Here is a 137500-nt window from a genome sequence, read left to right as displayed (position 1 = left end):
CATATCATCTCATGATCAACCTTATCAAAGGCCTTTGCAAAGTCAAGATGTATCACATCTACATTTGAGCGATTCATTAACTGTTTCAACACCCAGTCATAGTGCTGCAAAAGCTGTGTAAGGCAGCTTCTGCCATAGCAAAAGTCATGCTGGGTGTCAGGAAGCAAGTCATTATCTTCAAGGAACACAATTAGTTTCTTCCTGACAATGCGCTCCATGACTTTGCTGACATGGGAAGTTAGAGAGACAGGTCTATGATTCTTGGCGTCTGCTCTGCTACCTCCCTTGGACAGGGCATATAATGGTTTCTTTTAACATTTTGGGAAGTCTCCCTGTTGTGAGGAAGCTCTGCAAGAGAATCTGAAGTGGTCTAGCTAGAGCCCCTTTGCATTTCTTTAGGAAGATTGCTGGGTATCCATCAGGGCTTGTTACTGAGTTTGAGCTCATCTCATCAATGGCTGATATCACATCAGTTTCTTCTATACTGATGCTATCAATAATTGCCATTTTGTTGTGTAGATCTGTGGAGCCAAAGAACTCATCAGGCATAGTTATTTGCAAGTGTCTCAGTAGAGTTGTGAAAGCACTCTTGTATTGCACATTCAGTATTTCACTTATCCTCTGGAGGTCTGTAGTCAGTCATTTTCTTCAAGTAGTGGCCCTATTCTGTACCATACTGAAGCAGTTTCTTTTGCATATTTACAGAAGACTTTAGGGTTTGTCCTAATATTTTCGACAGCCCTGGCCTCCTTTTCTGCCCTCTCCTTTTCATGGGAGTGTTTGAGTTCATTTTCGATCTCGAGCAATGTTCGTTTGAAGTAGGATCGTTTGTTATCCTTTCATGGCCCATTTTAGACGATTTGAGATTTTTGCTCATCATCTCATTAGAATCATCCTATCCCTGGGTATTATATATTTTCTGCTGGCTTGGCATTCTCTCTGGAGCAAACTTACTGCAGATGTCATTCATGATTATCATAAAATGTTGTAGCTTTATGTCAATGTCTTCTGTAGAGAGACTCACTGACCAGTTATGTTCCATGACCTCTTTCTCGATAACTTTCCAGTTCAGGCTGGAGAGGAGTTGGGTGCTTCTCGTAGCCTTCTGCAGACCACACATTGTTAGTTCTATTAAGTTATGGTCCAAGAAAACCGTCGGTGTCACTCCAACATTATGGATGAGCGCCATGTTGTTTGTGAAACAGAGGTCCAGGACATTTTCCCCCCTTGTTGGGTGGAGCACTATTTGCTCCATAAAGACATAAAGAGCATGTTAGTGAGGTCAAGAAGAGATTCTGCATGCCTCAAGCCATGCAGTGAAACACCTGAGAGAATGTGGCCCTCAGGCCATTTGATGTAAGGGAGGTTGAAATCTAAAAGAAGTATGTGCAGGCTGTCATCTAGGCTGGTTAATACTTCTTTCATTTCTTGGAGGATCTCTTCAAATGATTCCCCATCTGTTTAATGTGTATCACCAGAGTGTCACAGACTGAGTCTGAGTGTGACAGCCAGACCACAGGTGTGACATCTTCCCAGATGCACACTGCCACTCCACCATCAGACCTTTCTCTCCAGTCAGTTCGAAACGCATGTGTAACTCAGCACCTGATATGTCCACATTCAGATGTGTTTCTTTAGTGACACACATATTGCTTGATTACATGCCAGCCAGTGTGTTGTTCCGCAGCCACTATCTGCATGGCATCGACAGTTTGTTTCCTCCAAGGAGCAGTGTGTGCCCCATCCACACACTTCCATGGTGGTAGCATATACTTATATACATACATTATATATATATATATATATATATATATATATATATATATATATAGACATACACACATTACAAATATATATATATATATACATACACATATATATTTATATACATACCATATTTTCTAAAGGACACATAATTTTGTTTTTGAAATTATAAAGGCATTTATTCACTCATATGTGGTACTCATGGTTGAAGCACAAATTCTTCTCCCAGTTAAAGTAGGATTATTAGCAGTATAATAATCAATATTATTACTGTTATCTTAAAGGTATTATCAATTTCACAATCGGAAATTACTTTTACCTAAAGCATCAAAATCTAGTTCATGAAAATTATCCCTAGAATGAATTTCACAATTTACACTATTGGTTTTATTCATGTCTATTAATTTTGAGTTGAGATACTGTCTAATTTTACTTTTGTTGTGTGTGTGTGTGTGTGTATTCACACACATACACACAATTATATATACATATATGTGTGTGTGTCTCTGTTTGTTTACATTTGCAACTGCTTGTACAGAAATGCAACAGGCAATGGTGTTATCAGTTTCTCCTGTCAACAAATCATCCAGGCGAGTATTTTCATGCCTTTAAAGCTGAGTGGAATAAGTGGTCCCATGATAAAGATGAAGGGCATCCAGCTGTAAAACAATCCCTCAAATAACATGCATCCAACCCATGCAAGCATAGAAAAATGGATAGGAAAGCAAATGAATTCTATACTTTGATATTTCCCTTTCCCCTTTACATTTTGTTGACATTATCTTAAAACCAATAACATTTACTATTGATCCTTTATTCAAGCAGTATTTTTATATAAAATGTTTATTATTTGTGAAGAGATCAAAGGACTGAAGCTCAAGCTAAATAACAACCAGTTACACCACTGTGTCAGCAGTTATTTATTTGGTCTATGACATGTTACATGTGCATTGAGTACTGTATAGCTGGGCTACTTATGTGGACATTAGTATAAAAAAAAGTGGTTATACATACATACAAACATATCCATAACAGGCATGGATATATGGTAAGAAGTTTGCTTCCCAACCACATGGTTCCTGCTTCAGTCCCAAAGCCTGGGACCTTGGGCAAGTGTATTCTACTACAGCTCTGTGCTGATCAAACCCTTGAGTGAATTTGGTGGATGGAACCAGAAAGATGCTTGTCGTGTGTGTGTGTGTCATCTGTTTGTTTCACCGTTTTGACATCATATGATAGTTGTAAATGAATGACATTGTCATACAAGCAGTGTCATTCTTTTCCAAACAGAAACAGATAAAGGTTGTTGACAGGAAGGGTATCAACACAGAAAATCTACCTCAAATATACTCTGCCCAACCCAAGCAAGCATGGAAAAGCAGACATTAAACGACTATGATGAACATGATAATATATATACCATCTCCATCATCATCATCATCATTTAACCCACTCTGTAAAGTGGTTGCCCTTGCCAGCACTGGTGCCATGTTAAAAGCACCCAGTCCAATCTGCTAAAGACTTAAGCATATCCAGCCCAAATATCCCAACTGTTTTACATTCAAATTAGCCAGATTCAGCCACTCACACCAACCCTACAATGTTAATCTAAAAATAAACATTCACATCCTCAAAATTTCAAAGCTACAAGATAATACATGATTAATTGAAAACAATGTGAATAAATAAGGATTACATTTGACAGAGTAACCTGATTAATTACTTGCACAGACACCGTTTTTCATTATGCAACCATAATACACTACAAAGTATATTAAATGTTTTACAAGTCAATACTGTGTCCTATTGTGTTAGCAGTGCAATGAAATCACTTGTTAAAGTTATCTCTGCAGATTTTCTATAGAAATTCTTTTCTTTCCTTAATTTCTATAGCAAATATGTAGAGATAACCTTAACATGAGAATAATTTGAATGCTAAAGGGTTAACATCCACTTTTGCATGTTTGCATGGGCCAAGTGGAATTCATTGAAGCAGGTTTTCCAAAGCCAGCACTTCCTGTTGCTAACCCTCACCTCTTTACAAGCATAGTAACAGTTCTCTGTGGCCAGACATGTTTGTTTTTTTGGTTTTTTTTTACATAAGATTTGAAATAAAGAGCATTCCTTGTAAACGTTAACACTCATTTACACTATTGCACATTATCAAGACAGAGACATAAATATATAAATACCCCACACATACATATAAATATATATAAATATATATATATATATATATATATATATATATATATATATATATATACAACAGTACCATCACCAAGCAGTATTTAGGCATAAGCGAACTTAAGGTGAGCTAAAATATGTTTGTGACATATTTCAACTTCTAAAAGGCAAATTCACTGCAAACACTGTAGAGAAGAAATTCTCCCTTATGGTAAAAGGTGTAAAAATACCATATTTGCCAGTGCTGCCCCCAATCGTATTCCCAGACGCGTTTCTAACTCTTAACAGTTACATAAGTATACACATGTACACAACAGCATTCTTTCAGTCTTTGTCTACCAAACTGACTAACAAGGATTTGGTCGACACGGGGCTATAGTAGAAGATACTTGCCCAAGGTGTTGTCAAACAGTGGGACTGAACACTAAATCTCATAGTTGGGAAACAGGCTTCTTAACCACAGAATCATTCCTTATTCTGCCTGGGTATTACGTTGGGGGTATATGCGTCTATGGAATATTCGACCACTTATTATATAGTTCAACAAGAGGGTGTTTGTCTTGATTGAGAAACTAGAATAAACGTAGTGAAAAATCAACGAAGAGAAAAGAGAGCAATGGAGAAGAAAGCTAATGTTTGTATACCAATGGTGACATGTGACAAAGGAGGCTCCCTGTAAAACAACAACGAAACGCAGGTTTCAATTCTAAGCACTAGTTATTTCGCTTCCTTCACTGATCATGCCATTGGGAATGGCATAAACATCACAACCTCCCACTTTGCCTTCTAAAACACCAATAGTTATTGTTTTCCTTGAAATTTTGTCATATATAAAACATATGATAAACATTGCTGGATTTGTTCTTTTCAGTCTATTGTTTATAATTGTTTAATAACGTGTGTGTGTGTGTGTGTGTGTGTGTGTGTGTGTGTTGTGCACAGACATGAAAACATGGTACATTGTAATATAAAATATCCTTCTAGAAAAACCACAAAGAAGTGTACGGGTATATATGTGTGAATGCTTCTTTGTCGCTATGCATATCAACAAATTTAATTTGTCTCCGTCTATCCTCCTCCTCTCCTGATGTTGTTAGAGGCATGACTTAGTTTCTCATGTTGTTTCTATGTGCAAATGTGTATTACGCGAATGGGTAAATATGACGTGTAAATTATGACGATGATGATGATGATGATGATGATGATCGCCATCACCATCATCATTATCAACATAATGAGGAGGAGGAGGAGGATGAATGAAAATATTTTTCTCCATTATTTTCCGAACATCCTACAAAAACCAATAAGAGCAACAACAACAACAACGACAAAAATCGCATCTCCAGCAATAATATTGGCAATGACAGAAAGAGACACCAGGCTGACGCCCGCTCTGTTAGACACAACAGCTAAATCTCCCTCCAATCAACCTCCCCCCAACGAAAAAAATAAATTATGTAGTTCTAGAAGAGATGGGATGGTCACGGCTGGAATACCTTCATCACGGGTATGCCTGAATGCGTTGACAGAGCTCCTACACAATAGAATTTTATTGACAAGGCGCGAGAATTGGGGGGGGGGGAAGGTATGTAGTGATGTTCACACTTTACCCCCATACAGAGTTGAATGGCCTCGATAGGGGGGAGGGGATTGAAACTTCAAAACAATAGATATATGTAATATACATATAAATTAAATATGTAATATATATATATATATATATATGTGTGTGTGTGTGTGTAATAAATAAACAAATAAATAAATAAATATATATATATATATATATATATATATATATGCCTATATGGCGTCTCGGCCTACATATACACACCACATAACATGTGTGAATGTATTATGTATAGATGTGTATGTATGGAACAACACTGGTGATAGCACTAAAAAACAACGAACAAAAATAACACCTGCTCCAACACCACCCTGCCCCATGAATACAAAAAAAAACAAAAGTAATAAACGCATCAATAACATATTAAAAAAAATTACTTCCAAATAAGCTTGAACGTCTCAGTTTATATATTATATATATATATATATATATATATATATATATATATATATATACACACACACATATATGTATGTATGTATTATTATTTTACTTTGTAAAGAGATGGTAGTGATGTTGATGGCTTTCCATATTATGAAATGGTGTTACGTCTAAAATGTAATACATGTGTGCGCATCCGTGTGTATGCACACGCACACACATACATACATATATACATATATATATATATATATATATATATATATATATATATAAAGAATGAGGGGTTATGATGTTCGACCATATTTTGGGTATCATGTGTATAGGTGTGTAAGTAGGGTGATGTTGTTTCTTGTGTGTGTGCGTGTGTGTGTTTTCCTGTGTGTATATAGTTCCTTATAGGAAAGATGTATTGTGACGATCATATATATCTTTATACATTATCTTAGATGGACTCACTCATTACAGGTCATACACACGTGTGTGACTATATATATATATGTGTGTGTGTGTACACACATACATATGTATATATACATACATAAATGCGTATAAAACATACACGTATCAACATACGCATGTATATATATATATATATATAAATATATATATATATGTGTGTGTGTGTGTGTGTGTGTATATATATATATATATATATATACACACACACACACATATATATATATATATATATATATATGTGTGTGTGTGTGTGTGTGTATATGTATATATATATATATATATATATACATACGTACGTACACAAACCTACAGAGATATGGTAGAATCCCTCCCTGGGTATCAAACGATAAGATGGCCATAAAAGCGTTAGTTTCTTGTGGTGTCGGTGATGATGGTGGTTATTTAAGAGTTTTTGATGTTGTTAAAACCAGGCGCTTATACAAGAAACACAAGACCCAGATTTACAAATATGGTAACAAGCACACACGCAGGCACAAACAAACAATTTAACACCCAAATTTACTAATATAGTTGAAAGTGGGACTTGTAGTATTTTCTGGCTCTTGTTCGTAGAGTTTTCTTTGATTTTTTACCATTATTGCATGAAGCACCAACAACATTATGGGAACGGAGTAAAAACATTGTCAATCTTGCTTGGAATTAAAATCTCAATAACATAATGTTCTAGTATTCTTTCTTTTTCTTTTTTGTTTTATTTCGTATTGAGATTTAGGAGACATTATCTATCTATCTACATGTGTATGACATATATGTATATACATACGTGTATATATATATGTATGTATGTATATGTGTGTGTGTTTTTGTATGATCTAAAATATAAAAGAAATTTAGATAGATGTATGTAAATAGATGAACAGATAAAGTTTGATATATATAGAGAGACAGACAGACAGACAGATAGATAGATAGATAGATGCACAGATGCATTTACCACTCATCACACGACAACTGTTACAAGAATTATACTATTCTTACTGTGTGCAGTTTCTACATATGTGTATATTTGTGTGTGTACATACATATATGTGTATATATATATATATATATATATATATAGAGAGAGAGAGAGAGAGAGAGAGAATGTATATATATCATAAATGGTTCTCCGTTGGTTTCTAAGATGGAAGTTCCAGTTATTTGATCAACTGAACTGCCTCCTCATTACAAACGGTTGAGTATTCCGCAAACAATTACATCCGTAACATAATTTCTGAAGCAAAACAGACGCTCCTCAGTCGGGTGTAACAAGTCTGGCTGCTTTTAATTTCAGGTACAGTTCCTTCTCCGACGGGCTTCCACATAGTTTCCATAACCCATTTTCACTTCCAAACCATCCCCCTCCCACCCCGAGGTTATGTTATTAAGACACTTGCCCAATATGTCACATAGTGGTAACGAAGCCAAGACCTTATGATTGTCAAGAGAACTTCTTAAACACTCGGGACATGACTAGACGATAGTTCTACTTTACAATTACGTTAAGATACACGTGTCTGAGGAATACTCGGCCACTTACAGACACATAGAGTAGGCAATTTACTTGAGCTATCAACTAAGACGATCAACGAAGATCCACTTACTTTAACTACACACACACACACTGAGTGTATAATACACATACATGCGTATGACCAAGTTTATACATAAATATGTGTGTGTAGAATAATATAAATATGTGTTCGAAACATCGATGATTGAATTCGCATTGGAAAGCTTTGATCAAAGTATTATCCGTCTTCGAACGGATGTATATCTATAAACCTCTTTATAAGTCTATTAAACATCAGACAGCATCGTATATACCAACCTAGTCACACACATACAGACAAAAACACGAAGAACCTATTTGTTTTTGTTGTTCATTTCTGTAATACTTAGACAAAATAATAATTAAAAGTCTACAGCTGATTTGATAATGTTAACAAAGGGTTATAATGTGCATAATGAATAACCAGCTATCAAGATCCATGAGCGTAAAGAGAGCCGAAAGCCCGTGTGAGTGGATTAGATTGCAGTGAAAAGACTTGCTCGTCCAACTTACCTCTTTGCCAGCCATAGCTCCGACCTTGAAGCGTGTTGGGTTAATCAGGGCCGGTAACTCTTTACGAACACGTGAGCTTCCTTAGACACCATCGTTCCTCCACCTATCTTATACATACATGATTCATACATACATGCATATATAAATATACATGTTTTACATTTTGTATGTATGTATATAAATATATATATATATGTGTGTGTGTGTGTGTGTATATAATACATACATGATTCATACATACATGTATAAATATAAATGTTATAAATGTTTACATTTTGTATATGTATATATATATATATATATATATATATATATATATATGTGTGTGTGTGTGTGTGTGTGTGTGTGTGTGTGTAAATATTTCATGTAAGTATTACATGTCGAGGAACCATGTGTGTATGTGTGTGTATACTAATTATCACAGTCATTGCACACAGTCATTGCATACATGAAAACATTAACATGTACGTGCATACACATACACACACACACACATATATATATATATAGACACACACACATCATCATCATTTAACGTCTTTTTTCCATGCTGGCATGGGTTGGTCTGTTTGACAGGAGCCAGCAAGCCAGAAGACTACCCTAAACTTCACTCTCCGTTTTGGCATGGCTTTTACGGTTGGGTGCCCTTCTTAACACCAACAAGCTTACAGAGTGGACAATGCTTTTTGCAAGGCACCAGCACCAGCAATGTCTGTTTTGGTATGGTTTTTATAGCTGGATGCCCTTCCAAACGCCAACCAACTTATAGTGTGGACTGGATGCTTCTTACATGGCACCAGCATTGGCAGGGTCACCAAGTAACTCACATGACAAAGAACCTTTGAGGTGATGGAGGTGGCCGTGTACCAAGTGATGATAGATTAGAGTTTGACGGAGGGACAGAAACAGGTATCTCGTTGTAGAGGAAATATATGATTCCCCATTCAGAGGGAGAGATAGCAAGAGAAAAGGAAAAAGACAGTAATCAAGAATAAGAGAGAGAGAGATGTGTTCCATCCACATGTAACAATAAAACTTTTCACACTCCCAACCCCAACAAACCAAACTACATCTCTTCCTCACATTCCCTCTTTCCATGCGCTATGCTTATGCTTATCTCTCACTTCTTTACTCACTGCATCAGTGCTATTCTGTTGTTCCCCATCTCTTCTCTTTTCCCAGTTTTACCAGTCAATGCACCACCTTCACCCCAGCTCTTTGCATTCATGTGAAGTACTTACTCCCTACTCATGCATTCAACCATCCCATTATTAAAATATCTGGTGGTGTGGGTTATGGTCTAGTCACCCATATTGTAAATCAGGTGATTAATGAAGGAGTCATACCCAATGTCTGCTGTAGCAGCAGCATAGTCAACTGCTACAAAGGTAAAGGTGATGCCTTAGAAATAATTACAGAGGTATCAAATTGTTGGATCAGGAGATGAAGGTTATTAAGAGAATCATAGCCCAACTAACCAGGGGGAGAGTTAGCCTAGATGAGATGCAGTTTGGTTTTGTGCTAGGGAGAAGCACCACTGATGCTATATTTCTGGTAAAACAACTGCAGGAGAAATACTTAGCCAAAGATAAACCTCTGTACTTGACCTTGGTTGACTTGGAGAAAGCCTGTTACAGGGTCTCCCAATCCCTTATCTGGTGGTCAATGCAGAAACTAGGGATAGACAAGTGGTTAAGAGCACAGCTACTAACCCCAACATTCTGAGTCTTTTCTCTCTCCACTCTGAAGAGAGGTTATAGTCCACTAGCCATTAAGGTCTGAAGGAATGCTGTAAAACTAAAACTGGCCATAACTATCTTTAATTACATATATATATATATATATATATATATATATATATATATATATATATATATATATATATATATACATACATACATATTTTCATCATGTTAAACCGTTAATTACAACACATTTTTTTCTCTCCATTTTTTATGCAGTCACTCCTTTCTGTCAAAGAGCATAGGCTCAAAATGTCAAAGATTTTTTCCATTCTTTCCAAGCATCAAACTAATACACCTGCTCGTTGTTTCCTCACTGTTGTGATGAGAGTTATGATGCCCCCTTGCAAGACATAGACTGGTCTGAGTAAAATACAAATAGTAACAATCCAAGTGAGTTCAAGGTTCAGAGTTCGGAGTCGAATGAAGTTCGAGTTAGTTCGCAATAAAGTTGGAAGATGTCGGTTGGTTAGTTCACAAAGAATATTGAGTATTGGTTTGTAAAGTGATTTTCTAGTTTGTTACATTGTTTTTACTATTGTCTGGTTGTCTTATTTATTGTACATAACAAAATTACGTTGCAACATCTGGTGACAAGGGTTTTGAAGCTCAAGTAGGTTATCTAACAATTTATTTGTGATACAACTTGTTAAATAATGGCTGACCCATTAGCTTCCATAGTACAATTGAAAAAACAACAACAAGAGCAGCAACAGGAGTTACAGAAGCAACTACTACAGCAACAACTACAACAACAATTATTGGAGCTATATTCAAAGAAGCCCCAAAATGAGGTTAAGTTCATTTTCGCCAGACGGTGTTTTGAACTCAGTTAATGAATTCAGTTATAACTCAGAGGAGAGTATAACTTTTGCATCGTACTACAGAAAGTATGAGGAGATTTTGAAGCAAATCATAGCCGGACGAACAAAAAGTGAGATTGAACCAAGATCTAGCCTTACAGTCCATGGCAGAAGAATGCCAAAGGATGGTAAACCTGAAACATGATATTTCTGTGATCCCCCCATTTCTTCAAGTCTTTTCAAAATATTCTCTGCAACCTTTCAACCAATTCTCAATTGGAACTTTTATTTAGCACCAGCATATAGAAGTTCCCAGAAACATCTAATCCTAAACTATTCCATTATTTCAAAGAGGACTAAGATGAATAGTAGAAGACTGAGGATAAAGTCCTGGATGAAGTAGCTCTGAAGGTATTCAATTTTTCACTGAATTCACTGCCAACCAGATTGTGCTTACCATATTTCCATGCATGGTTGAACAAGTTGTTCAGCTATCATCATCATCATCATCATCATCATAATCATCATCATCCTCATCGGCATCATCATCATTTATGAGGGTGGGCTGAAAAGTTCATAGGCTGACTATGAAGGAGTGATGCTAGAGCTGTGAAATTTTGCATACATTCATTTCAACTTTTCTTATTAATAACTGCATTGTTTCTTTCAAAGTGAATTCACATCTCACTGTTCAAAGAAGACATCAAAAATAACTAGTAGTGACTTTTTCTCAATATGGATAAAATTTGGCATTGTAGTGTGACCAAGTATCCACAGAGAAAGGGTTTAGCCCTCTTACCACCACCACTACCATCCAAAACAAAAAAAAATTGCCCGCCTTGTGCCAAAATTTTAAACCAATATTAAGAGAGGAATTGGCAACACTTTGGCAGTGAGCTGGTGCAATCATTAGGACCACACTGGACAAAATGCCTAGCAGTATTTCTGGCTTTACATTCTAAGTTAAAATTCTACCAAGGTCTATTTTACCTTTCATCCTTTTGGGGCTGATAAAACAAGTACCAGTTGATCACTGGTACTGATACAACCGACTAGTCGCTTCCATACCAAAATTTCAGGCCTTGTGCCTATAATTGAAAAGAATATTAAAAGAGGGATTGAATTATAATCCTCTTACTTATTCAGTTATTTTCCAAAACATTCAACTTTGTGTCATATTCACTTCTATGTTGCACCTTTTTCTCACTGGAGCAGATCAGTGTCGTCTTTGTTACCTATACTATACCTTTCTATATAACATGTTACCAGATACTAGTCCTAATAAATGACTTCAATCTTACTTTAAAGTAGGTAGGTATAAACAAAGATCAGAGAGGATGAGGTGACAGCAAATGACTATTAGTGTCCATTGATTTAAAATTAACCTACAAAAATAGGTTAACTGCTGTTGTACTTATCCAATGAACAATAGCCACTGGGTTCAATTTAAAAGGTGATTTGATCAACCTTATCTCACCTTTTTTTTTTTTTTTACTTCATTCATTTCTATATTTGTAACAATCATTGATTAATCCTTAATCCTAAGAGAATATCTCAACCAAGAAAAGTTGTTGTTTGCACAAAATGTTTTCTAAACTTACTACTTTATACATAACAGATGACTTTCCCTGTTTTTTTTCTTCTTTTTATGATTTGCCTATTTTTCCATCAAAAACTTTCACTGAACATCAAGTTAATATATTCCCTGTGTACATCCTCTTGACTTCTGTTGTTTTTACTTGTTTTTACTTTGGATTTGCCATGGATAGATTTTTACCCGGTGCAAGCTATGGACACTCTATAAGATGTACCCGGTGCAAGCTATGGACACATAAGAGGTGCAGCAACATCAAAGGCAGGTTAACTAGCAAGTTAGTTTTTGTTTGTGGCAGATGTTCAGGTGCAATAAAGACTGTAAACAAACAGGAAACAACTTCTATCTCATTCCAGGGTGAAAAACTAGAGGTAGTCGATAGCTTCCGCTATCTGGGCGCCCAAGTTAGTAGTGGGGGTGGGTGCGCTGAAAGTGTAGCTGCTAGAATAAGAATAGCCTGGGCAAAGTTTAGAGAGCTCTTACCCCTGCTGGCGACAAAGGGGCTCTCACTCAGAGTAAAAGGCAGACTGTATGACGCATGCATACGAACAGCCATGCTACATGGCAGTGAAACATGGGCTGTAACTGCTGAGGACATACGTAAGCTCGCAAGGAATAAAGCCAGTATGCTTCGTTGGATGTGTAATGTCAATGTGAATACCCGTCAGAGTGTAAGTATCTTGAGAGAAAAGCTGAACATTAGAAGCATCAGTTGTGGTGTGCAAGAGAGACGATTGCGCTGGTATGGACATGTGGTGAGAATGGATGAGGATAGCTGCGTGAAAAAGTGCCACACCCTAACAGTTGAGGGAACCCGTGGAAGAGGTAGGCCCAGGAAGACCTGGGCTGAGGTGGTGAGGCAAGACCTTCGTACATTGGGCCTCTCCGAGGCGATGACTACTGACTGAGACCTTTGGAAATGTGCTGTGCGTGAGAAGACCCGGCAAGCCAAGTAAGATCGTTGCCAGTGCCCCTGGACTGGCTCTTGTGCGGGTAGCACATGAGATGCACCATTTTGAGCGTGGCCGTTGCCAGTACCGCCTGACTGGCTCCCGTAGGATTTTCGAGTGAGATCGTTGCCAGTGCCCCTGGACTGGCTTGTGCGGGTGGCACATAAAAGACACCATTTCGAGCGTGGCCGTTTTCGTGCGGGTGACACGTAAAAGCACCCACTACACTCTCTGAGTGGTTGGCGTTAGGAAGGGCATCCAGCTGTAGAAACTCTGCCAAATTAGATTGGAGCCTGGTGTTGCCATCCGGTTTCACCAGTCCTCAGTCAAATCGTCCAACCCATGCTAGCATGGAAAGCGGACGTTAAACGATGATGATGATGATGACACACACATAAATGTATCATTTCTGTTTTCCCAGACCATTTCTGCCATTGGGATTCCTGAATTTTTTTTACCAGTCTTTTCCATCTATCTTCAGTCTTCAACTTTCTTCACATTTGACCAATCTGATATAGAATATTAGTTTGACTTTCATTAAGTGTATACTTGGTCTTTGTAATTATTGGTGGCACCCAACTCCTCTCTAGGATATTGGTGCTTTTGGTTCTTTAGGAACACATTTGCCTTTGATAGGCCTTATTTTTTAATCCTGTTGGGTAACCACATATCCTCTTCAACTTGTCAAACCCAGTAAGGGGCCAGTTTAATCACTGATCCTTCACCAATAAAATATGAGGTGGTGGTTATCACATTAGCCATAAGATGAATGGAAAGTTGGAGGAATGAGAGAGAAGTCATTTTTGATTCAACATATGTTTATTGTTAAAAGCTTATATTGGACATTGTGGTCCAATGATGAGCAACAAAGAAACATTGAAACATCCTTCTTCATGTAGTGGCTTGATTAAATAGGCTCTATAGTTAAATGTAGATGAGAGAGATATATAAAGAAAGACGGAGAGAAAGAGAGAGAGGGGGAGAGAGGGAGAGAGAGAATGAATGCAAGTGACCCCTACCATCAAATAATTTTTAAGTTAGTAGCAGTTCAGTTATTTGTAGTTTGTTTTGGGTTCAGCCCCACTGCATGGTACCTTGATCAAGTCGTTTCTGCTATAGTCTCAGGCTGATCAAAGCCTTGTGAGTTGATTAGAAGATGGAAACTGAAAGAAGCTTGTGGTACACACACACATACATACATGCCAGTGCCACGTAAAAGCACTCATGTAGTTCCATGTAAAAGCACCCACCACACTCTATAAAATGGTTAGCATTAAGAAGGACATAAGCCATATCAGACTGGAGCCTGAAGCAGCTCTGGTCAAACCATCCAATCCATGGGCAACAGATGTTAAATGATGATGATGACGATGATGCGTACATACATGTGTGTGTGTATTACTATCTCCGTGTTTTGACATTGTGATGGTTGTAAACAAGCATCACCATCATACAATCAACGTCTTTTGGTTCCAGTTTTCCACGAAGTTCAGCCAAGGGGAAATATTACTTTACTTGAAGCAGTTGTGTATTGATGACAAGAAGAGTGTCGAGCTGTAGGGAATGTGCCTCAACAAATTTCATCTGACCCATGGAAAAGTGGATGTTAAAATGATGATTCATGTTTGACAAGTCAGGTCAACCATTAACCGCCCCTGATATTGAATGTCACCCAAACTAAATGCTTGACTACATCTCTCCTCTGATCGACCAGTCATTTGTATGTCTCTGTCATTCACTCCTGTCTGTGTGTCTGTCTGTGTGTCCTCACATACAGTCTCCTTTTATATACTCCAGAACAAATCTGACTAGATAAATCTGTGGTGACATCATCACTTGAAAATCTGGGAGTTGTTTACATAGAGTTTTATTAGCCAGATTTTCTGCTGGTGTCATTACTTGATCCATCAAAATTCCAGATGTTTTTTACAAGGAATTTCCTGATTGGGAAATAACAGGTTTCAGATTCCAATCAAAGTGTAGACCTGTTACAAGAGGAATTCATAAAAGAAATGTTGTGCATGAAAAGAATGTATACCATAGGCACAGACGTGGCAGTGTGGTAAGAAGTTTGCTTCCTAACCACATGGTTCCAGGTTCAGTCCCACGATGTAGCACCTTAGGCAAGTGTCTTCTACTGTAGCCTCAGGTTGACCAAAGCCTTGTAAATGGATTTGGTAGATGGAAACTGAAAGAAGCCTGTCATATGTATATATGTATTTTTGTTTATATATTCGTCCCCCATTTTCACTTGACAATTGGTGTCTGATAACTTAGCAGTTCAGCAAGAGATTGATAAAATATGTCCCAGGCTAGAAAATAAAGTACTGGGGCTGATTCATTCGACTAAAATTCTTCAAGGCAGTGCCCCAGCATGACCACACTCTAATGGCTGAAACAAGTAAAAGATAAAAGATGTTATATAGCCCCAGGTCATCCCTGACCAAGGAGAAGGACAAAGCTGGATGTAGGATGGTGTTATGCAGGGTTTCCTTCATTTCTTATGACTAAGGAGTGAGTGATTTTTTTTTGTGGGGTGAGAGAGATTTATTTGCTATTTCTAGCAGGTTGATTGACTGGATAACATTGCACTAAAACCTTCAAAGTCACTACATATATATGAGGTCTCATGGCCAGTAATGAGCTTATAACTTGGCATAAACTGCATTTCAAACACTGAGCATCATCATTGGAACCAGAAGAACTCTCAGCTTCAAACAGATGTTGACTTTCAACAAAGGTCATACGAGATCCACAATGGAATACTGCTTCCATATCTGGGATAGTTTTAATTAAGTAGGGCATGATATGAGGGAGCTTTGGCTACTATTTCTGGCAGTCTGAGCAACCACTTATGGACTCACTTGTCGGCTCGTTTTCAAGGAACAGAGGTACTTCTTCAAGCAGAAAATCTTTTGTAAGTTGGTCTGTCACAATGAATATGCCATGAATGGGGATTCTCTCTTTATTCTACCAGAAAATAAAAATGGAAACATCACCACTATTTGCCAGTCTACAGGTGGATGTGTTGAACAGTTGATATCCTCACCCTTTATTTTTATTTCATTTTTCAATTTTTTTTTTTTTGGATTTCCATGATTTGAACAATGATGACAATTCTACAAAAAAGAAAAGCAAAACAAAAACCAAAAACTTTTCCCATTTTTAATTTCATTCCTCAATCCTTCGTTTTTTTTTTTTTTTCCCCAGAAAATGTTTTTGGGAGAATTCCATGTTTAAAGAAACGGATGTTACGATCTTGACAGAAAAAAATTAATTTTTCAAATTTTAATTTTTTTCTGATGTCGAGGGGGTGAACAAAATGAGGAATTCCTGCTTTCTTATTTTCTTTTCCCTACCTGTTTGAAACCATCACATTGCAAATATTGCATCGTCCTTTTATGCTGTTGCATCATCTTTGGGTGTGAAAATTGGTCAACATACTTGTTGAATTTGAGAGAGGGTAAAACAGTCAGGTTTGACCCAATTGTAATTGAGGTTGCTAATAAAATATCTGGATAATTTTTGGTGTTTAACAGTCAAAATTTTTTTCTCTTGGGATTCCAAATCAATTTTTTCCCACACTCATATCTATGTCTAACTTGATAATTTTCAGTTTTCGGAAGAAGAAAAAAAAAATGTGTAAAACGGGGCAAAATGAGTAATGATTAATTTCTATAATTTCTTCTTTAACTGCACAGGCGTAAATATATCAAAAAGAGAGCTACTTTAGCAGATTGTGAAGAAGCTATTGAGAATATTTTATGTTGATTTTTTTAGATTTTGTCGAGATTCGTTAATCTCCTATCATGTGTCATTTTTCTCTGGTCCTCTTTCATTTGACCTAGATAGTTTAAATTTTTGTGGCATTTCTGATCTTTCTGATGTTTAAGGATGGATACTGATGTGTGTGAGTCTGTTTTCAATTGTAATTCTGGAGAACTGCAGAAACAAGTTTACCTTATCAGGCCTACTCATTTTGCCCCAGCTAAATTTATTTGCTCAAAGAGAACGGAGATAATTTTCTAAAATAGTGTTCTGAATATGTTACAGTGTTTTTAATGCATTTAGAGAAAATCATTTGCTCAGCTGATATAGTTTTCGTAAGGTGATTAACATTAACTCTCTTACTCGTTTCAGCCATGCGGCTGTGGTCATGCTGGAGCACTACTATGGGGCGCACCATTAGTAAAAAAATTTTTTTTCTCAATCTCAAAAAGGCAGTAAATATTTTCCTCGTAAACTGCGGTCGGCAGCACCTCCTGATTAGTATGCCAACGAAAAATTAACTATTTTAGTAATGCAGCCCAATTCTCGAAATATGTTGCCAGTTCTTGACCTCAATTGATGGTTCTGTACTAAAGGCGGTGAGCTGACAATCGTTAGCGCGCCGGACAAAATAAGTACCGATACTCAAGTATTGGTATCAATTGTACTCGACCAGCCACCTCCCCACAACATTTTAGGCCTTATGTTTATAGTAGAAAATATTGTGTTTAAAATTTATGACTTTATATGTCAGCAACAAGAGGTCAAGGAAATTAACTAAACTATGTTTCTATAAATATTTTCGAATTTTAAGGCATTTTAGAAAAACTTTTTTAAATGCTTATTAATATTTCTACATCTTTCCAAAACTTTCTTATATGTAATTTATAAGTTTTTATTCGATATTTTCTTTTCCTTTAAATGTATTTGCTATTTGTTGACTTCATATATTTTCCTTCCCTCGAGTAGCTTTGTATTAACCTTAACATGGTGGTCTGTAATTCTCTTGTCTTCGCTTAAGATTTAGTCTCCTTTATTTTTCAATCAAACGAGCTCCGTTATGCCTCGAAGGAGTCGCTCTCGTTCCCGTTCAAGATCCCCACGTAAAGGTAACACAAATTTCTCACAGCTATACATAAAGAGTCCTAAAAACCCTAACATGTTACATGTTGTTGACATTAAACGTCGCCGAAAACTGTGTCTTTGACTACATTTGTTCCACATCTTTTGCTATAACATCTGTTACTTCTTTCCAACTTTTCCTTTACCTACTGTTAGACCTCGTACTATGAAATACACATTTTATTTTATAAAGATAGAAAGTAATCATTATTAATGATTGGAGTCACCTCCCCCACTTTTGACCAGAGGAAGACTTCTACGTGTTTTTGCACGACCCGCTGTCTATTCTCAGATCATACCCCGTGGTCTTAAAATAGGAAAATGCATTGTCTGAAATAAAGACGGAATACTTAGAGCATAAATCTGATCATTTAATAATGAACAACTATTAACCACAACTACGATTAACTACAACTCCCTCCCACCTTCTGAAACCCCTATCGGCCCCATAAACTCCATATTTACCGATTCGAATACCAACACTACCACAATCACTATTATTAATACACCTAACTACACCACCACGTGGTTGCCCAGCCTGTTAGAAATATCAGCCAATTCTTCCTCAAATTGTACCCTACCGTCTTAAAAAAGGGGTACATTGGATAGCATCATCTTACATATACTGTTTGCAATAAAGATGGGATGGTCTCCGCCGGATTGCATTTGATCATTGGTCTTCTTAGGTTTCACCTGGGGTTAAACAACGATGGCTGTCAAATATAAAAACAAATATCTCTAACCTTGCTAGTAATGGAGAGAACATGATACTCTCGTCCAGTGTATTTCCCCTTTATATATAATATGAAACACGATAGATGGCACGTGTTTTGTTTAGTTTAAAATCTTTCAATTCTCGCCTTTCGTTTCAATATTTCAAGCTGGCAGAATCGTTAGCACGCCGAACAAAATGCTTCACGGCATTTCATCCGTCTTTACATTCTGAATTCAAATTCCGCTGAGGTCCACTTTGCTTTTCTTCTTTTCGGGGGTCGATCGATAAAATGAGTACCAATTGAGCACTGGACCGATGTTATCGACTTCACCTCTAGCCTGAAATTACTGGCCTTGTGCCAAAATTTGAAACCAATATGATTGATGAAGTAATTGTGTTTTAATAGTTCAAACACTGGGCTAAATTTTATATCGCTAGAAATTTTATGTTAACTGATGATGATAAACAAATGTTAAAAGCATGATAATCATTGCTAACCCACATCATTTCTGTTCCCCTTTTTTATATTCTACTTTTTGTTTTTATCTTTTTCAGAAAGGGAAAGACGTCGAGATCGAGAAAGGAAGCGTAAGTATATTCTGAGTTGAATTCATTTGGAGTGAGTTTAGTAAGAGAGGAACCGTGCCGAAGCTGGTTGTGTGTTTGTCATTTTGTGTCTCTCATCACTTCACTTCTATTTAGTTGGTTTGTTTATGTCTCCTTGAGCTAGTGGTTCAGCAAAAAGAAACTGATGAAATAAGTACCAGGCATAAAAATTCGTACTTTTGTTGATTTTATCAAACTAAACTACTCTTCAAGATGGTGCCCCAACATGGCTACAGTCCAAACAGTAAAACCAAGAAAAGATAGCCATCTAAGAAAGTAAATAGATGCAGGTGTGACTGTGTGGTAAGAAGCTTGCTTCCCAGCCACATGGTTCTAGGTTCAGTCCTTCTGTGTGGCACCTTGGACAAGTGTCTTCTAAAAATATACAATCACATCATGGTGGTGAGCTGGCAGAATCGTTAGCATACTGGCAAAATGTTTAACAGCATTTTGTCTGTTTTCATGTTCTGAGTTCAAATTATGCCAAGGTTGACTTTGTCTTTCATCCTTTCAAGGTTGATAGAATAAATACCAGTTAAATAATGAGGTTGATGCAATCAACTTGCCCTTCCCCCAAAAATTGCTGGCCCTATGCCAAAATTTGAAGCCAATATGTTCCAGCAGATTTGAACACTAAAATATGCTAGTTGCTGTGGTGTATGTCACAGAAGAACTTCTCCCTTTTCTGAAAATAGTGTGTTCTGGTGCAAGTGATTCTGGAACACCTGTGTTAACGACACATTGTATCTCATCAGCCAGAAGCAACCAGACTTTCAGGCTTAAAGAAACCACTGGCTTTGTTCACACTTTACATCCGAATCTGCCATAATGTAGTAAGAGTTAGAGCACATATCATTGTGAATAGAATCACTTTGTCATTATTAAAGCTGGTGTGTGAGGGAAGCTGGCAGAATAATCGTTAGTGCATCTGGCAAAATGCTTTGTGGCATTTTGTCTCTTTTTACATTCTGAGTTCAAATTCTGCTGTGGTCAACTTTGACTTTCATCCTTTCAGGGTCAATAAAATGAGTACCAGTTGCATACTGGAGGTTGATGTAACCGACTTATCTCCTCCCTCAAAATTGCTGGCCTTGTGCCAAAATATAAAACCATTATTAAAATGGTGTTTGAAATGTAAATTAGCATGAAATTTTAATGGAAGGTTTTCACTGAGGTCACTTTAAGAATATCATGGGGCCAGGGGGCAGTCTCAATGGGCTGATATTGAAAGAGTTAAAAGATATCAACAACTATCTGTTCTTTATTTCTCTCTCTGAAGAGGTTGTTTCTTCTGCAAGCAAGCATGTTTTGCACAACTTTGAGTAAAATTATTCTTCTTTGAATTTTCAGACCGCCGCAGAAGTCGTTCCCGATCAAGAAGTAGGTCAGCACCTCGTTATCGTTCTCGATCAAGGTCAGCACCTCGTTATCGTTCCAGGTCAAGGTCGCCGCCTCGTTACAGGTCTCGTTCAAGGTCTCCCCGTGGTAGATACCGGTCGAGGTCTCGCTCACCTGGACGGAAAAATCGGTATGTATGATTATCATCATCATCATCATTTAACGTCCGTTGTCCATGCTGGCATGGGTTGGATGGTTTGACCAGGGCTGGCCAAGCTGGAAGGCTGCACCAGACTCTAGTCTGATGTGGCATGAGGTATGATAGAGTGATAGGGCACAGCTATCTTGATGTAGAGGAGGTTACCCTGCATTTCATGTGGGAGTAACTGGGAACAGATAATCCTATAAAGTTTTGCTGACTATTACTAGGACTGAAAATTTTAAAAAATTATATCTGTATTATATTTGGCTTAATCAAATCTTGCTATATTCTAACCTTTTTATTTAGTCATCAGCTCACTCAAAAAAAAAAAAAAGATAGCAAATGTATTTACAGATACAAATGAAATGTGTATTAAATATAAAATATATAATTCATAAATATCCATGGGATTAATTGCTTCATTCTAAATTCACTGGTTTTATTTATCTTTGTGATTATATTATTGCACATATTTGGCCCTTAAAACATCTACAAGAAAGTTCAGTTGCTGTGGGGAGGGAAGAAACTGATGTTTTGGGTCCTTTCTATATTTGAGAATGAGGAAGGGAAGAAGTGTCGTTGTCATTCTGACAAAGGCAAAGGAAATCCTCTTCTCACATCGTTTGCTGAAATCTTCTCCTTCATCTGAGAAAGAAAGGGAAAGAGAGAGAGAGAGAGAGAGAAAATAGTGTTGATACTTTGATTGTAAGCAACCAAAATGACATTACCTCCTCCTTTTCTTCCTCACTCTGAGAGGAAAGATGAGGGTCCGAAATGTTAGGCTCTTCCCTTCCTGTGTTAATCTAACAGCAAACATAATTGTAATTTAGTGATTTCCATAATTGAATTCTTGTTCTTGTTTCAGAGACCGACGAAATAAGTAAGTACAAACTTTTGTTTTTGTTTCATTTTCCAAATAATTGCTTCTTATACTACTAGCATGTACAGTACACTGGGAAGATTTTGGTTGCAGAAGATGGATGGATGGATTCCCTTTCATACTTCTGTAATTCTAAAAGTATCTATTAAAAAAATGACCTTCTGGCACTCAAACCAAAGTATGGCTTGTCTTGGCCTCTTGGCTTCATGGTTTTGCTTCGTGGGGCTTGAGTCATTCCAAGTTAATGGTCCCAGAGGCATCATCATGCATAGAGCTGACCAGGTCCACCAATGCTCTCCATCACTGGTGGTCCTGTGGCAGCCCCTCTGGAGATCCTCCCCAATCAAGTTCAGCCATCCGGTACAGGGCCTGCCATGAGGCCTCTTCCACCCTGTGGTTGCTGTGTCGGATGATCTAGAAGGAGATGGAGAACATGTCCATAACAGCCCCACCCATCCTACCAGAAAGCACTGGAATTGGTTAAGGGTGCATTCTATATAAAGGCATTTGTTTGAAAGTATTGGGTTAGTATTACTATATATATATGTGTGTGTGTGTGTGTGTGTTTGTCCCTCAACCATCACTTGACAACCGGTGTTGCTGTGTTTACATCCCCATAACTTAGCAGTTCGGCAAAAGAGAGTGATAGGATAAGTACTAGGCTTACAAAGTACAAGTCCTGGAGTCGATTTGCTTGACTAAATGTGGTAGGTGCTCCAGCATGGCCACAGTCAAGTGACTTAAACAAGTAAAAGAATATTATATATATATATATATATATATATATATTCCTTTACTTTCCTTTCCTTGTTTCAGTCACTTGACTGTGGCCATGCTGGAGCATCACTGTCGTTTAACGTCCGCTTTCCATGCTGGCATGGGTTGGACGATTTGACTGAGGACTGGGGAAACCGGATGGCAACACCAGGCTCCAGTCTGATTTGGCAGAGTTTCTACAGCTGGATGCCCTTCCTAACGCCAACCACTCAGAGAGTGTAGTGGGTGCTTTTACGTGTCACCCGCACGAAAACGGCCACGCTCGAAATGGTGTCTTTTATGTGCCACCCGCACAAGCCAGTCCAGGGGCACTGGCAACGATCTTACATACATACACACACACACACACAGACACAGGGTGCGATGGGTAAATCTTTGCCATTTTATATTTTTAATTTCATGCATGTGCATTGTTCTTGATTTTGTCAACTACACAGTATAGTAGGGTCAGCTGGGCACCATCTGTGAGAAAAACAGCACCATGACACAGTCAGTTTATTTACTGCACCCTGTATATATACGAGAGAGAGAGGTGTGCTAATGGTATAAAATGGCATTGCATAATAGGCCAGTTCCCCAACCTATAAACAATTACAGCATCTAACAAATATGAAAATCTTCTCTGTTTGTAGCATGGTGCGTAGTGACGACAGTGATGAAGAAGTACAGTTTATTATGGAAGAGAAACCACATGACAGTAAGTTCAATTTCTACTGGTTGTTGTTTTTTTTTATATCTCGTTTTATTTTGCTTCCATTTTAATCCTTTCTTGACATTAAGTATCATCAGCAGTAGTGGCATTCAACATCCGTGTCCATGGAACATGCGTGTTGAATGTGCTGAATGTGTTTTGGCAAGGATCCAATGGGTCTAAGGACTGCATCATGCTTTAGTGTCTGCTTTGGTTTCAATAGCTGGATGGGCCTCCTTCATGTCAATATCTTTATAGTGTGTCCTGTGTGCTTTTTTCATACAACTTTGCTTGCTCATAACACTGTGTAATACGATTTTTGTCCTTGGGTAGCAACTATTATTTCCTATTTGCTGACCCCTAGAAAGTATGAAAAATTACTAATATCTCCTTCGAATTTTTACTTTTGTTACATTTATTCAAACCCCAAAGAATCCTTCTCAGCACATGGCTATCATGCTCCCCCACTTCTCCTGCTAATGTTCAGAGATGCACATATTGTCAGCCACTGAGGGACATGCTCAAGCAAATCTGTGATATTGAGCAGAATATTTGCTATAACGATATTTCTGCTTCAGCAACTCAGTACTGAATGTGTCTGAAATGTAATGGAAAATAGGTCAATTTCAAAACATTGATGCCCAGGTGACAAAAGCAAAGTTTGAAGGGAATAGTAGGGATTTCCATTGATTTCTAGAAGCAAATAGGAAATAATACTTACTAACCAAAAATAAAAATTTTGTTACATAATGTAATGGCTCTAGAATTGCCAGTTATTCACTTTCCTCACAGTGAAGAATATGGTTCCAAGATTGGACTCATTCACTATTTGCCACTGCCCTCTGCTTCATTCTCCTGTAGCTGTATCAACTCACTCACTCATCATCGTATAACTTAACTAGGAATCTATAATTCAATTAGTGCTAAATTTTCTGATATTCTCTTCAAAAAATTCTGCTATTTCTATTTTCAGCTTCACAGTTGACGGACAAGACTGACGAAGAGAAAGAAATGTTTCGAGTGATGGGATTTTTACAGTTTGATACAACCAAAGTAAGTTTAACTTGCTATTGTTGAAGAATTTGAATATCCATAGTCTAAAAATCTAACAATATAACACCATGTAAAAAGCACAATGCTGGCGCCACACACACAAGATGGCTGTTTAGCCTTTTTATATTTATTATAAAATAAAACTCGTAAATTCAGGGTCTGGGTCTACTATATATTATGTGTGTGATGGGGCTATCTATGTATGGTAATGAATGTAATGTCACATTGATAAGGAAACGGTGTACTCAATTTTAGAGATATTGTGTCTTCATAGCAGCAAGTAACATGTGTTAATGAATGAAATGAGATAATTAAGATATGCTGCTTTCTTGTGTATCATGTATTATCTCCAAGATAATGTATTCACATCAGATTTTCTCAAATTAATTGATTTTTAGTTTTATTATTATCTCTTAAAAATTTATCACTTATTAATTTATTCATTTTCTCTAGGAAAAACCAGTAAATAAGAAACCAATATATGTAGCAAATATTGTCCACAAAAGAAAATACAGGTGCGTAAATTTTTATTCTTTTGCTCTTGAGGTTTTAGATGTAGGAGTGGGGGCGGGGACATCTGAAATTTAATTGATTTTTAATGAAGCTGAGTATCTTCTATAAGTTTTTCAAGGTATGACAATGTGGTAAGAAGTTTTCTTCCAAACCATATGGTTCCAGGTTCAGTCCCTCTGCATGGCACCTTGGGCAAGTGTTTTCTACTATATCGCCTCAGGCCAACCAAAGCCTTGTGAGTAGATTTGATAGATGGAAAATGAAAGAAGCTTGTTGCATGTATGTATATACATATGTGTGTGGTGTGTTTGTATTTGTGTTAGTCCTTCACCACTGCTGGACAACTGGTATTGATGTGTTTACACCCTTGTAACTTAGTAGTTCAGCAAAAGATATTGATAGAACAAGTACCAGGCTTAAAAAATAAAATATACTGGGGTTGGTTCATTCAACTGAAATTCTTCAAGGCGGGACCCCAGCATGGCCACCATCTAGAAACTGAATCAAGTAAAAAATGAAAGATAAAAAAAAATAAAAGGCGTGAAAGAGATATAGGAGATGGTCAAATAGGTGCAGCATGGCTAAGGTGTTGAAAAGTTCGCTTCACAATCACGAAATCCCAGGTTCAATCCCACTTCATAACATCTTGAGCAAATATCATTTTCTATAGCCTTAGGTCAACCAATACCTTGTAATGAAATTAGGTAGGCGGAAATTTTGTAAAAGCCCATACAGCTTTTATAAAAATTGTACCTATAATTCAAAAGGTTCGGCCGTTTCACACGCTTAATGTCACGTTGATTTCTGCCTGAAAATTACATATAAAATATACGTCTGTGAAATGCTTGGCCACTTACAATGCTAATTGAGGAGCAGACAATCGAGTTGAACAACTGAATCTTCATTGTTGAATAATGCAAATATAAGAGATGTGAAGGAGGCCAGAGGGTAGAAGAGGGCCGTAAAGCTGTATCTGTAATGACAGATATGAGGACACTTGTCTGAACATATATCATAATAATAATGATGCTTCTTCATCCTAGAAATTCAGATGCTATTTAAATTGCTCTTAAAAATTGCTATTGGTGATCATCCTTGGAACAATGAAAGGTAAAGTCTATTACTTTGATGTTTAACATGTCCAGGTGAATTCTGATCAAATAAAACTATGTTGACAGGCATTCCATCCATGATGTTCTCATCCTTTGTAGGTGGGAGCACATGGAATTATATTATCTCATGTATTCATTCTTGTCCCAAGACAAGTAATAATCTTCTCTTCTATCTAGCAATGATGTGTATATACATATTTCATTTTCATATAGGCAATGATGTATATAACAATTTCTTCTTCTCTTCTGTCCAGGCAATACATGAACAGACGAGGCGGATTTAACAGACCTTTAGACTTTATTGCTTAATTGTGTGTTTGCTTCACTGTGGAATCCTGTTCTATCAAATCATAGAACATCAGTGACCTACCAGAATACCAGTGAGCTACATCAAAAAAATACCATCTCCATGAGTCTAACTTAATTGACACCTCATCTCCATAATGTGCATATGTATTTTTGTTCATAAAATTACCTTTTCTACACTTCTTTTTCTCTTCTTAAATCCACTCCTTCAATGTTTCATTTTTTAAAGTTTAATATTATATCTTAAATAAAATTACTTAGGAGTTTAATGATATGCTTCTTTCTGGAGTATTTATTTAATTATCTTCAAGATGAGTTTTCAAATTAAATCTGCCAATCTGCGTATCTCACTGTGTTTGTAAAATTAATAAAAGTTTCATCGAAAGGAAATCTAATCCCACACAGAAGCATTTGCCAGAAAACAGTTAAGAGGTTCACTTTCAAGCTGTAAAAACCATACCAAAACAAACCTCAGTGGTGCTAGGAGCCAGTTCCTGTCAAACCATCTAACCCATGCCAGCATGAAAAACAGACGTTAACAATGTGTCTATGTATCTAGATATCAACTTTTCTTTCGATGTGATAAACAAACCCCATCACCACTCACTCTCTCTCTTCCTCTTTGAAACATCTAAAAACACAAAACCAATGCTGTCACTACTCACTGTCTCTCTCTCTCTCTCTTCTCTTTTGCTTTGTCACTCACTTCTTCATCCGTTGAAGTAAGTGTGACACATGACAGGGACATACAAAAAGAAGTTGGCATATTTAATATTATTGATCACTTATCTACATTGAAGAAAGGTCACAGCTCTGGTGATATGGACATACAATTAGAATGGCAGAGGAAGAATTGCAAGACAGGTCCCTTCCAGCCAAACTGACACACACCTAAGGGTTGACCAAGAACAAGATGGCTGGACAGTCTTATGACAGTTGCTTCTGACAGGAGGCGCTTGTGGAGTCAACTCCCATGACCCTTCAAGGAATCAGGGATAGAGTAAAATGGATGGATTGTCTTATATTTTTACGTATGGACCCCTTTGATTGCTGACTTATTCTGGTGGACCCCTCCCATAGCTATTTAATGTTTAAATAACTAGTTTTAAAGAAACTTTCAAAATATCCTTTTTCACATTAACTTGTGTGGGTTAAACCATGAAAAATGTTAGAGAAAGAAACCTAGTTGTTTCTTGCAAAACCTACAACATACATCTAAAGCAAAATCTTATCCTTAATTTACTATTTTGTTGCATGGGACCCCCCACCCCACCCCACAAAAAAAAAAATTTGTGGACCCTGCTTGGGAACTGCTGATCTATATTCTCAAAGAAACCAAAAGAATAATAAGCAAACATAATTGAGGAAATAATTTAATTCAATTTAGCATATTTAAAATACAAAACCTCCACCACAACTTGAGGTCTCTCCTGTGAGTATTAATATGGGAATTAGCTGAGAAAGCTCAACTTTCCCATTATTTCAAGTAAAAGGGAAGAAATGTCTCTTAAAAAGTTGTCACTTATGTGAATCAAAGTTTATTTAAATGAGAGGGGGGGGGTATAAAAAGAAATGGCGAAAGTTTATGATTGGCAGTGATGGAGTGAAGTGGAGTGGATCACAATCATGATTAAAAGGCAAGAATTTCATTTCAAATGAAAACGTATCAAATCTAAGTAAATATTAGACAAATGTTTATATATACAAATTTATTTTAAATATTCTTGTATTTAAAACCCGTTTCTAATATTCAAATTATGATTTAAACATAAAATAACAATACAATGCAGTATTCCTGCTGATGGAATTCACTAAAAAAATGATATTCTGGAATCAAATTGAGTGTAAATGTTATGGTTTGTACATGCAAGTTTTATTTGATCCCCCATCCCGCTCAGATTATTAGCATTTTTCAATTTGTTCTAAAGACCATTGATGACGAAAGAAGAAAAAAAACTTATTGCAGTGTTCACAGAAATAAATGTATAAGTTGCTTTGGTTTTACTGGTTTACGGCACACAGGACATTTATAGTTTAAAGTGGGACATTTTGCCAGACACATTTCACAAAATATATGACCACATAATGTGGCTCTAAATTTTATATTTTTACTCCGGATCTGCAACATCAACAAAAACAAAACATTCATTAAATAAAAAGGAAGAGACATTAAAAAAACAACAAAAAAACTATGTAGATAAAACAATCTCTGCTGTTATTAATAAAGTGTAGAAAGAAGATAAGTTTCTTATGAAGTTTGAAATCTAGCTTTAAATCCCTAACATTCTTAATCTTTAAAGTTAACATGGGAACAGGAAAAAAAAAAAAAATATTAAAAGATCAACACTTACTAAGAATGCCAAACCACAGCAATCTGTCGAAATTTCAGGGAGACAACACAGACTTGTCCTACCATACACCTAACTTACTTTTTAGGGCCAGGAAATACTTCAGTTACTAACCTTTATGTGAAATACTAACGTTTCCTCCAGCAAGCTGGACTGGCACAGTCACAAGACAGCTGTTCCAACTTAGTAAACACATAACAGCCACCTCCCTCTCCGTGATTCATCTCTTGGCCCCACAGACACTAACTCCATCAATCTCTCAAGACTGGGACAACATAGACAATACCCTTCATCTTAGTTAATATTTCCTTAATTACTATGGCTTCTGTCATGCATCATAAGGTCTAGAAATGGAAAGTGGCAGGGTTAGTCACTTAAATTGACCTTAGTACTTGTACCTGGTACTTTGATTTATTGAACCCACCAGGTGGATGAAAGGCAGTTATCACAGTGGGTGTTTAAACTTAGAACAGGGTCTATAGCTCAGAGAATCTCTCCAGATCAAGCAGAGAGGTCACAGATCTGGTCCTATGGACATGTGATTAGAATGTTGCAGGAAAGAATTAAAAGACAGATTCTTCAAGCTGAGCCAAATGGCAGGAAGACCTAAAAGGTAGACCAAGATTGAGATGGTTGGATAATATCCATAGCCTCGGTTGGTCACCCTTGAGAATCCAGCCAGAAAGTCTAATGATGGTTGTGTCTGAGAGGACCCTGTGAGGGCTCTACCTCCATGATCCTCCTAGGAATAGTAGGCAGAGGAGATGGCTGGAGGACAGAGTGCTCAAGGCTAACAATTCAACTAATTTACTGTCCTAAAAGTATAATGAAAATAATAATTACATTTTCAAATGTCTCCAAACACAATGGACAGATCTGAGATGCTGGGGATGTTCTGTGTGATCTACAAATAAAGACAAAATGGAAAATTCTGGAATCATTTATGATTTGAAAACTACAAAGGCAAAATTTGCACCTGAAACTAATATGATATAAAATTATTTATTTGAAAGATTTCTGGTTTGTAAGCTCTATTCATAGCTATGTCTTTTTCAGCAGGCTCAATCTAACTACCAGATATAATTAGCAGGATTAGATAAAACTCAAAAGGAAGGGCTATTGTAGACTTGGAGCAAGAAGCCTCACACTCCAGTTTTGGCCCTGGTTTTCGTTTACAGGGAACATTTAATAGCAGATGTGCAACATTCTTTACTGCACACTCAACCACATGCTACATGGGGAAATGAGCAAGACATACAAATGGGTATCTTCTTCACCATGAATAACCACGTATCTTTGTTGTTTGTCAATAAGGATTCAGCTGTTCAACTGAATTACTTTCTGAATTAATATGTACATAGCCGAGCATTCTACAGACATGAGTACCCTTAAAGTAATTCACAGATAAAATCAGTTGGACATATTTTGTATTACAAGTACAATCTTACATATTACAAGTTCAGGCTTACACACAGTTTCCATCTACCCGATCTTACTTCCAAGATATGGGCCAACAAGAGGCTTTAGGAAATGACATCTGCCCAAAATGCCACACAGTAATATCCAACCTGAGACTTTGTGGTCACGAAACTTAACCATTTGCCCATTCTGTACCTTCTTCATTAAAATAGATTAGAAAAAAACAAAAGGCAGATATTTTTGAAAACCTACTCTGATTCAGTTTCTGATGTAGACGGCACATTTTTTCTAAATGAACGGCTCTGTAAAAATAGAATTTAGAAAAGAAAAATTAGAATTCAATAAAAATATTGAAGTATTTGTTTTCTATTATAGTGAATTGTGTGAAAAAATAATTGAGAAAAATTTGTTAATTTACACCAATGATTCTCATTTTTCTAAATTAAACACAGATCTATGTTCCATCATCATTTAATGTCCACTTTTCCATGCTAGTATGGGTCTGATGGAATTTGTTGAGGCAGATTTTCTACAGCCAGATGCTGTAAGTAAGGTAATATCTCCCATGATCAAACATGTTATAACAGAAGACTGAAAACAAAGGACACCAGTTGCAGGATGATGACTTTCATTTACAATGAAGTCAAGGCAAGGAGACGGTAACACACGCACATCATATGATGGGCTTCTTTCAGTTTCCATCTACCAAATCCACTCACAAGGCTTCCAAGGTTATAGAAAAAAACATTTGCCCAAGGTGCTAATGTTGGGACTGGGAAGCAAACATCTTACACACAGCAACACCTACTCCAAAGATTGAAAATTTTTCCTAAGCAAATATTTCTACATATGAGGGTCAGCTGAAAAGTTTATAGGCTGACCAAGATCCCTTCATGAAATGTGACCAAATGATGTTCATTTTTCAACATAGTTCCCTTTGTGATCCACACACTTCTTTCATCCATGTTGCAGTGCTTAGATCCCATTGGTGAACAAGTTTTCATCCTGCTGGTCCAAAATGCCATCGACAGCAGATCTGACATCATCATCATCACTGTGATACTGGTTCCCAGCCAAATGGTTTTTCACGTTGGGGAAACAGATGATAGCCAGACAGAGCCAAATCCCTAAAATAAGGAGGATGATCAACCAGTTCAAAGACACAGCAGCCATTGAAAGCAAGAACTTGTATGCTGGAGCGTTATCCTGATGAAACAAGATCCCTCTCATCAGTTTACCTGAGTGATTGTTGCTCTTGACAACCTCCTGTAACTGCCTCATCCTGTTGGCATAGTAACCTCCATTGATGGTGTAACCCTTTTGAAGGTAGTCAATAGACACAAAGCCTTTTGCATCCCAAAAAACTGAGGCCATCACCTTCCTTGCAGATGAAATAACCTTGGTTGTTTCCACTGCTTCAATTGTCTCAGTCTATGGCTCGAAGTGATGACGCCAACACTCATCGTGACTTATGAAATGTTCAAGGAAACCAGCTGGAAACTTTGCCTTAATGTCAGATCTTCCCATGATCACATCACAAGAAAATTAATAACTAATTTATACTTCTACAATACACAAAATATTGTAACAATTTGTTTTACACAATTCTTAATATTTAATAATAAAAAATAAGATTTTTAAAACATCAAAAGGATAGGGGGGGGGGTATCCAAGAAAAATAGGAATGAAAGGGGCTCAAAGGTAAAAAGTGGACGAGATTCACTGAATTGATTAATAAAAATTCATTTACCAACACATTACAGATGTGAGTAATGTTTTAGCTTTTGGTATTTGCAACACACACAGACACACACACTACTTTCAACTTGACTCCCAGAATATTCACACAGAAATTACATGTTAGTACCATGGCAGAGTAACAGACAAAACTAATATGGAAAACATTTTATGGTAATATGCCATTTTTGTGTTGTTTTTTTATAATTGTCAATAATGTTTGGTGGAAACACAGTAGATAAAAAATAAAATAATTGATTAACCTCGATTATGGGTTCATCAGGAATCAATATAGGATCTGGAAAAGAGGAAAAAAAAAAGAAAATTTTAAAACAATATATATTTCACATCCCTCTCCCTCTCCCCCTCCCCCTCTCTCTCATTCTTTTACTGGTTTCATAATTTGACTGCAGTCGTGCTGGAGCGCTGCCTGAGTTAATTGACCCCAGGACTTTTTCTTTGTAAGCCTAGAACTTATTCTAACGGTCTTTTTTGCCGAGCTGCTAAGTTACGGGAACATAAACACACCGGCATTGGTTGTCAAGAGATGTTGGGGGGGACAAACACACACATATATATATGATGGGCTTCTTTCAGTTACCATCTACCAAATCCACTGAGAAGGCTTTGGTTGGCCCGAGGCTATAGTAGAAGACAGTTGCCCAAAGTGCCGTGCAGTGAGACAGAACCCGGAACCATGTGGTTTGGTAAGCAAGCTACTTACCACACAGCCACTCCTGCACCTATATATATATATATATATATATTTGAGACTAATATATATATTTTATGATTATATATACATACACAAGATACATATGTTTTGAGAATGATGTGTATCTGCATGAAACTTATGTCTGTTGAAGCATAGAATGGTGCAAACCATAATTTTGTTTCAGAGAATTTGTAGGTACATTACAAATGTTATACACATTTTCATTTTAAACCAATGCTGTTTCTAGTGTGTGGAGAGAGAGAAAGAGAGAGAGAGAGAGAGAGAGATATGTTAAATAATGATAACCAAAGTTGCTCCAAAAGAGCAAAAGGAAAAAGAAAAAAAAAGATATGCAAAAGTCAGAAATGGCAAAAACTGGAAAATATTTGATGTTGAATGAAAACATTAAAAATGTCATTAAAATATAAACAATCCAATTTGATAGTTAAAGAAGTTTTCTTACCACTTGCTGAATTGCCAATATTCTGAAAGGAAATAAATAAATAAATACAAATAAGCACAAAAGAAATTAGCCAAAGTTAATTTAGAACTTTATTACCACATAAACACTTCAAATAGTTGTTGGTTTTCTTTCTAGTTTAATCCTTTTGATATCAACCAGACTGAGATCAGTCCTGGCTCTATGATATATGCTTTGTGTTTTAAAGTTATCTAATTCAAAACCTTCCCCTAAAATTTGATGGATTGTAAATTGAAAGCCAAATGTCTTGTTACAAGGACAGACCAATGACAGCAGATAATTCCCCAATACCCTCCCAGTTGGTTGTTCACTGCCCTTTCGAATCAACTGTTTATGGCCATCAGTAGAAAAATAGATACCAAGAACTCTTTAGTCTTGTGAGTTAGATGATTTCCTCAGTGATGCTGGTGCCATGAAAATAACCGAAAAATGTACCCAATCCACTCAGTCATAGAAAGCTGATTGATAACAATATGACAGAAATCAAAGCTAGATCTGCCATGAAGTCTAGTCTGTTGCACATCATGGCTGCAATGCTAACTTCCAAACAAACCATTGCAAGAGCCTCTATATTATCATTTGATTAGTTAGAAATAGCTAGATATATCAATGACAACCTACTATCTTTTAAATAAGACAACGGTGAACATACTGGATAATGCAGTCTGAGAAAAGCTATGACAGAAAAGACTAGATGGCCACATGTAGAATGCCTCTGATCATAGGAGTCTGATCAATCAAGGCTGACCTGCTTTTCTCTGCCCTATAAAACAGTAGGAGTGAGTTAATGTTTTTATTCTTAAATATGTGCTTATATAACTTCCATAAGTGAGTGTCTCCATCTGCTAGTGATTATACAGGCACCTGAAACAATTAGCAAAAGTGTGGTACAAGCTACCAGGAGAGAAAAGCTTGACAAAAATCAACCTCGTCCTCCACCAACATTGTCATGCAGCAAATGCCATTGACTTTTCTATGCAAGAATTGGTCTACAGAGTCATCAACGTTATCATCTTAAAGGAAGCGTTCAACAAAGAAACTAAATTCTCAGATACAAGATAAAGCCGATGATATATATACGTATATTTTAATTTTCATTGAGTGTAAGGAATAGTGAAATATAAAATGCTTCATTCAAAAAACAAGAATCAGGATTAAAATTTCAACCGCAACTATCCACTCCATCCAAGATATTTCCGAAGATGGACAAAGTATCTTATGGACATTTCAGATTATATGGGTGAATTAAACAAACTTTGTTTACTTACATTACTTTTCAAACGATTTTGTTTCCGTAATCTTTTCGTTCCAGCTGTTCTGTGTGTATATACAGCATCTGAAACAGTATAAACAAGGAAAATTACGAACAAATATTGGTTTCAAATTCTGACACAAGGCCAGCAATTTAGGGGGAGGGGACAAGTCAATTACATAATGAAACAAATAATGAAAGAAAATACACTGAGATGACTTTCTGAAAAAATATAGAAGTGAAGACTTGCAATCGTCTTTTTTAAAAGTGAGGCCCCTTGTCTTTTATTTGTTTCAGTCACTAGATTGCGGCCATGCAATCACAAGGCTTTGGCCAGCCCAAGGTGTCATGCAGTGGGACTGAACCCAGAACCATGTAGTTGGGAAGCAAACTTCTTATTTCTTTATTGACCACAAGGAGCTAAACATAGAGGGGACAAACAAGGACAGACAAAGGGATTAAGTCAATTACATCGATCCCCAGTGCGTAACTGGTACTTAATTTATCGACCCCAAAAGGATGAAAGTTCAAATTCTGCCTCGGCGGAATTTGAACTCAGAACGTAACGGCAGACGAAATACCGCTGAGCATTTCGCCCGGCGTGCTAACGATTCTGCCAGCTCTCCGCCTTCTTACCGTGTGGTAAGAAGCAAACTTCTTACCACACGGTCACACCTGCACCTATGTATATAAGTTGTTTTTTTTTAATAAAATAAAATAAAAAGTGAGAATAAAAATGTTTAAAAATTATGAAAAAACAATTTACCTCTTGCAATTCTTCTTGGATTGTCCTGAAATGAGAAATTGTAGAGAAATAAATGTCACCAGCAACATATTGAGTTAAACGAAGATGAACATCACCTACATTAGACTGGAGCAGCTACAATTGATTTCAGTTCTCTCACCTAAATGTAAATAGTCATCTAACCTTAACCCTATAACAAGAACCTGCTAGGCCCCACCCACTTCTTTCATATCTTAACCCTCTCATCTGCTAGCAAAAAGCCCCCAACCCTTGCTTTTCATAGACTCGCAAGCTCACTAGTGTCGGTGGCACAAAAAAAGCACTTAGTACACTTTGTACAAAAAGAACATCTGTATACTTACACATATTGTAATAGGTTCAGCACTGACTACATCAGAAATAAAGCAGCTCATGTCATGAATGTTACCTTCAATAGAAAAAAAAGAGAATATAAAAAAAAGCCTTAATAGATTTATGTGGAGAGGTGAGAGAGACAATGTCACAGTGATGACCTGCATCAACAATTGTCGATGCATGAGAGCGAACATTTGATGGAATTGGTAAGAAGCACTTAGGCCAATGAATTTGTAACTTTTTGCCAGTCTTTTTTCGCTGCTTTCATGGATTCCCATGACTCCATCCAATTTTCATTATTACGGACTTGAATTGGGAGCTTGGGGGTCACAGTGAATCTATCACGAGCTGATCACACAAATATGACCACCACTCCTACGGATGCATTACAGTTGCTCTCTTGACAGAGCTTGGCATCCAAGTGCCGGCATCACTCACTGGCACAAGTGCCTCATAGGTGTCACTCACTGGCACAAGCACCTCATAGGCGTCACTCACTGGCACAGGCGCCTCATAGGGAAGTTGTGGAAGAGGGAGACAAGGAAGACATGGAATGAAGTATTGAAGTCCAATCTCAAGACACTGAATTTTATGAAGAAGATGACAGAGAGGACTGAGATATGTGGTGCATTGCTATATTCGAGAAGACCTGTCCACTGCAACAGAATTGAGATCCGAAAACCAAGGTGCCACATAAAAAGCATTGGTGTGGGTGCTGGTGTCACATAGAAAGTACTCAATACACTTTGTAGAGTGGTCGGCATTAGGAAGGGTATTATTGCCCAGCCTATTCTCTTATTCTAGCAGCTACGCTCTCAGAGCATCCGTCCCTGCTACTGACTTGGTCACCTAGGTAACGGAAGCTAACAACTACTTCAAGTTTTTTCCCTTAGCATGTGATGGAATCAGTTTTCTGTACATCTTCAGTGTTTATTGCCCCAGTGCATCTGCCACACACAAAAACTATCTTCCTAATTAACCATCCTTTGATATTGCTACACCTCTTATGTGTCCATAGCGTACACCAGGTACATCTTATGGAGTTTCTAACTATGCCTTTTCTACAGGTGGAGCAGGGCCATCTACCTGAAGGGGTTTTTGATTTGTCCGCTTCTCACATTTTGATAATTAGCTATTATTAGGAATTGTGTAAAAAAAAAATTTGAAATATTTTATGCACTGTAGAAGTATAACCTGTACTGCACATAAATTTTAGCAACAAAATCTTCTGTGGAACCCCAGGGGCCATATGGACCCTGGTTTGAGATGCACTGATTAAGATATTTTGATAACTAAAGCAGTAAAATTTACCTGCTGTAGGTTGTGACAGGGAATCCTGAAATGAGAAATTGTAAAACATATTTAATGTAAGAAGGAAAACAAACATGAAAAGAATAAAGGAAAATTGAAGATGGTGTCTGTAATTTTATGTCGGTGTGGTTGTGTGGTAAGAAGCTTGCTTCCTAACCACATGGTTCTGAGTGGATTTGGTTGACAAACTGAAAGTAGCCCACCATGTATATATACGTGTATGTGTCTGTCTGTCTGTCTGTCTCTGTCCTGCACCACCATTCTACAACCAGTGTTGGTGTGTTTATGTACCTGTAACTTAGCAGTTTGGCAAAAGAAGCCAATACAAAACTAAGAATCCAGTGCAAGTTATTTTTAAATAACAAAAAAAAAAAAAAAAGAAAATTCTATGCAGACATTGTTAAGAAGTTTGCTTCCCAACCACGTTGTTTTAGGATCAGTCCTACTTTGGAGAGGTGTCTTCTAATATAGCCCCAGGCTGACCAAAGCCTTGTGAGTAGATTTAGTAGGCAGAAACTGAAAGAAAAGTGTGTGCGTTAAACTTAAAGGTACAAAAAGGGAAATTTGCATAGAAGAATTTGGTTCAAGATACAAAATAATCTTGAAATGATTGAAGTTGCATATCGTCACACACAACAAAAGCTTCAGTTTACTTACACAGATCATTGTTGAATGATTGGTTGTAGTAGCGGACATCAAAGCATCATCATCGCTTAGATCATAAATATCTGCAATACGCAAAGATGTTATGCAAGAGTAGTTTTTTCATGGAGGACAAGAGACAGAGTTTAAATCTTGAAGCTGAACAGATAAGCAATGCATATTCAAAATGTCCTCCTTTTAAGAGATACTTACATGTAGATTCCATTCTGTTAGCTGTATATCTTGAACCAAAGTTTGGCATTGTATGAAGAACTGCCTAAGTTGATGAGTCAATGGCTCTCTGAATAAGAAGAAAATAACCTTTTGACATACAGATTACTTGGTCAAATTTAATGCTTATTTATTGTTTTAAATTAACCCTGCATTATGCCCCAGCTTTGAGAATTTGGTGATGTAACTTAATTTCTACAATGTCATTGTGGAGTTTGAACAAAAAATATTTAGAATATTTTGGCTAGATATGGTCAGTTTAAATGCTAAAGAGGTAAATAATTCCTGGCATAATGTCACAAACTTCTAAGTGATAAACATAGAATTGATAACTCTTTTCATACAAACTCATCCAAAGCTGCCATTGTTTCTACAATAAAATCTTCTTAGTTTAAAGTGACCTGAATTTAAAAATCTTTTATCAAAATTTCATGTTAATTTGTTGCAAACACCAGCTTAAATTCTTTTTCTTAAAAATTAATTGGAACAAACATAGGAATGTGAGAAGAAAAGGGTTATTCAACCCAACACCTGACTTTGAACTTATTTTAGACAAAACTTGCAAAGAACATTTATTTCTTGCAATGCTATCGCTTATCAGTTTTACATCCCTTTTCCCATGCTTGTATGAGATAGACAGGTCCTCTCCAACACAGCATCCCACCATAACCCTAAAACCCTAAACTTAACCCTAAAACCCTAACCCTGACCCTAGTGAAAATCGTGCGGGTGTTAATCTGAAAAATTACCGTATTGAGTGGTGTTTCTCAAGTTTGTAATACCCGAAACCCACAAATATTCGAAATGAGGGTGATTACATGTGTAAACGGACAGAAATACTACAAAACAAAATTTACCATTATGCTGTGTCTGGGGGGAGAGCTATACTGTCTTAATGCCTTATTATCGAACATACACACACTGGTTCGATTTCCACTCGTTTATTATTTATATTTTGTCTTCCAAAATTTTCGTTGCCTTTTGCAAGAGTCAACATCCAGTCTTCTTGGTCATATACAGAGCAATATATTCCTAGAATTTATTATTTTATCTAATTCGAGGAGAGAACAAAGTAAAATCTTCGCAAAAAGAAACCCCCAAACGAACAACAACGCCGAAAAAGGTCCATGCCTGACCACTGCAGGACTTCTTTACAAGAATAATAAGAATTTTAGAAGAAGTAAAAATAATAGATATTGCTAAACAAGGTAAAGGTGGACCGGTAAACACGAAGATTCCTATATTTCTGAGAATGAAGGGAGTTTAAAACGAATGTCCCAAAGAACACAACAAAATAAACGTGTGTATTTTAATCCCAGCTTCAGACTAAAAGCAATTTGTAAATAAATACAAGGATGGTGGACCCACGGAATTCATTATGATCCCTTCCACAAAGACCTGGCAAAGTGAGATAGAAGGTCTTCTTAAAATGCCAATATATAAGTGATAAAGCAACCACGATGTGAATGGAATTATAAACACAAAACTTTTAAGTATTCCAGACATAACATGATCAAACATATTTCACTCGGTGCCAAGAGCTGTTATAAATTTCTCCCTTAAATAAACTAATAAAAAAAGAAATTACTAAACAATCAATTTCCTCTGTCCCTACCTGCTTTGCTCCAGAAGAGTTTCTGACAGAACAAATTATTCTAAGACAATAAAATTAGAAACATATAATTCAAATAGTTAAAACAAATAATTCAATCCAAAGAAATACCAAGACATTTCCAGAACATTACAACTTTTTGTATAATCCATTTGAAAAGAATTCGGCAAACATTCTGCCGAATGAAATATATTTCTAAGTAAATATGATTTATAATAATGAAATATAATACTTACACGACTTTCAAAAGTGTTATTTTTGCTGCAAATGTCCGTTAGAAGTGAAAACAGCTCTAATAATGAACGTTCCCAGAGCGAAAGCCGGTCATGAAGTTCAAGTCCCGCATGAAGTCAGTTCCTTTTATATACCTGGCAAAAATTGTCTGTGTGTGTGTGTGTCTGTGTCTGTGTGTGTGGGGGGGTGATACAAACAAGAAAAATAGACTCAAAATATGAGTATATTATGATAGTGTGCGCGTGTGAAGTAGAGTGTGTGTTTGAATATGTAAGTGTCTGTATGTTTTTGTATGTGTGTGTATGTGTACGTTTCATGTGTGTATACATATGTATGTGTATATGATCAGCAGATGAGATCCAGAGGTTCTCAGTAGAGAAGACATTTTGTAGTGTACAAATGCTTCTTAGATTCTTATCCAGCCAAAATATTCAACTTGTTTTATGTTCAAACCAGCCCGTTCCAGCCTATCACACCTACCCAACAATGTCATTCTAAAAATAACAATCACATCATGAACATTTTGAAGCTACAAGATAATACATGATTAATTCAAAACTAAGTGAATGAATAAACATTACATTTGATAGAATCTGAATGCTAAAGGGTTAGAGAACAACAAGTGACGAGAATATTGTGGTGGTGCTTAGGGGTGGAGGAATTTTCACTGGCATCAATCAATATGACCACCATTGTGGCACAGCTGATGTCTTTTGTTCAAGTGGCAAAAGACTTCCCCAAGTGAAGATTTAAACTCAGTAATTAAGGAATACTAATAATTAAAATATCAGTCAATTGTATTGTTTCCTAATCCCTAGCTATTTACGGAAGGGAGCTGTAACTACCCATAATACCTATTAACAGAAAGATGTACTGAGGGAGCAAGAGTTAAGCCTTTTGTTAGCATATTTCTGTTAAAACACACTGCTTACCATCCCATTTTGCATTCTCTTCTCCTGTATCTTGAGGATATGCCCTGGCACTTCACCATCATCTTTCTCTCACCCTTCTCTCTCTTGCACTTTCACATTTCAGAGGAAAATTTGTGATTTAAAGGAGATCTGGCTGTTGTTTCTAGCACATCCCAAAACCTCCCTCCTCATTTCTTTCTCACTCACACATCTATTGATATTTTTCAATATTTTTCTCCCCATAAACAAATTTCATGGAATGATGATGTCATGCGTAGTCCCCCAACTGAGTGAAGCCATGTTATGTGTGTAAGAAAAGAAAAAAAAACCTATTAAGGTTCAAGAGGGGTGTCCACAATATTTGCTTGTAAATTTTTTACATACAGACTTGAAATTTTGTCAGTGGATGCTTTATATACCACTGGCTTATAGTTATGTAATTTTAGCTGATCTTGCTGAGTAAATTTGATTTTTATGGGCAGGTAAATTTAATTAACAGGTGTAAAAGCAATAACATTATGGATAAATACTAAAACTGAAATTCTTAAAGCATCTTACCTGTTTGATTTGTTACGAAAATTATCCCAGATGGCAACCGACAAAAATCTTGCCACTTTTCAAGATGAAGCACATTAATTTGAATTAATTAAAATACAGGTTTAATCGGTACAAGATTTTATTTTTTCAGTAAATATTTCATACCTCGGTGTAGAATATTTTTTTTCCACAGTTTTTTTTTTCAGGTTCATTCAATGCATCTGACCTCTAAACCCGCCGCAAGCCACTTTTTCTGGGGAAGAAAGGTGAGAGGGGTGATGGGGACTTCAAAGTTTCCCACCAAGGGAGTTTTGTTTTGCGGATCTTTTTTTTCTTTTCCAGGTTATTTTGCATGCTTTCAACAAATGTGACATCGAAATCACGCGTAAATGGTTTCTTTTTCCAGAAAAGGAAAGATTTGGCAGCTATTTCTAGCATGCCCTGCTACCATGTAACAGCTGTTTGCATTCACACTGAAATATTTACCAACTTTTTTCCTTCCATTTATTTTTTTCCCTTTATGGAAGTCAGAATTTTCTCTGTTGACTTCCTCAGTTAATTTTGCTTTTCTCCCAGTTCTGTGCTTTCTGGAAGAAAAGCCCTCACATTATCTCAAAGCTACAAGAATTCACTAACATGATTTGTTTATTCTTTTAAAAGATTTCACAGAGGAATTAGATACAATGGCTTTTGGCCAGTTTAAACACTAAAGTGCAAGAACTATAAAATCAGCTTTTTTGGCCTTTTAAATGTTCACCGGTTTATATGAAATTGTTAGGTTAACAGACTTGAGTTAATGGAAGCTAAATGTAACTGAATTTCAACTATATATACATATATATATATATATATATATATATATATATATATATATATATATATATATATATATATATAGGTGCCACCTATCCTGGTGCCATGTAAAATGCATTTGAGCCAGTGTCACTTAAACTGCAGCTGTGCTGGTACCATGTAGATAGAACATGTGTCAGTACCATGCATGAAGCGCCCAGTACACTTTGTAAAGTGGTTGGCGTTAGAAATGACATCCGGCCGTAGAAACCAAGCCAAAACACACAATTGGAACATGGTGCAGCTGTCCGGTTGGCCAGCTCCTATCAAACTATTTAATGCATAGCAGCAGGGGAAAACATATGCGTGTGAGTGTTTACAGAAAGTGCGGGAATTTCGGAGATCCTTGAGTAGAAGCAAGTAAAAATGGAAATCTTTAGAGAGAGAGAGAGAGAACCCCCCCCCCCCCCCCCCCCCATATGCACACACGCACACAGACATGGCAAATGTGTGCAAGGGAGAGAACTGTTTTAGGGCGCGGCAATGTTTGTTTGAAGTCAGGTGACTCTTATTTACATCCACCATGTTGGTTGGATGAGAGGGAAGACGATTGGAAGACGGTGTGTGTTTGTTTTGCTCTGGTCGTCGCCTTTCATCTGCTGTTTGCAAACGGAGCCGAAGTGACATCGCAGGTCACTTACGAAAGGGTTACATTAAAGAAATAATCTCCACGAAAAGCTGCAAAGAAAAGAGCTGACAGCTGTTGAAATCGCAATTAAAACTTATAAAAAAAAAAGAAAGAAAAGCCTAAGAAAATGGCTTCCCAACGTTTTGAGATATGACGTGTCATAAAAGAGATTTAGATAGAGATATATATAGGTAAATATATATATGTTGTAAGAGTGGGGCCAAACAGACAAGTGTTTTGTCGTCGATTAGATCTCCTGTCTATGACAAGTTGCCTTTGTGTCGTGTTTTTTAAACTGGTCATTTGTGATGCGATAATGTATGATTGCAATCGGCCTCGCTGAGAGCAACAACCTCCCCCAGAGCTTAACTTACGACCATAAACAAGGAGAATCAGAGAGAGAAACAGAGACAACCGATCAAAGATGTGGGTACGGATAGTGTTGCTCATAATTTACATTGCCGTTCTGTTCGTCATAGCTCGTCTTTTGGAGACGTTTGCTTGGTATGATGCCGGTCTGCTTGCTCACCGTTTGCTCGACCCAATGACACTGTCCGTGAAGAAGCTGAAAGCACTTCTGGAGCAAAGAGGTGTCGGATACGAAGGCATCGTGGAGAAGAAAGAACTCACAGGTTTGGTAGAAGCCACAGGTAGGTTCGCATTCCTGCTTTGTAAACTCTTCTCTTCTCCTTTCCAATATAAACGCATTAATACGTGTGTCTGTGTGTATATATATATATATATTATATACACACAAGCACGCATAGATGCCTATGTTTGGGTTTTAATTGCTAGACATATCAATTAAACTAGTAAACTAATTATGCTCTAGTGAACAAGAAACTTTAATCTATAGTTTTCACGTAGAGATTAATAACAGAGCTTTACTATGATTTTGTTTTTAGAGAAATATTTGTCACACATCGTAAATAACATGGTATTTGTAAAATTGAATTGTTTGTATTCGTTTGATGACAAGTTTTAGAATAAAACAAATATACCATGCCTTCCTATTTATGTATATGTGTGTACACCACATAAGTTAGTGATTGATATATATATATATATATATATATATATATATATATACATATATACATATATATATATCACTAACTTATGTGGTGTACACAGATATATATATATATATATGTATGTATGTATTCAGTTTATTTACTGAAACAAAAGTTTACAAGAACAAGTTAAAACTTGTAATTTTTGCAGCAGTTAATTAGCTAATTAACTAATTAGAAGTGGTAACCATTGTGTATACAACTGTTTCTTGGTTTAATTTTGTGTTGTTTTGATGTAAATTCTTTTGATAAAATTTTAATTTCTAAAACGTATTTCGCAAAGTGATTGTATGAACGAGATATGAAATACTCTAAGAGTTAAAAAGGAGAAACAAAAGTAATTCTGGAAAACTTCTTTGCCGTCAGCTGAAAGAATTCCCAATGATCTGCCAGAAATAGCAACCAAATCTCTCTCAAACCACATCCTACAACATTGAAAAGTGGGAATATTTAAGCTAAAATAATCCTAGATACCCCTTAATAATGACGGGGTGCTCTAAAGATGAAATGATTACAGGTGCACTTGGCAGGGAAATCTTTGAAAAGAAACAACTTTTTACGTTCGAAAAAAGACTTTGTTGTAATTAATGGTATAAGTGTGATCCATTTCTCCCCCCCTCCTTGTTTTCTCACAACTCCTGGAAAAATAGATTTGTTCAAATGAATTTTTTTTTTACAAATATGCTTCAGATTGTGGTTATATCGGAATTTGTTGTGAAAATATTTTTCCGTGTGTGAGGAGGGGAATTTCTGAAAAATTCACAAATCTTGGTTTTGCTTCCTCAATAATTTTCAGCAAAATAGGTGATTTTTTTAAAATGAAATTTAATACAAATATCTTTGAGATAATGTTCGGGGGTCGCACATTTATGTAGCCATACCAATTAGCATGTCCCCTCGACTTTGTTTCCTCATAATTTCAGAAAAATGGATATTTTTTAAATAAAATTTTATACAAATACACTTCAGATGGTGCAAATTACAATTATTTCAGAATTTAATATGAAAAAACATTTCGTGGGTGGATTGGGGAGTTTAGAAAAATTCACACGGGACGGCTTTGTTTCCTCATAACTTTAAGAAAAATGAGTATTTGTTTATGCAATTTTCTACAAATACCTTACGATTATATCGGAATAAAGAAAAAAATTGATGGACTCGTACACATACATACTGACACATGACAATTTTCCTTCGAAATAAGTTTCATTTTGTAGATATGTGTCTACCTATGTGTGTGAGCTCACCTTTTTTTTCTGCTGTTTTTTGGGGGGTTTTTCCCCCTCCCCATCGTAAAATTTGAAATAATCGTAAAATTTGATATAATCGTAATCTACACATTCTGAAAGTATTTGAATAATACCCATTCTTCTGAAGTTATGAGGAAACAAAGCCAACTCATGTGAATTTTCCGAAACTCCTCGCCCTACCCTCGGAAAAAAATTTTTTACCACAGATTTCGATATAATCGAAATCTACGACATTTTAAGCGTACTTGTAGAAAATTTCATTAAAAAATATCCATTTTCCTGAAAATCATGAGGAAACAGAGTGGCGAGGGTAGAAGACTTGTGTGGGTATGCCACGTTTTGTTTGTTTTTCGCTGTCTTTTCTTTACAATGGTAAGGCATGAATATAAGAAGATTTACAGTAAATTTTTCAAGTAAAGGGACCACGTTGGCTCAGACCTTATTTGTAACCAAGGTGGCTGCATAATCAAGGTAGATTACTCTGCATTAGTCAGTCCTGCCATTCTTTGCTTAGGAATGGTTTTGGCAAAAGAGGCAGGGTCTAAGTTCCAATACTGTCGGAATCAACTTTGTTTTCATCCCTCAATGAAATAAAGTAACTGTCAAGCACTAGAACCCACTTCACCAAAGTTTAGGCCATCTGCCTCTTCAAAGCAGCTTTTACTAAAAGTCATTTTGTTATAAAAGAAATGGTGTCTAAAATTTATATGTAAAACTAGCAAACGCACCCGTCCTTTGGACAGAGAATAGTTAAAGTTGGAAAAAAAATGAAACAACTTTTTCTTTAAAATTGTAGGGTATATGATATGACACAGATTTAGCTACTGTTTTTAGCATGTAGAATAACTGCTTGTAGTTCTACTAGTTCTTATTGGATAGTAGAACATGCATAAATAATGAGGATCACCTCTTCTTTTAGTAACTTGACACTGTTAGCCTAGTTTGTGTCCAGTCAGTTTCTGTGTCAAGAGTCTACCAATATTTGTTTCTGGGTGATAGACTGTGGCAACAGGACTAATTTGATTTAGGCTTTTGTAGCAAGTCACAAAATGATTAGCCAACACCACCCTGCCACCCTTAGTAAAGAAAAAAACAAATAACACCTTATTAAAAGAGATTTATGTATTTGCTATCTCATTGTAATCATCACCATTTTTATGACTGCTTTCCATGCTGGCATGTGTTGGCCAGAACAAAAATAGCCAATCTCAGTCGGTCCTTATTCAAAGCTATTGTTCTCGTAGATGGTTCAGAGAGTCACATCTTGCTTGTATGTTCCATTTTGAACATGGTGTCAACTGTTGGATATTGTTAACATCAACCAGTTTGCAGATGGTACTAGAAAGGTTGTTTACCTTATGTCATCATAGGTGCAAAACAAAATGGTAAAAATAGCATTCACCAAAAAGTAGAGCAAAATATTATTTTACTGAAACCAAAACAAAAAGTTGTGATAAAAAAAAGAATTGTTTTATCACAACTCTCTGATGAATGGTCACGTGAAACTGAGCAGCAGTTGGCAAAAGTTTTTTTAGTTTTAATCGAATAGTCTATCATCATCATCATCATCATCATTTAACATCCGTTGTCCATGCTGTCATGGGTTGGCATACTGGAAGGCCGCACCAGACTCCAGTCTGATTTGGCATGGTTTTCTACGGCTAGATGCCCTTCTTAATGCCAACCACTCTGAGAGTGTAATGGGTACTTTTACATTCCACTAGCACAGGTGCCATTTGTGTGACACCAGGGTGTGTTTACGTACCAGTTTGCATGACACTGGTATCTGCCACGACTGCGATTTTGCTCAGGTTGATGGGTCTTCTTCTCAAGCATGACATAATGCCAAAGGTCTTGGTCAATGCTTCCGTGAGGCCCAACACTTGAAAGGAACTCAGCCATTTTGCCTCTGTGAGGCTGAACGTTCAAAAGATGTTCTTTATGTGCCACAAGCATGGGTGCAAGGTTTTCTACCCAAGATGACATTTGTATTAACAACATCAATAATCACTTGGATAAAATTGTACATTCGAGCTTGATGGAATCCTCTAGGTTGTCAGATCCTGTCGAACCATTCAATCCAAACCAGCATGGAAGACAGGTGTTAAATGATGATTATGATGATGACGAGGAGGAGGAGGAGGATGGGTTGGCATTGAGAAATGTAAAAGGGTTTAAAACACAAGATGTAAATCTTAACCATGCTACACAGAGATTGAGTTTTTTTCTAGCCATTAATCTGCCTTCTTCATCAAAGAACATTTAATAGAAAAATGAGTATTTAGGATTATAGGCCTCACATTGGAGTTATGCTAATGTTGTCTAATTATACATGGTGGTGGGGTGGGGATTATGTTCTAGGGAATCGGGCAGACCAAAGAATTATCTCAGCAGGTTTTAAGGGAAGCAAAATAGAACAGACTGCATGTTACAGGATGATTTAGAAAGCCTATTTGGATGGCCAGTGCCACAGAAAGCTGAACGTTTAAAATGATAATATCTACTATTCATTTTGCATGTCAAGTTTTTTACCAATCTGGTATTATCTCTTATATTAATATGTCCAAGTCTTTGACAATCGGTCACTTTCTCAACTGAGCCCTTACCAAACATTTATTGCATACTGGTAAGTACCAGCACACATTGTCAGCTGCTGGCAGAGCAAAACCCCCAACAGTTTCGATCTTGAATTGAAGCCAGTTCACTTTAGAAAGTCACAAATGTCACACTTCCCATTTTCCCTTCCCTGTAAATATAGAGTCATTGTGCCCCAGCAAAACTCTGCTTAACATTTTCTTTTACTTTTCCTCTTCAGGTGTTGTCACAGATGATGAAGTCCTGGAGGTTGGTGAAATAGAGGATACGGCTGAAGTGACAAATTTCACATCTGGTTATGACTTCTATGAACAAGTTGAAGATACAAAAGACAGTGTTTGGCTCGTACAAGTAATTGCCAGTGGTCACAATAGCTCCTTTATCAACAATGCAAGTTGGAAAACTGTGCGGAAGAAAGTTGCCAAATTTGGGGTCAGAGCTGGTGTGATGGACTGTTCTCTTGACTGGAAGTAAGGGTCAGATTTATATAAAATTAATAATTCTATTACAATTGCATCAGAATAGAACCATAACCAGTTAGCAGTATTTCATTTCAAATAAGATGTCAAAAATGATGTAGGTCAAGCCTCTAAGTTAAAAATTAGTTAAAAATAAATGTAGAACACATTTTATACACATACAGATACATATATATGTGTATACACACACACACACACGTCTGTTCTATTTACACTGCTTATGCATGTCTTTGGATTCTTAAAATAAATTAATCTTTTGTTTTTGTTTTTTTCTCATTTCAGGTTATGCAGAAATAAGGGTTGGTATTCGTCCCAAGTCATCTTATCCCTCCCTGAGAACTTTAAAACTAAAGCCAATGTTGTTATGTATGTTTACAATGGACCTGCCAAACCTAGTTCCATGTTCAAATGGGTGAAGAATAAACTGAATCGAAAAGTGAAACAAATTGCCGACTACGATGAGTTGAAGCGAGAATGGTTGTCTTTCCAAAAAAAATATGAAATCCGAGTTGTCCTCTTCACGGAGTTGGCATCCATCCCGCTGATATTCTCGGCTCTCAGTGTTAAATTTCCAGGTCGTGTACGTTTTGGGACTATGAATTCTAAATCTGGATCAGGAAAAGAAACTCTAGCTCGTCTGAAACTAAAGCCTCCTGCTTGCTTTGTGATAGCCCCTGGCAAAACCCTTGTTTATGGCTCACGGCCAGGTGAATTGTTGACGTTTCGATCAATGGAAAATTTTCTCAAGTCCTTATATCCTGAAGTGAATGATTTCTTTATTTTAAGTTTGATTGTTACCAATTTAATGGGTTGGTTTGAATTGTTTCTCAGTCAAGGAAGTGCGTTTCGACGACTGCTCCGCCTTATCTGCTGTTGTATTAAATACAATATTGTCCTTATTATCTTGTGGCAGCCTTTGCTGGCATTCTTTCAGTTGTCTTATTTTGAAATACTTTTGGAATGGGGTTTGCTGGCCTTGCATTTCCTCAGCGGCTCGTCCATTGGAAGCATCATTCGGAAAGATCTCATTTTTTACAGTAACAGCCGATATCTACTTTTAGGGACATTTTTCTTGTATTCTTTACTGGTTGGATACATCCAGTACAAACGGAAAAATGGTATGATTGACGAAGATGAATTCGATTGGTTCAACTTTGCTCAGCTGTTAAACTTTAACCCCTTGTTAAATCCGTCTTTCCAAATAGTACATCCAGGGGGCTTGTACGCGATGTATCTGCTGGAAAGCAGTGACATGTTATTCGGACACTTTCCTGACTTAGTAGTCACTGAGATGCAATCTGTGGTCTCCAGTGACTACATTAAACACCTACCTCGATGGAAATATGGCAGAGTACTTAACCACAATGACAATTCAAAGCTAAAATGTTTTCATAAAGATGATGTTGAAAATTTAATTGCTACACCAAATCATGGATTTTGCTCAGGTTCACCAGATTTTGAATCCGGGGATGACCCTGCAATTCAAATGATGGACGGAAATTACTGCTGTGGTTGTATGCAAAGGAATGCAGCCTCCTCTGAATCTTTTGTTTCAACTTCACCTCCACCAGATCTGTCAGAAGAGCAGCAATCTCATAAATCGAACGATGATGGCTGCTGTCCCTTACACAAAAGAAAACATTCTTCTGCCTTGAGTGCAGAGGAATGCAAACACAATTCTCTCTGTTCTGCATTCTCAAAGGCCAACGCTAGAGAAGCAAACCATCTTGTCTGCTCTGAAAATTACAAGTTGGTGCCTGATGGTTTTCTACAGACAAGCCAATGTGTGATATGTTTGGAAGATTTTGTAATTGGTGCGGACATCTGTGGCCTTCCCTGTGCTCATTTCTTTCATGAATGCTGTATATTACGTTGGTTGTATAGAATGAGTTATGCATGCCCCATGTGTCGGTGGCTGTCTTATAATCCGAAACCGGGCTTGGACTTGTGTGAAATTTTCTCTGCAGTTCCTAACTAAATGTAACAACAAATGCAGTTACCATTTTTTTATTATTATTATTATTCTATTTGACTTTGGCGAAACAAAAGGACTTTGGTCGTATATTCTTATTTTCTGTTATTATAATAATAATAATAATAATAATAATTATTATCATCATCATTACTTTCAGGGTTTCTCCTTAGTCTTAGGAGTGGCTAAATAACAGCGGCTTTTGAATAACAACAACAACAACAACAACAACAATAATAATAGAATTCTTATCAAGTAAGAGTAAGAAAACAAAATTGTTCTCGTCTAAGTTTAGAGTTGGGATTTATCACCACTGCCTGTTTTCTCTTTCTTTCATACATCAAGAGTTAAGCTTCAATAGCATTCTTTCAGTAGGAACAGTCATTTTGATGGCACAGCCAACAGTTGTGTGCTTTCTCTGCATTTCGACAGTAAGGCCTTTGAAAGCTTCATTTCTTTAAAATAGCCATCAAACATGGAGACCAACTAGACATTACTGTCACTCTTCTTCTTCTCATAAATATTTGCTTTGCTACAATTTAAACATTTTGGTTTCCAATTGTAGAACATTCTGTTGTTCTTCAGCTTTATAACATTCCCAGTCATTAGGTATCTTTCCCCCCACACCCTCCCTGTCAGAATAAAAGAGGTTCTCTCTAACTTCTAACACAAAGAATTTAACAGTAAATATGTGGTTAAGAATATTAGAACCTTGTTTTAGTTTAGAAACAACATACAACAGTTTAAAGCTTATCTCAAAAATGTAATTTAGACATAACAAGATATTTGTTCTCCCCTTTTTTTGAAATGTTATTTTGTTAAATATTAGACTTTCTTTAGGTAAAAACTGAAATTATGTATAAAGAATATGAATGCATCTTTTTTTTTTTTTTTTTTCTTATTTAAGATAGATTAGTTAATTAGCAACTGTTAAACTTTTACTTTTTTCAGATTTAAACCGTTTGCCATTTTGACCAAACCAGAATGCTATTGTGACCAGTCTTTAATTTTGATGTGATAAAGATGGATAATTTCTTTTAAAAATGGATTTTTAAAATTAATTTTGCAAATGTCAAAGGATGTTATTGTTACATTCCAAAGCTTAGTTACAGAAGGATCTTATCTCTTGCTTTCCCTCTTAAAATATCTCTTGTTGTGAAAGACAGTATTCTTATGAAGTGTCAGTGAAGCTGTATCAACAATTCAATTGGTTTTATTCTACTTCTCTGCCATCATCTTATAAAGAGCAAGGATAGCTCCACTTGATAGGACAGCAGCAAGCTAACTGGGAGTTTAAGTTTGTGTTGCCACAGCATTACATTCTGTCTATTGCAAAGACATTTCATTCACCCTGGCCACTGAACTCTGAGAAGTACTGCAGGATATAGACCACAGTTACATTATACTGTTGCTCCAATAAGGTACTGCATGATGGTATAACCAAACCACGCTCAAACCTCTACGCTATAAAATTGTTGATTTGCAGTACTGAATTCAATTCCTCCCATGAGAACAGTTATTTGCAAATAGACTGGAATTTTATCCAAGGAAAGATTATTTCTCTTTCATTCACTTCATGCCACATCATCTGGAGATAAAAAACATCAAACCCTGTAGATCATGTATGTCTGAGAAAGGATAGCAGTTACACTTAATTAAGCAAACAAAAATGTTTTAAAGAGTTGCGGCTATCAAGGTGATAGTTTATTGACCTACCGTCCAAAAGTGTTGATGTTTTATATCTTGTCACCAATATTCTATTCTGTTCCTGGGAGGAAAAATAAAAAAGTACTTGTCTATCACTGGCTGAGTTTGTGAGTATGTAATTCACCAGTGTTAGCATAGTATAATTCATGAGTGTTTGGTTACCTTGCAGTGCTGAGGTCGACAAAACATCTGAGAGTAATGAAGTTAGTGTTCCAATGTCCTCTTTCTTAAATTGTGATTCTGATGAAGATTAAGTTTACAATAGTGCCCTCATCACCCAACTGTTTTATGTGATATTCCTGAAAAACGTCTGTGACTATTAAATAAATAGTGGATACAATTAAGACTTGAGAAGATAATTTTTGATGTCTCTTTATGAGACTTTCTCACAAATGCTATACACCATAATAACTAGGGCCAATTTTATGGCCCCCTATTACAGGGCAATGAATTATTTAATATTGTATCATGTAACATACCCTACCATGGCTGCACTCCCTTTTCCAGTGGATCAGGAATTCTCAGTATTGCAAACTCTGTAAATAACAATTCTATCTTCTGGGCAGAGACAAGACAGATATTGACAGTTTCTTCTATTTCATAGCATGGCTAGTGGTATCACTACTATTGCAAATAAAATAGTTTCTTATGAAAGCAAGTTTCTACTTTGAAATATTTCTTTTTTAAATCAGATTTGTATTACAGGGTGTAACAAGACAGTTCCGAGACCACCCATCGATCACTCATTTTGATTGTTCTTAGGAACTGAATTGACTCCTGATTTTATTTAAACTAAACTGGTTTGGTTAATCATAGAAAAGAAAAAATACTTTTATAGAAGTTTAAGGAAGATAATGTTATTAATATTAAGGTTAACAAATAAGCAGTGAGCTTGTGTAATTGTTAGCACATCAGACAAAATGCTTTTCTTTTTTATTTTATTTTGCAGCTCCTTATGTCCCACCAAGCCAAACTTTGCCTTTCATTCTTCTAGAGTTATAAAATAAATACCAGTTGAGCACTGGGGTCGATGTAGTCAACCAGTCCCTCCCCACAGGGTGGATAAAAGCAATGGGTTTGATGCAATTGGCTAGCCCACCCTCCAAAACTTCCAGCCTTATACCTACAGTAGAAAGAATATGATGGTTAGCAAGTACTGTTGTGTTGCCGATTTCATTGGGCACGGGGTTGGCTCAATCATGCATTATTTACCAAGGGGTTTACTGTAATTAACAATTATAGCTGAGTTAACAAAATTTTGCTCCACTGAAAAATTAATAACTACATTGTGTTCATGGAGAAGGCTCTTTATTTTTACTGACCCAGTTGAACAAATAAATCAGATGGTGTGACACAGTTTGGGAGATGGATTCTGAATGTCTGTTTGTTCCCCACCACCACTTGGTAACTGGTGTTGGTTTGCTTACATCCCTGTAATTTAGCAGTTCAGCAAAAGGGGCTGATAAAATAAGTACCAAGCTTAAAAAGAAAACAAGTCCTGTGGTTGATTTGTTTGATTAAAATTCCTTAAGGTGGTGCTCCAGCATAGCCACAGCAGAAATAAGATAAAAAGATATACAGAAAGGTAATAGAAAGGGAACTAATGCCAATAATTCACAGCTAAACTGAAAACTTTGAAACTAGAAATTTCTGTTTGAGGTGAGTTGTGACATTTGTCTTCCCAAAGTAACACAAGTGGAGTGAAATGATCAAAGTGGGAATTTTTATCATCACTTAACTGAAATGTCTGTTTTCCATACTGGAATGGGTTGACCAGAGTTGTACCAGGTTCCAGTCTGATATGGCATGATTTCTCCTTCCGACCTAATGCCAACCACTTTACAGTGTGGGATGTAAGTGCTTTAAACATGATACTGGCACACGGTTCTTGCAGGACAATCCTCTTTATCGAGGGATGTGGGTGGCATTAGACAAAATTAGTTGGCTTTCTGCTTCCTAAAAGTTTCTAACGTAAAGTACAGATACATGGGGATAGAGAGAAGTTTCAACAATGTTTGACCCAAATATTTTATGTCCTCAGGTCTGGTGATGTAAGACTTAGCAACAATTTGTCAAGGCTGAACAACATTCCTTTTCAGTATATACAACTTTATTTATAGAAATACTTAAATGATTTTTCCAAAGTTTCAAATTCCCCAACCCCAGCATCAAAAAAAAAAAAAAACTTATTAGATACAGAACTGAGATAAGATTGCGTATATGAATTTTATTATGTATATATATATAATTTTATATGTAATGTAGGAACAAGACATAACAGTTTAATCAGTTCTTTTATTACTAGGCCACAGATTACGTACTGAGATTGGGATTGAACCTACAAAGAGGAAAATTCAAATGTAGGAGCAGAAAAAAATTGAAGGAAATTAAATGGCTGATGGGAAACTTGAGGCAGAACAAGATACAGAGATTGGTTTTGAAATGTTACTTTTTCCCATCTTTTTTCTCTTCTTTCTTCTTATCCTCTTCGGGTTTGGTTAAAGAAGTCATAGCATTCCTAATGGCTTCACTCTCTGGGTCAACACCCGGTAAATTTTCCAATACACTTTGAACAAAAGCTGGGTCATTCATAACTTCTGAATAGTCATCTTCCTCTGCCTGCATAAGTAAGCAGAAACATAAGAGGTTTGTTAAGATTAAAAAGAAAATAATAAACTCTCTTTCTCTCTGTGGAAACATTATTTCCATACGCATCTAGAACACTTCCTCAGCATCAGTAGAAGTCTGGCAATGTCCTTGGGTTCTAAAGAGTGCTAATGGAGCACACTGTCAATACTGTAGACTGAGCAGAGTGGCAGCAAAAGAATGGTACAGTTCTGAATTAAATGTCTTAGGATACTTAGATTTATGAATTAACATTGTGAGTGGTCATCTGTTGGGATTGATTGATTAGACTGATGCAATCTATAAATAGATTGGGACAGCTTTTCTACCCAGAATTCTTTGTTATAGAATTTGTGTAGAGCAACAGAAGGAGAAGAGGCATGAGAGATTTAATCGAAGAGTGCGGGGAACAGTGGTGGACTGTCGAGTATTACCACCTGGCACTGGGGGCTAGAGGATTCATTGAAAGGAAAATGGCAACGTTATTTAAAAGAAGGTTTGCATTTTTGAGCTCAGAGCTGAGAAAAGTAATAAGGATACAGGAGGAAGTTGACAAAGCCAGCTTCTATAACTGAAACGAGAAGACCCGAAATGGCTCATAAGCCATAACATGCTGGCTGAGAAAAAGCATTGCTAGATGAAGCTGGCTGGCCCTTAAGCAGCGTTGCTGTTTGACAGTTGTGCCAAGGGATCAACCTCATTCATTGCACGCCCTACTCCTTAATGGTTTGAAGGATTGTACCATCAGACAGCTAGTTGGCCCTGGCTGCTGGAATTGAAACTAACACGATGCTGTTGGAAAGTAGGTTTAGAGAGGGCACGGGCCAAAACTATGCGTCCTTCCCCTCCATTGGCCAGTTGAAGTTTAGTGTCATGTGACAGTTAGCTGGTGCTGGCTGTTAGAGCCTACCGGCGAGTGTTTAAGAGGGGAATTTGGCATGATGGTCATTTGCCCACTGACATTTGTTGATGCTGCATTGAAGAAACCAAAGAACAAAAGGCCAAAAGAAAAAACACATTCAACACCAGAGCTGAAGACAGCTCCAAAAGTCGGGGAAGGGAAGATTGGGGGCTAGGGGCATCGCCATGTAAATGGTAGAGAAGTAGGGGCCGAAACTGGACGTGGATCCTATAAAGCAGCTGTTGAGGTATCAAATCACGAAATGTGATTGGAATTCCTAATGGATATAAGGAAAAAGATATTTTGCAATAAGACTTTGTTACCTTTTTTTCAGATTCATAGCCAGCAGTCTCCATTGGAGATGGGGCATCCACATCAGTAACACCTGGAACAATAAACAGAGGTGGATGTATAAACAAGAATCCTACAATCAAGTGTGTATGTGTGTATCTATATGTAGTAAACCCTTATTTTAATGGATTTAAAGAGAGAGAGAAAAGACTGCAGTTGTACGATCAAGTAATAATGTGTATGAATGAAGACAGCTGCAGCAAGAAGTTCCCGATCTTGAATTGTCGAGAGAGCTAGAATGGGTTCTGATCACAGGTCTGTTTATTGAGGGTTGACCCAGGCTAATCCTCAACAAGTTATTGTTCCTGGGAATAGAGAAGCATGGAATTACCTGGATTCTGCAACGACATCTGCATAGCATATGCAATTTGTTCCTCTTCACTCATCGAAGAAATATCTGGAACAATGTTGGCAGCAGGGACAGCTGGGAAATCAGAAACTGTCTTGGTTGCAGCGGCAGAGGGAAAAGCTGAACCTCCACTAGCAGGGTTTTCATTTTCTATCACCGACATCTTGAGAGCACGTTCTAATAATGCTTCATCTGTAGTTGCTGTAAGCATAAAGATACACATCTAATATAATCATTTCCATTCAATATTCATATCAGTGATCAATCAAAATGTATTTAAAGACAGACTGCAAAATATTGAATAACAGAAAAACATTAAAAAAAAAACCCTCAGCCAGTTATGAATATTTTTTTTTGTATGTTACATGTTACCTTCAATATTATGTTAAGAGAACCTTCACTCGCATACTAATATTAAAATGCCAAAAAATCCTGGATGGAAAACAGTTTGCAAAATCAAAGTCCAAACAAAAATTCTTTGCTCGAGTGAATACTTTCAACATTCACAAAACAAATACAATTCCATGGGTCATCCTTAGTTGCCATAACAGTTTTGGATATCAATCTGCCTGAGACCGAACCAAGTCACAAGTTCTATCACACAAAACCAACAAGTTTTGTAGTGCTCATATCTAATTAAAAATCACACACACACACAGAGGCTTCTTTCAGTTTCTGCCAACCAATCCACTCACAAGACTTTGGTCCACCTGGGGCTAAGGCAGTCACTCCAGGCATCACACTTCCGCAATACAAACAGAAATATTGGTTTCAAATCTTGGCACAAGGCCAGCAAGTTCAAGAGAGAGAGGTTAAATCAATCACATCATCCTCAGCGCTCAACTGGTCCTTATTTTATCGGCCCCAAAAGGATGAAAGGCAAAGTCGACCTCAGAATGTAAAGACAGATGAAATGCAAGCTCAGTATTTTGACGATTGCACTAACGACTCTACCAGTTCACTGCCTTACACAAACAGAAATATTAATTAAACAAGGTTGTTTACCTGTAGTTTCAGCTGACTGCATTTCCGTGTCCTGAATTGGAGCACTTGCTGCTTTCCTGGCTTCATCTTCCTGTCGAGCTCGTTGTTCTTCCATCGAGACTCTCAAAGCCTACAAACCAAAATTAAAACGGATTTTCATAAATGAAACATTTTTACATCAACAACAGAAGAAAAAATTACAGCTGAGAAATCAAATTCCCAAGCTAAAATAATTATTTTCAGATGTGATACAATCAGTTGCATCTAATAAACTTCTGCATGTTTCAGAACTATTTTACAACTGTACTTGTTTCGATATCAACATTAGAATTCATACTTTGCAACAATTATGAGGTAAGACACAGAAATGGTTCTAGCTAAAATACAGGTGCCACAGTCAACACCATTTAATGTCTACTTTAACAGCTGCTTCTGAAGGACAAAAACCATGTTACACAGTGTAATCACAGCTATGAAATAATGAAACTGGAAGTCCCATCAAAGTCATGCACAGTTAATATTTCATTACATGAATAGTGATTAAAAGTCATTCAACACAGGTGAAAAAATAAACGAATGTGATCAAACTCACCAAGGCTAATTCAGGATCTTCGTTGGGATCAACTCCAAATTCATAACTAACAATGTTTAATCCAGGAGCTGCACCATCTTCACCGACAACAATGGCAGAAGACGAAAGAGCATCAGACAACATGGGACCAGACGGTACCGTTAAAAGATGGGAACTGGAAATATGTGAATAGTTCTGTGAGAATGGGGATTTAGTAGAAAGATTTAATTCACTGTATCAAGTAGAATACAAGTCATTTATGAACTTAGTGTGTAACAGTTTAGTTCCTGACTGTAGCCATTGAAGACTTTAATTAAATTCATTAACATCAAAATATCGGATAAATAGACATTTGCCCTGATTGAAAAACAAAAACAAAAATAAGTAGATGTCTGTCTTTCTTGGCAATCTCCTTGTTTGCTAAGAATTTTGTATATTAAATCACTGCTTCTTTAGGGAGGTTTTAAGGAACCTCAAAGCTTTATGAAAAAAATTGTGGGGGTTGCACAAGATAAATGCCTTTTAATAAAATTTAATACAAAATGGTATTCATCACTTTCAAAATAAATATGGTGTGGTTCCTACAATTTTTGGAACTGCTGTATTAAATGACAAAAATCAATCATGGAACACGAATAAAGGAAAAATGCATTATTGGAGGCACCGAGGAGGTATCTCCAACTATGTATTTGCTATTTACAAATGTTTTGTTAACTGAGAAGATATTTCCTTAGCTATGGAAAATGCAACTGAAAACATATCTAGTTTAACTTGCCAAGGAAATAGATGATGCGTTTTCAGAAATAATCACCCATAGATGGATACCTCTGCTATGGAAAAAAATTAAACAAATATGTCACATTTGTTTAAGATAAATAAGAAAATAATAATTACAATAACAAGTTGAATTGAAAATATTGATTTCATTTGATTAGAATTAAGGTTAATTTTTCTATAAGATTTTATATAAACTCCAATATATTTTATCAATAGCATCCATTTTCCACCAAAAGTAAAAGACATTGATTACCAAGGCAGCATTTGAACCTGAAACCAATTGGTACAAATCTAACTATTCAAGTGCTTCTGGTTCAGAAATATAACTTTGGTAGAAGATCAAACTACTCACCTGGTGCCATCTTTACCATTTATTGTATTAATGAGTGCAGTTAATTTCTCAGTGTTGATAGCCTTCCGATGAGTAAGAAGAAAAAAAACAGAAAAACAAAGAAATAAATTTTAAGTTCCAGAATGACATGAAAATAAAAAATTGTTGATTTATTTTTCTATAGAAACAGAATATTAAATAATAATTCAGCCAAAATATTCTACTTGCTTTCTGTCTAAAGCAGCCATATCCAGCCCCTTACACCTACCCTACAATGTCATTATAAAAACAATCATCATAATCTTTTATTTGACAGAGGAATCTGAAATGGTAATGGGTTCAGGCACTAACGTATAAGCAGGTTAAGAAGTCGCATGAACTATAATAGTTTCAAAGTTAATGCAGGATTAATTTAGTCATGCATTAAATTAATAAATGTATGATTAATTTAAAACAATATGAATAAATAAACATTTACATTTGACAAAGTAATCTGAATGCTAAACGATAAAAGTCCCTGCAGGGATCAAAAAGAAGTTGCTGAGGTAGATTTTTCTGCAGCTGTCTACCCCTCCTGTCCATCAGTCCTTGTGCCTGTTTCTAAGCAAGGTGATCTCTCTTCCACTGGCTGGACATGCTTTCACAGAAGACTGGAAACAAGGGACTCAGTTTGTATATTTGTGGCACTCGTGTAATATCAAAACAAGGAGACACACGACAAGTACCTTCCAGTTTCCATCTACCAAATCCCATCACAAAGCATTGGCCAGCCCAGGGATCTAAAAGACTCTCACCTAAGGTGCCATACAGTCAGGCTGAATATGAACCCAGCCACTTCTTAACCCACACCTAATACAAAATATATAAAAGCAAATAAACCCAGTAACTCACTTCTTCTCCAAAATTCACAACATCAACATTCACTTTTTCTTTTTTCAATTTTTTACCAATTTTCACAAGCTGAAAGAAAGAGAGAAAATAGAAATAATACATTTCTAAATCTCTCAGAGAGATTTATACAGTAGTAACACGATAAAGTGGCGGTATGTTGTCAACTTAATGTGACAGTCCCATGAAAGGGAAGAATACTATTTATGCTTCTAGGAAGAAGCTATTTAGCCTTAGGAAGCACTGCTTCCTGTCGGCCTTGACACAGGGAATGGGTCAAAGCCGACAGGAAGCGGTGCTTTCTAGGGCTAAATAGCAGTAGTATGCTTCCCTTTCATGAGACTGTCACATTAAGTTGACAACATACTACCACTTTAAGAGAGAAAATATCAGTCTTGTAAATGGAATGTGGCTGAAATAATAATAATAATAATAATAATAATAATAAATGCCCTGATGCAGTATTTGAATTGGCAATCATATAAACAGCAGGTACAAATGACCTTTATAATTGTATTTTACTTATTTTAGACTCAAATTTATATCTAATTCAGATAACAGTAAAATATTTTAGTTTGTTTCTTGTTTTTTGGTTTAGTCATTTACTTAACGTCCCAAAGAGACACACAAGCAAAATGGTAGGAATACAACCATATTCAACTTGTCCCTTTTTCTTCTCTAGGCTCTTCTTTTTTTATTTATTCTTCAGTCTGATGAAGCTCCATGTTTCAGATCGGTTTTATTACCAAACATGATAAATATTTTTAGCATATCAGTGGCAATACCATACAACATAGGAAGCAGAAACAGCTTTTAGATGGGATGCAGTCTATTTGTATTGAATTAATAAATAATAATTAATGCAAGTCAATTGTTGTTCATCGATTTCTCCATTTTCTGTCTTCTTTAAATTTCTTTTTTATATTTATTTAAATTACTCTCATTGGATAGCAGTCAAAATAACAATGATTTTTATTTACAAACATCATCGTTGTTTAAACTCCAATAAACTCTGTCTGGTCTATGTTTGCATGTGCCAGATGGAGTTTATAGATGTAGACTTTCTACGGATGAATGCGCCTTGTTGCCAAACCTCACTTGCTTCCAAGCAAGGTAATATTTCCTTATGAGCTGATAGGTTTTTTTGGCAGAATATTGGAAAGGAATGACACTGTTTTCTGTATCTAAGAAGAGATAGACAGATGCAGATTTTCTTCTAGCGTTTTAATAATGAAATGCAAAAACACATCTAAATTTATATGTTGGTGTATCTCATGTAATACAGATTTCTAACATAAACACTAAAAATTTTGAGGAATGGGTATCAAATGTTTAACCCAGTAAATGGTTATTTTAATTGACCCTGGAAAGATAAAAAGCAAAAGCCAACCACAGACGAATTTGGAATGGAAATCAACATGAAACTAAATATTGTTGAGTATTTCATCTTTTGTTCTACTGATTCTTCCAAACCATCTCACTTCCAAACTATTGGTATAGGACCATATAAACAACAAATAGTTTAAAAGAAGAACACATGTAAAACAATACCTCTTTTTCATCATCTTCAATAGGGCTGGCCACAAATATTACAATTCTCATTTTATGGTTTCTTCCTTGACGATGTTTGAGAGCCAACTGCAACAAAAACAACAGCAATAATAATAATAATAATAATAATAATAATGACTTCAAATTTTGGCTCAAGGTCAGGAATTTGGGGAACGGAGTAAGTCAATATTACATTGACCCCAGAACTCAACTAATACTTATTTTATTGACTCCAAAAGGGTGAAAGGCAAAGTTGACCTCAGCAGAACTTGAACTCAAAACATAAAGATGGACAAAATGCCTATAAGCATTTTGCCCCGTGTGCTAATAACTCTGCCAGCTTGCTACTTCAATAATAATAATAATAATAATAATAATAATAATAACAATAATAGTTTCTAATTTTGGCAGAAGGACTTCAATTTGGTTGGAGGGAACCAGTTGATTACACTGTCTCCAGTGCTCTGCTAGTAACTACACTGTCTCCAGTGCTCTGCTAGTAACTTATTTTATCAACCCCAAAAGGATGAAAGGTGAAGATGACCTTGGAATTTGAATTCAGAATGTAAAAGCCAGAAGAATTGCCACTCAGCATTTGCAGATCAAAAATGTGTAAGGGACAATGATGTATTACTTGGTAATAAGCTTATCCACCTAAAATAGATAAAAGGCAAAGTTGACCAGTGGGATTTGAACTCAGAACATAAATGGGCTTTAAATATTAATTTCTAATATAAGCACAAGAGCCAGAAATTTTGTGGAAGAGAACACTCTAATATTTGATTGGTAATTTACTTTACTAAACACCAACAGGACAAAAGACAAAGTCAATATCAATGAGACTGAATTCAAAATACATGCAGAAGCATCAATGGGTGCCACTTTAGCAAGCACCCATTGCTATCCATGCAATCTTCCTGGCCATTTACACTTTAGCATGCTTTCTAACCCTAACCTTAAACCCATTCCTAACCCAGATCAACACCCATCAATGTATATCCTTAACACAATGAACAGAAAACCACCCAGATGGCAGTGTTTCTGCACGTATTATGTTGCAGATTAAATATATTCTATTCTTCTCAACATCTGATGATACTTACATGAGCCACCCGGATGGCAGTTCCAAATTTGATATAACCATTTGGTTGGACTTGATGTAATTTTGATAATATCCTGCCCACATCCGTTGTTAATGTAACCAGAACTTTCACACTAGGAAAATGAAAGCAATGAAAAGAGTGGGGAAAAAGAAGAGAAAGAGATTACGTCAATTTCATGTTTTCACGATCTTGTATTGTGGGGAGAGCAAAATGCTCATTGCCAGGTTTGTTTTTGCCTGAGCAGGTTAAAGTAAGAGTTGTAAATGTCTGAAATGTTGCTAGGTGGTCCTTTAACCTTTTGTCAATCCTGATTGAATAGAACTATGATCAAATGTTTTCTAGCAAGAACCACTTTTGTCTTTTATTCAGACACAGTAAATCTAAGATCACATTATCCAATGCAGTAGAGAATGCGAATAGAATTTTTATGAAATAAAATTGTACAAAATGGATTTAGTACAGTGCAGAGGAGTGAGAAGTAATAAAGGAGTGATGAGGGAGTAAAGCAGGTTGGCATACTGTCAGCAGGTTCAGAGCATTGTAGTAACAGTAAGAAAGACAGGGAGTGGACAATGTAGTAGTAGTTGCAGTGATGATGAGTGATGCGTTCGCTATCAAACACACAGCCTCCTCTTAGATACGGTCTATTGTGGTTTGTGTGTGTGTATGTGTACACACACTAGATATAGAAGGGCATACTTATTATGAGCAGTTTTGTAAACCAAGCCACAAATTTGATATAGTGAATACTTATAATGGTCACTTGAGAGCAAATAGTGGGGTATCCAGCAAATATGTGTGAACTGGGAAAATGTAATCTAGTAATGACACACACACACACAGAACACTCTGAGATTAGTATCTGTGCTTCACTGATGCTAACTCAAAGGACTTCAGATAAATTCAAAGATAGAAGAATATAGGATTGCAGTTCTTTGAGTCCAAAGATCACAAGGAAGAGTGGCACACTCTCTGCAAATATTTTCTTCCTTTCTTAGTTGTTTTAAAGTGAGAGTCAATCCATCCAATCGAATCCCACTCTTTAGGCTTGGAGCTCTGACCCCAGTGGTTCAGACCTGCCAAGCCAGTGACCAGCAAGCTGTAGGTTTTTACACTGGCATGGTTTTCTCCCAGGTGAATTACCTTACAATGCTGGAGAGCTCCACCTGACCTGAAGTTGCTGGAAGGATGTCAAACAGGGCACTGGACCACTCACTGATTTGCTGTTAAGGTTCACTCTTCTAGCATTTTTCGTTCCCAAGGTACTTACAAGGCAGTGAGGGTTTGTGCTTGAAGATTCTTCCATAACATTCTAATTAATCCATAGCCGGGGCCCTCTCAAGGTGCTAATGCTCCCTGTCAGAGTACACTTGGGAACAAAACCCTGGAACTCCCTGAACTCCCAGGGATCCACTACTGGATGCAGTTTTAAGTCATACCAGAAGAATATAGAGACACATAGTTGAAAGTCAAATGTGAATTGAGAAAAACAAAAAACTAAAAATGATACTTACTCAGACATAACTAATAAACCAACATTATTTTCTGGGTTTGATCGTGTTTTTGATAAACAAACAACATTGACAGCATCTTGCTGAGCATGAAGCCTTGTAGGGGTGTAGTCCCCATTTCTCATATAATCACTGTTGTCGACACTACAGAGAGAAGGACACAATCGACAATTGTAGAATGAATACTGGAAACATTTAGAGACACAGATAAAAAAAAAAAAGAAATTGCAATTCAAGGTTGATAAAGGTAAATTGCAGCTGAGAAGATATAAACTAGGAATTGTGAATAGAAAGAAGAGTTGGGAAGTTAAAATTGTAACTTAGGACAAAGAAGACTATTTTTTCCAGTTTTGCCAAGTTGAAAACATAGGTACAATTATTTCTAATTTATATATGAGTAGGAAAGACATACATTCAAATGCACACACCATACACAATATAAAAATGTTACTTTTAATCTTTTAAATGCAAGAAATGATTCAGTGAAATCTTCATTATCAATAATATTGTGTAAGACATTTTTTTGTCCTTGAGTAGCAACAGTTATTTCCGATTTGCTTAACCCTAGAAAGTATGGAAAATGGCTAATATTTCCTTCAAACTTTGCTTTTCTTACATTTATTTAAACCTCTAAGAATCTCTCGAAATACATGGCTATCATGCTTCCCCACTACTCCTGCTCAGAGATGCACATATCGTCAGCCACTGAGGGACATGTTCAAGCGGTTAAGGTCAAGCAACTGACAAGCAAATCTGTGATATTGAGCAGAATATTTGCTATAATGATATTTCTGCTTCAGCAACTCAGCACTGAATCTGTGTGAAATGTAATGGAAAATAGGTTAGTTTCAAAACATTGATGTCCAGATCACAAAGGCAAAGTTTGAAGGGAATAGTAGCCATTTCCTTTGATTTCTAGATGGAAGCAAATAGGAAATAACATTTACTGACCAAGGACAAAAAAAAAAAAATTTTAATTTTGTTACACAATGTTATAATAATAACTTGAGAAACAAGTGGTAGGCTACCTTATTATTCCCTCCCCCTCCTTTCTTCTTTCACCCACCACACCACCACTCATCAGCAGTCCTGCCTTTTCTTTTGTCCAGAGCAGTGGTTCTCAACCATTTTTCCCCTATGATACCTCTTGATCCCTGTTTCACTCAGACGACCTTTCATAATCATTTGATGTTTAAAAAATCCTATTATATTTTTCTTCATCATCAACATTTAATGTCCATTTTCCATGCTGACAGGGGTTAGTACGTTTGACAGGAGCCATCCAACCAGAGAACTGCACCAGGCTCCAGCTGTCTGTTTTGGCATGCTTTCTATGGCTGGATACCCTTCCTAATGCCAACTACTTTACAAAGTGTACTGTACTTTCGATGTGGCACTAGCACAAATGCTCCACATGTGGCATTTGTACGAGTGCTTACTACATGGCACTGGCATGAGTACACCTTATGTGGTGCTCATATGAATACTTTAACATGTAGCGCTGGCATGAGTGCTTTCCACATGGTGCCACAAGCTCCTAAGACAAGGACCTTTTGGCTAAGAGAGAGAGTGGGAAGCATGGCCATAAAGAACCTGTTTTACTCAGCTTGATACTTTCTCAAGCACAGCAAATCGCCAAAAGTCTCGGTCCCTTACCATCTTCTCAGTAAGATCCAATGTCTACAGATTCTTTCTCACCACTTTGTCCCATGTCTTTTCTGGTCTATCTACAGGTTTCTTATACTGCTACTCCCCAGCCTTCTCAAACCGCCACTTCTCACCTACTCTTTCCCAAGTCACTCCCTACATCTTTTGTCCCCAACCTCCCCATACTGATATTTACCAATGACCACACCTTCACCTCTACTTCCTCACACCCTTACTTTGCTATACACTGAGAGTACTCTCTAACTCATGTATAATACTGTGTAGCCATGTGTCTGCTCTGTAACAAGGTACCAGTGCCTGTCACTCTATCATAATTTTAGCCTCTCACCACCAGGCATAAACCCCTCTCCCTCTCTACCGAGGGGGCTTTTTCTTTGTCTTGTGAGTTACTTGACGATCTCACTAGTGCCAGCATCACGGGAAAAGCACACAATACACACTGTAAAGTGGCTGGCGTTAAAACGGGCATCTAGTCATAGAAACCATGGCAAAACAAACATTTGAGCTCAACGCGGCCCTCCGGTTTGTTGGATCCTGTCGAACCCTTTCCAGAGTGGAAGACAAATGTCGAATGATGATTATATACATACATAATCAATATAGTCGTTGGTTATGGCTGGTCAGAGAGATACCATTGGTTTCGTATCTATAATGCTCTTAGCGGTGACTTGTAATTATTACGGCGAAGGTAAAGAATACGCACACAGGGTGACAACGGCTTTTGTTACCCCGAAAACGGGTGGTGTGCGTATTCTTTACCTCCGCCATTATTACTGCTCTAAAGGTTTTAAGAATGTGCTTTTCAGACTTATGAACAACTGACCGATTATTGGTTATGTGCGTGCATGTGTGTGTGTATATGTATATGCCTATATGAGGCTGTGTGTGTGTGTGTGTGTGTGTGTGTGTATGTATGTGTATATATATATATATATATATATATATATATATATATATACCTGTTTGAGAGAGAGTGTGTGTGTATATATATATATATATATATATACCTGTTTGAGTCTCTGTGTGTATACACATATACATATATATATATATACACACACACTTGTGTGCAGTGTACGTGTTTGATAGATGTAGATTTCAATCTTACGGAACAGTAAAAGAATTTCGTTTAGAGATAGCATATAATAATAATAATAATAATTAATAATAAAATGCCATTTAAAAGAAGGTAAAAAGAACAGTAAAAAAGCTGAATGGAAAAAGGAAAAAAAAATGAGAAAATTTTCTGCAGCGTCAGAAGCATGTCTGAGAGTGGATGGATGTAATTGTGGAAGAAGAAACGGTGGACGAAGGGGAAATATTCCTTCGTCGGTTGTCGAAAACGATTTTCCGTAGAAATTTTCTGTTTAGAAACCAAACAAGAAAAGGAAATTAGTTGAAATTCTATTTACCAGACCATCGTACTTTCGATCACCATTTTGTCGGATTTTTTTTTTTGTTTAAAATAATAGTCCTGCTCTAAATATTTCGGGTCATATGATACATTAATATATTTACGAGCAATGGAAAAAAACAAAACTGGAGAAACATTTTTTTGGTTATTTGTATAAAACACTTAATGAAGTATTCGGCAAATTTAAGTAAAGATTAAATTATTTAATTGTAACTTTTGTCTTTCATCGTGTGTCTCATTTCCTTTCACTGCTGAACGTGCAACAGTGAATTGTAAACTTCCGCTATAAAATGCTGCCGTGTTAACACCGGTAAGTTTCGTTTTTAAATAATTATCTTTTTTAAATGACACAAGTCATCAAATATATATAAGATTAGAAACGAGACTGTATGAGGTTTACACCTTTCTCATATACATTTGATGACATAAATAAAAGGAATTAGCTTTAATAGGTTTTTTATGATACAGGTAGTCTTCAATGATTTATTGAATAAATATGTGGCAACTCTTTTATAGAATATGTCCTTCTGCGTAGTTGCCTTCAAACGATTTCAGATTGGAAAATTGAATATAATAATAATCCTTTCTTAACCTCATCAACGTGAACTGCTTTTGTTCCGTATATTCAGTAAACAAATCTGATATCGATCGATTTGTTTACAATCGCTCCTGGATTGCAGACGATTCATGTCCTTTATATCGATTTGAAAATCTGATTACCATTTAAAACCACTGAAATAACCAAATTCTATTTACTAATTAACATATCTCCTCACAGAAATTTTTATTGGTTGTTTTAAATGTCACATTCTAGAATGAGCTGAAGAATATTAACCATTCTGGATGGTAACGTCCGACCCATTCGGAAGAGCTGATATTGTGGAAGTCGGGAGAAAAAATGATTTTACAGTCAATGTTGTTGTATATTGATAATCACTATTGAGAAGAAAGAATTCCAGGTAATTGATAATTCACAAAAAAAAAAGAAAGAAAAGAAAAGAAACTTAAGCTCTCAAGAATCTGGGGAAAAAACAGTTTATTTTTGGAATTTAACCAAAGAAGGGGAAGGATTTTCCATCGTCATCATCGTTTAACGTCCTCCTTCTATGCTGGTATGGGTTGGACGGTTTGACAGGAGCTGGCCAGGCAGGAACCTGCACCATGCCTCTGTGTCTGTTTGGGAAAGCAGGATGTAGTTTGGTTTGTTGGGGTTGGGTGTGTGAAAATTTTATTGTTACGTGTAGATGAACACAACGCCTCTAGAACTCAGGTTTGCTGATGTGGGTGGGTCTTCTCAAAAACCTTATATCACCAGACATCTCAGTCCATTGTCATTTCCTTCTGTGAGGTCCAACATCCTGAGATCGGTCCTCACCACTTCATCCCATGACTTCCTGGGTCTCCACCAATCCAGCATCTGATGACACTATCCAGCGGCATTGACCTGCCTCTCCAGGTGCACAGTCACAAACCTACCGATTTGTCGGCTTTGATTTTGGCCTCTGCAACCAACTCGCATTCCTTTACTATGGAGCTGACTGTCTCGACTTTGGAGGCATCCGACACCATGATGGTGACATCGTCCATGTATGCTGATGCAGGTAAAATGTATCCCAGTAGTCATAGGTGCATTGGGAACTATTCCTAAAGATCTGAACAGATGGAGAGAGGAAATAGGCATAAAACCCAGTTTAATACAGCTCCAGAAAACTGTGTTATTAGGGACAGCCAGGATACTTAGGAAGGTTCTTGGCATCTAAGGTTACTTGTTGTAGCCCGATAGGAGGGTTTTTGGCATCTAAAAATGTTAGGGTTCTTTTCTTTTCCAACAGTCTAATTTGTTGAGTGTATATGAAAATAATGATAAGTAAGCCTTAAATTTGTGCTTGTTAACTTTGTATATTTAACATATTTGCTTTCTATTTTTTTTAAGTGTAAAACTAAATATATAAATGTCAGGATGTCTGAAGTTTGGGCTTGTGGTTTTAATGGATTTTCGCAACTGACTGCTGATTCCATAGAATCAAAGATAAAAACTCTTCAAGCAATTCATTTAGGTCTTGAAGATAAAGAAAAACTTACTGAATGTGAAATATCCTGGTCTTTTATTGCTTGGCTCACAGGTAAGCATCTCATTCCTATTTGCTTTAGTCAATGGTTCTCATAAAACTCAACCTGCTAGAAATAGCAACCAAATCACACCATATTGTTTTAATTCTTTGACTGTGAAATTAAATTGCATGGTTATTCCAATAACAATGTTAAATGTCTATCAAATACTTTATTTTCAAAATTAATTGACATAATGGCTGTGTATATATAACAGAATTATGGTAACAAATGGGTCTAACTGGCCATTTTGGTCCTACTAATTGAAGATATATATTTCTATATTTCTAGACCAGCACCGATTGATAACATGTGGCTTCAGTCCTGATAAACTTGATTCCAGTGTTAATAAGCCTACTTCACAAGCCACAACCATTTCTGTGTTGTCATCACATCTCATCATAATGGATTCCAATTCAACTCTACAAGAATGGCGGCATGGCCGCTTTATGCAGGTTTCATTGAAAGGTGTGGAAAACTTCAAACCTAAGCAATTCCATAGTAAAGAAATGAATTGTGTTGCAATCAGTGGTATGTGCTAAATATTCTTTCTAAAAATATTCCTTATTTTGTTTCTGAACTATGTTGCTTTATTGAACCAAGTTCACTTATTCTATCTCAGGATTGGTACAGTTGTTGCCTTTTCTAAATGGGTGTGAAGCCTAACATTTTTACGGGGGTTGCTGGAAAGTTCCTGGCTCCAAGGGCATTGCAAAAGGCCTGGTTGGAGGCCCAACCTTCTGAGTTTCTTTACAGGGCTTAGAAAAACTGAAAACTCACTGCAATAGGTGTGTGAATCTGAGAGCATGCCTACATCCCCTACTCCATCACTGTTACCTTCCCAGAAGATTTTATACCTATGTACCTTGCCTGTGAGGACCCTGACTGAAGCTCCTCGCCACCTTACCTCTTGTATGCAGCATACATCAATTCGTCTCCGTTCAAGCATCTCTAAAATCTCACTAGACCTAGCATTCAATGTGCCTACATTGACAGTGCCAACTCTAAAAACTGATACAGTTCTATATTTAAGAGATGAGGAATTATGTACATTATTTACAATTGTAAATAATGTAAATAATGTTCTAAAAACTGGGAAAGGAATGTGGGAAGAGGCATGGGAAGGAGAGATGTTATTTGCTGTAGCCCATCCAAGACAAAACAATGTATATGATAACACTTCCAATCAGTTAAGATGAGAAGCTATGGGAGTCACTGCCTGGTCCTGCAGCAGGGCATTTATTATTATTATTCTTATTATTGTTATTATTATTAATGAGGTACCTCACCACCTTCTGCTCTGTTGTTTGTTTTTTTAAGTGAAAGGTTATTGTTTATTTTGCAGAAGAGAATATTCCAGTTGAAATTAGTCCGGTTTACCATCAGTCATCCATAGAATACATCTGCAAACCTCTTCCACTGGGGTGTGCCATCAGATCTGTGGCATGTGGGGTGGATCATGTATTAATGCTATCTGACTTTGGTTCTGTTTTTTCCTATGGATCAGGAAGGTTTGTTGATTGTATACTTCATTCCTGTCATACTTACTGTGTTCTATGTTGTCTATCATTTGTATTTAGAGTACATACTCTATTAGTGGGGTATACACACACAAAAACATATAAATATATTTATATAATTATATGTATTTCTTCTATCTTAATGAATAAAAATTCTTTGGATAGAATAAATGGGTTAATAGAAACCAATGTAGCAAAGAATACAAAATAACTGTGGTGTAGTTCCTGTTTTTAAGGCAGGAACTCCTTGAAATTTTGGGTATTTGAGTATATTTAAAAATTTAAGGAATGGAGAAAATGCATGTTATAATTGCATACTTTATTCCTACATATATATATATATATATATATATATACACACAGATATATATATATATATATATATATATATATATATATATATATATATATATATATATATATATATATATATATATATATATATATATATATATATATACATATACATATATATATATATATCAGTACATATTGTAAAGCTGAGTTTGTGAGTGTGTGTGTGTGTGTTGCATCTATAGAAATCCACACCATATCAGAAAAGTTAAACTTCTCCCATTCTGTCTACAAATCCAGTTATGCTCAGGTTCAACATTAAACTAAAACAATACAAAGAAACAAGCAAAAATGCTTGTTCTAAAATCTAAGAGATCAATGAAGTAGATGTACTGACAAGTAATATTTGTAGCCACTTTAACATGGCTGTCCATTTGAACAGACTCTACTGCAATTTTTTAACCCCAAGAGGACATCTCCTCTAGCTGGTTAATGGTGTACAGCTGCATCTGATAGAATTGCAAGCTTGGGAGCGAACTTCTACTATCACTTAGCGACAGGACCAGTAGACCAGTCCTGGTTTCAGGCTACTTTTGCTACTCCTCAGTCGTGGGTACCTTGTCTACTAGTGATGATAGCTAGAGATGTCCTCTTGGGGTTAAAAAAATCACAGTAGAGTCTGCTTGAATGGACAGCGATGTTAAAGTAGCTACGAATATTACTTGTCAATACAAAGAAAATAAAATTATATCTAACATACTCACATTGATTGCATGTAAGTTGGAATATTTCTAATTCTTATTTTGACAGCCGAGGACAAACTGGTCATGGCACCACAGAAGACATTTGTGGGCAACCCAAAGTTATTGAAGCGTTGGAAGGTGTCAGAATGGTACTAATAGCTTCAGGAAATTGGCATTCAGCTGCAGTGTCAGGTAACATCATTTAACGTCTGTTTTTCCATGCTGGCATGGGTTGAACAGCTTGACAGTCACTGGTAAGGCCAGGAGCTATACCAGGTTCCATAGTCTGTTTTGGTTTGGTTTCTACAATTGGATGCTCTTCCTAATGTCAACCAATCCACTCTATATCTACTCTAGCTAACTCCACGCAGTCTTCTACTGATATTAATCCTCTTCCACCTTCCTTTCTAGGTAAGTATAATCTTGCTAATCCTGCCCTTGGGTAGACTCCTCCATTCATATTGAATTCCTCCTTAGTTCTTCTGTCTAGCTTTGCTAGATGCATTTCCTGACCCATCTAGAAGAGAAGTGACTTCAAATATGAACTGACTCAAACTTAGACAACCCATCTGACCCATGCCAGCCTTGAAAACAGACATAAAAGGATGATAATCTGTTTCAACTCTTATTTTTTTTTTGTATTTGACAGAGTTTGGAGATTTGTACATGTGGGGATGGAATGAATGTGGACAACTTGGCATCCTGTGCAGGAAAAATTTGGATCATGAGTTTAAAATTACTGACGATTGCAGTCAAAAGAATGATGCTGTAACAATTCAAGCTCTGCCATATTTAGTGCTGCCACCTGATGACAAGGAAGAGGATATTGTTGTAGCTAAAGTCGCTTGTGGTGCACGCCATACTGCTGTTCTGACAAGTAAGTATAAACTTCAATATGATTTTACATATATAGACACAGGTGTGACTGTGTGGTAAGAAGTTTGCTTTCCAAACACATAGATTGGGTTTAGTTCCACAGCATGGAACCTTAGACAAGTGTCTTCTACTGTAGCCCTGAGTCAACCAAAGCCATGTGAGTGTATTTGGTTGGCAGAAACTGAAAGAAGCTTGTGTATATGTGTGTGTGTGTATTTTGTTTACATCCACATAACTTAGTGATTCAGCAAAAAAGACTGTTAAAATAAGTACTAGACTTAAAAGAAATAAGTCCTGGGGGTCAATTTGTTGAACTAAATCCTTCAAGGTCTACCCCAGCATGGCCACAGTCTGATGAGTGAAACAAGTAAAGTATGAAGTATAAAAGATATAAAGTTGGTGCAGCCTGATGTAGTCTTTTATTAGTCTCCTGCTGTCAGTCATAATTGTCAATTATTACAATCAACTTTTATAATTAATCAAATATATTTTTTTATCTTTATCAAGTGATTGGATTAATGCTTTTTTTTTTTTAAATGGTGATTTATTTCCCTTTTAGTGATGTGAACACCTTTTGAGGCATTTATGTTGCTATAATAGAAAAATACCTACCCAAAAAAGCCTCTCTGTGGAACTTAACCACATGGTATCCAGTTCAATTCCACTCTGTGACACTTTGGGCAAGCGTCTTCTACTATAGTACTGAGTTAAGCAAAGCCTTGAGAGTGAATTTGGTAGATGGAAACTGAAAGAAAGCCTGTTTGTATATGAGTGTATTTTATTTATTTATTTTTTTTGTTAAGACATATTCCTCGAGTTCTGAGTATTTCCTCACGTCTGCAACGCAGATATTTTAAATTTTGTCTTTATATAGTGTCTGATGAGCTATCTACATGGCTTTGCCTTGTGGAGGCAAAACCTTGGGTAACTCTATGTCCAAGATATTAAATTTTGTTGTAATAATTACTGCTCTATTCTTTAGAGTGTGCTTCTTTCTGATATATGGTTTTTTTTTATTAACTATATATAATTATATATGCATATATATATATGCGTGTGTGTGTGTGAAGGCGCATGGCTCAGTGGTTAGATCGCCGAGCTTACGATTGTAAGTTCGAATCCCGGACCGGGCTGCGTGTTGTGTTCTTGAGCAAGACACTTTATTTCACGTTGCTCCAGTTCACTCAGCTGTAGAAATGAGTTGCGACGTCAGAGGTGCCAAGCTGTATCGGCCCCTTTGCCCTTCCCTTGGATAACACTGGTGGCGTGGAGAAGGGAAGCTGGTATGCATGGGCGATTGCTGGTCTTCCACAAACAATTCTGTCCGGATTTGTGTCTCAGAGGGAAATTTCTAGGTACAATCCCATGGCCAATCATGACCGAAAGGGGTCTCAGCATATATATATATATATATATATATATATATATATATATAGAAAGAGAGAGAGAGATTTATATATATATTATCATATATCTATGATATATGATTTTTGATATTAAGTTTTTATTATAACTTGTCATATATCGCCATATGTCTATGGTACTTATTATGACATGTCATATATCGTTATATATTTATGACATGTCATACATACCTACAACATATAAGCATTTATTACGACATGTCATATATGTCATCATATATCTATAACATACAATTTGTGATGTTTAAGTGTTTCTTGTGAGATGTCATATATATATCATCCATTCTCTTCTTTCAGATTGCTGTAAATTACTGACTTGTGGCTGGAATGGTTATGGTCAATTGGGTCTGGGAGATTGTTATAACAGAGACTGTCTCACTTATGTACAAGATCAACATCTTCCTTCCTTAAAATGCCAGCCAGAGCAGCTTGATATTTACTGTGGCAGCTGGAACACCATCTTAGTTCTACAGAAAACAGAAACCAAAACTTAAACCTAATTCTTTCAATTAAAATCTTGTTTTGTTCATTGGTTTTGATATTTGTTTTCTGGGTTCAAATTCCTCTTTAGGTCACCTTTCTTTTTTCATCCTTCCAGAGTCCATAAAGTAAGTACCGGTCAATTTTCTGACCTTATAGATCAGACAAGAGTATGTTGCGGTAGAGTTTTCTACAGCTGGATGCCTTCCCTGATGTCAGTCCTGTTTTGTTTCCAAGTAAAGTAATAAATCTATTGAACAACAAACAGCCGGGAGAACTGGAAATAAATGATGCTGTCTAAATGAACCTTTTGTGTACAAAGATTGTGCAACAAATTAAGATATGTCTAGAAGTCTGAGCATGTTTTTTCAGTGAGCTGCAGGCAACACTGTTTGACAATGTCAACAAACCAATATTTAGAATCGGTGAAGGGGGTGAGCTGCCAGAATCGTTAGCACACTGAGCAAAAACATTGAAGCAGATTTTAAACCACACCTAGTGTCTCCAAGTAATCTTCAGGCTCTGGGTACATGGTCATATGCCCCAGAGCCTGGAGATTGCTTGGAGACACTAGGTGTGGTTTAAATACTGCATAGATAATCCTTTTTACAATAGGCACAAGGTCTGAAATTTGGTGGAGGGGGATAATTGATTACATTGATCCTGTTGTTTTACTGGTACTTGATTTATCAACCCCAAAAGGATGAAAGGCAAAGTTGACCTCAGTGGAATTTGAACTCACAACATTGCGAGAGGTGAAATACTGCTAAGCATTTTGTCCAGCATGCTAACGATTCTGCCAGCTCACTGCCTTACACCTGCATAGGTAATATCTTCAAGCAAGGTATGAAACTTTTAATAGGACATAACTATATACTGGTGCATTAAACAATATTTATCTCTCACCAGATGGAGTACTTTTTTTGTTGATCTTACCTTGATGGAAAAGTAAACTAGACATATATATATATATATATATATATATATATACAGAGAGAGAGGGAGGGGTATGAGGAGTTTTCTTCAGGGTGACTCAAACTTATAGGTATGTGCTGTGAGTGCTCAAATAAGCGTGCCACCAAAGTTTTAGTTTGAACAGCCGTTGAAGTTAGGGTTATGTGATTGTCTTGTTCAAAATGGCTAAAAGTGGCTCCCCTTTGAGTCAGTAGGTGTAGGTTAAAGTGGTAAGGAAAGGCAAACAATTAGGCAAGACATGACAAGGACTTTCAATTTCATTAATTCAATCTAAATTTGGCTGCATAACGAATGGTAAAAAATAGTAACAAATAGTCTCTAATACCTGTTTCTGAGATATCCAAGCTATTGGTGCATCATATCAAGTGAAGACTGTAAGTTGGGTATTCCGTCTTAGGAGAGATAAAGTTTTAGCATCCAGTTGTTAGGTGTTTCAAGATATTTAGCCAGTCCAATTGTAGTGGTTTTGTAAGAGATTTCAACTTGGATTTGTTAAGCTATAATATACTTGCTAGAATATTATGGTTGCAAATCAAAATACTGAGTCGTTGCCAACAATTAATTGTTTATAGAATATTACACAGAGCTTAATATTTTGGGAAAAAAATTAAATTAAAATTAATATTTTAAAATGTCTACAAGAAGTAATCAGAAAATTTGTCTGCATTGCAAGATCATTAAAAATTTTTTTCCTCCATTTCTTTTTTGGAAAACAATTACGAAAAATTAATAAACTAAAAGAAACCTTTTTTTTTTTTCCTTTTTCTTATAAGAGAAAAATCACATTTTAACATGAAGACAAAATGCAGTCATGGCTGTGTGGTAAGAAGCTTGCTTCTCAATCACATGGTTCTAGATTCAGTCCCTCCGCATGGCACCTTGGGCAAATGTCTTCTACTATAGCCTCAGGCCAACCAAAGCCTTGTGGGTGAATTTGGTAGATGGAAGCTGAAAATAAGCCTGTCGTGTGTGTCTTTATGACTATGTTTGTCTCCCACCACCATTTGACAACTAGTGTTGGTATGTTTACATCCCATAACTTAACAGTTAGGCAAAAGAGATCAATAAAATAAGTACCAGGCTTTAAAAAAAAGTACTGTGGTGGATTCATTCAACTAAAAGACAAAAGATGAAAGCATTTTGCTTTAGTGTATTCCTCGTGGTAGTTGTCAACTTATGTTTAAAAATGAAGACAATTGAGAAAACTTTAGAAAGAAAGTAGATGTTCTTCCCTTCGTTTTCTCACAATTTACAAAAATAAAAATGCTAATGCTTTTGTATTGTTCTTTTTTCTTTATTGGAAGTTGGGTTTTTTTTTTTATTAAAAAATGTGAAAAAAAAAAGAAGAAATATTTTAAATAATTCTAGAGTGAAAATTCTCCCTGATAAAATGAGTGTTATTGATTGAAAAGAGATGTTATTTTGCCATCAAACCAAACTAGAAGTCTGGCAAATGAAATAGAAACAATAATAATAATAATAATAATAACGATGATGATGATGATGCAGTACCAGGCAGTGGCTTTCAATGCCCTGATGCAGCACCAGGCAGTGGCTCTCATGGCTTCTCATCTTAACTGATTGGAAGTGTTATCATGTACATTGTTTTGTCTTGGTATAAAAGATGGGCTACAGCAAATATTCTACTCAATACCATGGATTTGTTTGTCAGTTGTTTGACCTTAACTAGATGAGCATGTCCCTTGGTGGCTGATGATATGTGCATCTCTGATCAGGAGCAGAAGTAGTGGGGGAGCATCAGAGCCATGTGTTGAGAGGAATTCTTTGGGGTTTGGATAATTAACCTTTGGAAACATGGGTGATTCGTTCAACATCCTTAAACAACCCTTATTCACTGATCTTTTGAGTTGGATGGGCTACTCAACCTGAAAAAAAATTCTAACTGCATCCCACATGCAAGGTCATGCACTGTTTATCTCGATATGAGATCACCATGTTGTGCACATATGGTTGTGATGCATGTGCCTGGTGTACCCTTATCAGACGGGTTTCCTTGTACGTGTGATTTTGACTTCTTGTAATGGTGTTGGAACCTGAAAAGTGTCATATAGCCAATCCATCGGTATTTCCGCTCTTGTTGGCTCCTTTTCTATGACTCTTTCCCTTAGCTGATTTCTAGGTCTCCTTTTCATTCCATTTCCGTTTCTTACATCATTCTTCCTATGTGTGTTATAAGTTCTCCTTCTTCCCAGGATTGCGTACCATTTTCATACATTCTTACATATACCTGATCACTGATTTTAAAGAATTTTGACAAGTCTTTCTGGCACGTATTTTTTTCTTTACTGGTAATAGTTTATCAAATACTGACTTCACCTTTCTGGCAAACATTAGTTCTGCTGATGAACTTCCTTCTGGCGCATTTGGGTTCGGAGTTACCTTGTATACCTTTAAGAATTGTTGGATTGTGACATCATCCGTGGCTTCCTTTTTAGCTTTCTTTAAAGCTCTCTTAAAAATGTCCACAAACCGTTCGGCCCTTCTATTTGATCTAGGGTGATATGGTGCTATAGTTTTATATTTTAATGTGAACATCTCGCAGAATCTTTTAAACTCACAGGATACAAACTGTGTTCCGTTATCAGAGACAATTATATCTGATACACCAAATCTTGCAAACAGCTCATTTAGAAAGTTTATTACTGTATATGAGGTTGGTTGTTTACGCCTTGCGACCTCAGGCCATTTTGTGTAGCTGTCCACTACTATTAAGTAATAATATCCATTTACAGGGCCTGAAAAATCAATATGCAATCGGGACCATGGTATTTTCACTTCCAGCTAAAGTTCACATTTTGTAGCCTACGACCAGCACACATCCTCTGCAGTCTTTTACCAGGTTTGGTCATGTGGCGAGAATGGATGAGGATAGCTGTGTGAAAAAGTGCCACACCCTAGCGGTTGAGGGAACCTGTGGAAGAGGAAGACCTGGGATGAAGTGGTGAAGCACGACCTTTGAAAATTAGGCCTCACCGAGGCAATGACTAGTGACTGAGACCTTTGGAAATATGCTGTGCATGAGAAAACCTGGCAAGCCAAGTGAGACCAAAATCCAAGGCCTCTGCCAGGGATGTAGCCAGCCCACTTATGCATACCTTTCCTTTATTGGACACTAAACTCTGCTTGCAAAGACTTGTTGAGGCAAGTGAAATCGAAATCAAACCAAATTCGACAACTGGTACCCATGCCAACATTTCCTTCATTCGACACTAAACTTTGCTTGCAAACATCTGTTGAGGCAAGTGAAATTGAAATCATAATTGCACCAAATTTGTTGACTGGCACCTGTGCCTAGTGGAGTGCTAACAGCACCATCCGAGCGTGATCATTGCCAGAGCAGCTGTCTGGCTTCCATGCCGGTGGCACATAAATAGCACCATTTGAGCATGACCATTGTCAGCGTCGCCTTACTGGTACTTGTACGGTGGCATGTGAAATAACATTTGAGTGAGGTCGTTGCCAGTGCTGCTGGACTGGCTCCTGTGCAGGTGGCAATGAAAAAAAACACCATTTTGAGCATGGCCGTTGCCAGTACTGCCCGACTGGCCCTTGTGCTGGTGGCACATGAAAGCACCCACTACACTCTCAGAGTGGTTGGCGTTAGGAAGGGCATCCAGCTGTAGAAACTCTGCCAGATCAGATTGGAGCCTGGTGCAGCCATCTGGTTCACCAGTCCTAAGTCAAATCGTCCAACCCATGCTAGCATGGAAAGTGGACGTTAAATGATGATGATGATATATATATATATATATATACATATGTATCCATATATATATACATATATATGTATACATATATACATACGTATGTACATGTATATATATATATATATATATATATATATACACACATATATATACATTTTTATATATACATACATATATATATATACATATATATATATATACATATATACATACATATATATATATATACATACATATATATATATATACATACATACACACACACACATATATATATATATATATATATACATATGCATGTATACATATATACATCATCATCGTCGTCGTCATTTAATGTCCGCCTTCCATGCTAGCATGGGTTGGACGGTTTGACTGAGGACTGGTGAGCAAGAAGGCTGCACCAGGCTCCAATGTAATCTGGCAAAGTTTCTACAGCTGGAAAATGGTATGGCAAAGGAATAAATGATCATCTTCTGAACTTCATTGGCTTACAGCTGTTTCTGTTTCATATTTCAGGCACACAACTGCAAGTCCATTGCATCTTTTCGCAGAAAAAGCTGTAAACAAATGAAGTTCATAAGATAATCCTTTATTCTTTTGCCATCTCATTTTCTCATTACTGCTCTGTACTTGACTATTGCCCTATTCTGAAGCATGTTATAATAAGTTCTACACCAGGATATTACTCATAATGCCTAAGTGAAATATTAAAATATAGTTCACACACACAATGTTTGTATAGCTAACATATTAATACTTCTTACTCTTTCACAAACACCAGCACCTTGTACTCATCAGATCTTAATGTCTTATAATTCATATTGAATTCTTCCAAAATTATGCCAAATCTACAATCTGACCAAGAATAATATTTACAATATTAAATTAATGATAATTGCCAGCATATCTGTGGTTGAATAATCTACATCAGTATTTCTAAAGGTGGGGGTTACTTCAGAATATGGAATATGTATCCAAGTAACAAGTGAATAAAACTTGTGTGTATATGCATATATCTACATAAATATATATAATCACTTAACATCTGTTTGCCATGCTGGTATGGAGTAGACAGTTTGACACAAGTTGTGCTAAGCTCTCTTGTCTGATTTGGAATAATTTCTATGAATGGACACCCTTCCTAATGCCAACTGTTAAACAGTTAAACAAAATGTGCACATTTTGTTTTTTGTAGCACCAGCACTGGTTGGGTCACCAAGTAACTTGCAAGACAAGACAAAGTCCCCTCAACTGGGGGGGGGGGGGAGGGAGTAGTAGTATTAAGGGAAGTGGCTTTGTGTTAGTTGAGAGATTAAAAGAATAATAGAGGGGTAGAGATAGATGTGTTGCTGTAGAGATCCAAGGAAACTCAATTGCAGAAGAAAGGAGAGAGTAAGAGATGGTGGTGGATATGACAGGGTACATCCTCAAAATACAGGGAGAAATTAAATATAGGTGAAGTGGTACAGAGGATTACACAGGGTGATGTGTGTGTGTGCGTGTATTTATTGAAATTGATATCCATGAACACATATATACTCACAATTTATGAATTATTTTATTAGTTTGTATTATCACAACAATCTGTTGAACAAGTATGTGAAATTCTGAGTAAGTTTATGAAGTTTTCTTAGCTTCAATAAAACGACCATACCGGTGCTACATAAAAGCACCCAGTACACTCTGTAAAGTGGTTGGCATTATGAAGGGCATCCAGCTGTAGAAACCATGCCACAACAGACAAATCGAGCCTGGGGAGCCCAACTTCAATCAAACTGTTCAACCCATGCCAGGCATGGAGAACAGATGTTAAAAGATGATGATGATGATTAGCTTGTCCATATATGGTGTGATGCATGATTAACTGGAAAACTGAAGTTGGGTGTGGAACAAAAATAATTGAGAAAGACTAATCTACAGAATCTTCTTGAGAAGGGTAAGCAGGATTGGTTTCTCTCCTTACTGCTCAGGTCATTTCTTATTCTAAACAGCCAAGTGAACGGAGTTACAGAGATGTAATTTCAAGGCCTTGCTCAGAAACCATCAAAATGCCAGCAATATATTTTAACCTTCTTGATACTGACCAGCCTGAGGCCGCCCTTGGTTCTACAATACAAACTTCCTGATGTAAATTTATCTCAAATGAAAACCTTTTATCAGAATTCCCTGTTCCAAACACTAGCTTAATAATAAAGGCATTCTACGAAATTCTTCATTTTTAAAAGTAATTGTAAAAACAGTATAAACTAACAAATAATGAAGGCCAATCTCAAAATGCTGAACCTTGTGAAGATGGCAGGAGACCAAGATATGTGGCGCATTGCTGTACTCTAAAAGACCCACCCACCAAAACAATTGAGATCCTAAAACAGAGGTGCCTCCTCATAAAAAGCACTGATGTGAGTGCCGATTCCACATAGAAAGCACTGGTGCCACATAAAGAGCACGTAGTACAGTCTGTAAAGTAGTTGACATTAAGAAGGGCAGCCAGCCATAGAAATCAAGCCAAAACTGATTACAGAACCTGCTGCAGCCCCTGGCCTTGCCAATTCCTGTTAAGCTGTCCAACCCATGCCAGCATGGAAAAATGAGACATCATTCATCATCAGGTAGGTTGCTCCACTAAAAAAAAATTCTATGTAATTTTTCAGCAGGCATGCCATTCAGAAAGTCCCATGTGTAGCAGTTTGCCTTGGACAGATAAAAATAATACAAAAGTCATGGCTTGACTGAGACTTAAAAATGTAACTGAAAAGGCTTCCATATTTAACTGAAGCTAGCTAAACCCTAATCAGTAAGACATAGTTTACAATCAGCAATAAGACAGGTTTTGTTACACATGGGATAAATTACACAGGCAATGATGACTCAGACTTGGTAAAAAAATTTTTAACATGCAGTGATAGCCACTATATATATATATATATATATATATATATATATATATATATATACACACACACACACACACACACACATATATATATATATAGGAGACAAGGCTCACCTAGTTCTGAAACATGACAAGCTATCTCAACTTTCAAATCATTTTAATGTCTGCTCAGCCATTCTTGCATGGGTCAGATGGAAAATTCATTGAGGTAGATTTTTTCTATGGCCAGATGCCCCTCCTATTGCCAATCCTTGCCGGTTTCCAAGCAAGTTAATATTTCCCCGTGGCTAAAGCTGAACATGTCTCATGGGACAGTCAGACTCATTTACAACCATTACACAATGTCAAAACAAGACACAAACTCATATATGCACACACACACACACACAATAGGCTGCTTTCAGATTCTGTCTTCCAAATGCACCCACAAGGCTTTGGCCAGCCTGAGGCTATAGCAGTGGGACTGAAGCCAAAACCATATGTTTGACAAGTAAACTTCTCAACCACGCAGCTCTGCCTGCACCAATGCATGGGTTTTTGCTTTCACTTATTTGAAACTCCTTCCATGTGTTTCCAATTATTTCTTTGGAGTAAATCTCTATTGGACCCATTCAAAAATAATGTTTACAGCAACAAAATATAAAATTTAAAAAATAATAATAATAATAATAATAATAAAGAATGAGATGTAGTATAAATTCCAAAACCTTAACTTATATAAAATCTAGAAAAAAACTCAAAAGTGTTTGCTCTGATGAGAAAAATCAGAGGAGATTTTTTAAACAAATAAATACACAAGGATTAGATCTAAACAGCAATTTGTGATTGAGAAAAACTGATGAAAGATTATAGCACCATGTGTGACCTAAATGGGATATTGGATAAGTAGGAAGGGAGTAAAAATAAAATCAATAAGAGACAGATAACAAAAAAAAGTTTCCAAATTACATTTGCTGTTAAACACTGAATGTGGGTTTTTTAAGCTTTTCGAGGAAACTTTCTTCATTGAAAAGGAAACTGAACAAGCCTCAAACTAGAGGAGTGCCTAGAAATATCCAGAAACTCTCCTTCAGGCCACACCCTACTGCCTTCAAAGGAAGGACACACTGGATAATGTAATCCTAGATATTGTGTGAAAATAAAACTGGATGGTCACAGCTGGATTGCTTGAAATAACAGAGCAACTCAATCAGGACTGACCAAGAGTTAAACAACCAACCAACAGGTCCAGTTGAACATTGATGGTCAAAACAACCGGAATTAGAAAACAAATCTCAAGGTGAGATATAGTAATTGTATTAAGAGTAACACATAACTCAATGTGTCAAACAAATCAGTGAAGGTAGAATGTGATTAACACAAATTTACATGTTCAGAAAATTTTTGCCTAAAATGTTCTGTGCAAATTGTATTGAAATAAGTACAAAATTTAAGGTCTGTTTTTCAATTCACATGTTTATGCAAAAAATATTCACCTTTTATCAAGCAGGACCCCCACCCCTTCTCTTCCTCCAACAAGTAGAACTCTTTACATGTTACATCCAGTCCAGTAGGCCTGGTATGCAATAAAAAAGAAAGAAATTTACAGACACAAGGCCTCGGATTTATAAGTTAGATATTGTAATATTCACGCCCATCTGAAGGGTGTTAGCAGCAGCATGAAGTGAAATGACCTCCACCCAACTGGGAATTGAAACCAGGTTGCAGACTCAGCTTGCAAGGAGATTATTTACTTACACTAATCAACTGTACATGTCTGAAAGACTGAAAAAAACAAAAAACAAAAAAGAAGTCAAATCAAATAAACTCAAGCCAAACCCTTATTCATTTCCTGCCTTGGATTCATTTCATATTAAAACATCCAAATGTGTAAACCAACAATTTTTTGTTTTTGTAGTTTTTTTTTTTTTTTTTTTGTCAACTGGCATAAGTCTATCTAGTCGTAAAGAATTTGTAAGAGAATGTCTGCAGCAGCATTACTGAGTTGTCTATAAATTAGACACGAGCACACACAAAGTGTCTTATATAATGATGGGATAGAGTTTTATTTGTAGTGTGATTGTGGGTACACTCCTTAATAAATGCTCTCATTCCAGTCCTAGTTACTTACATCTAAAACGTTTGATCATTATAAGACACCCTGCGTGAGTGTGTGTGTGTGTGTGTGTGTGTGTGTGTATATATATATATATATATATATGTATGTATATATTTTTTTAATGTTTGTCTTTATGTTCAGTTATAATCCTTTCTCTTATAGGAACAAGGCCTGGAATTTGTGGGGAGGGGGATAGTTGACCACATCAACCCCAGTGCTTGACTGGTACTTAATCTATTGACCCTGAAGGGATGAAAGGCAAAGTTGACCTTGGCAGAATTTGATCTCAGAACATGCAGACAGATGAAATACTGCTCAGCATTTTGTCTGGCGTGCTCATAATTCTGCCAGCTCACCGCCCTAAGGTTCAGTTATAATAAAAACAGTTTTACATTAATCCGATGGGTTACTCTATACTCTTGTAGAGGACTAATTTATTATTCTTATACAAGGATGTTGTTGACAATGACTTTGAAGTTTCAGCCAGCCAAGTCATCGTTTACCACCCCCACTCAAACCCACACACCCAAAGATGATCTTTAACTCAACAGAGGCAAAACTAATCCTAAAGCATTGCAGTCCAACAATGGTTTAGATGGCCAAAACTTCGAAGTCACTGTCAACAACATTCTTGTATAAGAATTTTTAAAATGTGTGTGTTTGAGAGATGTAATTTATCAAAATTACAAAGTGTTATAAACACGAGGATTTGAGATAGCACTGAATGGACTAAAAAATGCTGACATCCTGCTAAATAAGAAATATACCACATTAGAAAACTTGGCCAATGGTACAAGGAAAGGGTTTATCCATTAGCTCAAGCTTTTCATAGGACCAGAGGATGAGCAGAAATCAAACCTAATTTTAGAGTAGTGAATGATATGTGATTGTATATATATATGGGAATATGTAACATGCATACATGTGCACAAGCCAAATCCATGCATGTAAACATTTGATAGACATGTACACCACATGTGATGCATAAGTATCGAGAAAGACAAATAGAGTGTGAATTCACATATAGGGTGTAACTAGTTTATATTGTGTAAGTATGTGTGTACTTTAAAAACGGTTTTACTTTGCAATTACAGAACATTTTTTACAACCTATAAACTTGAAAATTCCATCTATAAATGTGTTACAGGAATTTACCGTTTTGCTTTTCCAAAAACCCCAAGTTACATAATGATAATTTGTAGCAATATATATTAACTTGGCAGGAAATTTTGTTTCCTTATTTTGTTTTCTGATCAACAATCTCTTATTTGAAAAAAAAAAATAAATAAAAGCAAAAAATAAAAGCAAGAGATAAACAAGAGCAAGAGATAATTGTTATTTTTTCATTTTTTTTTTTCAAGTTTCTGAAATAAAACAACAGATTGGTTAGATTTTGTAGAATAAAATGTAACCAAATGAATGAAAGCCATGTTAAGCTAAAGCAACAAATCAGATAGGATCCAGATGATAAAATCTATGTTTCAAAAAAAAAAAAAGGGGCTGTGAAGATACCAATAGTGGTCACAATTCAAAATCTTCCATTTTGATATTTCCAAGGAAACTCTTGGCAGCCACAGTTGCCTGTTTTATAGCCACTTTATAAGGACCCCGTTTCTTTTTGTTATATCGGAGTTTAAAGTCTTCTAAAAATGGATATAAATCGACACACTGCATATGTGACATAGTGGAGGACCCAAACCACGAAACGTGAGCCAGCTGAGCTATCACAACTCCATTGTCTCGTGTACTTACAGTAATGGAGAGGACTCGCCCTGGCCACCAGGGAAAGCCCTGAATCTTACCCCAGACAATATCTCCAACATGAATTATACGACCCTCAGAAGTTTCAACTTTGGTAACAGTTTTAGTTTGAATTTTCATCATGAGAGGTTTCAGCGAATCAGATGTAGGTGACTGACTCCCTGGGAATTCTTGCTCTTCATATTCATCCCTGTAATCAGAGTCCGAATCTGATATCCCGTTAGCTGAGTTTGAGTTAAAACCGTCCGTTGATTCGCCTGACGATTCCGATTTTGTCTCTAAAGAATTATCAAGCAAAAGATTTACTGTTGATTTTTCATTTTTTAAATCTCCTGATATGGTGTTTGCTGAACTCTCCGATTCTACCCGTGATAAACCGCTGTTTCGCCGCCAAGTGTACAACAACCGAGGCCGCTGATGGTCGTTCATCTCAGAATCAGTCGGCTCAGTTTCAAAGTCATTCTCCTCCTTGTTTGATTTGTCAACACCTAGAGCTGGTAAATTACGATCTATATCTGCGCAAGCATGTTTATGTTTGTGCTTCCGTTTGTGCTTTCGGTGATGACCTGAGGAGATTTTATCACCATTTTCAGAGTCTACCCGTTTCAGCTTCTCCTTGGCTTTCTTTAAAGCTTTTTTCAATCTTTTATGACTTGAATATTCTTTATTTTCAAGTTTTTCATCTGAAGATTGGTCTGTATCCACTACTTCAGAATGAAGGCGAGGAGGAATTTTTAGCACAGTCCCCTCGCCAACTGATATTTTTATAATTGGACTAGATTTCACAATGGTCAGTCCTTCAGATTTAGGGTTCATTTTATCATTAGTAGGCACATACTCCTCGGCCAGAGAGCTTTTCCTCTTTCGAGACTCACTCCTTGTTTCTGGGTGTTCTGTGAGTTTCAGAGGTTCCAGCTGAACCTGGGCTTGTGGTAAGGGGAGAGTTATTGGGGAACTTACTGGTCTGGGAGATTGTGGGGGTTGATTAAAGCGTGGAGGTTTAGGAGATTGAGAAGGGTGATTGAAGCGAGGGGGTTTAGGTGATGGTGGTGGTAAGCTATAACGAGAATTGCGTGGAGATGGTGGTGGTTGATTGTAATGAGGAGGCTTAGGTGATGGTGGTGGTTGGTTGTAACGTAAAGATTTAGGTGAGGGTGGAGGCTGGTTGTAACGAGATGGCTTGGGGGAGGGAGGGGGCTGGGCATACCTTGAGTTCTTGGGTGATGGTGGTGGTTGATTGTAATATGTATTTTTAGGTGAAGGGGGTGGCTGATTGTATCGTGTTGCCCGGGGCGATGGAGGTGGCTGGTTGCTACTGTATCGTGTGGTCTTTGGAGATGGTGGGGGCTGGTTGTACCTTGTAGTTTTTGGTGAAGGAGGTGGTTGATTATAACGTGATGGTTTTGGAGAAGGAGGCGGTTGGCAATACCGATTAGTTTTGGGGGAAGAGAGCGGGGTGTTTTGTTGCCGATTTCTGGTTATTGGTGGGGATCTGCTACGTGCATTGAAGATGGGAGTACTGTTTCGAGTGTTTTGGTTGTTACGTGTGGTCAGAGGCAAAGGGGCTGGGAATTGTGGTGGGGGAGGTGGAGGCGGCGGCGGCGGCGGTGGGAGAAGTAGTGGTTTAAGAGATGTGGGTGTTGAAAGCCGGGATGGAAGAGAGTGAAGAGAGTTTGAAGAGGATTGTGAAACAGAAGACAGTGAAGAGTTCTGAGAGGTCTTAGCAATGGAAGAACTCGGATCTGCCGCACTGTCATGGCATGCCGACTTGCATTTGGAGCACAAAGTTTGACGAGGTCTAAGGCGAATACTTCGCACAGTCTTGTCTTTGAAATGTCTAGTGTACGTCCTTTTGGTCAATGCTACAACCTTTTCGCCGAACTGTGAAAAATCCTGATTGTACGTGTGCCGAAGGGCCGCAGCAGAGATCTGAACGTTTTGATCTCCCTTCTCGGTACTCCCGACGTTCGTGTCACTTTTACTATCTGACGAGTCATCATTGGAATCCCTTTTAAACGGGAAACATACACCGTGGGGCAAACTTCTGCAACAAGAAACAAATTGTGGATTTAATTAAGGTGAATAGGTGAACCTGGGAGGTGTGGGACCATGCAGACATACATAGACATTCATTCACAAATAATAATTGGAATAATAATAATGATATATCTATAAATATCTACATACACACACACATATATATATATATTTACTCTACAGATACACACACACATACTATAAGAGTATATATATATATATATATATATATATATATATATATATATATATGAAATTACATTTATTTCCTTCCCGTTGAAACTTATTGATTCAGTAGCGGTTTGGAAAGATGTTTCAGTAATTTTTATGATCTCCAAAAACACATTCATCTGCGGTCGGAGCCGAATGACCGAATCATTGTTACTTCAAACAAATTGGGTAGAAAAAGGTTTCTTTTAAAAATGTGTGTGTAGCCATATATGTTTATCAACGGCAACGTTGTTATGCAAAGATGTTGGGGGAAGATTGAACAAAGCGAAAACATCGAAAGTGAGAGAAATGGAAATGTGGAAACCAGAGAAAATCGCAGAGACGGACGCTGACAGGAAAAGTCAGCTGTCGTCACACTTTTTGACAACATTTCAATACGATAGCTCTGGCCCAAAGAATAATTAAAATATTTCAGCTTACCTTTTGTCGGAATCGACCAGAACACCACGGTATTTCTTGGCGCCGGCCTCCAAGCACACGATGAGGACATCCTCGATAGCTTCCTCGATGAATACAGGTAATTTCTCGCCTTTACAAACGGCTTGGTGGTGCCCCCGTCTCTCGTCCGCCATTTTCCGAGCGCACGGCCCTCAAGATTCTAGCACGGCGCATGCGCATCCGCATGTCTTGCCATCCACAGCAGGTAAATCCCGACAAACACACAAATAAATATTTTTAGAAATAGAAACGGTTGTATTTATAAAAGTAAGGGAGTATCTTGGCGAATGGTGTAGGTGAAAGAAGACGGAGAAGGGAAAACGTGAAGTTCCAGCCAGCATACAGGTCTTTCATTGAAAGAAAAAAGAAAAAAAACAGGAAAATTTTTTTTTCAAAAGCAAGAAAAGAACGACCAACGATCCGGCAACTTTTATGAAAGATTTTAGAAAACTGGACGTCAGATGGGAAATAAAATAAGATTATGATATAGGAAATATTGTAAATATATTTGAAATTCAAATATATGTACGAAAATGAATTTACAGTTGGAATGAATGCCTTTTTGAATGTTTCTTTTGTGAAATAATAGAATAAAATACGAAGAGTAATTTTGACTTTTTTGTTGTAAGGGAGGTAACTCCAAGGGAAAACAATTTTTATTCTTTGCTTTGTTTCATGGTTGTTGTTTTCTTCAACGTCTTCCAATCTTACTCATTCCCAACTATAACACATAACAGACATTTCGCAAACTTTCTCTCCTTTCATCACTCCATCATATCTCGGCCTCTACTTTAAAATATGTGCAGATGTGCCGATCTGCTATTTACACTAGTTTTAATTTAATTTTGTTATGTTTATATTTTTCATTGATTGCATCTCTTTATTGAAAGTTTGACCATCTCTCTCTCTCTTTGCTCTCACCCCCCCCCCCAGTAACCCTGCTACGTCTCCCCCTCGTCGAGCGATCGACCAGCTGGACTTCATCATTACGTTAAGTCTGCTTAGTAGAACAGCGAGAGAGAGAGAAAGGGAGAAAGACTGAAGTTTTTCAATGGAGGAAAATATTCCTGACTGCTTCAAGACGCGTCAGAGTCCGATTTTCGTCTTTCCTCGGGTCGTTAAAATTAGCCAGTTATGCACCGAACTCCATTCAACTGACTTACATATTATTCCCTACGGAGGAAAAGAAGAAAAAAAACCAGATCAGTTTGTGTCAAATCTATGTTAGCAGTCGTTATTTGTTTTGATGTTTAAAAAGGTCTTGAAGATTAATAAGAAAAGCTTGATTAAAGCTTTCAAGAATCGATGTTTACACATATATTTATATGTGCATACATTTATATACTTTCTCGTCCCTCAATTCTTTCTTTCTTTCCTCTTTTCTTTCACTCACACGTTCTCTCTCCCTCTCTCTCCCTTTCTCTCTCTCTCTCTCTCTCCCCCTTTCTCTCTCCCTCTCTCATAGGTTTCTTTAAGTTCAAATTTATTAATTCGTACATAAACAAAAAGCTGTTATTTACTCTTTTCGCGATAAGTGCTGGGAAAATAGAGTCGAGGAAATCAACTGAGCATATTACGGGTAGTAATCAACAGCAAGGATAATGTTACAGCCTATTTAATAACGAAAATATTCCACATTAAAATATAAATCCAAGACAAAAAATATAATCATGAGCGAAGAAAGAAAGAAAGAAGATACCGGAGAAATTTAAGCACAAAATATAAAGAGGGTACAACATTAAATACTTAATGGCTAGGTTTATTAATTATGACGTTGATCTATTGAACCTTCGAGCCAACGCGGAAATATCATCGCGGTTACCCTACCAGAAATAGGAGCTAAATCCCTCTGAATTCACATCCTACTTCAAGAAGAAAACATGAGAGACAAAATACAAAAAGAAAGACTTGGAATATTGTCTGCTCGATCAAGGTTGACCAGGGGCCATTCAAAAAACAAGAGCCAACGAGGAAGCCTCTACGTGGTTGTTCGAACTGCTAGACTCAGCAACCAAATGTTACCCTCGTATTCCACACCCTGCCGCCGTCATAATAGATACGTAATGTAATATCGAAGAGAAAATGGGATGGTTGTGATTAGAATACCTTTGATTAATAAGTCAGCTTATTTTGTCTGTCTTTACGTTCTGAGTTCAAATTCCGCCGAGGTCAACTATGCTTTCCTCCTTTTGGGGTGGATAAATTAAGTACCAGTTGCGTACTGAGTCGATCTAATCGACTGGCCCCCTCCCCAAAAATATCGGGCCTTGTGCCTATAGAAGAAAAGATTAATAGGTTTGCTCACTCACTGTTGACTTGTGATTAAATGACGTTTATGAATGAGACCACCGACATTAGACTTTTTACTGTAGAACTTATAAATGTCTTAAATATAACTACCGTAGGCTACGTGCTAAGAAATAGCAGACGCAGGCGTGCCTGTATGGTACACCGACTGTGTATACTAAGAAAACAAATAATAAAATCAGTGTGTGCACTGATTTTCCCACTGATTTAAACGAGTGTCTTAAATATAAACCTACTTTGTGCAAACTGTTATTTTGCGGCCATAGTCAAGTTGATATCTTTTGATTTTTTAAAAATGCATTTATTTTTGTATGGGATATTGTGCTCTCTTTTCCTTTTATGCAAACTGTCAAATTTAGCCCAAATGTAACCCTGTACATATCAGCTTCCATTAACAACGGCATGTCAGTTCCAGAACCTGGTGCATGCATTCCCTGGAAGATCTTTGAACACCTCCTTGATGTTGGCCACCAGCTTGACCTTGCTGTTACAGGCAGAGCAGTTGCTGTACCCCTAAATCCATGGGATTACAATTGGGGGAATCAGGAGGCCAGAAATTGAAGCTGATGAAGTTGTAGAAATTCTCCAACAACCACTTCTGACTCTTTCCAGAGGTATGGAAAGAACCAAATCCTGCTGCCACACATATGATGGCCTTCCAGCAGCAACTCTTTCCAGCCAAGGATTGACCACAGTTTCCAGCAGCTTCTGAAATGAGAGCCTAAGGCTCTGTTCGAAGATGTGGGATGAATTCTGGCATGCAGATGCAGTCAGAACACCTGCTGTGTCCCTTCCTGCTGCCCACGGCTTCATAGTCTCCATTGCAGCTGCACATGCCATGTCTTACATCCTTCACTCTGTTCAGAGCGCATTGAGCAGCAGCAGTCATGATGTCAGCATTTTGATGCCCAGCAAGAACCATGATAAGAAACTCTTAGGTAGTCGAGTACTATTTTTTTCCCACCTGTTTTGTGTTTGTGTGTGTGTGTGCATGCATGAGTGCGCATATATATGTGTATATATATATATGTATGTATATATGCATACGTATACACCATATATATACATATTTATATGCATACATACACACCATATATATATACATATTTATATTCATACATGTAATAGCATATATATTTATATTTAAACACACACACACATACACACACAATATACAAGCAAATTCTGTCTGTCTGGGACCCCTGTATCTTAGTCTACATTTGTTCTACATAGACATATTATACCATTTGGGAATCAGGATGATCCCAGAATTGAAAATCTGCCTTTCCTTAGGTTCTTGAACATCCAGCATTGGGATCTGATTTAAAAGCATTTGGGTTGCTATTTCTAGCAGGTAAAGCTTGGCTGATTCATGCCATCTTGGTTGGCATTTGTCAGACGACATCAGAAATGAAGGGGGAAATAAATGACATTTGCTTTGTTAATTTCATGTTGAGATAATTTGGGACAAATTGGTGAACAGTTGGAATTCAACCTGGGACTGGAACAATAGAATTATTGCAGCACAGAATTAATTCTCATGCGTCCTTAACCTCTCATCAAACACCACTGGGGTATATAGTCATTATAGATGTATTATAGACATGCTATTTAGCTCTCTTTAGTTTTGGGCCACAGGCCCAGTTAACCCTCCACAGGAGCAAGCTTAAAAGTCTGCAGACTGCAATTTTTAAGCTAGTATATTATATATGTGATATACACACACACATATGTGTATGTATGTATGTCTGTGTCTAAATGTATATAATAAATGAGGTTTGAAATATCTATAAATATCTATTTTGTCGTAGGTCATCTATCAGATAGAAAGCAATTGATAGAAAATATCAGATATCTCATAGAAAATTGAAGCCGAGTGGTGCAAATTACAACAAAACTGGGTTTTTTATCAGATCAGTGACTCGCTACCATTGTCCTTTTTGTTGTTGTTGCTGTTGTCCTTGTACTCATTGTTGGTGTTGCTAAGCAGTGACAATGAGCTCTTGTCTTGACAAACCTATGGTGTGTAGCTGAATATTAAAATCTGATTAGGTATTCAACTACTATATTTTTCCACCTGTTTTGCATTTATGTGCCTACCTGTGGCGTCTTTATTGTACCTTTATGCTGTTATCCAAAGTTTTAGGTGTTTTAATAACTTATGAACACAAAATCTTAAAGACAGCGAGGTCATTTATTATTTTACTTTCAGTGACAGTTAAATGCTACCTCTTCAGATTCACTGACTCCATTGGCACTGCTTTTTTTAGGTTCATGATTTTCAGTTTGAAGTATTGATTGTCATTCATCCTAAAAGTTTTGTTGGCCAACATTTCATTCTAGTGTCTACCTTTCAGTTGGTCCTCTTTAAGGATACATCACAATCATCATCATCATCATCGTTTAACGTCCGCTTTCCATGCTGGCATGGGTTGGACGATTTGACTGAGGACTGGTGAACCAGATGGCTACACCAGGCTCCAATCTGATTTGGCAGAGTTTCTACAATATTGGTTTCAAATTTTGGCACAAGGCCAGCAGCTTTGGGAGAGGGGTGAAGTCAATTAAATTGACCCTAGTGTTTAACTGGTACATATTTTATCGATCTTGAAATGATGAAAGGCAAAACTGATCCTGGCAGAATTTGAACTCAGAATCTAAAGACAAACAAAATGCCACGAAGACAAAAGTCTTCGAAAAGGCTGGAAGTGGCAACGAAAGAGCAAAAACCAGACATTTGAATATTTAACCAATTGACTAATAATAAATGAGTGGAATTGAACCAGTGTGTGTGTCAATTATACTGGCATAATGACCCTCCCTAGACACATCAAAATAGTATATGTTGCTAAAGAGGATTTAAAAAAAAAAAATCTTCTTTTCTCATTTTCAGCTTCATCAAAACCTCAATACTACTAAATGATTTTTTAGGTGTTGGCATGTCTGAGTAGTTCAAAAGCTTGCTTTGCAACCATGTGGTTTCAAGTTCAGTCCCACTGAATGGCACCTTAGGTGTCTTCTACTATAGGTCTGGGCTGATCAAAGCCTTGTGAGTGGATTTGGTAGAAGAAAACTGAAAGAAGCCTGTTATGTATAAATATGTGTATGTATGTATATATATATATATATATATATATATATATATATATATATATAAAAATCAAGTGGTCAGTTTATGCTCATGAACTCAGACTAAAACAACAGGCCAATGACATGCAATTAAATGAGGATCCAATTTTGAATCCTGGCTTAAAAAGTTGGTAGCTGTTTGCTACATATTATAAACACCAACTTAATGATTTTTTTCTATTATAGGCACAAGGCCTGAAACTTAGGAAAAGGGGGCCAGTCAATTTCAATGATTCCATGAAAGAATGAAAGGCAAATTGACCTTGGCAGAATTTAAACTCAGAAGCTGGAAGAAATGTTGCTAAGCCTTTTGTCTGACAAACTAATATTCTGCCAATTCACCATCTTCAAATACCAACTTAATAATGGTCCCAAATTTTGGCACAAGGCCATCAGTTTTTGAGGGGAGGGTGAAGTCAACAATATTGACCCCAATACTTGACTTGTACTTATTTTATCGACCCTGAAAGGCAAAGTCAAACTCAGTGGAATTTGAACACGGAACTTAGAGACATATAAAATGCTGCTTAGTATTTTGTTTGGCATGCTAACAATTCTGTCAGCTTACCGTCTTAAAAACACCAACCTAATAATCTTTCCTACTCTAGGCACAAGGCCTGAAATTTTTGCAGAGGGGCCAGTCAATTAGATTGATCCCAGTACACAACTGGTACTTAATTTATCAACCGTCAAAGGATGATAGGCAAAGTCAATCTCGGCAGAATTTGAACTCAGAATGTAAAGACAGACGAAATACTGCTAAGCATTTCGCCCAATGTGCTAACGTTTCTGCCAGCTCACCGCCTTACACCAACCTAATAATGACAATCATTTTACTAAATTCTCAATTATTCTCAAAAAAATTAATTAAAACAAAGGCAGTGTATTTCAACAGAAATACTTTAATGAAAGGAATAATATTAAATCAATCTGAGAGATTATAATATAATAATTATAATATAATAATATTATATCAATCTGAAGAAGCTAAGATGCATTAACTATCCAGTTTTGCTTAACTAGTTTCTAAGCTCAAATCATGCCAGAGTGAACTTCATGTTTCATCTGCCTGGGGAACATCAACTGAGTACCAGTACTCCCTACCTTTCTCCCTCCTCTATAAATGTGGAACCTGATCTTAATGAAAAGAAATCAATATTTTGTCATTTTTTGCTCTGAAATGAAGACAACTATTGATCTTCTTATATTTTTGCCTTTATACTTCCAGTTCTTCCCGGCGAGCAAGAGAATCTCTATGCAGTCATTCAAACCAATCAGAAACAGCAACAAAATCCCTCTCGATTCCTATACAAGCAGATGAGATGGCTGCAAACACCTTTGACCATAACACTGCTCAATCAGGGGGCTGACATGTGGCTACACAACAACTTCTGGTACATTTTAGCAAGTATATGCATGTGTGTGTGTGTGTGTCTGTGTATGTGCGCGCATACATATATAAGGTGGTGCCCCAGTATGGTCACAGTCTAATGACTGAAACAAGTAAAAGATAGATATCATCATCATTTAATGTCTGCCTTCCTTGCTGGCATTGGTCAGATAGTTTGACAGGAGCTGGCAAACCATTGAACTGCACCAAATTCCGCTGTCTGCTTTGGCATGGTTTTTACGGCTGGATACCCTTCCTAACACCAACCACTTTACAGAGCAGACTGGGTACCTTTTGCATGGTACCAGTACTGGCAAGGTCTGCTTTGACAAGGCTTTTACAAATGGATGCCCTTCCTAATGCATCTAATAGCATCCAGTCCACTTTACAGAGTGGACTGGGTGATATTTACATGGCACCAGTGCTGACAAGGTCTACTTTGGCATGGTTTTTCGGCTGGATTCCCTTCCAAATATCAACCACTTCACAAAGTAGGCTGGATATATATGCACACGTGTGTGTGTGTGTTTGTTGTGGATTTGGATAATTCACCTCTGGAAACATGGGTGTTTCATCCAACATCCTTAAACAATCCTAATTCAGGGACCTTTTCAGTGGGATAGGCTATTCAACCTGAAGAAGATTCTAACTGGGCTCCACCTACGAGGTCATGCACTGTTTATCTTGATATGAAATCACCATTTTCTGCATATATGGTTGTGATGCATGTGCCTAGTGTACCCTTATCAGACAGGTAGTCCTGATGGGGATATTGGGCTTCGTATATTTGTACCCAAGTGTCACTATGATGGTATGCACTGCTCTCTTACTAAATAATAATAATAATGGTTTGAAATTTTGGCACAAGACCAATAATTTCAGGAAGGGGGTTGTAAGTCAATTACATTCATCCCCACTAATCAACAGGTATTTATTTTATCAACCCAGGGAGGATAAAAGGTAAAGTTGGCATCATGTGATGTAATACCAAACAATGACTCATAACTTCTGATCTCAACTGATTGGAAGTGTTATCATGTTTTGTCTTGGTATAAAAAGATGGGCCACAGCAAATATTCTGCTCCATACCACAGATTAGTTTGTCAGTTGGTTGACCTTAATCAGTTGAGCATGTCCCATTTTCAGCTGACAGAATGCATCTCTGATCACAAGGAGTAGTGGGGGAGCAACATAGTCATGTGTTGAGGGGAAATTCTTTGGGGTTTGAATAATTCACCTCTGGAACATGGATGTTTCATTCATCATCCTCAAACAATCCTTATTCAGGAACCCTTTGAGTGGGGTGGGCTACTTGACCTGCAAAATATTCTAAGCCCCACCTGCGCGGTCATGCACTGTTTATCTCGATATGAGATCAACATGTCGTGTACATATGGTTGTGATGCTTGTGCCTGGTGTACCCTTATCAGACGGGTAGTCATTATGGCTACATTGGACTTCATATATTTGTACCACACTGTCACCTTGATGGCATGCATTTGTGTGGAAAGAGACCCTATGAGACCTCTGACAGCAGGCTGCTGTCCACTCTCACAGAATCTACCAAAGTAAACAAGATCAAGCACTCTGAGAAGTAAAACAATAATAGTAATAATAATAATAATAATAATAATAATGATAATAATAATAGTAATAATAGTAATAATAATAATGATTTCAAATCTTGGCATGAGGCCAAGCTAGTTTGGGGAGTTGATTACATCAACCTGTGCTTAACTGGTACTTATTTTATTGACCTCAAAAGGGATGAAAGGCAAACTTCAATGAGACTTGAACTCAGAATGTAAAGATAGATGAAATGCTGGTAAATATTTAATAACAACAACAACAACAACAATAATAAATAGTAGCATATAGGGAACTTGAAAAATAACTAAAAGTCATTTAGTGCTGACTTATATTTTAGCTATATGGTGACAATTTGCTTTAAGATATAATTATTAATCAAATTAAAACTAATAATAATAATGAATTTATGAGAAAGTTTCTCTTTTTTCTGGAAATGTTTCACATGGATGCCACTAAAAACAGCCATAAAAAAGCCTAATTTTGTGAAAATCATTGGCAGAAAGTTTCTGTTGTCAGTTTGACATTTACATTGATGTAACTATTCAGAACTTATCTGATAATTAATGCTGTAAATTAATTTGCTGACAGCAATTTAGCTGGTTTAACATGTGTTGTATTTAAGATGTAAATAGACCAGTAGAATAAGTATTATTACAACGAGATAGTATTTATAAGTAAAAGATTAAAATGATTTAAATCCTAAGCTGTCAATGCTTTTGTTTCAATTGCATTTTGTTGTTTTCCCTTACCAAATTTCACAAATTTTAATGTAAATATAAAGATGTTCTAGATATTCAAACGGTTTAGAAGGTTCAGCCCTGGGTTACATTTCATGATATTTTTTCAGATTACATTTTATGGTATTCCCAGTTCAGGAAATGGAAGACAACATAGAATTAAGTATATTACAATCAAAACTGCCCTCCAGGCAATTTTTCTACTAGTCATTATAAAAAGGATATAAAATACCCCCCCCCCCCACACACACACACGTATATGCACACATACATATATATACATGTGGGGGAGGAGTGAGGCACATATGTGTGCATGTGTCTATATGTGTCATCATCATTTAGCGTCCATTTTCCATGCTGGCATGGGTAAGATGGTTTGACTAGGTAGCTGGTAAGCTGGAGAGTTGCACTGGACTCCAGTCTGTTTCAGCTTGGTTTCTGCAGCTGGATGCCCTTCCTAATGCCAACCACTGCACAGAGTGTACTGTGTATCTTGTACGTGCCTTTCACGTATCATCAGCATGAGTGCCTTCTACTTGTCACCAGTACTGGCCTCAAAGCTTGATGTGTCTTCACAGCAAATGGCAAATGTGTATTTCTATATAAATATATATGCATGTACATGTCTATACATGTGTGAGAGTTGATTTCCAGATGTTGAGCCTCATAAAGGAGATGACAATGGACCAAGATGTCTGACAATATAAGGTTCTCAAGAAGATCCATTCCCCTCAGTGAAACGGAGTTCTGGAAGTGTTGTGTGTTCCATTCACATGTAACATTAAATTTTTCACACACAGACTACTCCAATAAACCAAACTACATCTCCCCTCCTCTTCTTCATGCATTGTGCTCGTCTCTCCTTCCTTACTCCTCCAGTCCAATCCTGTCCTCTCCACCCCTGACAACTGTATCATTGCTATCCTCTCATCCCCTTCTATGCACCTGAGTTTCAAAAGTCACTGCTCCACCACCCCCTTTCCATTCATTTGGACTCCCTACTCACACACCCTGCACCATCCCATTCATATTTACGTTCTTGTACCTTGAGAGTATACTCTGGCACACTGCCACCATTTCTCTCATTGTAATGTTACAGTAAACTCCTCCAATATTATTATTACTGTCCTTTAAATTTGAGGCTTTGTGCTTATGTTCTGACTGAAAATCCCACGGAGGCTAACTCTACCCTCCGTCCTTCCTTGTTGAAGATCGATAAAATAAAATAAACTACCAAATGAAACTGTATGTTGATTTAGTTGTCTACAGCCTTCCTCTAAAACTTATAAGCCTTGTGCTATTATTAGAAATCAATAAAAATGTAATATCAACAACATTAAATTCAAACGAATTACCAAACTAATTCAAGAAGAGTGAAAAATTGTTTCTACTAAAAGCACAAGGCCTGAAATTTGGGATGAGGGTGCTAGCTGATTACATCGACCTCAGTACTTCACTACTACTTATTTTATCAACACCGAAAGGATGAAAGGCAAAGTCGATATCAGTGCAATTTGAACTCGGAACGTTATAAGTCGGGAAGACATGTCGCCCAGCATTTTCGGCGTGCTAACGATTCTGCCAGCTAGCTGCCCTAATAATGATAATGATTTCAAATTTTGACACAAGGTGAGCAATTTCGGGAAGGGGTTTAAGTTGATTAATCGACTCCAGTGCTCAACTGGTACTTATTTTATCGATACCGAAAGGATTGGAAGGCATAGTCGACTTCGGCAGAAATTTGAACTCAAGCCGACGAAATGCCGTTAAGCAAATAGCCCGGCGTGCTAACGATTCGACCAAACTCACCGCCTCAATAATAATAATAATTGTTTCTAAATGTTGGCACAAGGCCAGTAATGTTGCGAAACGAGGGAAGCTGATTACAGCTGGTTCTTATTTTGGTGCTACTTAAATAGAGGTCCCCTCTATGTAACCTTAACCATAACTAACCTAACCCTAAAAACCTTAGCGAGTGTGCACTGTAAAAACATATCGTTAAGTAGATGTATCGGGACCTCTGTATTTAAGTAGTGCCCTTATTTTATCGACCTTGAAAGGATGAAAAAAGCCAAGTCGGCATCGGCAGAATTTAAACTGAAATCGTTACGCAGTCGGAAGAACTATCGCAAAAGCATTATTTTCCGATACATAGTAAATTCAAACAAGCCACCTCATAATAATAATAATAATAATAAATACATAAATAAATAAATCACATGCTATAGCATGAAAGAAAATTTGTCACAGATGACAAAAAAAAAAAATTTTTTTTTAAAAACGGAATTTGAAATCAGAACGTGAAAAGCGGATAAAATGCCGCAAAGGATTTAATCCGACGTTCTAACCTAGAGGTTCTCAACAGGAGTCCACGGTCAGACCCCTGGGGATCCATGGAAAAACATAGTAAAATTGTGGATGTACAGTAGTATTTAAATGTCCTTGAAAAAATGTTAGGTTAATGTTTACATCTCAAATGTTATTATGGATGAAACTACCTCAGTTTCTTTCTCCAACGTTTCACATAGTTCAGCTTAGATGTGTGAAAAAACAAAATAACAATTTTGAAAGAAATATCTATAAAACTAGTTTTTAAACATCGAATGGTTACGGGGGGGGGGGTCCATACGTAAACGAGAACCACAACGCTTAACCTAACCATTCAACACAGCTACAGCCTCAAAGAGGAGAGAGAACAATAAAACGAAATTAAAAATCAATAAAACCTCCCCGATACATCTATATTTATTAAGTGGTGCCAGCCTACAATAAATTCTCCCTTCCACTTCCGGTTAATTATCTGTTATTTTGTTTTTTTGTTTGTTTGTTGGTTATACTTTTTTTGTTGTTTTCCTCCCTTGTTTTGTTTGCAGATGGCGCTGTGTGTCTCCCCCAAATTCCGCCAGTCTTGTGTTGTTTGGCGAAACTTGTTGCATTATTATCATGTCGACTTCCTCAGCCGTTGCTGTTCTTCTGCTTCTTCTTCCCTGCACTAAGGCCTCATTCCTTCATAGAACCGTTTATTCTCGATAGGAACAGTTTTAAGTCATGCCAAAACGAAAGCCCAGCGTAAGTTCAAATTTCCTCTTTCCCTTCATAGACACATATGATATATGTGTGTCTCTTATATATAAACATATATACTGTATGTGCTGGTATAATGTGTGTGTGTGTATATATATTATATATATAAGTTCATTTATGTATATAACCTTGGTTAATATTTCTTGTTTCCGTCATATGTATTTATATTGACTGTGTGTGCACATAGGTGTGTGTGTGTGTAGATATAAGGTGTATATATGTGTGTATATGAACCTGGTTTTTAACTGTAATCTATTAAACACATCCAGGGATATTTTGTTATTAGACAAGCTTAGAAATCGGAGATGGTTTGATCTGGCTGACAAATATCTGGAAAATCCATCGTCTCCGATAAAAGTACATCTCGTAATATGTATTTATATTGATAATCATTTTTAAAAAATGGATTGAGCAAATTTACAAAAGATACAGAAATGTGTATGTTCGTGTTTAGTCTTGTGTTTGCTTTGGAAAATGTTTCTTCGTTTGAACATGGTTTTTCCCAGTCAATCCATCGCTGTATGCCGGAAAAAAGAAACAATCATGCCGGTTTATTTTGTAACATTTCCTTCTTGCAACCTGGTGACTACCATTCATAGATTTATTGATTTAGTTTTGCGACAAAGACTGAATCGTAGAATCCGAGGACAATTCTTCTTTCTCTCTCTTCTCTCTCCTATCTATCGTGTGTGTGTGTGTATATATATCTATCCCCACTTAAAAGTGGATGTTGTAATTACATTCATATATAAATATGGTCCTTGGTTCTAATTAACAGCACTTTGGCTTCAAAATAATCGGTATATTTCTTTATCGGTGGTGCTGAATATATAGGATTTCTTTTGCGCAGCTATTCTTCTGTTTGCCAATACAAGATGTGATTTCTAAATACCGTGCAACGATGTATTAAAAACATTGTCATGCATTTAGCTATTTCAGACGATTCCGTGTCCGGTGACGGACCGATATTTCTTAATGTCTACCGACTGTACACATTCCTTACCCTGGGACCATTATTATTTATGCTATTCAGCTTTACCTCATGGATATTTCGTACTGGATATGCTGGGTAAAGACTGATGAAAATATTCTAGTAGAAAAGTTGATAAAGGAAAGAAAACCTCCAGCATATATATACACACACATACATATACACAGAGTTGATGCATTCTCAATCACACGTGGATGCAAACTCGGGGCTCAGTTTATCTAAACGTTTGCGCTACAAAGCGATCCCTCACTTTTAGGACTTCGTTTTCGAGTTTTGATCCAGGCCTATATGTATGTATGTATTGGTTTCCCTTGATCGTTAAGGCTGTCTGAGTTTTTAAATATTCTAAGCTTTCTCTTGTGTTTGGATTTCTCTTGTGTTCAAGACTAATTTCATTAGTTTTTCGTCTTGCATCATCATTCCTATAGAAATCAATTTGAAACTGAAATTTGTCAATGTCGTATCTATTTTTGTTGAAGTAGTTAAAAGGCAACGGGTTTTCGCCGCTAGATCTCTTATATATGTATATTAATCATTATTAGAATATAGCTAAATTCTTCCGTGTCGCACTGTGGGGGGGGGGGGGATATTTGTTAGTCATCGATCTACCGTTTTACTATAAAAATGTTTTATCTCGTGAAGTTTTGTTTAATTCCTTGATTCAAACGAAACAGTATTTTGACTGAGAACTGTCCGTTTCTCACAATCTTCGCGCGCGCGCGTGTATTTATATATATTTATATATAGCTGTTATCCTCCATTTCATCGTGATAACAAATTTCTATTAAGAGAGAGCTGTATACATCTATGTTCCCGGTTGTTGTGCGTTGTATAACATAACCCCCCCCCCCATTCCAGGCCGACCCTGCTCGAGTAGGTCTTTCTTTGATCAAAGGCATTCCAGCCATTACTACCTCGTCTTTTGAGTGCAATGTCGGATTGCATTAACCAATATGTTCTAACTATTAAAGACGGAGATTTTGGCTGATGCTCCCAAACCTATGAATCATCTGCGTAAACAGAGAATGTTCCCGCTGAGCTGATCCCTATTTACTGTCCGATTTCGGTTCAGACCCCTATTTTCACCGCTCTCATAACACTACACAACGTTGATTTCCCCCTTTCCTGTGATGTTCTCTTCATTGGTAAATACTTCGCAAATCTTTTAGTCGTGGCATTTCACACAATATAACGAGCAGACGTAATAAAGCAGAAATCTGCCGAGGATACCCGTGTGTATGCGTGAAGATATATGGAGAGGCTCTGTAGTCTAGTTATGATAAAAGTACTTCAAGGTAGATACATACGGTTGCTTTTATTATAGGACTGTTACATTAAATTGTTTTGTGTTTTGTAAAAATATAGAATACGCAGTTTTAGTTTAGTCCAACCCATGCTAGCATGGAAAGCGGACGTTAAACGATGATGAGGATGAATCTGATATGACGCCGTTGAGAATCTTTTGAAGTTTATCGAAATACTATATATGCACACCCCCACCCCCACCATCCAGGTTGCAATATATAATGCAGGGCATTCTGAAACTCTACGTGGAATCTATCCACAACGTTAAGCATTATATGTGTCACTTATGATTTTCTCTCTGGTAATTATCGATAAACATAGTGAGTGGATGCAGGTGGGAAAGCAGAGACTGATTAAACATTTATATTGAATTTAAAAAAACCTTTCCTGTTGTCACTTTTCTTACTAATACTTTTTGTTGTGTTGTAGTTTCTGCTATTATAAAAAAAAGCTTGAGGGAATTTTAGACTTAATGCAGAGAAATTAAGCTTGCATCAATAACTAACTGTTTGTCTCGATGCTACCGTAAGCTTTTATGCTGTCAATAGGTTGTGTATATATGTTCATATAATTCATAAGACACATAGCTATAATGGGAATTTCAGGCTATTGATGGACGTAAGATGCATTTGAGAGTATTGGAGTTGATTGAACTTCACTTTATGCAAGATTTTTGTCCTACTTCTCTCAATGATTTGGTTTAAAGGAAGATGCTAGGCCCATCACAATTGCAGAACTTCTGAGACCAGTAATATTATTTGATTCTGAGATGTGCTCTGCTTAGAAGTCAAAGTTTGTTAGCTTTCAAAATTGAAATTTCTTAACTCTGTCCCCCAGAGGGCAAATTTCCAGACTGCTAGTTTTGTTCTGGACAAAAAAAAAAAAAAGCCAAACAGTTCGATAAATATATATTTAATTTTCAATCGTTGTTGTTGATTCAGAATTTCTTTTCAAAAATTTCGATAGCTCCTTTCCTTATTCTTGTAAAAATTGTTCTACCTTAAGTGTAGAAGTATCAATAAGTTCCATCTACAAAAAGTTGGTATTATACTTTCTTGATAAGAACAACATAGATTTTTGGTTGTGAAAGGATTCAGACAGTCTCTGATGATGAGCTGTACCTCTCTACATCAGTGGAGAATCCTTTGTCCACTCACATTCTGTTTTGAAACTACTCTCTTATAAACACTCCAAAAATCAGTCTTAATCAAAAGAGTAATTTAATAGTTACATATTTAGAAATTTCATCATCGTTCAACATCTGTATTCCATGCTTACATGTTTTGGATGATTATTCAACAAGATTCCTAGAGCCAGAGGGCTGTGTTGAGCTCCAGTATCTACATCAGCAAGATTTCTACAACTGGGTGCTCTCCCGAATGTCAGTCATTTTACAGAATGTACTGAGTGCTTTTTTTCTTTTCATGATACCAACACTAGTGAGATCAAGTAACATTGTAAGACAAGTTCCCTTGATAGGGTGGTGGTCTTTGTGCCAGGTGTTGAGAGGCTAAAGTTGGAAAGAGAGGTGGTAACATGGCTGCTTCAGCAAGAAAGGGAGAAAGGATGGTGGAGAAGAGGAGTCTGGGTGGAATTTGTTGTACTCTCTCACCCACAGGCTCTTATGCATCTGTGATTTGACCCTGGTATTATAATGGATCCCTACCCCCTGCTCCAGATAGTTCATGATTACTATCTAATATATTGAAGTTTTGAGACAAAAATATTTTTTCCATGACCCCGGCTCGACTGTTTAAGTGGGATAAGTTGTTCGGTCTTGTAGCTTAGCATCTTAACACCCACAGCTGTTTGTGAATTATCATATGGAGGAAATTAACCCTTATCTGGCACAGTATCAATAATAGGGTTTGAATAATTAGCCAGCAATTAAAATGATTGATCTTCATCTTAGAACTGCTTAAAGCAACTGTCAGTGAAAAGCATTATCATCTTTGTTTTAATCACCATTTCACCTGACCTGTAAGAGCTAACATTCTCCGATCAGTCAAGCTCATTGGTCTGTGAGGGCCTGCAAAGGCCATGGATGCAGCCCTTTTTCTCCATTTCAAACAAATAAATGAAAAATAAAAGATGAAAATTCTCATGTTCTGTTCAGTTTTGGGAATTTGATAAAATAGATTCACCCCCAACAGCTAACACATCTTTTGTGTGTGTGTGTGTGTGTGCAGTTTCAGCTCATTCACAAGGTTTACAGTGTCTGTTAGGACACAGTCATATTACTACAAGACCTGAGTACTCTTTAGACTCTTGTGCTTCTGAAACTGGCATTGTTTCAGAAAGAGAAATATTCAAATTTGCTTTACAAGTATCACACATGCAAATCTGTATAAAGAAAATTTTGATGGTTTGAACATAAAACAGGGAGAATATTTGGGCCAGATATGGTCAGGTTGAATGCTAAAAGCTTGGGGTTATCGTTAAAAGTTAAAAAAAATTATAATCTTACTGGTTTACCTGAGCTGTCAATACTGACATCCAGTGTTTTACTAAAATTAGTGATAATTACAACATTTTGGTTGAGGTATTGTTGGAAAAGGTACATTATGAAAGTTGTTAATGTGAGTATGTAAAAGATACCAAAAAAAAACCCCCAAGAAAATAAGAAAATTATTTATCACTCTCAATATTATACAGGTGTCATTGCTTTTAATATGTACAATATGTATTTTATATTGTTCAGTTTTTTAATGAATTTTGATTGTTTTTTCCTTCTAAAAATCTGTAGAAAGTTGAAGTAACATCGGATGACAGCGACCACTCCCCACTCGAAAGTGAAGATGGAGACATGTTGTCTCAAACCAGGGTTACTCGTCGGTCTTCAGGTTAGCGATTTTACTTTTCAAAACCTATTGTAAACCTCCATGTTTAGTTCATACTTTTTCTCACCAAAATCGTGATTAAAACAGATACATACAATGAATGGTTATTAGACAGCAAAATTTTAACTTTTATTTAGGAGAATATAACAATGTAATAGAGTTAAATTATTTTTTCAGAAGTTTGACTACATGTCAGTATATTTCATATCATTATATTTAATATCGATTTTAATATGCTTGCATGGGTCAGAAGAAATTCATCAAGGCCAGTTTTCTATGACCAAATGCCCTCATTTGTTTCCAAGAAGGATATATTTCTGTGGCTAGACATGTTTTTACAGAAGATTAACAATACTGCTTACATGACAGTGATGCTTGTTGAGAACTGTTGCACAATGTCAAGACAAGAATACACAAACACATGTATGCATATATAATACATATATAGCAGGCTTCTTTCAGTTTTCATCTACCAAATCCACTCACAAAAGCTTGGCTAGCCAGGGCTGTAGTAGAAGACACTTGCCCAAGGTGCAACAGAATACGACTGAAACTACATGGTTGGGATACAACTTTCTTAATTACAGGGGCATTATACACAAATATATATATATATATGTGTATATATATATATATAGGGTCGGCAAGAGAGTAATTTCAGTTTTTTAGTGTGAAATAAAAGTCATACAAAGAATGCGTGTAGGTGTGGCTGTCTGGTTGAGAAGCTTATTTCCCAACCAAATGATTCTGGGTTCAGCCCTACTACATGGCACCTTGGGCAAGTGCCTTCTACAATACCCCCAGGCTGACCAAAGCCTTGTGAGTGGATTTGGTATATGGAAACTGTAAGAAGCTGTCATACATGTGTGTGTGTGTGTGTGTTTCCCTCTGCCCTTCACTTTACAACTGATGTTGGTTTGCTTATGCCCCTGTAACTTAGTGGTTCAGCAAAAGAAATATATAACCATCTTTATGTAATTTACTAAATGATGAAGTGGCAATGCCCATAGCTTCTGTAGAAACCCTTTACAGATTGGTGAGATTGTTGTGGACATAGAAGGTTAAGCATGAATCATTGCAGCCAAATGAACTCTGCTAATGGCCTCCAATAACAGTGAAGAAGCAATATTTAACTGGTCAGCATATAATGCCTTTTTTACCTCGTTTTTGTTTTTCTTTTTTGTTATTTATCTGAAAGTGGAGATTGTGGTTTTCATTTTCAGGTTTGCAGAAGACCAGTGTAGAGAGGAAGAAAAAGAGAGTGCAGTCTGAGTCCAGCAGTGATACGGAGTGTGACCCAAACGGTCAGATAACTTCAAAAGAGGATAAGATTACAAATGCCAAGCTCCAGGCACTCTATGGGCTTGCAGAGAAACGGGCTACACCTCTTACAGATTACAATGAGAATTCCAGATGTCCATTCCCAGGATGTGATTCAAGAGGTGAGTCGTCAGTATATATATATATATATAAATAGATAAAAAGCAAGACAGATTTTAAAGGTTATTGCAGTACGCACGTTTCATGCTACTCTATTTATTTAAGTAATGCGAGCATTACATTAAATGCAAGATGCAGAGCAATCTTCAGCTGCACAAGGATATAGAAAATTTACTGAAAAATGGACATATTACTGTTGTGAAAACATTTAAAATCAAAGTCTTAGATTTTAAATGTTTTCACAACAGTAATATGTCCATTCTGCTGAAATAAATTTTCAGTAAATTTTCTATAGCAGTCCAGATACTTATTGATCAGACCTTGTATAAAAACACACACACACATGTACAAATATCAAAACTAAATATACACTCCTCATTTTATATATTATATATATATATATATATATATATATATATATATACACATATACACACATACATTGTGAGTTCAACAGCAGAGAGAATGTGTTAGTGGCCACATATAAAAAGGCAAATTGATTTTCTATCCTCGTCTGCTCAAAACCTTTATTTAATGAAAATAGAATGAGTGTCTTGATGCTCACAGCAGTGTTCCAATTGTGCATCACTCAGTTTCAAGTTTATTGCTCTGTTTTTTTCAATAATAGGTATTTATTGTCTTTTCCTGTTTATGTTTCGAATGGCTTGATTTTGTAGGTCACATGACTGGCAAGCATGAAACACATCGGACCATATCAGGATGCCCTCTCTACCACAACACCACCGCTGACGAGTGTAAAGTAAGTTCGTTTCATTCTATCCTCCTCCCACTGCCCTCTTTTTTTGTCCACCTCCTTTACTCAAGGTTTTTGTCCTGTAATAGATCTTATTCCAGTTTTCCAAAAGTTTAAACTCTGCAAATGGATAACTTCTCACTTCTTGAACATAAACCTCAGACTAACACATTTTCTGCCTCAGTGAAAGAGTAGTTAAATAGGAAAGGAAGAAGATGCTGCAGAGTGGAAAACCCCAAAAGATGGTTTGCCATTTCTTTGCAATATTAGTTTTGTGTCTTGGGAAAAAATGATTATTTATGTCTTCATTGCAAACATTCTTTGGTCGAATTAAATTGACAAAGGTCTGTAAAGTAGGAGGCAGCGGAGAACCATGGATTAGAGTCAGTGGAACCACGTACGTTACCAGAATAGAATGTCTTGCTACTGATTTGTTTATTACCTCTGCCTTCGCTAAGGCAGAAGTATTGCTTCCAGTTGTGTTTGTTTGTCTGTGGATAAGATATTTCAAGAACTACTGGATGGATGAAACTTTCAGAGATGTTTGGCCTTGTGACTGGCATGAACTGATGAGATTTTGGGATCAATCCGGTACCAGACAAGGATTCTGGATTATTTTTTCTGTTTTTTTAATTTTTGAGAGCGGTTGGGTTCATTTTTAGTATTCTCGTTTCTGAGAGCAGTTGAGCTTATTTCAGGTATTGTCGTTTTAAAAATCTTCTCTGGCTAATCGTTGAGAGAATGTTGGTGTTTCCTTGGCGGAGGTTTGGGTTCTCTGAGTGCTCTTGTTACATTTGTAATGTTTTAAAATCCAATATTCTTGAAGGAATTTGATTAAATAGCATTCACTAAGAATGGGCCTGTTGCAACAATTTCTAATTATAGAAATACTAACTCATTAAAGTATCTTATTTACCATTTTATTATGTGTTTGTCTGTCAGAGCAATGAGGACCATCTGGTCATCCTTAAGGATCACTGATGACTTTGTTTTAAAATGGAAAAAAAAAAGGTTGTGTCCTGTCAATCTGACTCTGCCATCTGTGACGATTGTTTTGACTCGGTCCAATGGGAAGACCAAGTCAAGATGACAAGGGATGGAGACAGATGCAGTGGATGCATGTCTTGCTCGTGTCATCTTTCTCTCTGCATTCCACAATGTGTTGCTGGAGTCACCTTCCTCTCTGTTGAACCGTGATGGTTTCTGCTGCAGAATCTGCTCGATTCGGTCTTCATATACAAAGTTTATCTCTTGCCCTGGCATAAGTTTTACTACTACAACTGGGACTAGAAGAATCACCTAATTTGTGCCAGGATAGAAAAAGCCAGGCATTAAATTCATGATAATAATGTTATTGGTATTTTAAAAGTTTGATTGATTTCCAGCATATTGTATAAAGCGTGCCACTTTACAGTATATATACATGTTGACAAAAAAAGTTAATATCTATGTCGTTTCTTTTAGAAGCGATTTGAGGAAAGACAAAAATCTTCTGAAGAGAGAAAGAAAATTGTGAAAAACCTAAATGAACGGCGAGACCTTCGACGGCAAGTAAGTATTTCATTGCTTTTTTAAAAAATAGTTTTGATTTTTTTAAATTATTTGTCACAGTTTTAATAAGAGAGTTTGTTTAGCCATTTTGTTATTTGTATTGAAATACACTGCCTTCGTTTCAATTGATTTTGAAAATAATGAAGACTTTGTTGAAGGAACACTGTCATCATTATGCAGGTGTTTAGAACATAATTTAGCATGAAATTTTGATGGAAGCATTTTTTTTTGTTTTTTAAATCTAAACCAACGTAAAGTGGTTGGTGTTAGGAAGGCCATCCAGCCACTGGAACGAAGCCAAATCAGACTGGAACCTGGTCCAGCTTCCCAGCTCTGGTCAAACCATCTGTGAAATGAGCGAAAGAAGTAAAAGATTAAAAAAGAGAACAAATCCCAGCCTTTGAGTAAGCTGAAGCTGAGTGCCACTCGGAAGAAGTAAGAGGGTAGGGAATGAAAGTGAACCCTGTCAGATTGTATTTTTATATGTGGGCGAGAGTTTTGGAAAGGGGCAACCCAGGAAGACATGGGAGGAAGTGTCTCAAAATGCTGAACCTTATGAACATGACAGAAGACAGAGATGTGTCGCATTGCTGTACTCGAGATGACCCACCCACCACAACAGAAACGAGATCCTAAAAACAATGGTATAGGTGCTGGTACCACATAAAAAGCACCCAGTACACTCTGTGGAGTAGTTGGCGTTAGGTAGGGCATCCAGCCATAGAAACCAAGCCAAAACACACTATGGAACCTGATGCAGTTCCTGTCAAGCGATCCAACCCATGCCAGCATGGGAAACGGATGTTAAATGTTGATGATGTGTGTGTGTGTGTGTAACTGTTACATAGAAATATAGACCTTGACTAATCTGACTCCATGTTTCATTGCAGCAACCAACAGAAGAACAGAAAGAAAAAGCTCAAAAAGTAATAGAAATGAGGAAGAAAGGCAATGTTGCTTTGACACACGACCTCAAAGCTGAACATCTTCTACACAGGACAAAGAATGGTCGAACAAGGGAACCGTTGTTGAAGGGGCTTGCATCACAATATGATTTACAGCTTTTCCGAGAGGCTCAAGCTCGCGCATGTGAACAGATGGTAGGCAATATTTTTGGTCATTTGTCCATTTTGATATTCTGAGTTCAAATTCTGCCGAGGTTGACTTTGCCTTTCATTCTTTCAGGGTTGATAAAAGAGATACCAGTTGAGCACTGGGATCACTGTAATCGACTTATCTTCCCTTATCCACCTGATGTTGTGCCAAAATTTGAAACCAATATTTGGTAGTTTGCTCAACTCTGTCTAAATTTGTCAACAGGGCAGTTTAGAAACGCTGCTATGTGAGGAGCAAAACTCAGGTACAACTTGTGGCCTAGAAAATAATTACACCTGTACTTGCAGCCTCTGTCACATTTTAGCCTTTCAACACCTGGCATAAAGCCACCTCTCCCTCTGTTACAACACCACACAGTTGAGTGAGCTTCTTTTTTTTTTTTCTTTGTCTTGCAAATTACTTGGCAAACTCACCTGTGCCAGTGTCATGAAAAAACATCCAGTACACTCTGTAAATTGGTTGGCATTAGGAAGGGCATTCAGCCATAGAAGCCATGCCAATGCTGGCATTGAGGTTCAACACAGTCCTAACATATTCAATACCTACCAACACCCTAACCACAATGTCGTACACCTTTACACATAAACACACACACCCTTAACTGTCATTAAAAAGTTTGCTTTGCAATCACCTAGTTTGATCCTACTGTTTATCAAATGTAAGCTGGATGCCTTCCCAAATAAAGAAGGGCATCCAGCTGTAGAAGCCTCATCCAACCCATGCCAGCATGGAAAACAGCAAGTGGGAAAGCAATTGTGATGATATATGTGTTTATGTCTAGATAGGTAATGAGTGAGAGAGAGCATCTATAACCTGTGCTGAATATTAATCAGCATTTGTTGTAAGTTTGTAATTTACTTAAAATTTGCATAATTACAAGTTATAATCTAGTAATTTTAAGGATCAAGAGAATATTTTTTTTAAAAATAGATGTGGGAATGTCAACTGAGTAGAGGGGTTGATTTTACAGAAAGAATCAAAAGGGGATGATTTTTAGGGCCAATCTCAAGACACTGAGCCTTACGAAGGAGATGACAAAGGACCAAGGTATCTGGCATCTTGCTCTACTCAGGAAGACCCATCCACCACAGCAGAATTGATACTGGTGCCACATTGAAAGCACCCAGCACAAACACTGTTGAGTGGTTGGCATTAGGAAGGGCATCCAGCTGTAGAAACCATGCCAGAACAAACAGTAGAGTCTGGTGCCTCCCTGCCTCCCTTACCAGCTCTGATCAAACCATCTAGCTCGTGCTTGCATGGAAAATGGATGTTAAATGATGTCATGGTGGAGTATACCGTTTCTTTTCTTCAGTACTTGACTTCTCTGAGATATTTTCTGTTTCAGGAACATGAAATGACACAGCATTATCAGCTCAGTGATATTCAAGAATACCGGATAAAAAAGTTGGAAATTGGCCGCTTTGAAATGAATACCTGGTATTCTTCTCCATATCCTGATGAATATGCCCGCCTTCCAAAAGTTTACCTCTGTGAATTCTGTTTGAAATATATGAAAACGGCTACTATTTTACGCCGACATTTGGTAAGTTTGCATCTGTTGATGTTTTGCTTTTGTGTAATGGGGATTTGGAAAATGTTGCATAGGTATGGCTGTTTGGTAAGTAGCTTGCTTTCCAACCACATGGTTCCAGGTTCAGTCCCGCTGTCACACCTTGGGCAAATGTCTTCCACTATAGTCTCAGGCCAGCTAAAGTCTTGTCAGTGGATTTGGGAGATGGAAACTGAAAGAAGCACTTTGTGTGTGTGTCTCTCACACACACACCACCGCTTGACAACAGGTGTTGGTGTGTTTGCATTCCCATATCTTAGTAGTTCAGCAAAAGATATTGATAAAGTAAGTACTAGGCTTTAAAAATAAGAAGTACTGGGCTCGATTCATTCAACTAAAACTCCTTGAGGGCTTTTTCCTTCTGTCAGTAGTACTTAATAGATTAAATACAAGGGTTAAAAATGAACAAATAGGGTACTGGGGTCGATTCATTCAGCTAGAAGTTCTTCAAGGCGGTGCCCCAGCATGGCCACAGTCTAATGACTGAAATGGGTAAAAGATATAAGATTTATTTTTCTGTTAATAATTTTTTGATGAGAGACAGAGGGAGTCAAAAGTTTTGGGAACCTATTTTGTTCTTTTCTCTTATTGCAGGCGAAATGTGTTTGGCGGCATCCCCCTGGTGATGAGATTTATCGTAAAAACAATATTTCAGTGTTCGAAGTAGATGGGCAGAAAAATAAGGTATTGTACATGTGTGTGTGTGTCTGTGTGTTGTGTGTGTGTGTGTGTGTGTGTGTGTGTGTGTGTGTGTGTGTGTGTGTGTGTGTGTGTGTTTGCTTGACTTGACATTGTGTGATTGTTGTAAGTCATATAATATTCTGCAAAACATGCCTGTCCATTGGGAAATGTTACCTTACTTGGAAACAGCTGAAGGTTAGCAACAAGAAGGGCATCTCATCATAGGAAATCTGCTTCAACTATACTCCATCTGACCAATGGAAAAGGGGTCATTAAAGGATGATCATGTCTTCATTGTGTCCTACATTGAACTATTACATGGAATGGTTTGTCTTCAGCTTCTCAAATCATGTTGGTCAAAGTGTTAGGACATCAGATGCCTTGCAATATTTAGCTATAGTTTGTTATGTTTTGAAGGCAGCAGTTTTCTCTGTCATCTTCCCTGGTTGATAAAATACCTGTCAAGTACTGGGATTGATTTAACTTTTTAGCATTCAGATTACTTTTATCAAATACGGTGCTTATTTACTCATATTGTTTTAAATTAATCCTGCCATTATCTTGTAGCTTTGAGATTTCAGTCATGTGATTATATTTAAAATGACGTTATAGGTTAGGTGTGAGAGGCCAGATCTGGCCAGTTTGAACATAAAGCATATAGAATATTTGGGCCTGATATGGCCAGTTTAAATGCTAACGGTTTAATGTGGTCATGTGCTAGTGATAAAAATCAAGTGTATATTTTCTAGTTATAAGTGGTGTGCAACAGCACCTGTTCTGGCAATGTTTTTCAATATGTAACTGGCAAAGAGATGCTATCTCTAATGGTCAAACGTCTACCATTGATAAGACCAAGGAAGGTCAAAATCACATGATCTGGTCGTCTTGGCAGTGGCAGGGATTTCCCTCCTCACTAGCAATATAAACAAGAGTGCATTTGCACCAAAAGCCATTATGAGAGTTTCTCCCATGCTATCTAGCACAGTGTAGTTTGTTCTAAGAGAATATCCATGTTTAAGTGAAGATAAATAGAACATATTAGTAATTATACAGACCAGATATGATTAGTAAAACACAGTTAACCATAGTTTTATATTATTTCTTCCTAGATTTATGTTTGTAAGCACTGTCTGTGTGAAGTATGCCTCATTTTTTGTTCAATTTTTCACTTTTCCTCTTTAAGTCACCAGTGAGTCTTAAAGTGGAAAACATTGAGAACTACTGGTTATAGCAGTTATTTGTGTGGCTCGTTTTTCAGAGCCATGCCAAAAGTGAGATGTCGTCCATTGATCTATATAGAGAGATGTAGAAATTGACTTGTGTTATAATGGACTATCAAACTCAGGATAGAAAATGAACATAAAAATGGTAACGATGATGACAACTATTATTATTATTATTCAGAATTATAGGGACCTCTTAGGCTGGTGAAGTTGACATGAAGCCTGAAGATCTTCATGCTGTACATGAGTGTAGGGAGAGAAATCTAAGGGACTGGTCTGAATAATTGCAACAGAATGAATTCCACGAAAAGGCACTGAATGACCTGATGGTGGTAGTGGTGACCTGTAGGGGTCACCTCTAATTGCACAGCCCTCTAACCAAAGATCTTCAAGCTATCAATCTCCTTTTTTTTCAAGGCATGCAGTACTACATTAGCTGAGATACATGTTTCCTTCCTTTTTAACAGAGCAGGGTGCAGGTTTAACCCTTTAGTGTTCAAACCGGCCATTTCCAGCCAATATATTCTACCTGTTTCATGTTCAAACTGGCCATATGTGGCCTCTCACACCAACCCAACAATATCATTCTAAAAAATTGAGTTACTTCTTCAAAATCTCATAGCCACAAGATAATGTATATTAATTCCAAACAATATGAATAAATAAGCATTACTTTGGACAGAATATTGTGAATGCTGCAGGGTTAAGGGAAATTCGGCAGCTATTTTCAACATGTGTGATCGCATCAGAGCTTAGTGACTCATCACAGAATTAAATTCTAGTACATTTTCTTGGTGGATCCTTCTATGGCATTCTGTCTTCACTATGAGAATATCAATCTTAAAAAAAACTCTGAAATGTCAACTAATTCTTCATCCAAACTTCAAGCTTTCCATGAACCTTTCTCTTGATATGAATTTGTGGTTCATTCAATTATTTTATCCATACATAAATAACATGCTCACTGTTAGCTGCTTTCTGTTTTACATACTTTTTTTAAAATACATTTTAAGGCTTTTTAACTATAAAGCATGACAGGAATAGTTTACTTAATCAAACAAATTCTGTTTCTATGTAAGATGCCTACATTTCCTTTTTTTTCATACATTTTCTGCAGGTTTATTGTCAAAATCTATGTTTGTTAGCTAAACTGTTTTTAGACCATAAAACCCTGTACTTCGATGTTGAGCCCTTCTTATTCTACGTCATGACTGAAAATGATTCCAGTGGATGCCATATCGTTGGCTATTTTTCAAAGGTAAACCATATTCTTTACTTCTTACTATATTAGATGTCTAGCAAAGGTGGTGAGCTGGCAGAATCATTAGCAGACCAGGAAAAATGACGCTAACCATTTTGCCTGTCTTTACATTCCCAGTTCAAATTCCACGAAGGTTGTTTCCTTTAGAGATGAAAGTAACGCTGCCAGCATTCTAGAGTTGATTCAGTTGTCTCTGACATTTCCCTTTATACAGTCTTAAACCTGATGAAATAATTATTTCATTAGCAATTTTAATGAATATTTTTTTTATATTCTCTGGTGGTGGTGGCAATGATGATTTTTCTATTTTTACAACATTCTATTTTTACATTTTGATTTCAGGAAAAAAATTCCTTTTTGAATTACAATGTATCTTGTATCCTCACACTTCCACAATTCATGCGTCAGGGCTATGGCAAAATGTTAATAGATTTTAGTAAGTAAGACATTTTTCAGTTTGACTGATTTTTCTACCCTGTTCCAATATTTGTTGTTTACATGCTGTCATTAATTTGTTTAGAGTCACACTTGACTGAGTCAACAGAGTGCCGCCCGCTGAGGGATCAATTCCTGGTGTGCCGTCCCAGACTTTGTGCTGCTGCATGGCCAAACATGTAACTGTTTAAACTTGCTATGAGGAAAGCTCTAAACAACTGCTTGACATGCTAGAAATAGCAGCTAAATCACACTTTATCAGTGGTTAATAAAATACGTACCAGTTGAACATTGAGGTTGATATAATCAGCCGTCCACTCCCGATTCTTCTGTCCAATGAAATGCTTATTTATTCACATTGTTTTGAATTAATCATGGGATTATCTCATAGCTTTGAGATTTTGATGATGTTATTGTTTATTTTTAGAATGACATTGTAGGGTAGGTGTAAGAGGCCAGATGTTGATATTTTGAACAGAAAACAATAAAATATTTGGGCCAGTTTAAATGCTAAAGGGTTAAAATTGCTGGCCTTGTGCCAAAATATGAAACTATAGTTGTTGTTGTTGTTGATTAGTAATTTGTAGCAGAGTCCAACACAAATGTAAACCCTAATAATGTTTATAAACATGTTTTCTTTCCTCTCTTTTGATGACAGGTTATTTACTGAGCCGAATGGAACAGAAGATAGGATCACCTGAGCGTCCACTCTCTGATCTTGGGCTTATTAGCTACCGTAGCTACTGGAAAGAGGTTCTGTTAAACTATTTGCACCGATATAAAGCTAATGAAATATGTATCAAAGGTAAGAGAGAAGTGTATGTTGTTTTTATTACAAGGTAGGTGTAGGTAACATAGCAGTTTGGCAAAAGGAACTGATAGAATAAATACCAGGCTTATAAAAAGAAAAAGAAATCAGACTGGGATTAAATTAGTTCAACTAAAATTGGCTTTGTGGTTCACTTTCTAACCACATGGTTTTTGGGTTCCGCCTCACTGTGTACCACCTTGGGCAAGTGTCTTCTACTGCAGCTTTGAGTTGAATGGATTTGGTACACAGAAACTGAAAGAAGCCCATTGTGTGCATGTGTTGGTGCCTTCTTGTTCTGGTGTTGCTCTGTCAGTTGTAAACAAGCATCTCTATCGTTCAAGTAATATTATTTGTTTCCAGTGTTCCATGAAAAAATATCTGAGGCTGTGGGGGAAATATTACCTTTGGGCATGGCTGTGCAGTCAGAAGTTTGCTTCCTAACTACTTGGTTCTGGGTTCAATCCCACTGCGTGGCACATCGGGCAAGTGTCTTCTACTACAGCATCAGGCTGACCATAGATTTGTAGATTTGGTAGATGGAAACTGAAAGAAGCCCATCATATATATATCTATAATATGTTTGTGTCTGTTTATCCCCCACCACTGGTGCTGGGGTGTTTATGTTCCCGTAACTTAGCGGTTTGTCAAAAGAGATTGGCAGAATAAGAACCAGGCTTTGAATAAGTACTGGGGTCGTTTCATTTGACTGAAAAGAAATTCTTCAAGGTAGTGCCCCAGCTTGGCCACAGTCTAATGACTGAAATAAGTAAGTCTTAAAAGATAAATTGTTGTTGTTATTCTTGTAGCAAGCTAGCAGGCTTGTGCATGTCTGACAAAATGCTTCATAGCATTTTGTCTAGCCTTTTACATTCTGAGTTCAAATTTTACTGAAGTGAACTTTGCATTTTGTACTTTCAGGGTCAGTAAAATACCTGTGACGTAGTGGGGTTGAGGGAATCAACTAAATACTCCCAACTAAAACTGCTTTGGAAACAATCCAAATTTGGAGAAAATGCTTAGCAGCATTTCTTTTGGCTGTTTTATGTTCTGAATTGAAATCCCAAGAAATGTCAACTTTGTCCTTCATCCTTTCAGGGTTCATAAAATGTAATATCAGTCAAGTCTTGTTGACAAAATTGTTGACTTACGCCTCCCCTCAAAACTGCTGGCCTTGTACCGAAGTTAGAAAGAGTAATTAGTCATGGAAATGCAGCCTATGGCTTTTAGTGGTCCTACCAATACCAGTGAGATTGGTGTTGAAGAACAAACTCATTAGGATTTCAGAAATATCTATATTTCTCTTTTGGTGTTTTGCTTTTACACCTGTAAACAAATACGTAATTTTTGTAGTCTCGTGACATATGATGTTCAGTTATGTTTGTGCTTGAATGGAAGAGCTCCGGAGTATGATGTGAATTTTGGTCCATGACAAAATGAAAGAATATAATATAAATGAGAGATATTAGAGAGAAAGAGAGGAAATAAAATAACTGCATGCTCACAAAAAAAAAAAAAGTGCATGTGTGTGAGATAACATGTATGCATCTGTGTATGAAAATGAATGGATATGCATTCTTGCTTGTATTTATGCATCCATTCATGCAGTATTTATGTGTATAGTACAACTGTGTGTGAGGTCATGTGGTCTAGAGATTAGGGTGTCAATTAAGGTCAGAATCACAAGATTGTGGGATTGATTTCTGCACTAGGTGGTGCATTATGTCCATGAACAAGGTACATCGTTTCATGTTGCTTCAATATACTCAGCTGTTGAAGACAAGCGCCAGAGGCGTACTTGTGCAGCTGTCTTTCTCTCCAACGATTGCATCTTGATTGATCTCTGAGTCAAGAGTGCGGCAGACGAAGAGCAAGTCTCTGTCTGCTTCTGACCACACAGTCACCTAAAACAATTAATGGAAGCATGATACAAGCTCTCAGGTCATGCTGGCAGCTAAGATTTATTTCTCATCCATCAGTTGTGATGTTGTTTATTGCTTTGTCATTGGTTCATTTCTCCTGATTTACAGACGTCAGCCAAGAGACAGCCATCAATGCCAATGATATAGTCAGTACGTTGCAAGCACTTGGAATGTTGAAATATTGGAAAGGAAAACATTTAGTTCTGAAAAGACAGGTTTGTGTTCCATTTTTCTGTCTTGAATTTCATTGTATTGTTCTTTTTCTTTTTTTCTTTGAACCCATCCCATCTCTTGAATCCTGATTCCAAATCTATAATAGAGTTGACATTGCTTTTCATCCCCCACCCCATCCCGGGATCATCATTGAACATCTGTGTTCCATGCTGTGATGTGTTGGATGGTTTGTCAGGAACCAAAAGATCCAGGGACTGCATTCTTTCCCACTCCCTGCTTAGGCATGGTTTTCTAGGGCCAGATGCCCTTCCTAATGCCAACCAGGAACGGCATCTCACTCCTTTCTCATCTCCTTCATAAAGCTCAGTCTTCAATACTTCGTTCCATTTCTTCCTGGGTCTCTCTCTCTCTTCCACAAATTCCATTGGAACTGTGTTGTTAATTTGTAATTAATTATCTGCAAATCTAAAACTAATCGTTAAACAAACCGTTTTCTTTCTTTTCAACTTCTCTTCCCAAAGGATCTGATTGATGAATTCTTGGAGAAAAAATCAAAACGTCCGCCAGACTTCAAGACCATTGACTCCAATTGTCTCAAGTGGACAGCTCCTGCAAAACGTCCGCTTCAAGTTTGACACTTGCACCGACTGCAAGATTCGCAAGACCCTTGGTATAATTTCTGTTTAGCTGGAGGGCAGAATGGGTGGGTGGGTGGTGCTGGTGATTGGTGACATATCAGCCCTGGGGAAGTACATTCCAACTGTTACTCAGATTCTGACTTCATTTCTGATCCCTTTTTTTGTTTTTTTTTCAATACACCAGAGTCAAGCGTGTGTATGTAGAAACTTGTATATGACTTTGTGTATGTGATAGAAAGGATTATACACTGTGTGTATATGGATATATACATACATGCACACATATTTTTGTGTGTGTGTATGTGTATGTATATATATATATATATATATATGTGCATGTGCGTATAAAGTGTTGGCATAGCAATCTCATGGTTCCTGGTTCAATCTCACCACATGGCACCTTGGGCAAGTGTCTTCTATAACCTCGAGTACAATGCAGAAGCCTACTGTACACAAATATATAATGTGTGTGTCTGTCTGTTTATCTGTTTTGTGTGTTTATGTTTGCACTTGTCTGAAAACCGGTATTGTTTATGTCATCTCCCTTTGTGTCCTATAACTTAGCAGTTCTGCAAATAGATATCGACAAAATACCAGACTGAAATAGTGCTACAGTCAATACGCTTGACTAAAACACTTGAAGGCAGTACTCCAGCATGGTCACAGTCCAGTGATTGAAACCAGTAAAAGAATAAATACATACACATAATGTAGATGTGTGTAAATAGATAAAAATATGTATGTATATTTATGTGTGTATGTGTATATATATATATATATATATATATATATATATATGCGTGCGTGTGTATATGCATATGCACATGTGGATAATATATATTTATATAAAATAGCAATTTAATATTCACAAAAGATGTGTAAATATTCCTCTATATGTATAATACTTGCATTGGTGCTTGTACATACATACACACACACACACATATATATATATACTTACACATGTATATGTGTTTGTGTGTATATATATATATATATATATATATATATATATATATAGGCAGATATGCATACACACATTCATCCAAACATATATATACTACAACATACGCCCACATAATCTAATTGCTTTGATCTCATTGCACATATGTGTGCATGCATATACACACATCTGCGTGTGTGCATATATATATATACACACGTATAATGTGTATGGTTTTAGCCGGTTAGTTGATGGTGTGTGTGTATATATCTATATATGTATATGCACAGATGTGCATGTATATGTATGTTTGTGTGTGTATATGTATACTATAATATATTACTTCCGTAATTATCAAGGGAAGATGAATATCAGCTGTCAGTTTGGCGTGTAAATAAGAAAAGATTGAATATTGAACTTTAAGAAACAGTCTGGAAGTGTTGTCTCTTTCTAGGCCAAAATTGATGAATGGGAAAAGGCCAGCTGTAAGAGAGAGAAGGAGGGAATGGAAGGTGGACCTGAAATGATGATAATGGTTTGATTGGAACATTTCTTTACAGCCTGAAAGATAAGGAAGATGTCAGAGCACTGACTGAGCAATGGTCTTTGAATCTCATTTGTTTCTTTATTTTAGGGGTTAGGGTACTTTTATATTTTTACAAGAGAATGCTTAGGGTTCCATTGTTTTACTAGGATTCATATCTGTGAGTGTATGTACATATACATATACATACATACACATACATCTGTGTGTGTGTATAATTACACATGTATGTTGTTTCTTTTGCATTTCAAACATTACAAGTGAAATTGTTGTGATGATGCCATCTTGTGATACCAGTTTACCTCTTGTCGACTTGGCTGTTTCTTCATTCTGTCAACCACAACAGAGATAGCTGCTAAATATGTTTACTGCTTATCATCACATCTATTCTTTCTGACGATTCTAAGTTCACAATGAAACTTTACAAAAGACATTAACGCTTACATGCTCGTCAAAACTTGTGTGCACCAATGTCCCAGTCAAACTCATTGGAAAAACTACCAAAGGGTACTGGAACTTCAGTGAAATTGCCTGGAGCTAAAATATTGAGAGTTCAAGTGTTAGTTTGAAGCTGTAAGATCTCAGCTAGATTTGGTTGAATCTAGTATTGAGATCTCCAAATGCACAAGAGTAATTAAGATTATGAGCACTAATGAAAAAACAAGGAGTAGATGATTATTTGAAGAATAGGGCTTTGTTTTTCATTTGAAGGGGTGATTAAATCACATGACTGGTATCTTCAATTTATTGAAGGATAAAATATTTATTTTACACAATAACAAGGCTAATAAAGTCTTTATTAGTTTATTAATAATGAAATTCCTTTCATCCACTGGCAATTAGCTGTATTGACTCCCTGTCGTGGAGAGAGGTGTCCGTGGAGCCATTCTGGCCTTTCCCAAATGCATCATTGACAGTTGTTACTAGGCATTGAATTCCAGGAGTAAAACTAACTTTTGCTCACCACTTCCACTTCAGTACTTGCCTCCTCTTGTGGTGTATTCACCTGATTATAGCCCATCCTCATCCGAAAGTAATGATGGGCAAAGTTACTCCCAGTGAAATTTGAAGACCACCACAATCAGAGAGTTAAAAACATGGCTCTAATCTCCATGCTGGACTCTGTTGTGATTCTATCTTCATTAAGAAACAGTTAATGAGCTTTTTAACAATGGAATACATAATCATTTAAGTTGGTAAAACCAAAACTGTCCTGTGATGTAAGATTAATAATTTATTTCTGACAAGGTGTTATTTTAATAGAGAACAAACCCCTTACCGTAAACCCCCCACCCATTGTTATGTCTTCTGTTACCATAGTCATCTATATTATTGTGTGGTTAGGGATATATGCCACCCCCCTCCATCAAATGTCACCTCTTGAATGAATACTTAATGGCTGACTGGTAATAGTTCTCAGTGGTGTGAAGGGCAGGGGTTTTTCGCACTCCCTTTAAACCTGCTGTCAGCATTGGTGTTAAGAGTTACGGTATAGCTGCAAAACGCCTGGTCTGTGGCACCATTTGCTTCAATCATCTGTTTCTGACATCTCCGTCATGGGTGGATCTGTTCTGTGACGAAGTTCTCCGGTTTTCCCCAACCCCCCGAAAAAAAATTTTTTTTCACTCACCACCCTTTCCTTGCATCTCTTTTGTATTTGGTCAATGATTACAAAAAAAATTTAAATAAAAGCACATACACACACATATTTATATATATATATATATATATATATACATATACATACACACACAGAAAAAAGAATGTAAATCAAAACGAGTGACTTCATAAAAAACAAAACTTCATTTTCCCAACCAAAACAGCTGCAGAATGAATGTTTCCATATTTGGCCATTAAGAGTAAATTTTTATTTTTCATCTACCCTCCCCCCCCCCCCCCCCCCCCTCCCCCAATCATCTTCTGACAAATCATATTCGATTCTATAAAAAAAAAAAATAAAAAAAAGACAGAAAAGGACAAATGTTGAGAAACAAAAACTCTGCTTCATTCAGTTCATTCAACATCGTTCATAACATTTATCTTTCTTTTTTGGTTTTTTTTTTTTCCTTTTGTTTTGGTTCCATGGCAAAAACATGAAAATCACATTCTTTTATTTTTTATTTTTGTTGCAGAAAAATTTAACTATTAAATTTTTATTCTACTTTTTAATCATTTATTATTGGTTGTTGTTGTTGTTCTTACCTTTCCAAACAGCACTGCGTGGGGCTGCACCAGTCAGTCAAATGCTGAAGGAGAATCTTACTAACCATTCATTTGAAAGGAAGTGAGGAAGAACGTTCTAATTAAAGGGGGGGGGGGCCTAATCCCTGCTGTCATTCATTTCTCTTCTATAACAGCAATCACCAACCATTTTTCTACACCATGGACCAGTTTCATTGTTCTAGAGACCAGGGTGGGGATCACATAACAAAACACAAAGTGCATAATGTATTGTTTCATGTGGTTTTGTTTGTTGTTGGTGGTTGCAACAGTGAGAGCCTCACAATATAGAAACGTTTCTCACGGCCCCAGCAGACAAAATGGAAAAGGCATTGCCCTGGCGGATGGAAAGGGAGAGAGATGTGCTGGAACAGCCATCTCTCCCCTGATAGCAGTGAACAGGGATATATATTCCTGAGGCCAAGAACACTGGAGGTCTCCACTGCCACAGGCTTAACCAGAAACCTGTCTGAGAGGGACCGATGCCTTGGCAGTTTGCTTCTCTCAACCCAACGAGAAACGGAGTCTGGGCTGGTAGCTGACAGCACCAGGTTGAGAAGATGTCACGGCGTGTGGCATCCCAGATGAGGGCCTACCAACCAATATGGAATGGGGAAAATTGTCATTTAATTTACTTATTACAGATATAAATGCAGAAACACCCAGCAGACTGCAATAGTCAATGAGATAGGATTTTAAAATGTTCTTTCTGTATGACCCAGTACCAAAAAATCTCTGCCAGGAGGTTGGAGAATTAAACAGAAACAACATAGATTTGAGAGGACATTTGATCTTGCTTAAGGCCTGACGATCTGTCTGGTGCTGATGCTGTGTTAAAATGCATCCAGTACTTTCTGCAATGGGATTAGAAACTGGTCAGTAAGTACAGACAAGGATGACCTGTCCAGTCCATACAAACATGGAAAATATAATTGAAGTGTATTGGACAAAATACCCTGGACCTGCTAGAAATAGCAGCCAATTTTCTTTAAACCACACCATTGTCTTTTAAGAAAGGACGCATGAGATACTGTAATCCTTAATATTCAGAAAGACAGGATGGTCACTCTCTTTTACTAGAAGTCAGTTTGATCTGCTAGAAATAACAACCAAAATTCTCTCAAATCCTAGCCTGTCATTAAAAAGAAAATGAAGGACACAGAATAATGTTCTGAAGTTACTATGCCTTAAAGAAAGCTGGAAGGTCGTTTACACGGTTACCTCCCTTCAGCTATATTTCATTAAAATGATTTTTTTTTTTTTCAATTATCTTAGATGTTTTCATAACCGTACGCATCTATTTATTATCGCCCCTTAGACAATATATTCTTAAATTCGTTTTGTATTTTATTGATAGCTTTAACATACATGCACGTATTTTATAAGTGACGAGATTATCATCATAACTTACAATCAAGAACGTTTAAAATAAGATACAGTATTTGTCACATAAAACATTGTGCATTATCCTGGAATATATATATATACATATAAACATATACTTATATATATATATATATATATACCTACACATAGACACATGTATACACACGCATACATACAAACATCTATACATGCATATATACATACATATGTAGATATATATGTATATACATACATACATACACATTCGTTTGTTTTGGTCTTTTGACTACAGCCATGCTGGAGCACCACCATTAGTCAAGCAAATCAACCCCAGGCCTTAATCTTTGTAAACCTAGTACTTATTATATCGTTTCCTTTTGCCAAACCACTAAGTTACGGGGACGCTAACACACCAGCATCGGTTGTCAAGCGATTTTGGGGGCACAAACATATACAACGGGCTTCTTTCAGTTGCCGTTTACCAAATCCACTCGCAAGGCTTTGGTCAGCCCAAGGCTATAGAAGACACTTGCCCAAGGTGCCACACATATATATAAATACATATGTATACTTACATATACATACACGCATTCTTTCTTTGTTTCAGCCATCCGACTGTGGCCATGCTGTATCAGCACCTTTAGTTAAATTGACCCCAAGACTTATTCCTTGTAAGCTTAGTACTTATTCTATCGGTCACTTTTGCCGAACCACTAAGTTATGGGGACGTAAACACATCATCGGTTGTCAAGCGATGGTAGACACATACATGACAGGTTTCTTTCAGCTTCTGTCTACCAAACTCACTCACAAAGCTCAAGGTTGGCCCAAGGCTTTAGTAGAAGACACGTGCCCAAGGTGCCATGAAGTGGGACTAAATGTGGACCCATGTGGTTGGTAAGCAAGCTACTGTGCCTATAATATATATACACACACATATATACATACATATACAGACATTCAACTCAAGATTTCACTTTGGCATGACAATGTTAATAACCTGAAATTAGTCAGGCAGCCTTTGGAATAAAGCATTAGGAAAGTACAGAGCATACGAAATTAAAGAAACTACATCTAATCCTCGGTTCTTTCTGCTACAAAATCCAGTGATCCGAGTTGTGTGTTTGTGCATCACCTCATAGCTTTCTCGGAGCTTCTAAAACGTAGAGCACTTCATCTTGGAGGTCGTAACAGCAATTAGCTAATGTAGTTGATTCTGTAATTCACAATCCCTTATTTCTTTCTGTGTGTGTGTGTGAACAAAAGTTTTTGGAGGTTGTTTAGCCATTAGATTAAAAGCCAGAAACACTGCATTTCAACCACAACAGATCCCCACATTTTCAGGTGGCCATCTTGGACAATATTTATCCAATACGTCCCCCCATTGTACAAAACAGTCGGATGTGATTTCAGAGTAATTTGACAGTTATTACTTCTAGACAAAACAAGGCCTTATCAATGCCCCTTCGTTAACTGAGCTGTTCACACAATGTTAATACTGAATATCATCATTACGTTCATTATCACAGATTTTATTTTGATATTTTATTAATATTTTGTTTTGTTATTTGGCCCTTAATTTTAAACTTTGTCATTATTCTGAGTCACTGGTTCAAGATGCTGTTATGTGGACTAATTAATAGACAAATCTCACCATTGTTAATTAAATAGATGGTATTTATCTGCTCCTAATAATAAAACAAGGTTTCAAAGAAATACAATAATAAAAAAACAGAAAAGCAAAACTTAATGGCTCGAGAATACTATTTTTTTATTATTTTGGGACCAAAAGCATTTGATTACAACAGATATATTTATGGTTCTCCTACATAATAATAATAATAATAATAAAAAAGAACAAAACTTTAAAATAAAACAAAACTACATTTTGTTTCAATTGTTCATGTAATTGTTCAAATAAAATCAAATTGATGTTTTCAAATGTGAACCATAAGACTTCCTATGATGATGGGAATGTAATGGGGAACGAAGAGATGGAGGGGGGGAAAAGAGCCCCCAGCGGGACATACTTCCAAGGATCAGCAGACAGCGTTGTTTGGTGTCAAGAGATGACACGATATTAGGGTACAGATTCCATTTCTTCTCTTGTTTTAGCCTTAAAGACATGCAAACAAATACACACACAGCTCAACCATTTGTTTATGAAAACAATCTGGCAATTTGCACTGAAGAGAGTCTATGTGTTGCCATTTATGAGAGAGAGAGAGCAATAAACTCAGCTAAAATTTATGGGGGGGGGGGATGGTGGTGGTAGTGGTGGAAGTCAATAGCCAGATACAAAAACATATAAACGTGGTGAGATGAAAGAGAACAAAAATCGAACAGAAGAACATGGGGGGGGGGGGGGGGGGAAAACAACAACAAAACAAAGCAGCCCTATATTTCTTAACACATAGATATCTTTATATATAATGTGAATGCATTCAATAGTAGAATGCAATCATTTGTAATGGCTTGAAATATTTACACCAATTTATCAGTAATTAGAGCCAGTTGCAACATCTGGTCCAAAGATCACTCCACCACCACCACCAAAAATAAAAAGTTGGTTAAATGCAAACACAACTATTTAAAAGTCATCATTTAACTGCAGTATTCACATGCATGCATGTATATATACACACATGCACATATACTATTTCATTAAAATGCAACAGTTGGGATTTAATGCAAACAATGATTTGAAAGAGAAAAATGCAAGAATGTTTTCTCTTCCAGAAATTGAACTCTGCCAGTCAGCTTCACAGGGCAAGAGAATTAGCAACCACACTATTTGTACTGTTTGCTAATCAAATCTGAGTAGGTGTGTATTTGTATGAAACGGGGGGGGCACTAATACAAGAAGGATTAAGTATGTTTTAGCCAGGAACTTTTCAATTTTGTTTAAGTCTTGAGGATCCATCTGGAAAAATGTTCTTCAGAGGCAAAAAAGAACCTCCCTTCCCCCCTCCCACAAGAAAAAAAAGGATATAACTATGAATACAAAATTATCAACTCAAAAAAATGAAGCCAACAATATTATTGAAAAGGTCAGATGAGGAGTTGAGTTGATGAGAAGTGATTGAGAAAGTCGGAATCAATGTTTCTATATGCAAATGACAGAAGAAAATATATCAGTTTCTGTGATCTTATGGGAGTAAAAATGACATTAATTTAGAGTTGATGAAGATGAGTTTCAGATTTAAAGCTACAAGGTTTTCTGGAATTACTGCAAAGCTAGTTTTAACTATTATTCCTTCTAAACACCAGGAACTGAACTAGTTGGCCCACTGCCACACAACATTGCCCACTAGAATCCATGTCAAAGCAGCTTCAAAGAGTCCTTATTGTTAAACTATAAACCTTATTTCAAGTAAAATCTTTGAAATGGAATAGATCCACCTTGTTGTTGAAGAAAGAAAAGGGAAAGAAAAAAAACTCAGGTTGTAATAAACAAAACAAAGCAACAAGCATAAATAAAGGAACTCTAGACACAAGATAATTATAATCCAAACACTTTAAATCTCATCTCCATATCTCATTATAACTAAAAATAGAAAAAAATATATATTTTATATATAATTTCATTTATATAGAATTAAATTGTTTAAAATATTCCATAACCATAAAACACAAACAGAGCTAAGAAAATAAAAACAATTACAACTTTATGGTGATGGTATGACTAAGAGATGTTCTCCATTACTCCTCTAGTTCATTAAAGATTCGTCTTTAAAGAAATAATCTCTCTCTCTCTATATTAATTTCTAACAAGAACTTTTAGAAAGGTTCTTTAGAAACCAAATTTCATTATTACTAATTAAAAGAATTAGCATCGACCTTTTGAAGCCATTGACATCCCAATCAAAGCTAAAGCTAGACATATTGTCTTATCGAATAAAAAAAAAATAAATAAGAAAATCATTTAAATAATTAGATGAAATTAAGTAAAGAGATAAAACTATGAAGCAAGAGCATTTTAAATAAGCAGCATGAAGAAACTAAAATGTGAATTTAAAAATTATTGGAATTGTTGGCCATTAAAATCTAAGTGGAAGATGTTAAAATCATCCAAGCAGAATAATATACAAAAGTAACGACAGAAGGGGATTAACTCCTCCCCTTACACTCCCACCCAATATTATATAAAACAGAATGTTATGATGAGTATAAAACATTTCAAAGTACAGGCACCATACATTGGTCTGAGATTATGACAAATTGAGGATTATTTTGGGGAGTGTCAAATGGCCACAGAAAAAAAAAAAAAAAGTTCATAATATGAAAGAGGTTTCCTTACTAGAATAGAAGACTAAAATAGCACAGTCTAATTATTTATAATGATAACTAATTTAAGATAAACTAATCTGGAGGGAAAAAAGTCTTGTAACAATGTTTTAGAGACTGAAAATTATACTAATTAACTAAATAACAAAATGCAAAAACTATAGACTCAAAGACAAGTCATGAAGCATTGAGTCACCAGATATTACAAAATGGCCTACAGAAGGGTCCATACATGCTGGCCTGCATATTAAACTCACAAGATACATAACAGAAGGGTCTGTACAATTTGGCTCAGATCCAAAGTGAAATTAACAGTAAAAATATTTGTTCCATATTGAAATATACCAATGCAATTTTTGGTTTTTAATATATTCTTCTAAAATTACAAAATATTTAACATATTTGTTCATGAGATGGAAATATGAGAAAAGGATCCCAGCAGCACCTAGTGATTAGGTTTTGATACAAAGACTTTACATTATTCTTTTCAAAGTCAAACAGTGCCACCGAGGAATTTTTGCTGGAATTTGCTAGATCTGGTTGATGTTAGCTGCTAGGACCAAGCTTTACAAGTGCTTATCAATATAGATATGATGAACAAGTGAATGCAAAGAACAAATTAAAAATAAAAATTCGAAAAATAAACGAAAACAAAAAACTATACAAATGACAGGTGGTTGATTGGAAAGGTTTAATATTAAAAACATAAAAATGTTAACACCAAAACCACCACACATGGATGAGATGATAATCTGATTAAGAAGTTTAAAACTATTGTTTCTCTTAAGTTCTCCACCCAATATCCCTGGAGATGAAATGGGATAGAGTAAATGAGTTTGGCAAATAGAAAGAAGGAACAGAGATATTCAGACTTGTGTCTGTAACGAGAGTCTCTGACAAGATGTTAGTGTCAATTATAAAACTGAAACAATCAATCATTGAAAGGAAAAAGGAAAGTTGTACAAATAATGCTAACTTTATATCTATATGTTCCATTAACAGTGTAGTAGTGGTGATTGTTGTTGCTGCTTGCAGTGTGTTGTAGTAGTAGCAGCACAGAGTTCCATGAACTACTCCATTGGCATAAAAATATCGGGCCCAATCTCCTACTGCTGCTGCTGCTGCAATAAGAATGGCAAAAGACCACACAAGAAAGATTGGTCTGTGGATGTGAAGATGAGTTGTGGCAGGAACAATAATGAAGCCAGTTCCACACAACAGCAAAATAGCCATTGGTTTTTATCAGAATGAGAGACGAATCTGAAAAATGAATGGAGGGGAAAAAAACAGTAAAACCAAAAAAAAAAAAAAAATAATAATAATAAGAAAATAAACAAAATAAAATTTTCAAAAATGGAACAAAGAACAAATTAATTACCCGTCAGGTAACTTCTGTTGTAGGCTACTATTAAGGTGAAATTTCACTTTTTAAATAAATTAAAACTGATGCCCATCGAAGTAAGCTAATTTACTGAGAATTGAGCAATTATTAACTATGATACTCAACGTAGTTTAACTGAAATGTTTAATACACAAAGAAAAGCTATTTATCAAAGTCATCACTATTGTCCTCGTGTGCTACAATTTTGAAAACCACTTTTGATAGAAATATCAAAACAACCGTATAAAAAACTTTACAATGTTAATTTAACAAAATACTATTAAAATTTATTCGTTTTGTCTGCAAATAAATTTCTAAAGAAAAGAATTTTTTTTTTTTAAAAAAAGCAAAAGGTAATTATATCAACTAGTAATTATTTTATTGACCCCAGAAGAATGAAAGGTAAATGAAGTGAACCTTGACAGGTTTTGAATGCAAACGAGGCACAGGTAAATACTGCAAAGACTTAAGTCCGATACCCATCGTCTTTAATGAGAGAGAGAGAGAGAGAAAAAAAAAACAACAAACAATAAGTGTGAAGATTACCTATGTGAAGTTTATTTAAAAGCCAAGACTGCTTTTAATGAGAGATGGTCTGATGGAAAGATTCTGTTTGGAATGAATTTGCAGTCAAGCACATTCTGTTTACTGGGAACTTGCAAGACACCGACAGCCTCTAAGCTGGTGGAACTGTAGAAAACATAATCCAAACATTCCCGGGTGTGCAAAGTCATGGTGGTCAAGGCTGGTTCATTACTCTTCAAAGAAATTGAAATAGTTAAAATATCAGTGAAATAATCACATTCCATTTTGGTTTCCTACAAAACTCTCACAACAAATTAACATTCATAATAACAAGCAGCTCAAAAAAATATTGATCTTTTAATAGTTTAACTGCAGGGGTGACGACCTATTCAAGAACAAAAAGAGAAATAAAATCCATTTAGGAAGATTTTCCTACCAAATAAACTGGATAATATTGCTTCCAAGTAATTTTCACAAAAATAACTTGTTCGTGATAAAATTGTTTGGAACAAATTGGTTTTCTAACACAACTATAGCTTTTATACTTATATACTAACACCACCAGTAGAGAAAAACAAATGTTAAACAATGATGATGGTGAGGAGTACCCATAGAGATGCCAGGGTAATTTTGAAAGCTAAGTTTATACAGAACCATGAAAAATAGAATTTCTTTAGAAATCAAGTTTTTTTTTTTTTTTATGTTAAGTCATGGGTTGTACCAATGGCGCAATCAAAGGAGAAAATATCTTTGAAAACTGTATCCTTTATTAGCTCAGAAGTGATTTTTATGTTTAAAGCAACAAGGGAATGCACTTCAGTAATCTACATACAAGAAGAAACTGTTTTGCCTCTTGTTACCTTTTTCCCATTATAATGGTGCCATTAAAATTATTGAAAACATTATGTGTTCAGCAAGCTGCTTGAAATAATCTCAACTATGGAACAAAATCAAAGACATAAATCTGTTTATAATATTATTCTGCTAGGAATAGTAATTTGTTGGTAACGTTTTATTCATCATTGTTTTAATGTCTACTTTTCCATGCTTGCATGGGCTGGACAGAGTTTAAGGAGGTAGATTTTCTATGGCCTAATGACCTTCCTGTCACCAATCCACACTTGTTTCTAAACAAGTAATATTTCCCTATGGCCAGACATATTTTCACAGAATATTCAAAATAAAGACCACTCTCTCGAACATGGGTTGCGTGGATCTCCTTGACAGCATTGCACAAGTACAACACGAGATCTTGTCGTTGGTATATGTACATCTTTTACCATACACTGACCATGACTGTTGTCAACAGCTGGATTTGGTATAAACATCATGCCAGGTTGTTGGGTTTACAACCAATGAAACACACCGTTTTCCAAGGGATGATTGCTGAAGCACCATGCCCTATGACACCACGCTCGGCAAAAATCATCTGTAGGAAAGCCCCAGTGGCTGACATCCGCCTGAGTACACACCTGATTGACAGTGCTGCGAATACAAGGACTGTCAAGCACGCAGTCAAGTGAAGTGATGCAACATGTGGCTATGCTTGAACAAAGAAACTCTTTCATGCAATTCCATGTTTGCAAGTGACATTCAGCAAATCAACTCAGTTTGACTGACATTGTAGTAAATATGTTTTGTTGTTTAATTAATAGTGCTAGATAAAATTTGTACTCTTTGAAATGTTTAGTGAGATGCAAAGACCTATGTGCCAAATTTGGACCATTCGGTGACAATTCCTTAACAGTCAATTGTGCCAAATTTGGACCATACCATATGATTTTGATTTTTGTATCCATTTGAATATCAAATTTACATGGAAAATAATTGTGTTGTTGGATGTAATGAGCACGTTCTAGAGGGTTAAATAAAAGGTAAAATTCAAACAGTTTCAGGTAGTTTGGTAACCAAATTACAGGTTGTTAGGTAACATGAGTTAATTAGATGAAATTATGACAAAATGTTTTAACTTTAGCATACTTCAAAATACTATGTTCTATATAACAGAAACAATTTTAGTAGGGATTAACATAACTTTTATTGATAATGTGTGTATCAATGAAGTCTCTTGACACTAAAAGTCAAAAATATTTATCAGGCAAACAATACAATTTACTAAGATTTCAGCTACAATGCCATTGATGACAAATAAGTGAAATTCATATAATAAAGCAAACATTATAATGCTTACTATGAAGTAGAAACTAGATTTATGTTTTAGTAACAGGTTATCCAACTATTTTCTCTCTAAACCCCACCACCACCCACAAAAATGGAAGAAAAGAGAAATGCAGAAACAATAGTTCTTACCTGTACAACAGCATAGGCACTCTTAAGACTGGATGAAGTGTGCTGGAATCCTTCCCAAAGATGATCTACAAGTGCCGATTTCTGTAAAATATTCAGCAATTTAAGAAATTCATTCTGTTTCTTCAAACTTTACATTGACTACTACAAATCAGTAAAATATCTACCAAACATCTTCCACAAACAAACTAATTTTTCCTAATTACTATATTAGAACTACATCTTTTTTATTTAAATACAAAACTTTATGTACACTTGTATTTTATTGAACAAACTCCAAAATGGGGGGGGGGAGAAAGTGAAGGAGAGAGAGAGAGAGAGAAGGGGGAAGATAGAGAGAAAGATTTATCTCATCATTTTTTATTTTTGGGGTTTAGTCATTGGACTGTGGCCATGTTGGGGATGGCCTTAAAGGGTTGAGTCAACCAAATAGACTCCAGCATTTATTTTTGAAGCCCACTACCTATGTCAGTCTGTTTTTGCTAAACTGATAAGTTATGGGGACTTAAATGAATAAACACCAGTTGCCAAACAGTAGTAGAGGATAGACACAAACTCAATGCAATGGGACTGACCCTGAAACCATGTGGTTGGGAAGCAAACTTCATACCACCAAAATCCAGCACTTCACTATATCTGGCAAAGACATTTAGGGCTCAATTATCCAGTCTATCTACTTAAGGAAAGTTAGAGCCTTCTTAAAACAGCAAGAGAAAGAAAAAGATTGAAAACACTCTTGCAAATACTAGTGTTTCAACTTATGAGTTCAAATTTTTTTAGTATGAATAAAACCTGCTATAGGGTGCCCCCCCCCCATCGAGCGGGGAGGTGTCAGTTAACCACCTGCTACAGGCTGGCCCCTTGTCCAGTGGGGAGGTGTCAGTGAACCACTTTTATACTGGCCAAGTTACAATATACCACAACAGGAGAAAAATAAGCTGCAGCTGCATGTAATTAATAATTCAATTGAGAATTTAATTTAATTTTATATAAATTTGTTCCATGGTGAAAAGTGAATTGAGATCAGTTTTGGACAGGGTTCTTTCTTCAAAGAAAAGAGACACGTAGTCCCAAGTTAGATTGAGAAGATCTTAGAACCAAAGACAGCTCCGATTTTCTTGCAGTGGAAAACATTTTAGACTGATGAAAAGTTTGGCATTTTGGAATACGTGAAGTTTAATGGTTAAAACTATAAATGAAAAACGATGAAATCTAACAATAAAAGATAACTTTCTTAAAGAAATTGCACATAAAAATAATAAAACCTACCGATCCATCGGGCATCTCCATTGTTTTAGAAGATTGTAAAAGCTGAATCATGGCATCTGCTAAGTAACCTTCCGATGCCAGTTGATAGCCAGGGGACTTTGGGCTAGAATTGAAGTCTCCACAAATCACATGAGGGTTAGAGTCACTGCCAGCTCGATTTACAACTTCCCTGATAGCTCGTGCAATCTAAAACATAAGAAAAAAAAACAAACTATTAAGGTTTTTCTCCATTGGCACAAGGACACAAATTTGTATTTGTAAGTCAATTGAAAACCAACCATGCTACTTTTGTAACATTTTATTGATGTAAAATGAAGTGAGACAAAAATGACCTGAATAGGAATCAAACTTACGACTAAACTAAATAGACTAAACAATCTGATATTACATTTCTGCAATTCTTCCATAACAAGGATGATAACAGCCATCATTAAGGCCACACAATTAGAGGAAGATCACTAATTAATTGAACAGCATAATTATTGATTGCAATTTTGACACCCCACCACCACTACCATATCTAGTTTATCTGTTTACCCATGTTACCATTTGTTAGACAAATATATTGAGGTATAGTTTTACAGCCAAATGCCCTTCCTGTCACTAATTTATACCTGTTTAACCATTTAGCATTTAAACTGGCCGTAAAAATAAACAATCACGTCAATAAAATGATTAATTTTAAAAAATGTCAACATGCTAAAGAGTTAAAGTAAAAAAAAATTTTATTCCACAAATCTTAGAAAGCAGCAGAGACGATGACACCACCACCTGCAGCTCAGCAATTTTTGGAGAAGCATAAATTGAAATTAACTCTCACATACACCAGCAAAAACTGCCTCTATCGCTCTATGTACATTCACATACAAATGACAAGCTTCTAGTTTCCACCTTATCAGATTTTATTCCAAAATATTAGCCAGCCTGTGTTGAAAGATTTTTGTTCAATATGTTATACAGTTGAAAAGCAAAGCCAGAACCACATAGTTGCAAGGCTATGCCATCTTAACAGCAAATACACTGAGCCCAAAAGAAGTCACTTACCTGGACACACTGAATGTTCGGAAGCTTGAAATTGCCCCAGTTGATATGAACATTTCCAACTGTGATAAACTTGCCAGTATTTTTACATCGAAGCCTTGTAACAAGAAGTACATCAGGCAGACACATGAAGCGACGTACTGATTCTTTAACTTCTTCCGAGAGACTCATTTCTTGAATGTCCTATACAGAGAAATACAATTGCAGCCACGTATTAAGTAGAATTAAAAACTTAACATTTTTGAAGAGGACTTGAGATTTGGTCCAGTAGAAAAAAGTTTACATCAAAATTTCTGCAATGTTATAGGAGAGTAAGTGACACCTCCAATCAAGTTTAGATGTAATTTTTTTTATTTAAAAGCAAAATATATTTATCTTAGCTTCAATAATAGAAGAAAGCATAAAGAATTTCAGTTTTGGTCCCAAGCAACAAAAATTTGTATTAAAAAAAGTTGTGAGGTAAAATATCATGAAAAAAAATAGAAGGCAAAAATTTGTTGCTACAGGTAGATTGTACTAACTAATTATGTACTACTACTATTTTTTATAATTGTAAAGTATGTTTAGAAAGTAGTTACTATGGACTTTTCATAGTGAGGCCAGGCAGTGGACAAGTTTCATGACCAACCATTTCACCTTGGTGAATAGTTGGAATTAGAACCAGCCTAGAAGAACTGAATACAGTACTGCTATTTACAAAGACAGCAGCTCTCCTCAGCAGTCATTTTACATCCATTGTTCCATGCTAGCATGGGCTGAACAATAAATACTATTGAGGCTTTTTTAACAGCTGGCTGCCCTTCCCATTGATAACCCAGGGGATATTTTTTTGTTTTGCTCTACTTGTCTTCAGAAGCACAGTTATAAGGATAACGTTTCTCACAAGGAATGTCGAACAAAAACTGTTTTTAGCTCAATGTTTTCATAAACACACAGATTGTAAACACTCACTCAGACACACACACACACACACATGCGTGCAATGAACTTCCAAAGTTTCTGTTTATCAAATCTGGAGCCACGACAGAAGACATGATCCCATGCTAACATGCAGTAAAACAGAACTTGAGCCGACATGAAACAAAGTGAACTCCATATCCCACACGACCAAGCCTAGTTGAGTGGGAGAGAACTTTGGGTTCTTTAGTCTTGGATGTTACAAGGCCACCACTTCACCAGTGCTGGAAAAGAAAAAACAAAACAAAAACAAAACCCACTGTGTAAAATGGCAGATATTAGGAAGGGTACCAGTCATTAAAACCAAACCAAAGATATTAGAGTGCAGCAGTCTTGCAATTTGTTGGGTCCTTGTCAAACTATCTTGCTGATGCCAGCATGAAAATAGACATAAAATGATAATGATTACAATGACGATTCTGTCACATAAATTGCAGAGCTAGTAACAGGATTTAAAGAGCAAAAGCTCCTCCAGGCTACTTGTCCAACAAGTGTAATGAACCTGTCCTCAGTGATCCTGCAGATGAAGCCCAGTTGTCCACAACAAAAGAGATATATATATATTTACCTTGTCTATTAACTGTTTGAGACTGTAAGCTGTATTTTCAGGATCAGAAAAACGACTTGTCTTATAAAATGTTGTTTCCCCTTCATCATAGTTTTCATGAACTCTTTTTTTGTAAAAACCTTCATACCCCAATCTGAAATTAAAGTAAAATTAATCAATAAGTTACAATGTTTTAATTAAAAAAAAATACAGCTTACAGAATATATTATAAATTTTTTAAAATTACAAAAATACAGAATTACAACTCTTCATGGCAGTGAATGCAGACAACATTGGAATGTTCTTGGCAAACATGGATATTACAATTCTTACATGTAGTACAAGTCTTCCTGTCTTTTTTTAGGCCACATAAAGAACATCTTCCTTTTTCTTGGGCTGAGAAATCTCAAATGAAGTTTTCTTTTTTTGTTTCGTTAGAAGACTGTTGTTTATCACGTTCTTGTTTAGCATTAACTCCAGCAAGCTCCTCTCCTAACGGAATTAGGCACCGTCTTCTTTTATCCTTGAAACTTTAAAAGTGAAGCAGTTTAGCAACAATGAAAGCATTCACTGCACTTATATCAATCATGTTGTAGAATATAACCATGGGCCATCTTCGAGTCATTCTGTTGTAAGTGTATATATATCCTTACCATCTTATCTAGAGTATCAAATCCTCCTTTTGTTTTGTTGTAACATGTTATAACTCCAGGTTTCTTCTCAGCACTTTTCGAATCAATTGAAGGCTGAGAATGCATTGTACTCATAAGTGTGACTCTGTAATTTTT

At 36.6% G+C, this 137500-nt stretch overlaps 9 protein-coding genes across 12 annotated transcripts in view; 4 read left to right on the top strand and 5 right to left on the bottom strand.

Moving 5' to 3' along the window:
- The window catches only part of LOC106877119 (vitamin D3 receptor B), a 73741-nt gene extending 65145 nt beyond the window's left edge, over positions 1 to 8596 (bottom strand). The window contains exon 1 of the mRNA XM_014925914.3: positions 8487 to 8596. Within this exon, the coding sequence (XP_014781400.1) occupies positions 8487 to 8501 (15 nt within the window). The 5' untranslated portion in view covers positions 8502 to 8596. The remainder of the gene's footprint in view (positions 1 to 8486) is intronic.
- Positions 8597 to 17499: 8903 nt separating this feature from the next.
- LOC106877118 (uncharacterized) lies at positions 17500 to 26932 on the top strand. Of its 2 annotated transcripts, XM_014925912.3 has the most exons (8): positions 17500 to 18452; positions 19736 to 19768; positions 21137 to 21314; positions 22192 to 22206; positions 23616 to 23680; positions 24648 to 24727; positions 25181 to 25242; positions 26607 to 26932. In XM_014925912.3, the coding sequence occupies exons 1-8, from the start codon at positions 18404 to 18406 to the stop codon at positions 26659 to 26661; spliced, it is 537 nt and encodes a 178-aa protein (XP_014781398.1). In that variant the 5' UTR covers positions 17500 to 18403; the 3' UTR covers positions 26662 to 26932. The 2 variants fall into 2 exon arrangements, with proteins under 2 accessions (XP_014781398.1, XP_014781399.1); XM_014925913.3 differs by lacking the exon at positions 22192 to 22206.
- A 1083-nt stretch (positions 26933 to 28015) lies between these two features.
- On the bottom strand, positions 28016 to 41331 carry LOC106877128 (uncharacterized). Of its 2 annotated transcripts, none has more exons than XM_052975718.2 (12): positions 41209 to 41331; positions 37876 to 37963; positions 37678 to 37748; positions 37021 to 37045; positions 35718 to 35782; positions 35377 to 35401; positions 34627 to 34694; positions 33341 to 33362; positions 32426 to 32460; positions 30678 to 30727; positions 29850 to 29910; positions 28016 to 28777 (listed from the first exon to the last, which is right to left on the bottom strand). In XM_052975718.2, exons 2-12 carry the CDS (start codon positions 37922 to 37924, stop codon positions 28628 to 28630), a joined length of 621 nt encoding a protein of 206 aa, XP_052831678.1. In that variant the 5' UTR covers positions 37925 to 37963; positions 41209 to 41331; the 3' UTR covers positions 28016 to 28627. The 2 variants fall into 2 exon arrangements, with proteins under 2 accessions (XP_052831678.1, XP_014781410.1); XM_014925924.3 differs by lacking the exon at positions 41209 to 41331 and adding an exon at positions 39742 to 39881.
- A 1207-nt stretch (positions 41332 to 42538) lies between these two features.
- LOC106877125 (E3 ubiquitin-protein ligase RNF103) lies at positions 42539 to 52401 on the top strand. Its single transcript, XM_014925922.3, has 3 exons — positions 42539 to 43317; positions 47806 to 48055; positions 48347 to 52401. Exons 1-3 carry the CDS (start codon positions 43092 to 43094, stop codon positions 50040 to 50042), a joined length of 2172 nt encoding a protein of 723 aa, XP_014781408.1. The 5' UTR covers positions 42539 to 43091; the 3' UTR covers positions 50043 to 52401.
- Positions 52402 to 53835: 1434 nt separating this feature from the next.
- On the bottom strand, positions 53836 to 66820 carry LOC106877121 (26S proteasome non-ATPase regulatory subunit 4). The gene is made up of 11 exons (XM_014925917.3): positions 66766 to 66820; positions 63689 to 63829; positions 62175 to 62286; positions 61072 to 61158; positions 59524 to 59592; positions 58654 to 58715; positions 57546 to 57699; positions 56975 to 57083; positions 55952 to 56170; positions 55593 to 55654; positions 53836 to 54362 (listed from the first exon to the last, which is right to left on the bottom strand). The coding sequence occupies exons 1-11, from the start codon at positions 66789 to 66791 to the stop codon at positions 54189 to 54191; spliced, it is 1215 nt and encodes a 404-aa protein (XP_014781403.1). The 5' UTR covers positions 66792 to 66820; the 3' UTR covers positions 53836 to 54188.
- Positions 66821 to 66989: 169 nt separating this feature from the next.
- Positions 66990 to 74260, top strand: LOC106877122 (RCC1 domain-containing protein 1). 2 transcript variants are annotated; one of them, XM_014925918.3, is made up of 8 exons: positions 66990 to 67077; positions 67582 to 67726; positions 68701 to 68890; positions 69168 to 69407; positions 70222 to 70387; positions 71501 to 71625; positions 72083 to 72310; positions 74031 to 74260. In XM_014925918.3, the coding sequence occupies exons 3-8, from the start codon at positions 68728 to 68730 to the stop codon at positions 74225 to 74227; spliced, it is 1119 nt and encodes a 372-aa protein (XP_014781404.1). In that variant the 5' UTR covers positions 66990 to 67077; positions 67582 to 67726; positions 68701 to 68727; the 3' UTR covers positions 74228 to 74260. The 2 variants fall into 2 exon arrangements, with proteins under 2 accessions (XP_014781404.1, XP_014781405.1); XM_014925919.3 differs by lacking the exon at positions 67582 to 67726 and having other exon boundaries at positions 66993 to 67077.
- Positions 74261 to 85239: 10979 nt separating this feature from the next.
- LOC106877115 (uncharacterized) lies at positions 85240 to 88530 on the bottom strand. The gene is made up of 2 exons (XM_089339716.1): positions 88360 to 88530; positions 85240 to 87715 (listed from the first exon to the last, which is right to left on the bottom strand). Exons 1-2 carry the CDS (start codon positions 88509 to 88511, stop codon positions 85432 to 85434), a joined length of 2436 nt encoding a protein of 811 aa, XP_089195842.1. The 5' UTR covers positions 88512 to 88530; the 3' UTR covers positions 85240 to 85431.
- An 11873-nt stretch (positions 88531 to 100403) lies between these two features.
- Positions 100404 to 122989, top strand: LOC106877126 (histone acetyltransferase KAT7). The gene is made up of 13 exons (XM_014925923.3): positions 100404 to 100599; positions 105657 to 105753; positions 106974 to 107192; positions 107868 to 107950; positions 109409 to 109495; positions 110386 to 110595; positions 111960 to 112157; positions 112779 to 112868; positions 115206 to 115346; positions 115692 to 115785; positions 116443 to 116589; positions 118623 to 118729; positions 119210 to 122989. Exons 1-13 carry the CDS (start codon positions 100579 to 100581, stop codon positions 119321 to 119323), a joined length of 1608 nt encoding a protein of 535 aa, XP_014781409.1. The 5' UTR covers positions 100404 to 100578; the 3' UTR covers positions 119324 to 122989.
- A 6372-nt stretch (positions 122990 to 129361) lies between these two features.
- Positions 129362 to 137500, bottom strand: part of LOC106877120 (uncharacterized) — a 26318-nt gene continuing 18179 nt past the window's right edge. The window contains exons 5-10 of the mRNA XM_014925916.3: positions 136734 to 136866; positions 135212 to 135391; positions 134168 to 134353; positions 132902 to 132982; positions 130613 to 130824; positions 129362 to 129945 (exon numbers count right to left, since the gene is read on the bottom strand). Coding sequence (XP_014781402.2) covers positions 130624 to 130824; positions 132902 to 132982; positions 134168 to 134353; positions 135212 to 135391; positions 136734 to 136866 — 781 coding nt within the window. The 3' untranslated portion in view covers positions 129362 to 129945; positions 130613 to 130623. The remainder of the gene's footprint in view (positions 129946 to 130612; positions 130825 to 132901; positions 132983 to 134167; positions 134354 to 135211; positions 135392 to 136733; positions 136867 to 137500) is intronic.

The sequence above is a fragment of the Octopus bimaculoides genome, chromosome 22, assembly GCF_046866305.1.
Source record: "Octopus bimaculoides isolate indiv1 chromosome 22, ASM4686630v1, whole genome shotgun sequence".
In the NCBI taxonomy this organism is placed as follows: Eukaryota; Metazoa; Mollusca; class Cephalopoda; order Octopoda; family Octopodidae; genus Octopus; species Octopus bimaculoides.
This window is presented reverse-complemented; position numbering and strand designations above follow the sequence as displayed.

Excerpts from the sequence above, each read along its gene's own strand:
- LOC106877118 (XM_014925912.3), top strand. The coding sequence starts at position 18,404 with ATGCCTCGAAGGAGTCGCTCTCGTTCCCGTTCAAGATCCCCACGTAAA. Across the intron at positions 19,769-21,136 it reads TCGAGATCGAGAAAGGAAGC|ACCGCCGCAGAAGTCGTTCC; the intron begins GTAAGTATATTC and ends TTGAATTTTCAG. Across the intron at positions 24,728-25,180 it reads TACAGTTTGATACAACCAAA|GAAAAACCAGTAAATAAGAA; the intron begins GTAAGTTTAACT and ends CATTTTCTCTAG.
- LOC106877121 (XM_014925917.3), bottom strand. The coding sequence starts at position 66,791 with ATGGTGATCGAAAGTACGATGGTCTG. Across the intron at positions 62,287-63,688 it reads GGTTTATTAGTTATGTCTGA|TGTGAAAGTTCTGGTTACAT; the intron begins GTAAGTATCATT and ends TCATTTTCCTAG. Across the intron at positions 55,655-55,951 it reads GATGTCGTTGCAGAATCCAG|GTGTTACTGATGTGGATGCC; the intron begins GTAATTCCATGC and ends TTATTGTTCCAG.
- LOC106877126 (XM_014925923.3), top strand. The coding sequence starts at position 100,579 with ATGCCAAAACGAAAGCCCAGC. Across the intron at positions 105,754-106,973 it reads GGTTACTCGTCGGTCTTCAG|GTTTGCAGAAGACCAGTGTA; the intron begins GTTAGCGATTTT and ends TTTCATTTTCAG. Across the intron at positions 115,347-115,691 it reads TCGTTGGCTATTTTTCAAAG|GAAAAAAATTCCTTTTTGAA; the intron begins GTAAACCATATT and ends TTTTGATTTCAG.
- LOC106877125 (XM_014925922.3), top strand. The coding sequence starts at position 43,092 with ATGTGGGTACGGATAGTGTTGCTCATAATTTACATTGCCGTTCTGTTC. Across the intron at positions 43,318-47,805 it reads AGGTTTGGTAGAAGCCACAG|GTGTTGTCACAGATGATGAA; the intron begins GTAGGTTCGCAT and ends TTTCCTCTTCAG. Across the intron at positions 48,056-48,346 it reads GACTGTTCTCTTGACTGGAA|GTTATGCAGAAATAAGGGTT; the intron begins GTAAGGGTCAGA and ends TTCTCATTTCAG.
- LOC106877122 (XM_014925918.3), top strand. The coding sequence starts at position 68,728 with ATGTCTGAAGTTTGGGCTTGTGGTTTTAATGGATTTTCGCAACTGACT. Across the intron at positions 68,891-69,167 it reads TTTTATTGCTTGGCTCACAG|ACCAGCACCGATTGATAACA; the intron begins GTAAGCATCTCA and ends CTATATTTCTAG. Across the intron at positions 72,311-74,030 it reads CCATACTGCTGTTCTGACAA|ATTGCTGTAAATTACTGACT; the intron begins GTAAGTATAAAC and ends CTCTTCTTTCAG.
- LOC106877115 (XM_089339716.1), bottom strand. The coding sequence starts at position 88,511 with ATGGCGGACGAGAGACGGGGGCACCACCAAGCCGTTTGTAAAGGCGAG. Across the intron at positions 87,716-88,359 it reads CTGGTCGATTCCGACAAAAG|AAGTTTGCCCCACGGTGTAT; the intron begins GTAAGCTGAAAT and ends TTCTTGTTGCAG.
- LOC106877128 (XM_052975718.2), bottom strand. The coding sequence starts at position 37,924 with ATGCCAAACTTTGGTTCAAGATATACAGCTAACAGAATGGAATCTACA. Across the intron at positions 35,402-35,717 it reads CTGAACCTATTACAATATGT|GACAATCCAAGAAGAATTGC; the intron begins GTAAGTATACAG and ends TTCTCATTTCAG. Across the intron at positions 33,363-34,626 it reads AAAATCGTTTGAAAAGTAAT|AATATTGGCAATTCAGCAAG; the intron begins GTAAGTAAACAA and ends ATTTCCTTTCAG.